At 42.1% G+C, this 120567-nt stretch overlaps 1 protein-coding gene across 9 annotated transcripts; it reads left to right on the top strand.

The window, feature by feature from the left end:
- The first annotated feature begins 41649 nt into the window (after positions 1-41649).
- CSNK1G3 (casein kinase 1 gamma 3) lies at positions 41650-95077 on the top strand. 9 transcript variants are annotated; one of them, XM_083404166.1, is made up of 16 exons: positions 44344-44963; positions 45968-46070; positions 52545-52617; positions 55676-56107; positions 61732-61772; positions 63386-63455; positions 68784-68932; positions 70548-70782; positions 72755-72840; positions 72934-73018; positions 73861-74009; positions 75259-75354; positions 77418-77513; positions 84269-84375; positions 85359-85382; positions 92786-95077. In XM_083404166.1, the coding sequence occupies exons 4-16, from the start codon at positions 55930-55932 to the stop codon at positions 92838-92840; spliced, it is 1371 nt and encodes a 456-aa protein (XP_083260292.1). In that variant the 5' UTR covers positions 44344-44963; positions 45968-46070; positions 52545-52617; positions 55676-55929; the 3' UTR covers positions 92841-95077. The 9 variants fall into 9 exon arrangements, with proteins under 9 accessions (XP_083260294.1, XP_083260291.1, XP_083260297.1 ...); XM_083404165.1 differs by lacking the exon at positions 45968-46070 and having other exon boundaries at positions 41660-44963; XM_083404172.1 differs by lacking the exon at positions 77418-77513.
- Positions 95078-120567: the final 25490 nt, after the last annotated feature.

Below are 120567 nucleotides of genomic sequence, written 5' to 3'. Positions count from 1 at the left end.
CTTTCAAGACCGGTGTTATGTGGTCTCGGCAGCCGTCACCAGTCTACCTGCCGCATTCTGGATTAGTTGCCATTTCCGGGTCGCCTTCAAAGGTAGCCCCACGTAGAACGCATTGCAGTAGTCCAAGCGGGAAATAACTAGAGCATGCACCACTCTGGTGAGACAGTCCGTTGGCAGGTAGGATCTCAGCCTGCATACCAGGTGGAGCTGGTAGACAGCTGCCCTGGATACAGAACTGACCTGCCCCTCCATGGACAGCTGTGAGTCCAAAATGACTCCCAGGCTGCGCACCTGGTCCTTCAGGGGCACAGTTACCCCATTCAGGACCAGGGAGTCCTCCACACCCACCCACCCCCTGTCCCCCAAGAACAGTACTTCTGTCTTGTCAGGATTCAACCTCAATCCATTAGCCACCATCCATCGTCCAACCGCTTTCAGGCACGACCTTCACTGGTTCTCTTTGTTTCCCCCACTCATTTGGGTTGCCATCACTTTTCATACGTTTGTGATGGCACAGAAATATCACGTTGGCATGCATGGTCGTTCCCCTCCCCCATGTTCTCTTAACAATCCTGTGAGGTAGATTAGACTGAGAGTTGCTGATGGCCTCAAGGTGACCCACTGAGCTTCATAGCCAAGTGGTGGTTTGAACTCTGGCTTCTCATGTCTCAGTCCAGCATTTTAACCACTGTACTCTTCTTGTTCACGTTGTTCCTAGTTTTCATTTCCTCTTCTGCTGACTTGTTTCAATGCTGCAAGAGGAACGGTATGTTTAATTTGCAGTCCATTAAACAACACCCACCCCAGACCCTACCTTTCCCATGCAATTTAAGTCCACAGTTCTGGAGTCATCTACCTGTGAAGAGCTGCTTTTGTTTCTGAGGGGAAGCAGGATTCATCCATACCTATATTTCCTGCATTTTTGTCCATTCATCATCCACAAATATCCGCAGTGCACACTTAAGTGATATTGGGACAATTGCCCACTGGTTTCAGATAATGAATATTTTAAATATATAAATAATAGATAATAATGCTAGTGGTATTTAGCCAAGAATTTCCACATGCTGCTGTTTCATTGCTCATGACGAGACATCCTGATTTTACAGGGAGACAGAAACATCAGATTTTATTTGAATGTTTTTGTGTTAGGGTCTGATAGTTGCTGCTGACAGAGTGTAAAGGAGCCCCTGTTAATTCACAGCAGACAATTTGCTTTCATTTCCACAATTAATTATGCCATGCTCTCCCTGCCCCACCCCCCTCGTAAACATTGTTATATGAGAAGCAATTGTACTGTCTCTTCCAGGCGTGTTTCTAATTGTAGCCCTATATAAACAGTATTGGGACGCGGGTGGCGCTGTGGGTTAAACCACAGAACCTAGGACTTGCTGATCAGAAGGTCGGCAGTTTGAATCCCAGCGACAGGATGAGCTCCCGTTGTTTGGTCCCTGCTCCTGCCAACCTAGCAGTTCAAAATCACATCAAAGTGCAAGTAGATAAATAGGTATCACTCCGGCGGGAAGGTAAATGGCGTTTCTGTACGCTGCTCTCATTCGCCAGAAGCGGCTTAGTCATGCTGGCCACATGACCCGGTAGCTGTACGCCGGCTCCCTCAGCCAATAAAGCGAGATGAGCGCCGCAACCCCAGAGTTGGTCACGACTGCACCTAATGGTCAGGGGTCCCTTTACCTTTACCTTATAAACAGCATTAATAGTGGGATCATTTGTGACCACCACTGGCGGAGGAACGGCGGGCCGGAGGGAGCGCACTGCCCCCGCCACCATCGGGGAGGGGGGTACCATCATGGCCGCCGCCCCCAGACATGCGCCACTCACCTCCCCACCTCGCCGGGTGGTGCGCCCCCAGGACGCATGCCACGCCCCCGGGATGCATACCAGCCACGCCCCCGTCTGCTCTCCGCCCCCGGTGCCAGAGCATGCAGCTTCACCACTGGTGACCACCCCAATATCGGTATAAGGACATGAATGCATAATAAAAAGCCTGTTGGGAAAGGCCCTAGGAGGTCTCCCATGAAGAAAAGATCTGAATATTTTTGGCCAAATTAAAAATCATCTTCAGGTTAGGGACATGAATGCATAATAAAAAGCCTGTTGGGAAAGGCCCTAGGGGTTCTTCCATGAAGAAAAGATCTGAATATTTTTGGCCAAATTAAAAATCATCTTCAGGTTAGGGATGTACACTGACCATCATTACATGAGGGCAGGTTACTTTGAAAGCCAGAAATCCAAACATGTCCTGGCCTTCCTCAGATTCCCATATACCACAGTCTCTATAGCTTAAACAGTGGGTCCTATCCTCCAAATTCAGCAGCCTCAGTTCAAAGCCATTTCTGATATTAAATCCTGAGATCTAAGATGTCACTCCAGTTCCTACTACAGAGGTACTTCGGTTCCTGAACGGCTTAGTTGACAAACAAATCAGCTCCCGGACACCACAATCCCAGAAGCAAGTCGGCATTGTTTCTGAGGTCAATCAGCCAATCAGAAGCCACACCTTGGTTTTCAAACATTTTGGAAGTCCAATGGACTTCCAGAACAGACTGAGTTTAAGAACCAAGGTACCACTGTACTTCTTTTAATTTACTGGTCATTTTTGAGGTATCACTCTATAACGGCTGAAGCCCATTCTGGTGCCAGATCCCTGTGAAGTTGTTTTAACATTTCTCCCCCATTAACTCTACAGTTCTTTTTGCAGGAGGAGCTTAGGGAGCTTGCAGACCCTCCAGGTGATCCTATTTTCTAGGAACAGTCCCAGATTCACAGTAGCCGTCCCACTTTCTGACCTGATGCCCGAATGTCCTGCTTTTCCTTAAGACATCCGTATTTCATTGGAGAAATGTTGAAGGGTATGTACTTGAGTCAGTGGCGTAGCGTGGGTTGTCAGCACCCGGGGCAAGGCAAGTAATTTGCGCCCCCTAACCCGGGGCAAGGCAAGTAATTTGCGCCCCCCCCCCGCTGCACTGTCCCTCCCCCAGATAGTCCCTCGCTCTCTCTCCGCACCGCACCGCATGCCTGGCACCCTCCCCTCCACAGTGGGCTGCGACCCGGCGGCTCGGGTTGGATTCGCACAGCCAGCACTGCAGTGAGAGAGAGTGAGTGAGCCAGGTAGGGGCAGAGAACTGCGAGTGCGAGCGCGCCCCCCCCCCCAGGTGTTGCGCCCGGTGCGGCCGCCCCCCCCCCTGCACCCCCCACGCTACACCACTGACTTGAGTGTCATATGGGTATCTATTTTTCCCATCCAGCCCATCAGGGTTTACAGAAGCTCCTGACTTTAGATGCCACTCATGCAGCTCAGAAACCCGTGCTACATACTTTAGTTGGGATTATATTTCTAAACACCTCCCCCCCCCCCCAAGTACATGATGTGGATCCAGCTGGTTTTCATGTGAGGAGTAGAAGAGCTCTCAGATTAAGTGACCATCACTGTCTGATGGTGTCTCTTCTTTGGTAAAGAATTACAAACAAACTCCAGCACACATTTCCCTAAGGATAGCAAAGGTTGGTATTTTTTGTACGAACAATGAATCAATTCCAATCCAATTTCACTTGTCTCTCTCCTTTTCCTCCAAAGCCCCATCATGTCTGCAACACCACATTAAAATCTTTCTACTTAATTGACTTAATTCTTTTTTTAGTGCATGCTCTGTACAAATTAATAACACTATGTTACCCATTTAGCAGTGGAATTAGAATCACAGCAGTTTCTTTGTGCATCTATCATGGAAAAATCAAATTTGTCAGTAGCATCTAATATCACTCATCCACTGCCCTAAGCTTCATTTCCCTTCAACTCACCACATAATCCTAAAAGGGAGGGCTTTTTAAATTTTCATATATACAAATTATCAGTTGCATTATAAAGAACATATTCAATAGGAGATGCTAAATGAAATATTTACAATCTGTCCTTTACCTCGAACACATCATGTATTCCTTTGCGGAATTAATTATCCCCTAAATATGCAAACTACAACTGACATGTTATTAAAGACTTTAATTCACTGGGTGGTTGCTGTTTTTCCATGGTGAAGTTCCTGCATTAATTAGGATTCTTTTTCTTTCTTTCTTTTTTGCCTATTTTCCACGATTTCTTTTTCTTTTTTTGCAGAAATCTTCCATGTGCTTATAATTCAGTTCTTGTGTGAAAAGATTCCATCACTCAGCTTTGTTTGTCCATCTTCCAAGGCAATAATGCCCACTCACATTATAAAGAGCTCATAACTCACTTACTCTCAGCAGCCAGAAGCAGCATGGCCAGATACTGGAGAGACCTGTCAGGAGTAAGCATAGACTAATGGTATCAAATACAGTGGTACCTCGGGTTACAGACGCTTCAGGTTACAGACTCTGCTAACCCAGAAATAGTACCTCGGGTTAAGAACTTTACCTCAGGATGAGAACAGAAATCGCGCGGCAGCGGCACGGCGGCAGCGGGAGGCCCCATTAACTAAAGTGGTACCTCATGTTAAGAACAGTTTCAGGTTAAGAACAGACCTCCAGAACGAATTAGGTTCTTAACCCAAGGTACCACTGTATTAGAAGTCACCCCAGAACTGGCCCTACTAAACATCTTCCAAGATAATAATGCCCACCCACATCGCAAAGAGCTCATAACCCACCTACTCTCAAATAGTATGGGAAACAGCCTTATTAGAAAAGCTAACCAACAAACTGAAACTGAAATGGGGACAAATAGAAGAAGATGCCTTCACCCCGGTATGGCTCCCCTTTATCACATACACAGCCTAACTAGACAAGAAGAAGAACCCGCCAACAGCATTCAAATCAATCTGGCTAACCTGATCCAAACACCCCCCCCCCCCACTCACACACAAAACCAAATTTCACTATAGCCAATCAAAGACAATCAACCCCACCCTAGGCCACCCCCAACCTCTCTCACCACCAAAGAAATACAACAAGTGAATAGTACAGAGAACCCACACAAGTGATGTTGACACAAAACCCCACACATACACTAAGTAGAATAGAAGCATTGCCACCCAATCCCACCCCACTCATCATTCCCCACTCCACCTCTTTCCCCCTTTTCTTCCTAATGTACCACTAATGTCTCACAACAAATGAAACTCATCTGTAGAAAACACAACTTGAAAAAAAGACATTGCACATACTTTTGTAAAGTAAGAAATCCTTAATAAAAAATATATTTAAATGTTTATTATTAAAAAAACAACCACCGCCTTGTTTCTCCAATGGCCCCATGGGCAACAGAGTCATTCCGCTGGGGTCTAATATCAGCATCCTCTCCTCTCTCCCACCTCAGAGTCAAGTATGCCAACCTGCTTCCAGGTGTGCTGGAATACCTGACCCATCCCGTGCCAAGATTGTCTGAGAAGTGGGGTAGGAGTCTTTTTGGAATAAAGTTATAAACTCAGACAGAAAAGCAGCTGGTACTTGGCAGGGGCCCCCTAACCAGCTTAGCCCTCTGAGGCCTGGGGCAAGTGTACCCAGCTGCCTCCCCACCTGTGCATGGACCTGCCCAACGCCATCTTGCCAGCATGGTGTAGTGGTTAAGAGCGGTGGCCTCGTAATCTGGTGAACCGGTTTCGTGTCGCTGCTCCTCCACATGCAGCTGCTGGGTGACCTTGGGCTAGTCACACTTTTCTGAAGTCTCTCAGCCCCACTCACCTCACAGAGTGTTTGTTGTGGGGGAGGAAGGGAAAGGAGAATGTTAGCCGCTTTAAGACTCCTTCGGGTAGTGATAAAGCGGGATATCAAATCCAAACTCTTCTTCTTCTTGCAAGTTATCTTGAATTGCTCTTTTCCATACTATCCAAGACATCCCATAACTTCCAACATTTCTCCGATGAAAATAGGGATGTCCTATTCAATAATAATACCCTGCCCATCTAACTGGGTTGCCCCAGCCACTCTGGGTGGCTTCCAACATATATAAAAACAAAATAAAACATTAAACATTTTAAAAAACCTTCCCTTTACAGCGCTGCCTTCAGATGTCTTCTAAAGGTTGTCTAGTTACTTATCTCCTTGGGCTCGGGGGTCGCATAACTCCATCCCCTCCAACATTTTTCTAATGAAAATAGGGATGTGCTAAGGAAAAATGAATGGGATGTGGGTGGCACTGTGGGTTAAGCCACAGAGCCTAGGGCTTGCCGATCAGAAGGTTGGCGGTTTGAATCCCTGTGACGGGATGAACGCCCATTGCTCGGTCCCCGATCCCGCCAACATAGCAGTTCAAAAGCATGAAGTGCAAGTAGATAAATAGGTACCACTCCGGTGGGAAGGCAAACGGAGTTTCCATGCGCTGCTTTGGTTCGCCAGAAGCGGCTTAGTCATGCTAGCCACATGACCTGGAAGCTGTACGCGGGCTCCCTCAGCCAATAAAGCGAGATGAGCGCTGCAACCCCAGAATGGTCCACGACTGGACCTAATGGTCAGGGGTCCCTTTACCTTAACCTAAGGAAAAATGGGACATTCTGGGTTCAAATCAAAAACTGGGACTGTCAATCCAGGACTGTCCTTTGAAAATAGGGACACTTGGAGGTTCTGACATCCAGATTTGTTTGAGGATGGATGAGAAAAAGTTGTGACCTTTGTAAGGCTAAAGATAATATATACAATGGTACCTCTGGTTACATACTTAATTCATTCCGGAGGTCCGTTCTTAACCTGAAACTGTTCTTACCCTTAAGCACCACTTTAGCTAATGGGGCCTCCTGCTGCCGTCGCACCACCGGAGCACGATTTCTGTTCTCATCCTGAAGCAAAGTTCTTAACCCGAGGTAATATTTCTGGGTTAGCGGAGTCTGTAACCTGAAGCGTATGTAACCTGAAGCGTATGTAACCTGAGGTACCATTGTATTAGCTATTAAATGGAACAGTGCAGCATAAAATCATGAAGGGTTCTGAGGCTCCTGAATTATATTGTGGCATGAACATTTTTTGGGATAAAGCCCACTTTGCCAAATGCACGAGGCCATTTGCTGCATGTTTTTGAGCATTTCACTTTGCCGGGTGTTATGTACTGAGTTGAACAGGATCCAAACTGCAGCAGTCTGATTGGTCCTAGAACAATAGGATCCAAATTGCAGCAGTCTGATTGGTCCTAGAACAATAGGATTCAGAATGCAGCAGTCTGATTGGTCCTAGAACAATGCAGCAGTATGATTGGTTGGCAGGAACCACCCAATCATGCTCCAGATATAAGTGAATCCACAACCTGATTGGCTTACAGTAGAATTCCAGAATTAGCCAATCATGTGCAGCCCATTGTGTAAATAATGTATATAAAGCAGATACTTTGAGGGGACTTTCATTCATTCCTCCTCACCACTATGAGCTGAATAAAGAGCATGAAATCACTTTGTGACTCTGAGTATATTTCACCGAGAAATACCAGGCAGAACGTGGCTCTCTGGCTTCCTTCCTATAAGACAACTACCATTGCACTGGAACAGCCCCTTGGTCTGCTGTGCTAGGCGCATTTCTATCACCATGTTCCTGATAAAATAATTACTGTTTCACTAGTGCATATGTGTTCCGTACCGCAACCTTGATCTTTCCCCCAGCTGATCTTATAATAATTACCATCTAAGAAAATCGCCTTTGTGAGACATTTGTGTACAGAATGTCAAAGGACTGCATTTCAGCACTTTAGCTAATGACATTATGTTCCCATTTAGGATGTGATCCAATCCTTGCAGAAGTCAATAACTTGCTAAAGCAGCGTTCCTTGGTCTTTATGAAATCCATTTCTCTCTTTCTCACATTCACTCTCACACCTGTAAACTTATTAAATCTTCCATACACTCCCAGTGTAGAAACCTAATCAGTCCCCCGTGCAACTCAATTCTCGATTCTCAGCTGGAAAATTTGTCCCTTTTAAATGAAATATTACATTTCACTGGGGAGGGGTGGATGTAAATCAGGGACTGGGTATTAACCCAGGACAACCAGTCATGGGTATATAACAGAATATGATGTGGTTTGCTAGTGGTAATTGCAAGTTCGGAAAGGCAAAGTAAAGAGTGGAAATATAGATTGTTATACCTTTAAAATATGCATTTCTAAGTTCCTTCCAAAGTTCCTCTATTCTCCTAGCATAGAAAAAGACTGCACATTTGGATTATTTACAAACTCTTCAAAGGTCAGGTTCATGTGCTTTTCCATACATCAGTCAAAAAACATAGGCAGTAAAACTTGGCTTAGTTACAGTGGTGAAAGTTCCTAAATTATTGGTACAGGAACTCAAGAGTGGCTTGTAAGAGCCATTCAGTCTCAGAGCCTGCATGTTGAGCTTCTCGGGCAGACTGGGGTACAACAATAGGCTTGATTACCTTCCTGTCAAGGTCAGGGGGAGTGGCCTAGCTAAGCCTGGCAGGACAGCTTATTCTATGGCATTAACCCCTTCATGCATTAATTAGATTGAAGCATGTTGGCTATAGGAGGCTGGTAATCCCACCGTGTTCCTATGTAAACCAGACAGAGCATGGTGCAGTCCAACCCTGCGCTACACCTTCAAGATGGTTAAGGGCAGGTGACTGCTCCTACCAGCTCCTGGTATGCTTTGGCATGCACAAAGCCTTATCTCAGTGCTGGCTGCAATGAAACAGGTCATTTCCAGAGGCTGGCATGCCCAGTGGAAGCTGCTCTGTTAGAGTGAACAGGGCACTGCCCCACCAACCTCAGCCTGCCTTTGCCTGTTTGCCTTCTTACTTAACAATCAGAGCAGGAAATGGTGCTGCCTGTCAGCTTCCTCCTCCTTAGTCTCAATGTTGCCCTTCTAGGCCTCAGCAGGGAATAAGATGGAAACAAAAGTAGAGTTAGTTGGCGCCATCTACTGTTTGGCTCCCTGCCTTCTGCCCCATCAGTAGTACAGTGGTACCTCAGGTTACATACGCTTCAGGTTACAGACTCCGCTAACCCAGAAATAGTACCTCGGGTTAAGAACTTTGCTTCAGGATGAGAACAGAAATCATGCTCCGGTGGAGCGGCAGCAGCAGGAGGCCCTATTAGCTAAAGTGGTGCTTCAGGTTAAGAACAGTTTCAGGTTAAGAACAGACCTCTGGAACGAATTAAGTACTTAACCCAAGGTACCACTGTAATGAGTGCCAGCTGCCATTGGGAATGCCCAACCTGTGGCCTTCCAGATGTTGTCTCTCATTAGCCCTAGCCAGCATGGCAAGTGCTCAGAGATGATGAGATTGATAGCCCAACAATACCTTGAGGGTCACAGGTTCCCCATCCCTGCTGTGGATAAACCAATTCTACCAAAAAAGAAGAAGAAAAGTGGAAGGGTGAGAAGAACAGGTTCTTGTGCAGTATAATATTTTTTTTGACTGCTACATTCAAGGAAAGGAACAAAGTAATTAACATTTAGACTGGGAGGGTGTGGGCGGCTCATAAATTTACACTCAGCCCATAACCCTATTGATTTTGAAACTGACAAAGTGCATTTGAGTTCATGATAAATAGTTGAGCAGTATGAGATCTTAATAAACTTGATTAGAAAAGTCTTCAGAATGATCAGAGTTTCTTTAGGAGTTACAGCGTTTAGAAAGCCTTTCACGGCTGGTTACATAAAATTGTAGAAAATTATAGAATAAAGTACAGCAGCTAAACACGCAAGATAATATCAATCAATCTCCTTTACTGGCATAGAAAAAGTGCATCATATACATGGATCAGAACACAACACAGCTAACGAAACAAAGTAGGAGATACTTTAGGGTAAAACTGTCCAGACATCGGGAGGTACAAAAATGGCTCTTAGGACCTATGGTGATGTAATTTCATAGTGTCACTCAAAAATCTTGCCACATTCTACACATCATCATTCCTACAATTATTCAACAGATGAGACACCCTGGAAGAGTCAGTGTGATAAATCACCTTTCAATATGGGGGCCAGATACTTATCATATATTTTTGCATAAAATGGGCAATAAAATAAAACGTGTGTGATGGATTCTACCTGTTTGGACCACAAGGGCAGTATAGGATTTTTGAGAATCGACCTTGCAAAACAGCAGACAGGTAGACATTAAATCTTGCGCAGAAAAGAGATGGGGATCATGAAACTGGTGTAAATATGGAGTGTCCTGGCCAAACGAGGGTGGAATTCCCAAATTCCCAATGGGGAACGGCTGCGCTATTGGCTGCGCTGCTAAGGGTTTGGAATTCAGTCTCTAGGATTCTGGATTGTCTGAATGATTCCAATTGTGGGAGCATAAGCAGAGGCTCTAAAGGGACATGGGTGGCGGTGGCGGTTAAACCACAGAGCCTAGGACTTGCCGATCAGAAGGTCGGCGGTTCGAATCCCAGCAACAGGGTGAGCTCCCGTTGCTCGGTCCCTGCTCCTGCCAACCTAGGGGTTCGAAAGCATGTCAAAGTGCAAGTAAATAAATAGGTACCGCTCCGGTGGGAAGCTAAATGGCATTTCAGTACACTGCTCTGGTTCGCCAGAAGCGGCTTAGTCATGCTGGCCACATGACCCGGAAGCTGTACGCTGGCTCCCTCGGCCAATAAAGCGAGATGAGCGCCACAACCCCAGAGTCATCCGCGACTGGACCTAATGGTCAGGGGTCCCTTTACCTTTACGCAGTGGCTCTAGTGACAGGCCACAGATTCTGATTTTGCTCTCAATGCATGCTGGCCATTTGAAGTAGTGGGATTCTGCCAGCATGTGGAAAGTTAAGGAGGACGGATCAGACATGAAATGTAGGCAGATTTTGCACAGAGATTTGGATTGGCTGTGTTCCAGCAGTTCGTTAACTGCACCAACCCATAAGGGAATGCCATACAGGAGTTTTCTGGCTACTTTGGCATTAGTGCGGCTGGGACAAACTGATTCCCGCTGTTAAAAAAGAAACAGCAGATAGCCAGAGGCAAGATAATATGAACAAACGCATTCGGATTGCACTTGGTGTATTAGGGTAACACTTTGGGGGCTGCAATGCTTTTTGCACTTCTGTATCGAGGTCCATTTAGACCACATAGTGGCTGCATAAATACTGACCTAGATCCTAACCATTCAAAGCAGGAACTAGGAACAGGGCCGTAGCTAGGGGGTGGTGAGCTGGGCCCCCGCCAGGGACACAGCTGATTGGGGGCGCCAAATCGGCTAAAAAATATGTCCAAAATATTGATTATTGCCTTATAAGAAATAGTTTTAAATAGAGGGTGAGTTGAATGGGGGGAGGGTTGGAGGAGAGGTGGAAAGAAGAGCTAAGCTGTCCGTGGCTTGTTGTTGTTTAGTCGTGTCCAACTCTTCGTGACCCCATGGACCAGAGCACGCCAGGCACTCCTGTCTTCCACTGCCTCCCACAGTTTGGTCAGACTCATGTTTGTAGCTTCGAAAATACTGTCCAACCATCTCATCCTCTGTCATCCCCTTCTCCTTGTGCCCTCCATCTTTCCCAACATCAGGGTCTTTTCCAGGGAGTCTTCTCTTCTCATGAGGTGGCCAAAGTATTGGAGCCTCAGCTTCACGATCTGTCCTTCCAGTGAGCACTCAGGGCTGATTTCCTTAAGAATGGAGAGGTTTGATCTTCTTGCAGTCCATGGGACTCTCAAGAGTCTCCTCCAGCACCATAATTCAAAAGCATCGATTCTTCGGCGATCAGACTTCTTTATGGTCCTGCTCTCACTTCCCTACATCACTACTGGGAAACTACATAATCTGGACGGTTCTGCCAGGGGCGCAAGATCACCTTGCTACAGCTCTGACTTGGAACCAGTGGTGCCTCCCAATGGAATAAGGGGCTGTGGCATTTATAAAAATAGGATCTCCCCTTTCCCTGCAGCCCCCTGCTCCACTTCTCATGTGGCTCTGGAGGCTCCCTCCCCCCCAAATCCTCCAGAACAGACTTTTGGGGTGCTGCAAAAGACTTTTGAAAAGGAAAGGGGAAATTGGTGAAAGCACCAGCCCTGGAAGGAATCAAAATTTTAATTCCTGAAATTGCAGGTGAGCCTTGTTTATGAATCCTACCTGTATTTTTGAGTGGCAAATGACCTTGTAGAAATCACCTGTCACATGCAGTTGAATTGCAAAGGAAAAATTGTGGTGACTCGACGCTGATTTCATTGTACCTATGTATGCCAAACACATTTGACATGGATATTAGATTTGCAGGGAATAGAGCACTCTTAGCTCCACTGCTGTCAACCCTTATTTATAATAACTAGTCTGTTAGCTGTAGGAATAAAAGCTGGATGCTGGCTCTTCAGAGCTCATTATTCAGTGGGCTAGACAGCTTTCACTTACGGTAACTGGACACAATCTGACTGCTAACTACCATTGTCCTACACGCACAGGCAATTATAATAGCGAATGTTGCCTTTTAAGAGATATTAAACTGTTATTATCATGTATATGCTTCAAGTACATTACCTGCTCCAGAGCTTAGGTTATTATGTGTGAATTACAAATAACATCCACATCCAGGAGGGAAAAAAATTAAAAAGTTGCCATAGGATGGAATGATTTGTCTTCTTTTATCCTCCAAGAATTTTGTCTCTCTCTGCCTTCTGCTCTCTCACCATTAATTCCCAGAAGATCCATTTTGAACTAGATAGATAGAATCAATTGTCATGACTTTGCAGAACCAGCCCTGGGAATATGATTCAAGGGCAGTGTAAAAATACTTACAATAAATAAATAAAAACCCAGTAGAAATGCTTTGCTTTGTTTATTGTACTTGGTTAAATTTATATTTTGTGACTTGTACCCAGTTCAGACCCTCCAAATGTCCCTATTTTCCAGGAACAGTCCTGGATTTACAGAAGCCGTCCTGATTTCTGATTTGATCCTGGAATGTCCCACTTTTCCTTAGAACATCCCTGTTTTCATCAGAGAAATGTTGGAGGGTATGGAGTTATCCGACCCCCAAGCCTGTCTGAAGGCAGCCCTGTATAAAGAAGTTTTTTAAATGTTTCATCTTTTATTCTGTTTTTATATATGTTGGAAGCCACACAGAGTGGCTGGGGCAACCCAGTCAGATGGGTGGGGTATAAAGAATAAAATTATTTATCATCATCATCACCATCATCATCAAATAAATGTTGGAGGGTATGCCAGTTAACTTTGGTTAGTTGTGTAAGTGAGTCATATTAATATGGCAATAACACAAAAACATACTAAGCTGCTTTGTGCTAAGTCAGACCATTGGTTCATTTAGCTCAGCATTGTCACTCTGCCCATCTGTCACACCAGTCCTCATTTGGTTTGTAAGGCTATTTTGGCCTACCGATGCCCACCAGCCCCGATGCCATGACATATACCATGCCAGAGGTGATTGGCAGTGCCTGCAAAGCACTGTGCACAAAGTTCCATGAGACCCAACAATCAGCTTGCAAACTTGGCCCGCAGCAGGTGGGGAGATATCAGTTTGGCCTGTCAGCTGGATCCAGTTGCCCACCTGTCATGAATGAGCCAGCTCCCAGTGATGGTTTGCAACCAGCTCCCAGCGAAGGGTTGCAACCAGCTGAAGAAAGCAGCCAGGAACAGAGAGGGTTAACTGCCAAGCAGGATGGGCATCAGCTAGTGCCAACTCCCCCGATCCTTGGAATGCCATTTGAGAAGGGAATGGCTGAGAGCGGGCTGGAACCCAGCCTGTGTTCTCAAGATGTGCAAACTGGTGCGAACAGAGAAGGAAGCAGTTTGTCAGAATGGGGAGAGATTGGAGCCAATCCCTCTTAAGAGTAGGCTAAGGGGAGGGTTGTAAGACTGGAAACAAAACAAGAGGCGTAAGTTCTCTATCTTCTCCAGAACACGGAAGAGGTCTTCAGAAGGGTCATCTTGGTTGTGTTAGAGCCGTCCAGAGTTATCTGTTTGTTTTGACAATAAAGCATCCTTTTTAATTAACTACACTCACTGTGTTATCAAGCCACGAACTGGACCCCTGACACCACCCTTGCTTTATGCTAACCGACTGCAGCCCACCAGGGTTTCAGACAGGATCTCTCCCAGACATACCTGGAGATACTGGGAACTGAACCTGGGACAAGAGGATACTGTACGATTGAGGTACAGTCCTTCTCTTAAATTGGAGGCATCCAAAGTAGGACTTTTGTATGACAACATTGTTAGCCAACAGAACGATGTGAAAAGGCGCATGAAGAATCAGACTTGAAAACATATTACATTCACAGAGCTACAGTTCTTCCCTGGGAATTTGGGGGATTGTACCCCTGTGATGGGAACAGGTGTTTCCTAACAACTCATTGGACCCTTAACTACAGTTCCCAGGAATCTTTGGGGGTCTTCTGGGAGTCATGGCAGTTAAAGCGGTCTAAGAGTGTTTTATATGTATGGTACACGTGGAGCCTGAGATTGAACTGCCAATCTGGTTGGCTTTTGTACACGGAATAGCAAGGGATGCTATTTCGCCTTTTGCCTCAGGCAACAAAATATCATGAGCCAGACCTGGCTTCACCCTTTGTGCTGCTGAAATTCTGCCCCCCCCCCCCCAGGGCCAAACGTATATTCACTTGGCGACTGGAATTGCTGTGGCAAGGGGCGTTTCCTTCCGTCAGCACCATCTGATACCATCCATGATGCGAGGATGACATTATTTTGTATGACTGCACAGAAAAGCTTGACTAGTGCTTTTTCTTTCACCCAACCAAGCACAGCACTTGAGAAGTCCTGCCATTGAATTCTGCAAAAATAAGCTGTGATGCTCTTTGTTGTTGCCTTATCTCTCCTGAACATTTATATTTCTATAGCTCCTAGCTATATTGTGCCAAGTCTCTCTCCCTCTCTTACTTACGCACACACACACAGAGCAAGCATTTGCTAGCTCAAAAGCAAACACAGTAATAGCAGGTGACTGACACAAGCACATTGGAATTGACAGGTTACGTGTAATAGGTATCATTTTAATTACTATTTATCGATGCAGAATCTTCACTATATGTAGCAAGTTGCAGACTGAAGGTGTATATAGGTGAGTCAATCATATTTCTTAAAGTTGCGACAGTCCCCACCATGTCTCAATCCTCCTAATACATTGGAAGCCACAGGAATCTTGCAGGAGGTGGGAGGCACACAACTTTTGTAACAGTATTTTGCAAACAGAAAGTGAACAAGGTTTGAAATTCTCTGCCTGAAAAAGGTGAACGGTCGTATTTGGAAGCATGCAGAGAAAATAATAGGAAACTTCGGGAATGGCTGGGATGGTTCTTAAAACAGGCAAAACCTGAGCTCAACCCAAGGGGATTGTTTCGTCTAACACATTTGTCTTCATCACTTGTGACTCACACCTGGGTCATGCCCAGTATAAGCTGAGTCACACCATAATCACCCTCCACTGCTTCCTTTTTAAGGTTTGGTAGGAGGAGAAATAAAATGACATGGTGAAAGAAGGGAGAAAAGGTGAAGGAGGGACATATATAGGCTGGATCCAGACACATCAAAAAAAGTGTTTCAGGAAAACACATTGTAAACTTCATAAAAGTCAGGACTCACCGTGTTATAATGCTTATAAAGCGCTTTTTCTTTACTAACATAGCTGAGTCCATAGTTAAATGAAGAATGCACCCTATATTACAGTTTGGGTTTAAAAATGGGTCTTTTATTTGAAATAGTTGAAGGTCTGGTCTAACAGCCAAGAAGCTGCCTGACTGAGGTAGAGTGAGAGAGGATTAAAAATAAGAGAAGTGTTTTAATCACCTTCTGTTGCAAGGGACAACAAGTGAATGTGGTTTTATCGTGGTATATAGCATGGTAAGGCTGGGCTGGATGAATCCCAAGCCGGGATTGCCAGAAGAAATATCAACAACCTCAGATATGCAGATGACACAACCTTGATGGCAGAAAGTGAGGAGGAATTAAAGAACCTTTTAATGAGGGTGAAAGAGGAGAGCGCAAAATATGGTCTGAAGCTCAACATCAAAAAAACGAAGATCATGCCCACTGGGCCCATCACCTCCTGGCAAATAGAAGGGGAAGAAATGGAGGCAGTGAGAGATTTTACTTTCTTGGGCTCCATGATCACTGCAGATGGTGACAGCAGTCACGAAATTAAAAGACGCCTGCTCCTTGTCAGAAAGGCGATGGCAAACCTAGACAGCATCTTAAAAAGCAGAGACATCACCTTGCCAACAAAGGTCCGTATAGTTAAAGCCATGGTTTTCCCAGTAGTGATGTATGGAAGTGAGAGCTGGACCATAAAGAAGGCTGATCGCCAAAGAATTGATGCTTTTGAATTATGGGGCTGGAGGAGACTCTGGAGAGTCCCATGGACTGCAAGAAGATCAGACCTCTCCATTCTTAAGGAAATCAGCCCTGAGTGCTCACTGGAAGGACAGATCGTGAAGCTGAGGCTCCAATACTTTGGCCACCTCATGAGAAGAGAAGATTCCCTGGAAAAGACCCTGATGTTGGGAAAGATGGAGGGAACAAGGAGAAGGGGACGACAGAGGATGAGATGGTTGGACAGTGTTCTCGAAGCTACAAACATGAGTCTGACCATACTGTGGGAGGCAGTGGAAGACAGGAGTGCCTGGCGTGCTCTGGTCCATGGGGTCACGAAGAGTCGGACACGACTAAACGACTAAACAACAACATAGCATGGTAAAGATATGGTAGCTTGTGTATAACATTAGATAAAATCTGGTCTAATTAAAACTATACAAAGGAGTCACCTCTGATCCGAGGAAGGCAGATCCACATAATACATTTAAAGCGCATCCAACAAGCATTTAAAATGCATGACTTTCCCCCAAAGCATCCTGCGAACTGTAGTTTGTTACGGGTTCTGGGAATTGCAGCTCTGTGAATGGGAAACTACAATGTCCAGAATTCTTTGGAGGAAGTCATGTGATTTAAATGTAGGATAAATGCAAAGATTGCTTTTATACATATACTGCAAGTTGCTGTTACCATATCAGGAAGACATCCCGAAAGCAAATTAAGCACCCCCAGAACCCCTCAGGGAAAGCCCAGTTGCTCATTGGAAGAAAGAAGACCTTCTTCAGTTCCTGCTGAGAATAAACCTGGCTTTTTGCTCACTTGCCAAGTATTCCCAGGAAGGGCACCCTGTCAATGAGCTGGAAATGGATTGCTCTGACTTTCCCATTTCGCAGACCTGATGTTGTCTTTTCCTGGATCTTTGCCCAGCAATGTTCTCTCTCAAAAGCTTTTCAGTTGTATCTGAATGTGATATCCGACAACAGATGACAATCCTTGACAGGAATTACAGGAAGAATTTGCTTGGGAAATCTCATCTGTTAAATTCCTTCTACAATTAGTTCTGCCGCTGCGTATTAGTATTCCATCATGTAGTTTTCAAGGATGGTCCTTCGTGAAACTAAGAGTACAAAGATAAGGTTTTCCTGTTTTTATCTGGGTTTGAACAATGTGAATCCTGTTGGAAGCTCAAGTAGCTATATCCTGTTTCTGAACTATCATTTTTCTATGTGCATGCTGTCTGGTGGTAATTTAACGGGTTGCATAAATATGAATAAGGCAACAAATTAGCTTAACAAACTAAAGCACAAGATTCTAGATCCCTTATACAAATGCCCCATTTTTTGACATTTTGACTACTTGGGAAAAGGGCAAACATCACCTAGTAGAGCAGATTCTCCAACTTAAGCCACAGCTCCAGTCAGCTTACCAGGTGTGACCATTCCATACCCTGCATCATTTCTCCAATGAAAATAAAAAGGTAAAGGTAAAGGGACCCCTGACCATTAGGTCCAGTCGTGACTGACTCTGGGGTCGCGGCGCTCATCTCGCTTTATTGGCCGAGGGAGCCGGTGTACAGCTTCTGGGTCATGTGGCCAGCATGACTAAGCCGCTTCTGGCGAACCAGAGCAGTGCATGGAAACACTGTTTACTTTCCCGCTGGAGCGGTACCTATTTATCTACTTGCACTTTGACGTGCTTTCGAACTGCTAGGTTGGCAGGAGCAGGGGAGCTCACCCCGTCGTGGGGATTCGAACCGCCGACTTTCTGATCGGCAAGTCCTAGGCTCTGTGGTTTAACCCACAGCGCCACCCGTGTCCCTTTAGGGATGTCCTAAATAATAATAATAATAATAATAATAATAATAATAATAATAATTTCATTATTTATAGCCCACCCATTTGGCCGGCTTGCCCCAGCCACTCTGGGCGGATTCCAACATATATAAAAACACAATAAAACATTAAACATTTTTTTTAAAACTTCCCTATATGGGGCTGTCTTCAGATGTCTTCTAAGGGTTATATAGAGGGTTGTATAGTTACTTTGCTTCTTGGCTCGGACGTCACATAACCCCATACCACCCAACATTTCTCCCATGAAAATAGAGACATCCTAAGGAAAAGTGGGACATTCCAAGATTGAATTAGAAACCAGGATGGCTTCTGTAAATCCGGGACTGCCCCCGGAAAATAGGGACCTTGGAAGCGTCGACCATTCCACAGGGCCAAATCTGTCCCTGCCCTCCTCGTCCCCCTTTCACACAGAGACATACTTATCTCTCTTGCAGGTCATTTTTATCCAATTCCAAACAGCAGGAACAGAGTAAGTCTATTTGGGATTAGGCATGATGGGGTGGGGTGGGGGCAAAGACGTAAAACTCCCTCTCTGTGTGTGTCTGTTTTTAACAAAAAACAGCTACACAAGGACAAATTTTGCCTCTTTATACATCAGCGCATGATGTCAAAGTTGAGAATTGCAGTTTTATTAATGCAAAGTTAGATATGTTTCTTTGTGGATGTTTTCTGCCCATGGATCATTCTGATGAAAATGTGGACTAAAGATACTGCAATCAAGCAGTATTAAATTCTCGGCTACTAATTTCTCATTGTATAAGGGCTAATTGTGTAAGTGTCTTAATAACTGCATTAATCCCAATACTGCATTACTAAATAGAGTCTTCATTGAAAAGGAAGCATTATTTTGGTAAATTCTTCATTGCCACTATTTCATTCTTCCTGTTAATACCAAATGCAATGGGAAAATCATATTCTTTCCCCTGTCAGCTTTCATTTCCAGAAATGCAAGTCAATTGCATATCTGTTCTGGGTATCGTTCAGTCATCATTGCCTTTCCTCTTTAGGAAGCATGTGTTTCTCATTGTTGCTATTCTTATCCTCACCCTTGTAAAACATTTATAGAGCCTTGTAAATCTGCATTGTGCTTTATGGAAGATAGATAAGGCATCTTCCATGCTCCAGGTTTTGCCTTGTAAACTGAGAGGGGAACCTTTGCATAATGTGTCCCACGCCTACTGGGTAGTCTTACAATAGCCTCATGCAACAAAAGCAGGGTTTTACCTGATGAAATGCATAGCAGGGTTCACAATAGTGACCATCTAATTGCCCGTTGATGCCACATAGATAATGTTCCTCTCCATATGGCTTTTGTATTTCAGGAAGGGATTTCAGAGGACTTCTCTGAACATCAAGTACCTATTGCACTACTGCTATGAAATGCAAAAAGAAATTAAAATGGGAATCTTATTTATTTTATTTTATTTATTTTATTTTATTACAAGTAATTATTACTTGTCCAAATGAATGTTTTAAACTACAACCACCACAATTCCATGCTGGCTGGGACTGGTGGGAGTTGTAGCCCCAAACATAGCTCAGTTGGTAGAGCATAAGACTCTTAATCTGCTGGTTATGGGTTCAAATCCTACATTGGGCAAAATATTCCTGCATTGCACGGGGTTGGACTAGATGATCCTTGTGGTCACTCCCAGACTCTACAATTCTATGAAATGTAAGTCAAATACATCTCGAGGTCACCAAGATGGGCAAGACTACTGTATAGCGTATTCTGATTTCATTTCAGAGCGTATAAATCTTAGTCAGGGCTTCCCACTAAACCTCATAATGTCTGTGGTTTTTAAGCACTAGGACCGATGCAGCCATGCTCAATATCTGCACCGTCATAGTCTTAGCCTAACTCTCCTTCATATATTTTTAAAGATATACACATGACTGGGAGTGGCCGCTGAGACCATATAACACTGGTCCTGAAAGACCTACATTGGCTCCCAGTACATTTCTGAGCACAATTCAAAGGGTTGGTGCTGACCTTTAAAGCCCTAAACGGCCTCGGTCCAATGTACCTGAAGGAGCATCTCTACCCCCATCGTTCAGCCTGAACCCTGAGGTCCAGCACCGAGGGCCTTCTGGTGGTTCCTTCGCTGTGAGAAGTGAGTTTACAGGGAACCAGGCAGAGGGCCTTCTTGGTAGTGGTGCCCATCCTGTGGAACGCCCTCTCATCAGATGTCAAGGAAATAAACAACTGGCTTTTAGAAGATATCTGAAGGCAGCCCTGTTTAGGGAAGGGTTTACTGTTTGATGTTTTATCATGCTTTTAATATTCTGTTGGGAGCTGCCCAACAGTGGCTGGGGAAACCCAGCCAGATGGTGGGGTATAAATAATGAGTTGTTGTTGTTGTTGTTCTTGTTGTTGTTGTTTTGGCTAACACCATGGCTGGCCTGCTGATGAAGTAGACTGACCTCAGGCAGCAGAAGCCCACAGGACAGTGCCCCCATGGGTGCCTCACCTGCCCCGTCGCTGTCAGGGTTGTGTGGCGCGACTTCCAGCAAGATCTCATAGAGCTCATACGAGATTTCATAGAACTCTCGTGAGTGAGGCTTTGGAGGGGGGCAGAGGTGAGCAGGCATGCAAGATCCATTGTAGGCGGAAAATAAGAAGACTATGAGAACAAGGCTTAAAAGAAAACTAAGCATTGTTAAATGATAATAGCAATAGCAATAATAATAGCAATAATAGTAGTGGTAGTAATAATAATAATAATAATAATAATAATAATAATAATAATAATAATAATTTTATCCTGCCCATCTGGCTGGGTTGCCCTAGCCACTCTGGGCGACTTCCAACACATATAAGAACCTAATTAAACATCAAACATTAAAAACGTCCTGATACAGGGCTGCCTTCAGGTGTCTTCTAAAAGTTGTATAGTTATTTATTTCCTTGACATCTGATGAGAGGGCGTTCCACAGGCAGGTGTGACTACCCGAGAAGGCCCTCTGCCTGGTTCCCTGTCTATAATTATTTAAGTTATCTTATATTCATTATCCTCTATAAGGTTGCTGTCGTGCATGCGGTAAAAGTCACTGATGCTATGAGAAAAACTTGAAGCCTGACATTTCATCAAAACAAAGAATGTCGGGATTGAGCGTCGTAAAATGTTACACGTAGTTGCAAACGGGACATTTTCTCCATAGGGGGTCTTCTTAAGCATTAGCAGTACTGAAAATGGCAGATGCAAAGTCACACAAGGATGCAAACATTTCATTTCTAGGAAGGAAATGCACTAGCAAGAGCTTTGAAGATGGCCTGTCTCATAGTGATTTATGCAGCATATGGCCTCCCGTGGTAATGTGAGCATTGGACTCATTCTTTTCAAAAACAAAGTAGACCCTTCAAAACTGTGCAGTGTTATCTGGCAAAACACAGCAGCGACATATGGAAAAACAGAAATTATATAGGTGGACAGATGGGCAATTTGCACTCACTGCCTTGGTTTGATTGTAGAAGAGTAAAGACCATCCACTTTCAGTGAAATATCATTGGAGTGGGGTAGAATGAAATAAGAGCTGTTTCTTGCATACCAACTAGAGCAACATTAATTGAGCAAGTTCAATGAGCCCTACTCCCAGGTAAGGGGCCTAAGATGTAAAAAGGATAGGATTTTATTTTCTAAAGACACCTGCATTTTCAATACTAACTGCTTAGTCTGATCAGTCCTGCATAACTGCTGGATATGACATGAGTTTCAGGTAGATAAATCAAATGTTTTGATGGCAAGAACGGCAGACATCCATCAGCAGACGTGCTTCAAAGATCTGCTTTACAGCGGAGTGCAAAGTATATGCAAGATCAGCAACAATGCTCAGTTGTTTTGTTGTGGAATTACTGTGTAGCAAACAAAGAGGTGGATATTTAAAACCAAAATATAAAGTTTGGAGGGGGGGAACTCATGCCTGTTCAATCAAGTTGACTGAGCACAGCAAGATCCACGTGCATTGCCAATATATGTGTCCATAAATTCATTGCAGATTCAAGGTAAGATATAACCACGGTTGAATATACCCACTGCCACCTGCATTATAGTAATGTGAGAAGTGAAGTTATAGTCACTGCAAGAAGCGAAGTTACAGGAAACCTTCTCGGTAGTGGCGCCCACCCTGTGGAACGCCCTCCCACCATATGTCAAAGAAATAAACAACTATCTGACTTTTAGAAGACATCTGAAGGCAGCCCTGGTTAGGGAAGTGTTTAATGTTTGATCTTTTACTGTGTTTTTAATATCCTATTGGAAGCCACCCAGAGTGGCTGGGGAAACGCAGCCAGATGGGCAGGGTATAATTTATTTATTTATTTATTTATTTATTTGTTGTTGTTGTTGTTGTTATTGTTGTGATCCATGCATCTCACTTCCAAGCGATTGGAAGTTATAGGTGTGCAGCATTCAGTTTCCGTTGCATGTTTCTGCTATAGTTGGTTTATTTACAGAGAGATACAGGCCCAACAAAAGAGGAAAGCCCCCATCACTAACACTCAGGGCTTATTCACACTTCCTTTTGTACCACTGCTTTCCCCCAGAGAAAACTGCTCTTTAGCGCTCAGTCGGAGCAAACAGCAATTTGGGTTTCCTCCGGATTGACATTTGCACTAATTTAGCACTAAAGAGCAGGTTTTCCAGGGGAAAGTCATGGGGCAAAGGTAAAACTGCTTGGACCTGTGCCTAGAAAGCACAGGATCAGGCCCATGATTTTTAGGAACGGTGCAAGCGCAAGTCTGGACTGAACTGAGCCCTCAAAACTGACAATACTCCCACATTAGGTTTCTAGTGGGGCACCAGTAGCATAGGATTCTTCCACAGAATCACTTCAGTTTTCTGTGTCTGCCTTCTCAGTCTGACTCAGTTTGAATCCAAGGGTGCTTCCAGACTGTGGCTATATTGGGATGGATTCAGTCACATATGGGCAAATTCAGATTGCACAGGAAAGCTGATTTGGTGCTCTTGCATGGTGATGAACCTGCTCCATGATGTACTTTTTGCAGGAAGGATAGTTACTAGTTAAAAGCACTGGAAAGTGTGGGAGAAAAGTCGCTTGCTGCAATGCCATATAATTGGGGCGCCAACTCTAGTGAGCAGAGGTGTCATCAGTCTTCTCAATACTCCTTAGCTCAGCCTTCTGAATATTGAGGGGGAGGAGGAGGCTGAAATGCTGAGAGAGGTCAGACCGGCCTGTGCACCATTTTCTAACACTGCACGTTATGTACTGAAGTTCTCACCCTGAGCCAGCAGGGGGATACTGTAGATAGTTTTCACTCAGGTCCACATATACAAAAAAGGGATTGAAAGTTATGCTCAGTGATTGGATAGTTACAGAAAGTTGTTACAGTTGCGTTGTAGTGGAGCTCTATATAAGCAGGCTGGCTGAACCCTTCAGTTCAGTTCTGTTCTGGCCTGTGAATAAACGAGCTGTTTGAAGAATCGCTGTGTCATCTGATATGTTCACCCACAACTTAACAGCACAAGACAGTGAAGCCTTCTGCTAGGCCTCACACCAGGCCTCATCAGGCCCAGCAGTGTCTCGTGACACTGTGGGGACCGCCACGGCCTAGCAGAAGGCTGCATTGGCCTGCATGGCATTTCCTGACATGGGACAGGCTGGTGCAACCTTCTGCTGGGCCGCGCTGGCCCGGCTTGCATGGTGTTGGAAGATGTGTGTGGCATCACATGTCACATGCGTGATGTCACACGTGTGCTGCCCCGCTCCCTGACTGTGGGGGCATCCCAGTGCCTGTGCCATATAACCTTTCCACAAACAATTCAGAAGGAATGCTCAGCAGATAGCTGACACTGTCTAACCTCCCTGCAAACGTTGTGGAAACAAATCGGGATGAACGCTCAAGATCACTTGAAAGCAACCTGTTGGCTGAGCCTACTGCCTCCTCACGGTTAGGAAGATGACAGAAGTGTGAGTCACTCCCCACACCTCCGCTGCTCTTGCCCATTTACAAAGATAGCAGCTGAGCAGATGACCATCGGCTAGCACAGACATACCCATCTTACCCAAACCACTTCCCATTACGCTTACTAATCCTGGATCTTTTACAATCAGAGTCACTGGGTTTGAAGAGATTCTGTGAGGAACCATTCCCAAACTATAAAAGTAGTGATCCCATCAGCGACATATGAGTTGGCTGGATGCCTCTTTTGATTCATCCAAGAGCATCATTATGAGTAACTATGTGGCTGCAACTGCAGCTTAGATGACGTTTGCATCTTCAGTTTCTCCTTCAAGAAGGTACAGGATCTTAAAGTGATGAAATAAGAAAGCTGGTTCTTTACTGGTCTTATTTCAGTGCTCATAGGCAGCATTTGGGGGGGGGGGTACCTAGGCATGCACATTTTTTTTTACCGTGGATGCTGAATGTAGGTGGGTTCCCATGAGACAAGACACAGCAAAAACCTTTATTGAACAGCTTATATACATTTCTGAAGGCCTGGGCCACTCCCACTCCCAATGTGATTGGCTGTCTAAATTTCCAAGCTGCGAATCATAAGTCAGAGGTATTGGCTGCCAATGGCAGAGGCCCAAATCCTGAAATCTTCTGTGATTGGATATCATGTATTGAATCAGAACACACAGGCTCAGAATCTTTAGTCCAGACTCAAGCTCAGGCAAACACAGACCACTGAATACATAACAGATGCCCAGTTGGGCGACCAACACGTTGCATGCTGCGCTGGGGCACCCAGTTGGGCCATTCTGCCAAGTCGGAGGCACTTCATCAGGCCCTCCCGCTGTTGCAACAACGTGTAATGTTACATGCATGCATGACGTCACACACATGCGCCCATAGCTGTCAATTTACAGATTTGAAAATAAGGGACCAGCAGCCTTGAAAATAAGGGATCAGCAGCCAAAATAAGGAATTTCCTTTTCCCCCACTGTGTGCCTCCGCTCCAGACAGACCTTTTCCCCTGCAAGGGTGAGTGGGTCGTCAATGATGTATCCATCCGATTCCAAGCACAGGTATGTTCAACTTCTGAGCCCCTCCGAGCCAAAGGCAGAAAGCCCAGCCAGCAGCCAAACGAAGCCTCAAGTGGTCGTTCCCACAGCGCAGCAACCCGGCAAAGGGGATGCAGCAAGGAAAACCACCGTCACCTCTCCGCTGGGAAGCGCTGAGCAAAGGCGAGTCCTCAGGCAAGGCAGCCGATTTGATCAGAACAAGGCATGCAAGCTCCATCCCCCAGTCGTTCTTAGACTCCTTATTGGGTGAGCAACGCAGCCAAGCAACACAGTTGGAGCCTCCCTCCTCCCTGGCTGGCAGAGAGGGAGAGGAGCTGCTTCCTTTGAAACCCAGGAAATGTATGGGATATCATCAATCCGGGACAGCAGCGGGACACGGTGCTGGGATAAGGGAGTTTCCCGCCAAATAAGGGACGGTTGACAGCTATGCATGCGCTGGGCACCCACAATGTTGGGTGGAACCTAGCATGCCTGTCAGTGGTTCACATCTGTCAACTAAGCATCAGGTTCTTTTTAGCTGCAGCTGTAGCCAGCTGAATTGGAAAGCTTAGAAGACGCATCACTACCATGTTAGCCAGTTTGCAATAAAACAAATAAAAGGCCCCACAATGTTAGGTTTTACTTAGCTATAAGGCATGTTTTAATGTGCTCATTCTTTATCTGCAGAGTAAACCTAAGGAGGAATTTCCCTGCGATGGCTGTGTGCAACACTTCTTGCTTCTCCCGCCCCCAGTCTGGACATCTCCTTGGACACCTAATTTACAACATGTGCACCAACATCTGTTTTCAGTCATTTTAGTTTGACTTTGTAGTAGCTTTCCCAACCGACATTCTGTTGAGTGGGAAATGATAGAGCACAGAACCACAGAGACACGGAACCTGCCCCTCTTTGGTGGACCCCTGGGAATTATTCTTTTAAGGTCTAGGCTGCAACTTTCTGCTTTTCTTCTTGCCTGGCCCTGAGAAAGCTACAACAGGAAGAGCTTCTCTTTACATCTTCTTTGGCAAGTAGAGACAGAGAACACACCACAGATTCAGGTGTCTTCTTTGTGGCTTCAGTAATAAAATATGAAAGGAATACCAATTTTATTAAAGCAAGTCTCTCTCTCTCTCTCTGTATTTGTGTGTGTACTTTTTGATCTATCTATCATCTATCATCTATCTATCTATCTATCTATCTATCAATCATCTATCTATCTATCATCTATCTATCTATCTATCTATCTATCTATCTATCTATCATCTATCTATCTATCTATCTATCTATCCATCTATCATCTATCTATCTATCTATCTATCTATCTATCATCTATCTATCTCTATCATCTATCTATCTCTCATCCTCTATCATCTATCTATCTATCTATCTATCTATCTATCTATCTATCTATCATCTATCATCATCTATCTATCTATCATCTATCATCTATCATCATCTATCTATCTATCTATCATCTATCTATCTATCTATCTATCTATCTATCTATCTATCTATCTATATCTATCTATCATCATCATCTATCATCTATCTATCTATCTATCTATCTATCTATCTATCTATCATCTATCTATCATCTATCTATCTATCTATCTATCTATCTATCTATCTATCTATCTATCATCTATTGTACCTTCCTAGAGGGGTTATGTCAGTTGGCTGTTAAGCACCTGTCCAGTGCCATTTCTGATAAACTCTTGGTGGTTGTTTTTTTTTTAGAAGTATGATGAATTTGTATTGAACTACATTTGATTTCATTGTTTTTGATTTATGTATATGCTATTGTGTGTTTTTGAAGATGATTGCACTGATGGAAATGCTGTTTGCTAATATTTAATGCCTTGCTGTTATTGTGAGCTGCTTTAAACTCTGCACTGTTGGAACAAAGATATTGTTCGTTTGTGTAAATTCATCACTTTGAATATACCGTACGTTTGCAACACAATACCAGAGCAGATGTTAAGGCACACATCACCAAGAAATAATTAAATGGGGCCTTAAGCAGCAGAACAAAGGGAAGTGACAGCTGTCTGCATAGGCCTCCTAGGATTAATATGACTATTGTGATCTAGGTCAGACTCTGGTTCCATAGAGGTAGCTTTGAGATGTGTAGCTATATCAGTGACTGTGAGTCTGTTTTCTCCTTCAGTGACACAAAGCTAATCAGAAGTTTGAAATGCATGCCCATTTTGTTTGAGACATCAACATGAAACAAGACTGTGTAATAGGATTCCTCCTCAATTAGATTTGATATGACGTAAAGAGGCGCCTTCTGCTCTTGGCTGTTTTTCTAGCCATCTCACTGCTGATGCTTAATGCCCATATTGTTATTACTATTATTATTATTATTATTATAGCAAAGGCTGACCCATTAAGAACAATTCCAAAATTCACAATACCTTTATGATGCCAACTGAAATTTCACAACACATAAACCTATTAACTGTACTATGAGTTTCTGGATACCATATAGTGGGAAAAGACAAAGAGATTTCACATAATAGCCACAGGGATTTGTGGTCTAAGCATTGGGCTAACAGCAGCAGAGCAACACATCAAGTCACCAACCATCCCTCCCATTTTCAAGTTCTCCTACTCTGCTCTGAATAGCAGGACTATTGATCCATGCTACTTAGCACAGAGGAGAGAAATCCAGAAGGAGAAAAAATAGAGGAAAATACCAGCATTTAATGGCACAGACTGCAAACAAGAGTTCCACGTAAGCAATGGTAGTAGTGCATACACATGACTGGGGCTTTTCTACAGGAGAAAACCCTGCAGCAAGAATGAACATATATAAACCTTGACTGACTGTCAACCACATAACCATGAAACCTGCAGCGATCGCTTGAACGTGTTTGTTGGTTCCCACCACAGGCAAAGCAAGTAAGCTGTTACTGATGACTAGGAGCCATGGTTGGAAACAGTAGGCACAGGCAAGAATAAAGATAATGAGATTGATTACACCTTATCCTTTGGAGCAGGAGAAGAAGATGGGGCCAAACACTAGATTTCCAGCACAGGAAACCTCAACCCTTGGCTCTGGGAGTTGTAGACCTTGTGTACATCCAGTGGCATAGCGTGGGTTGTCAGCACCCGGGGCAAGGCAAGTAATTTGCCCCCCCCCCGCTGCACTGTCCCTCCCCCAGATAGTCCCTCGCTCTCTCTCCGCACCGCACCGCACGCCTGGCACCCTCCCCTCCACAGTGGGCGGCGACCCGGCGGCTCGGATCGGATTCGCACAGCCAGCACTGCAGTGAGAGAGAGTGAGTGAGCCAGGTAGGGGCACAGAGCTGCGAGTGCGAGCGCCCCCCCCAGATGTTGCGCCCGGTGCGGCCGGCCCCCCTGCACCCCCCGCGCTACGCCACTGTGTACATCGTATATGCCCGCAGTTCCCGAGTTGAGCAATGCAAAGCAATTGAGAAACTACTCAGTCCTAAAAGAAATGTCAGTGAAAACAGCGGAACATTTCTGAAGATAAAACTATGGTGTGTAAGGAATTTCTCCCTGCAAAGGAAGACCACCATTTAGAGATCACAACTGAACAGGGAGGTGCTCAGTGTTGACAGAGTAACTAAACTGCAGGTAGGGAGCCAAATCACGTGCATTTTCTTTTTCTTTTTTTTTGAAATTAAAATAACGTCCAAACACTTGATAAAGCAAAAAGCCTTTACTTGCAGAACTAACAAAGTGGTACCTCAGGTTAAGTACTTAATTCGTTCCGGAGGTCCGTTCTTAACCTGAAACTGTTCTTAACCTGAAGCACCACTTTAGCTAATGGGGCCTCCTCCTGCTGCCGCGCTGCCGGAGCACGATTTCTGTTCTTATCCTGAAGCAAAGTTCTTAACCTGAAGCACTATTTCTGGGTTAGCGGAGTCTGTAACCTGAAACATATGTAACCTGAAGCGTATGTAACCCGAGGTACCACTGTATTTACATTCACATGCTTATCCAAGCATGGCCTTCGTTTTTTCTAGTTGAAGATTACAGCTTCTTCCTTTAACATTCAAATGAACAGCCTCTTTCTCTCTTTCTAGTACTTGCACTCAGCCTTCTGTATGTGACCCACCTAGGCCATGCGGTTCCTTCTGAGAGGTTTCCACTTCCTCCTTTCAGTAGACTTCTCCTTACTGCTTCTTTGGGAGAACATCAACTTCCGTCCTTCTTTCTGTCACATACATTCACAAAGATACAGTAGCTCTCCTCTCCTCTATTGCGCTTAAGGGAGAGCCAGTGTGGTGTAGTGGTTAAGAGCTGTAGACCTGTAATCTGGTGAACCGGGTTCGCGTCTCCGCTCCTCCACATGCAGCTGCTGGGTGACCTTGGGCCAGTCACACTTCTCTGAAGTCTCTCAGCCCCACTCACCTCACAGAGTGTTTGTTGTGGGGGAGGAAGGGAAAGGAGAATGTTAGCCGCTTTGAGACTCCTTTGGGGGATAAAGCGGGATATCAAATCCAAAGCCAAACCCTTCTCTTCTTCAGTGTTCATGGAGATGCAGCTAGTACAGGCAGGTCACTCACACACAAAACAAAATGAAGAATGAAATAGGATACCTCCCATGTGACCAAAGTTACACGAGAGTTACTGGGAAACATTCCAGAATTAAACACATGGTAATGCATTTAAGCCGGAGCTTTCCAAACTGTGTGTCGCGACACGTTCATGTGTCGCGACATGTTCGTGTGTCGGCTACAGTGTGTAGGTGTGTCGCACGAACGCTCCCCACACTCCTCCTAGGACTGGAAAGGGTTTAGTCTAACCTCCGATTTGCTAGTAAAATGGAATTAATGTGACGTGAAAATGATGCATGTCCAAAATGGGTCACCAACATGAAAAATTTGGAAAGCTCCGATTCAAGCACCCTCAATTTCAGCCAGGTGGTTCATTGCTGGGAGCATATCCAGACTTGTTCTGGATTGTAGGCAAGTGCAACAATTGTGGGGGTCTTCCTAAAAAAATAGCTCAACAGCTTTTGGGGTTTTCCTGGTATTTACTTTTTGAAATAACTGACTGAGGTCCAGCGCAGAGGGCCTTCTGGTGGTTCCCTCAATGCGAGAAGTAAGGTTACAGAGAACCAGGCAGAGGGCCTTCTCAGTAGTGGTGCCCGCCCTGTGGAATGCCCTCACACCAGATGTCAAGGAAATAAACAACTACAGTGGTACCTCAGGTTACATACACTTCAGGTTACTGACTCCACTAACCCAGAAATAGTGCTTCAGGTTAAGAACTTTGCTTCAGGATGAGAACAGAAATCGTGCTCTGGTGGTGCGGCAGCAGGAGGCCTCATTAGCTAAAGTGGTGCTTCAGGTTAAGAACAGTTTCAGGTTAAGAACGGACCTCCGGAACGAATTACCGGTAAGTACTTAACCCAAGGTACCACTGTATCTGACTTTTAGAAGACCTTTGAAGGCAGCCCTGCTTAGGGAAGTTTTTAATTTTCAATGTTTTATTGTGTTTTTAATATCCTGTTGGAAGCCGCCCAGAGTGGCTGGGGAGGCCCGGCCAGATTGGTGGGGTATAAGTATTATTATTATTATTATTATTATTATTATTATTATTATTATTATTGATGGCACACAGGGCATGGCTTCTTCATATGATGTCAAGGTATTTCGGGGTGGGTATTCCATTAGGTGTGATGGACCTACTTTATACAGAGGTAAGTACTAACAGTCTTAACTGCTTTCAGAGACTTATCAGCAACTAGTCAAGATGAGATAAAATTGACATAATATTCTATCCATACGTAATGTCAGCAGAAGGCAGGCTGCAGGATTCTGCCTTCAGAGGGAGCCCCACACAGACTGCATTGCAGTATAAGGTTGGCAATGACTCCTGGTGTGTTTACTAATTTGGGGTGTGTAGCCTGATATATGAGGGACGCGGGTGGCGCTGTGGGTAAAAGCCTCAGCGCCTAGGGCTTGCCGATCGAAAGGTCGGTGGTTCGAATCCCCGCGGCGGGGTGCGCTCCCGTTGTTTGGTCCCAGCGCCTGCCAACCTAGCAGTTCGAAAGCACTCCCGGGTGCAAGTAGATAAATAGGGACCGCTTACTAGCGGGAAGGTAAACGGCGTTTCCGTGTGCGGCTCTGACTCGCCAGAGCAGCGATGTCACGCTGGCCACGTGACCCGGAAGTGTCTCCGGACAGCGCTGGCCCCCGGCCTCTTGAGTGAGATGGGCGCACAACCCTAGAGTCTGTCAAGACTGGCCCGTACGGGCAGGGGTACCTTTACCTTTTACTAGCCTGATATATACCGTATATATATTTTTAAAGCAAAATAACCTATAAACTAAGTCAGTCTATTTGTAGCCCTATGTGAAAACAGTATGGATTTAAAATTTAAATCACGAAACATCTAAAAATGGAACATTTTTACACACTCAAAATGAAGAGTATCTGTTACTCCACTGGATGAATAAATAAGACTGGAAAGACTATTGCTGTATCACATGTAAACGAGACCAATCTGATTAGGCTCCCTGGGGTAACACTCCAGTGACTACCAGATAGCTATAATAAATCTTACCAAATTACATTTCTTACCAAAAGGGGAGGTCTTTTTGTCTGTGTGGAAATTCTGGAACATGGACACAGATGAAAATAGGATTTATACCCCAAATCTTTCAGGCAGCAATACATATTGGATCAGACTCACAATGAGGAATGCAGTAGAAATCATCAAACAGGAGTCCTCTAACAGTCTTGTCAACACTGCTCACATTACAAATGAAGAACAATTTGAGCAGCTTGATGCGCACAGGAATATAGAGGGATTATTGTACAACCTTGAAAAACTATGGATGTACACCGCATGGATCTACACAGAGCCCTCACTGATGGCAACCTCATCGATAGTGCAGATCTTTGTGTTGAGCTCAGCCCCCTCCGAGACATTCTACCTTCTGGAAATGGCTCGCCACAAAATGCGCTGCGTGCATTCGCAAAATGACTGACGTCTTCCCAAATCCCTGGATAGCACCATGCCTTCTCCCGACGCTTCCAGTTTACAGTTGCCAGTGTAGCTTCTCATAACAGGATCATGTCAAAACGCACTTGCAATCTAGCGTGACGGATGAGAGGCTCCCATCACTTGCTATCCTATCCATCGAGAACAATTCTGCTCAAAAACCTTGATCTCTCAGCCACCGTGCTGCAGTTTGCACAAGACAAAAAGCCACATTCTGAGCAGTGGCAGGGCATTGAACAGGGCTGCGTCTTCAAGGGCATGTATGTGGCCCCCTAAACCAGCCTTTCACAACCTGATGTCCTACAGGTATATTGGACTACAACCTCACCAGCCCCAAGGTGGCTGGAAGTGATGGGTGTTATAGTTCAAAACACCTGGGGAAAGCAGCTCTGATCACTGGCTTTTTAAGTAAGGTAAAGGTAAAGGGACCCCTGACCATTAGGTCCAGTCGTGACCGACTCTGGAGTTGCAGCGCTCTCCTCGCTTTATTGGCTGAGGGAGCCGGCGTTCAGCTTCCAGGTCATGTGGCCAGCATGACAAAGCCGCTTCTGGCAAACCACAGCAGCACACGGAAACGCCGTTTACCTTCCCGCCGGAGCGGTACCTATTTATCTACTTGCACTTTGAACTGCTAGGTTGGCAGGAGCAGGGACCGAGCAATGGGAGCTCACCCCGTCGCAGGGATTCGAACCACCGACCACCTGATCAGCAAGTCCTAGGCTATGTGGTTTAACCCACAGCGGCACCCGCATCCCTTGGCTTTTTAAGTAGACATCGACTATTTTGGTGATTTTTCTTCTTCAAAAAAATGTTTTTTAGCTAAGGCCTTTGTTTATGTTTCTTCCAGGGGTGCCAAATATGGGGGCAGAAGGGGCTCCAGCCCCCTCAATATTTCTGGGCAATATTTCTGGGCAAGGGGGGCAAGCCCTCCCCAATATTGAGGGGGTCACAATCCCCCACCGCCCCCAGGCCAACGCTGGCCCATTGGGTGGGGGGCAAGAGGTGGGCAGTTTTCGCCCTCCACGGCCCCTGTTGCCGCCGGGCCAGCGCTGGCCCACCGGGTGAAGACGGGACGAATCCTGTGACACTGAGCCCCCTCAATGTGGGGGGCAAGTCAGCGCCCCTGGTTTATTCTGTTGCTTTTACTGTTACTTTCTGCAGTTTGATAGTGTTTTAAAATTGAAAGCTACCTTGAATTAGGGATGCGGGTGGTGCTGTGGGTTAAACCACAGAGCCTAGGACTTGCCGATTAAAAGGTCGGCAGTTCAAATCCCCGCGACGGGGTGAGCTCCCGTTGCTCGGTCCCTGCTTCTGCCAACCTAGCAGTTCGAAAGCACGTCAAAGTGCAAGTAGATAAATAGGTACCGCTCCAGCGGGAAGGTAAACGGCGTTTCCGTGTGCTGCTCTGGTTCGCCAGATGCGGCTTAGTCATGCTGGCCACATGACCTGGAAGCTGTACGCCGGTTCCCTCGGCCAATAAAGCGAAATGAGCGCCGCAACCCCAGAGTTGGCCACGACTGGGCCTAATGGTCAGGGGTCCCTTTACCTTTTTACTTTCAATTAGGTCTTTCCTCAAAGAACTGGATACATTAGCAAAATCCGAATTGATTTTTCTTCATCAGAGACAACTATCATGCACATTCTCCCAGCATCTTGTTTAAAACCCTATTTATCTGTTTAATCTACAAGAATTTATTCCACCCCTCCCCCTTCAGATAAATGATTCACAATAAATGTCCTTGGCTGTGCTATAGTGCTTATAATCCCCACAGTCAGTATTACATTAAAATGTCTTGTTCTTCCTTGTAGAGAATGAAGATGCATATGAACCTAATTTCTGTGACAATAAATGATGCTGCACTTCACAAATCACTAGTTTTCCATGACCAATTTAGATCACAGAAGCCAGGGTGATCAAAAGGCACGTTGCTGTTCGAGGTATATATGAAGTAAAGCGATCTCTCATTATTTGTGCTCTGTTTTATAATCGGAGCAGAGTTGGTTATTGTGTTTTCTTGAATAGGATCCAGGATGAGGCATTGGCAGCTATCCAGTGCACAATTAAGCATGCTTAAGTCCCACGGAAAGAAAAGGGGCACAATGGGAGTTAAGCATGCTTAACTGTGCACTGGATTGCAGCCATTTCCCATTCATCCTAGGACAAAGTAGGCTCTGGCGTTCCTGAGCATGTAAAGTGATTAGTGGTACCAGCGTGGCAATGTTGTCTTTAAAAAGTAAATTATGGTCATGCACCTGTCAGAAAGAGTTCCCTTAACTAGAACAGTTTTTAATAGTTAGATGTAAAGGCAGAAGGAATACGCAATTGGATTGCTATATTTCGACAACTATCCCCTGGTAAGAGGACGTCAACCATTCTTCCATCACTCACTCCAGAAGACAGCAGCTCGCAAGGTTGTATTTTAATATTTTGTTGGAAGCCGCCCAGAGTGGCTGGGGGAACTCAGCCAGATGGGTGGGGTATAAATAAGATATTTAATAATAATAATAATAATAATAATAATAATAATCATCTCTCCAAGTTGAATCAGTGGGTACTGTCTCAACATCCCTCCTCAGGCCCAATCCTGGCAACTGAGGCATCTAATCAGAGGCCGATTCCTCCCCCTCCCCAACGGTAATTCCTTAAGGATTCAGTTTTAATTTTCTTCTCTTCTGATTCCTTTTTGGGGTTTTCCTGGTAAGTGGGAAGGGGGGTTGTCATCTCAAGCCCTCCAGTTGCTTGTACCATGGAGGAGCAATGATAGTAGTCATAAGGGGTTAAGGCTCTCATCTCCATAAAGCCAATGGGATCCCAAGACATTGAGTTTGGGGGGCAGAGACAGGTTTGCTTAAACCAGAAAGGCTGCTTATAAGTGCCTCCCACCTGACTGTAATAGCTATAGATTCCTCCTCCAGACTTCATTTGACTCCCCTATCCTATTCTTGGAGTGGCAACTTTGGCTGTGTACACATTACCATTTACTCCAGCTTTGCTGCGCTCCCATCACTGGTATGTCAAGCCAAGTACACATGGCATCAGCCACAATCCATATGTATCCTATAGTTTCTTGAGAAACACCCTTGTTTGATGCATTTCCCCTCAAACCAGCTTCTATCCAATATGAAAACTTAGGTTGCGGTTCAGCTGTGGGGTCTACATTCAGACGTGTTGTGTATGCGCAGATGACAACACTGTTGGATAGGAGTTTGCGAGCACGGGGAAACAAATAAGGCAATGTGCCTTGAGTGAAGATATCCCTGTCCCCTTCCTTTTCTGTACAGCAATCTAAAAATGCAACTTGAAAGGCAATGGGGGAAATGGCCTTGCTGTGTTTTGAGTCAGTAATGTGCACAAGGATATGGCTATTTAATAATAATAATAATAATAATAATAATAATAATAATAATAATAATAATTTTTATTTATATCCCGCCCTCCCCAGCCGAAGCCGGGCTCAAGGCGGCTAACGACACTAAAATAGTGCAACATTATAAAAACATTATAAAAATTAATTAAAATCAAAATTGATGGCAACCATAAACTAAAGTTTTGTAAAGATTGCCAAAGGAGGGAGTCAGGCTGCACCCTGACCAAAGGCCTGGTGGAACAGCTCTATTTAGGCTTACTGGTTCAGAGAACCAGTACGTGGTTTCTGCCACAAACCTGTCAGTGCCACTGCTTTGCTGATTATCTGTCCCCTTTCGCCATGCATCTATGCCATCCCTTCCAGACTTCCCCTCTCCTGTCTCCCCAAGACACTTAAAATTGCCCAAGGTTTCCTATAGGCCACATTGCCCTCTTTTCAACCAGTTGTTGTTTTGGTCTTCTCCTGTTGTAGCTGGATGGGACAGGTTGACGTATGTGGGTGGTTCTCAGTCCTAATCTTTTAATTCTTATCTTTTTTTAAAAAAATATCATTTCTATCAAAGGATTACTGGAAATAATAGCAGGGCTTTACCTCAGTGCCGCTTGATATCTGCACGTTAAGCTCCATGTTTTGGAAAAAGGTGACCTGCTATATTCAAAAGGCTTTGGTTGTACAGTTAAAGTAGAGTGCACACCCTGGCACTCTTGTAGAAAACATCCAGTTCCCCCCAAATAAAAAAGAGAAATCAGAATTTTTGCGATAAGGGAAGTGTTAAACCACAGAGCCTAGGACTTGCCGATCAGAAGGTTGGCGGTTTGAATGCCCGCGACGGGGTGAGCTCCCGTTGTTCGGTCCCAGCTCCTGCCAACCTAGCAGTTCGAAAGCACATCAAAGTGCAAGTAGATAAATAGGTACCGCTCCAGCGGGAAGGTAAACGGCGTTTCTGTGTGTTGTTCTGGTTCGCCAGAAGCGGCTTAGTCATGCTGGCCACATGACCCGGAAGCTGTACGCCGGATCCCTCGGCCAATAAAGCGAGATGAGCGCCACAACCCCAGATTCGGTCACGACTGGACCTAATGGTCAGGGGTCCCTTAACCTTTACTTTAAGTGACCAGAAAATGGACCAGAAGGTGTGGCTTAACATTTTCTTGATGCAATGTCACATATCCTCTGCACAAACAAATCTGAACAAATGTGCAGGTGATAATCATATAGCTTTTGTGCAAAGGAATCAGGATGAATGCTCAATAAACAGACCTGGCCTGGAAGCGACCTTCATTTCCACAGAATTCACCCACTTACTGCTGATTTTTTCTCAAGAGCTTTTGCTGAAATCAACCAGAATGTAGGGAAGACCTGAAAAGCATATCCAGAGGTACCAAACTGGTGCCTTAAAAATATATATAGGCATGATTAATTAAGTAGTTTTGGGTTCCATTGATTCCAGTGAAATAGACGTAAGGATGTCTTGAACTCTTCCACTGAAATCAATACAACTGAAAAATGCCCAATTTTGGCTGTATACATTTGGGCTGCCAAACCAAGACCAGAGACCCACAGAAGTAATATGAGCATAAGAGGCAGAAAGTTACCGTCTTCCATATTTATTTATTTTTAAAAAGGAGAGTTGATTAACATTTACCCAGTTGTATTTGCTATTCCAGCCTGGGTACTTCCGTGTTTCTGAATTTATTTCAAAAGCAGTCACACACATCCGACAATGAGGCACTCCACTGAAAAGTACACTGATTTAATCAGCACGTACAGCTCTTTCAATTGCAGCATATTATCTCCTGCCTCCGCAACAGGGTAAGCTTCTGTTGTACATGGGACGTGGGTGGCACTGTGGTCTAAACCACTGAGCCTAGGGCTTGCCGATCGGAAGGTTGGTGGTTCGAATCCCCATGACAGGGTGAGCTCCCATTGATCGGTCCCAGCTCCTGCCAACCTAGCAGTTCGAAAGCATGTCAGTGCAAGTAGATAAATAGGTATCGCTCCGGTGGGAAGGTAAAGGGCGCTTCCGTGCGCTGCTCTGGTTTTGCCAGAAGCGGCTTAGTCATGCTGGCCACATGACCTGGAAAAACTGTCTGCGGACAAACGCCGGCTCGCTCAGCCAGTAAAGCGAGATGAGCGCCGCAACCCCAGAGTCGTTCGTGACTGGACTTAACTGTCAGGACTCCTTTACCTTTTTTCTCCTGCCTAGAGTTTTGAACTTTCTGATTACAGTGGTACCTCGGGTTACATACGCTTCAAGTTACATACACTTCAGTTTACACACTCCACTAACCCAGAAATAGTGCTTCAGGTTAAGAACTTTGCTTCAGGATAAGAACAGAAATTGGGCTCTGGCGGTGCGGCAGCAGCAGGAGGCCCCATTAGCTAAAGTGGTGCTTCAGGTTAAGAACAGTTTCAGGTTACGAACAGACCTCCGGAACAAATTAAGTACTTAACCTGAGGTACCACTGTAGTTTCATGTATTTGTTGCTGCTCCTGCCTATTATGCACTTTTGAGCTTTATGTATCAAGGTTTCACATTACTTGCGCTACCCTGATATTGGCCACAATCCAAGAAAAAGATACGCATGAGCAGTAGAAAGCCATTTCTACAGCTGGCGGCTGCTTTGAAGCTTGCATTGCAGCTGCTTGTACCCCAGAAGAAAAGCAAGCTACACTTCAGAATAAAAAGTGATTTCTCTCTGAAGCTGTACAATTGAATGCAGTGGATGCTTCTGAGTAACTTCATGGCAAGTTCAAAGTATTACCTCAATTATTTTATTGTTATGAGTTGGCGGTGGGGAGTAGGCTGTATGCTGAGACCCTTCTAATGCCTGGGCCCCCTTCTAATTATCAGAATAGCCAGGTTAGCCTCCTGGGGAAGTGATTGCCTAGGTGATGGGCCACTGAGGGGAACAAAGGAAGGAGATCTGTGTGAGGGCGGCAAATGGATCAACTCATGGATCATTAGAAGGACAAAGCCAGAGTTAAGAACAGATATTTGAGAGTGGTGTGAGCTAGAAGAAAAGCAGCAAGCTGGGGAGAGTGAGAGACAGAGTGATGGTTGGGTTCTGTTTGAATCCAAGGCTGCAGGAATGGGGGAAACAAGGCCTTCTTGGGATGTTAATGCTGTGAACGCCTCCATCTTAGGCTCAGGATGTGTGTGTATTGTTATTTTTCAAGAAAAAGAGTGTCTGGAACCCCACTTTAGTACTCTAATTATAGGCTGTACCACCGCTCCAAAGCTAGCAAGATAAGTGTTGCTTAACAATAAACCATGTTTATCTGCTCCCTGTCTACTTTCTGCCTCTCTTGGGAGAATTTCAAATACCCAAAGATTGGACACCTGTCTCCATGAAGGAAGGTCTTCTTCCATTTGGAGACTGCGCAAATGATCCCTGTCACGGGCATAGCCAAGGGGGGGGGGGCGCAGATGCTTAGCCCCCCCCCCCAGATCAAGTAAAACAATAAAAATACTTAACTGACCAATCACATCGGTTCTGCCCCTCACTACCGAAAGTCCTGTCCCCCCTAACAATGTCCTGCCGTCCCCATGAAAACCCTGGCTATGTTCATGCGCCCTGTCAGCTAATTAGATGTCCCCACCTTCAGGATGCAGGTGACGCTGTGGGTTAAAGCACAGAGCCTAGGACTTGCTGATCAGAAGGTCGGCGGTTCGAATCCCTGTGACGGGGTGTGATAAAGAGGTACAGCTCCAGCGGAAAGGTAAATGGCGTTTCCGTGCACTGCTCTGGTTCAGCAGAAGCGGCTAAGTCATGCTGGCCACATGACCCGGAAGCTGTACGCCGGCTCCCTCGGCCAATAAAGCAAGACGAGTGCTGCAACCCCAGAGTCGGTCACGACTGGACCTAATGGTCAGGGGTCCCTTTACCTTTACCCTTTACCTGCAGGAGGATGGGTCAGTAGTGATTCTGGCGGCCCCTTCTTCTTCTGGCAGTTCTATCACCACCAGAATGGATTTTGGGCAGAGGAATAGGGGGGGGAAAGCATTGGTTGAAAACCACCTCTTCCTCCTAATGGAGCATCTAGCTAGTAGAGTTCTATTAAACGCAGCTCTGGATCCAACCCAAGAGCATTAAAAAAGTTTGGGAGCTGTCTCTTGCCAAGCATTTAATAACAACAACAAAAACAGGGTTGTTAGAAGCCAAACTAAACACAATCATATATCAGCTATGCAAATAGAAGTGATATTAATGTGAGACCTCCAGCTATCAATGCTTACTTATGGAGATGCTATGTCATGGATAGTTGAGGCCTTGGCAATGTATTCAATGATTTAGTTATTTGACAATTTCCTTGCTCCTTTATTTTTTTTATGTGACCAATATAGGCATGTAAAGTTGTGTTGAAATTAATTGATGTTGCCTTACTATAACATTAATGAAACACTCTTTTTTAAAAACCAAACAAACTTTTTTTTAACATGCACTAATATCGATCCTATCCCTTGAGTCCTCTGGTGTCAATGAAGTGTTAAACTGCACATCACTCGCTTTGTGCACATATGGTTGTTAGGGAATTTATTTTATTTTCCAATAAACAGATCTGCAGATTAATTTGTGCATGTCCTGGAGGCGGAGAAAAAAGGTTCCGTCGAGCATGCTCACTTCAATAGGTAAGAGCAGTTTCCATGGAGACAGGGTTAGAGGTGAAGATATTAATGATAAATAAGGGGGAGATGGACACAGAAGATCCGGGTTTTAAAAATAGCCCGTATACAAACCACTTGGTTCTGGGCAGTGTGAGGACAAGCTACGATTGAAAATCTGGGTTTTCTAAGCGAGTATGGATGAGTTCTTGGTTTTGGTGATCTGTTGCAATAAAGGATATCATGTTCATAATCCACATGCTTTAGATTAAATGCAATATTTCTTTATATAAAGCTATACAAAATTTTAAAAGGGAATCCCCCAGCAAGAATGGGGCAGAATTTTTAAAACAACTGATGATACTTATAAGGGTATGTGAAGTTTTCAGGAATGGCAGAGTGAGGTGGGAATTGACAACAGAGATATCAAAACACCCTGCAAGAAATCATGGAGACAAGTTAGAAATTGCTGCAAAACAAAGAAGTTGTTTTGAAGGAACCAATATTTGGACATTTTTGTTTATGAACAAAAGACTGGCTTCCATTTACTGTATATCAATTTTTTTAAAACACCAAACTAGTTCACTAATAAGGTGGAAGTGATTGAAATGACTGCCAAAAACACAAATGTGATTGAAGGAACTAACAGAAGCATGATAAACTGGAAAGAGATGGAGTGAAAATGCCCTCATTGGAAAAACTAATGGAAGGTGGCTGCAGACTGCTGGGCAGTACAGTGGTACCTCAGGTTAAGTACTTAATTTGTTCCAGAGGTCCGTTCTTAACCTGAAACTGTTCTTAACCTGAAGCACCACTTTAGCTAATAGGGCCTCCTGCTGCTGCCACCCTGCCGGAGCACAATTTCTGTTCTCATCCTGAAGCAAAGTTCTTAACCCGAGGTAATATTTCTGGGTTAGCGGAGTCTGTAACCTGAAGCGTCTGTAACCCGAGGTACCACTGTATGGATTTATGGAGGGGAAAGTGTGAGACAGTCCTTTAAAAGGATGCTGTATGCACATGGCTTCCCTCGTAGAATCCCAGGAACTCCTAATTTCTCTCTAACAGATTAACAAGCACTATTAACAAACTACAGTTCCCTCGATTCTTTGGAGGAAGCCATGCACTTTAAACATGTGTTAAGTGTGCTTTAAATGTATGGTGTGTAATTGACCATAGGTGCCAGACTATGGAGTGGAGAAAGAGTAAGTGGAAAGGTGCAATTTAGACAGATTTGTGCTATGCATAAATAACTCAAACTACGGAGCACCATCAGAAAAAAGGGCATTTGAGAGAATGGTTTAAAAAGAAAAACCTCCACAGTTAACATTGTAATAGTTTGTGCTCAGCAGTCTTTAGTAAAAATTTAAAGGGTGGTCCTGAAAGAACTTTTGAGTTGAGCACTCCTGAATTATATCCTTCTGATACTGACTTTTTCTTCTCTTGATACACTGCAAGGCCAAAATGCGATGAGTAAGCAGAAACAGGCAGGAGGAAAACTGCCTGCTGAATATTGACTGTTATGAAGACAAATAGTTGAACGCCCTGAAATATATGTGGAGCTTGTGATAAATGTAATTTGCACGTTATATTCATATCTAGACCGTATTCAACCAGTCTGCAAGGAAATAATTAATTTAAGAAAACCCCCAGATGGAGTATTAAAGAGATTTCTACTAAAATTATTTTCTAGACAAAAAGAGCTTAATTTATTTTGCAGTTGGTATGTAGGCAATGCTGCCAAAACATCATAAAACAACCAGCAAAATTGCTGTATAAATATGGAAATTTCTATTATTTTTATTCTCGTTATTTTACTGTTGGGTATTTAGCAGTATTTTACACGCTTTGGGGAACAGAAAAGCAGCCTATTTGTTTTTCAAAATCAATAAACAAAATGTCCTTGCTGTGAAACCAAAGAACTGAATGGTTTGTAGCCTTGCATTAAAAAGAAGAAGATGCATTTTGGGTCCTAAAGGATGTTCTTTAGGGTAATACTTGTAAACTGAACAGGCTGAAAACAACCAATAAAAACTTCTCAGATAAAATATTATGCTAGTTTGTACAGAAACCTTTATCCAATAGTACTAGAAGATCACCTGTCTTCTAGGTGCTAATAGTTAAGTGTAACATGGTATATATGCTTCCAGCAGCAAAAAAAGACCTAACACCACCGTCAGTCACCATGCTCAATTATTACTGGTGTCCACTGCCATTCGCAACAGAGCTTCCATAGCATTAGATGGTTTATTTACACATAAATATTACCCGAGCCAATATACCGTATTTTCCGGCGTATAAGACGACCCCACAACTCTTCCAGTTAAAATATAGTGTGGGATATACTCGCCGTGTAAGACTACCCCTCTTCCAACGCACACCAAATAAAAATTTAAAAAACCAGTCTCCAGTCCGGTTCGGAAATCCGCTCCACTTCCCAGTGGCTGGGGGCTTCTGGGGCCAATTTTTAAACGGATTTCTGCTTCATCTAGAGAGCTTGGTGTCCTCTGATTTAATTTGCTGTCGTTTTATCCTTTGGTGGGGAGTTGCTGCAGGAGCTGCTGCTGTAGCCGGCATATAAGCCAACCCCCAACTTTTGAGAAGATTTTCTTGGGATAAAAAGTAGTCTTATACGCCAGAAAATACAGTAACCCTACAGGGTCTTATTTCTCCTATAACCGCAGCCTTGGAGTCAAACAGAAATCAGTCATTGCTCTGCTTCTCTTCCTTCCCAGCCTGCAGCTTTTGCATCCAGGGTCACACCCTAAAATTCTGGCTTTATCTGTTGAGGGAAGGGGTCCCTACTCATCTGCCATCTTGCAAAAGCCCTTGATCCTTGGTTCTCTTAATGGCCCATCACCCAGGATGCTAACCTGGCTTGAGCTTTTAACACTTGCTGGATCCAGAAGTTAGAAGTCTGGCACCCAACTTAACACCTCTATTACAAATGGTTACAGAACAGGAAGCAGAGTAGGAGCAGAGAATTATCCCAACAGAAGGGTGTAGAAAGTGGAGTCCCTAAAGGACTGGTACTGGGACCTGTGGCTTTTGACTTGTTTATAAATCACCTAGAATTAGGGGTGAGCAGTAGGGTGCCTGAATTGTTCAGGATGGTTAAATAAAGGGATTGTCAGGCACTCCAAAAAGAGATCTTTAAACTGGGTGAATGAGCAGTAAAAGGCAAATGCAATTCAATGGAAGCAAGTGTAAAGTGGTGTACACTGGGGCAAAAAAATCCTAATTTCACATGTATGCTAATGTGGTCTCAACTGATGGTGACTGTTTAGGAATGAAACACCAAATATCATAACCACACTTGGAATACTGTTCTCAGTTCTGTTAATCTCAAAAAAGGATTTTGTTGTTGTTTAGTTGTTTAGTGGTGTCCGTCTCTTTGTGACCCCATGGACCAGAGCACGCCAGGCACTCCTGTCTTCCACTACCTCCCGCAATTTGGTCAGACTCATGTTGGTAGCTTCGAGAACACTGTCCAACCATCTCGTCCTCTGTCGTCCCCTTCTCCTTGTGCCCTCCATCTTTCCCAACATCAGGGTCTTTTCCAGGGAGTCTTCTCTTCTCATGAGATGGCCAAAGTATTGGAGCCTCAGCTTCAGGATCTGTCCTTCCAGTGAGCACTCAGGGCTGATTTCCTTCAGAATGGATAGGTTTGATCTTCTTGCAGTCCATGGGACTCTCCACAGTCTCCTCCAGCACCATAATTCAAAAGCATCAATTCTTCGGCGATCACAGTATAGTAGATCTGGAAAAGGTTCAGAAAAGGGCCCCCTAAATGATCGAGGGATTGGAGCAACTCCCCAGTGAGGAAAGCTTAAAAAATTTGGAGCTTTTTAGGTAACGACGAACATGATAAAGAGTTGATAGAGAACTTCCCTCCCTCTCTTCAGAACTTCAGTGAGTCTACTCTTGAGTAGGAACTGGCTGACCACCAACCATAGGAAGGCTGGTTACTTGGGACATTTCCAATCAAGCAGCGCAAACGGAGCCAGAGGCTTCTGCACTGCCGGGTAAAAGTCAGCGCAGCCTCTGCACGCCTCCCACGGAACCCACACTTTCCCACCGCTTCCCTCGTAACGTAGCACCTGGCCTAAGTCCTCCTTGCGCGCTTGCTGATTGGCCGCGACGCCCATCCTTCAAGGCCAGGAGAGAGAGGCGGCTCCCGGAGAAGAGACTCCACACAACCAGCTCGTGTGCCCTTTCCCTGCCCCCGCCGCGGATTCTCTCACGGCCCTGCCCGCCCAGAAGCCCCTCCCCCTTTTGCGTCACTCACCTCCCCCGCCCTCGGGCACCGCCCACTTTGCCTACGAATTCGAGGTTGGCAGGGGAGGGGAGGTTTTTTTTTTAGGGGGAGGGGTGGGGGTTGAAGAGAGAACAACAAAAAAAGCCCTCCTCATGGCCGGCTGGCTCGTGGGCGCGACTCCGCCCACTTCGGCGTAGCCCCGCCCCTCCTAGGCCGCCGGCCGGCGCAGCTAACTGCGGCCGTTGCCTGCGAGGCGGGGCGACGGGAGCGAGGCGGGAGGCCGCCTCCGCTTGCCGCCGCCGCCGCCACAGGGGAGACTTCCGCCGCTGGTCCCTCACCTCCGGGCAGTCTTTCGCTCTCTCTCTCTCCCATCTTTCCCTCAGGAGAGGCGACGGCTCCGTGGCGCCTGTTGTCGACCCCGCGAAAGCGCCGTCCGCCCTCTTTTATTTCCCTGCGCCGGCCAGGAGCCGCGGAGACTCCTCCCCTTCCCTCTTTTCTCTCTCTCTGCCTTTCTCGCCTCCCTTCGCCCGCTCGCCGCCTCAGCAGCAGCGCCAGCAGTAGCGCCACCTTCCTTCCTCCTCCTCCTTCTCTTCCCTCCCGGTTCCTGCTGCCCCCGCGAGGCACCTGCGCCCCTCCCCCTCCTCCTCAGCCGCCGCCACAGCGAGAGAGAAGGACAAGGCCGGAGTCGGCCGCGACCTCTCCCCGCGCGCGAGACCTCCCTCCCTCAAGGTACGGCTGCCTCACGAGAGCCAGGCGCGCGCGGGTGTGTGTGTGTGATGGGGCCGGGTTGGCGGCGCGGGGTTCCTGTCGAGGTTTGGGGGGGGGGGTGTTCCTCCTTGAACGGTACACAATGGGAGGTGGAGAAGGTGGTGGTAGAAATATGGCCGTGGTGGGATTGGGGCCCTGCCTCGCCTGTGGATTGCGAGGCATGTTGCTTTTGTGAGGAGAAGGGTGGAGTGTTGTGTGTGGTTTTTTTATTGGGGGGAGGGGGAAACGAAGGGGGAATCTCGTACCTTGCGGGTGGCTGGGACTCCCGGAGCCTGTTTTGTGTTTCCACAAGGGAGGTTCGCTCCGAAACCCGCGTCCCAACTGGAGCTCATAAGGGTGGGGACAACGAGCGCTATCTATATACGTGGGTTTCATCGCCGTGAGTCAGTCTGTTGTTGTGCTGTGTATGGGAGTGTGGTGTGATTTCCACCCCCCCCCATCAGTGTGCGTATTTTGTGTGTGTGTGTGTGCATGTGGGGGTGGAATTGTGTGTATGTGCATAATACATGAGGGCAGCAGTGGTACGTACACACACACAGGCACACAGGCTGGCGCATCTGCCCATCGCCTTGCGGAGGAGTGTTAATGGGGGTGGGAGGCAGGGGCGACGAGGGCGAAGGCTAGCGGGGTTGCCTGCTCCTCCAACCAGAAAGCAGAAGGGAATTAGCAACCTAATCTCTTCCCTAGGAGGGACCAGCCCTTAACAGACGGGATTTATTACCATGATGCCGCATGTGTGCGGTTTGTGTTGCTGTGTGGTGGTGGTTGTTGCCTTTCCTTTCCCCACCTCCCCAGTATACAAAGGTAGGATGGTCCATTTGGATGGCTGAGCCTTGTACTTGAATCCAATGCCCATTTCCTGTAAGGCCCATATTTACTCTTTCTCGACTGCTGGGCATTTTCCGTAGCTGCAAATAATTGATTGCAGCCTTGTAAACAATACTTAAGAGGTCTCTTTTCTGTAGGCCTGCTCCTATGCCTCTGCTTCGAAGATTGGTTAATTAAGCTACTGTGCTGGCTACTGGATAGTCAGTAAGAGCGAATGGCAAACACTATAGGGTACTTAAGGTGAATATTTTATTTCTCCCTCAAAAGTTTATACACTTTAAATGCAGCATGCGTTCAGCTGAAGGCCTGTCCTATTAAAAATTTCTACCTGTAATTTTTGCATGTCATATAGCTCATTGCATAAAAACTTCTTTTGTGTGAAATGTCAAGCTGGCGTAAAGACTACTTCTTTGTCTTTTGAAAAAGCTTCAGTCCTCAGTAATTTACTTTCTATGTGTGGGATCTCAAGAAATACCAGAAAAATAAGAAATCAAAATAATACTTTCTTATCAAACAATTATACAGATCAATATCAATAATGGATTTTCCTTTTGCTTAGTGCTAGGGCCTCTTTGTACATATTTTTTTGCTCATACAAGTTATGGAGCTGCCTTGCATATTTTCTGAAACTGATGCTTTAAAAAATTGAGGGTATTCCGGTGAAAATGTAGCATGAAGCAATCTTGAAAAGTAATGGTTCAGTCAACTTCTACAGAACAGATACTACCACTATAGTCTTGGAATAATGAAACTTTGGCCTGTGGTTCTCACATAAAACTAAACTATAGTTTATTGAACCATGGTTTATTAAACTATAGTGTGGCATTATGTGTTAATCCTGCCCAACAGCTTAATTAACCACAGTCAGAATCTATGGTTGGCTTGTGAACTTTGGTTTGATTTAACTATGGCTGGGTGTTACATCCGAACCCATCACTCTCCTCTAACTTTGGCTTGTTTCATCACCTCACCTCAAACTACAAAGGCATGAAGCAAGAGCAACTGGAAAACAATCTGAACTTTGTAGAAACTAGACAGTTGGACAGTACAGTCTTGGTGAAGCTTTTCCCAGAATTATATTTCCATACAAGAAGAGGCTTGACCATGCAACAGTGACATAAGAAACTAGTAGTATTTTAAGAAAACAACTTCTAGGGACTACCTGATCTCAGATGAATCCACCCATGGGAAAGATTCATCCTGGTTGCTAGGGGAAAAGGAAGGGTAAACTATGGTGATTCTGAGGACTAGGAAATAAGACAGAAGCCTCTAAAGTGCACCCAATGGGAAGTGAAAACAGCATCTCTTTAGGACCCCCCATCAGCAATTCTTGTTGCCTTGGAGTCAAATAACTTGCTTATCATCACAACTTTGACTTCTCATTGGCTAAAAACAGTGTCGGGCAGGCTCATCTCACAGTAATTGCTTAGAAGAATACTTGCTGCATAACTTAATTTTTCTACAAAAGGATTCAAGCAAAACTTTGCTGTTGCCTATCATTCAGTGTGTGTAAGTGAAATGTCATAGTCAGGTTTTTTTGTCCAGCTCTCATCAGTAGTGATTATTTATCTCTTTGTCTCACCCACCCCAAGTTATGATTTAGTTATAGAATTCTGTGCACGACATTAACCTTGCAGTAAGTACAATTGAACCCATTAGGACTTCTCAGTAGACATGCATAAGATTGTTAGCTTATTAACATTTCCAGAAACTACCTCTGCATACTGCTGACTTTTGGTAGGCATGCTAATCTTATTTGTATGGAGAAGTGAGTGAGAGCTTCAGATCTACAGAGATCTCATTCGACACATGCAGACATATACATCATAAAAACTCACTTGAACCATTGTATTGTATGCTATTGTAAATATGGACTCTGTAGAGTGCCAGAAATGCTAAAGTGTCAATGCATATTATTAAATACTTTATATTTTCTCTGCATGCATTTATATCGACATATTGCTATAATGATAGTTCTGAATCACAATTTTGTATAAGAGTTAACTTGTGATTTACTTTAGAAAAGCTTTTCTGTTACTATTCTAAATAATGTTTTAATATTTGCCCATTGTTTGATCGCTGCATAGGCAGACCAATGGTGGACAGAATGCTGGGATTAAATGTGGCAAATTAACTGAAATCACTTGACAACTTTGAGCCTAAACCAAATCAGAACGCTGTTGTAAGGCAGAATTGCCACTGCGCTCCTTATGTAAAAGGACAATATTTACATTCCATAAATGTACGGAATACACCACATACACCATGATACAGTTGAAAAAGTAGGCTACTTACCAGTACAAAGGCATGCCTGGCCTAATGGAATGTTCAGTGATTGATAAGTGTTTCACCCAGAAGAGTGTGTCACACTGGCTTGCTTAAAGTGGCATGACGCTAGGTGATGGCAGAAGGCCCATGTCTTCCAAATATATGATCTGTTCCCTAACTACATTTAAAGTATGTGTAATGGAATGTAATGCAGTGTTAGGGCATGTGTGCTGCTGAACCATTCTGTCACATACAACTCTTGCCTCTATAGCTTGCAACATACCACTCTCAGGTTTAGAGTTTTCCTTCCCAGTGGAACTCCAGTGCTGGATAAATTCAAGGGGAAAGGTTCTGAAATAGGGAAAGTGTGTGTGTGTTTCCGTACCTATGTCTGTAGGTGGTGTTAGACTGTTGTTGTTTAGTCGTTCAGTCGTGTCCGACTCTTCGTGACCCCATGGACCAGAGCACGCCAGGCACTCCTGTCTTCCACTGCCACCCGCAGTTTGGTCAGATTCATGTTTGTAGCTTCGAGAACACTGTCTAACCATCTCGTCCTCTGTCGTCCCCTTCTCCTTGTGCCCTCCATCTTTCCCAACATCAGGGTCTTTTCCAGTGAGTCTTCTCATGAGGTGGCCAAAGTATTGGAGCCTCAGCTTTATGATCTGTCCTTCCAGTGAGCACTCCGGGCTGATTTCCTTAAGAATGGATGCATTTGATCTTCTTGCAGTCCATGGGACTCTCAAGAGTTTCCTCCAGCACCATAGTTCAAAAGCGTCAATTCTTCGGCGATCAGCCTTCTTGATGGTCCAGCTCTCACTTCCATACATCACTACTGGGAAAACCATAGCTTTTACTATACGGACCTTTGTTGGCAAGGTGATGTCTCTGCTTTTTAAAATGCTGTCTAGGTTTGTCATTGCTTTCCTCCCAAGAAGCAGGCGTCTCTTAATTTCGTGGCTGCTGTCACCATCTGCAGTGATCATTGAACCCAAGAAAGTAAAATCTCTCACTGCCTCCATTTCCTCCCCTTCTATTTGCCAGGAGGTGATGGGACCAGTGGCCATGATCTTCGTTTTTTTGATGTTGAGCTTCAGACCATATTTTGCGCTCTCCTCTTTCACCCTCAATAAAAGGTTTTTTAATTCCTCCTCACTTTCTGTCATCAAGGTTGTGTCATCTGCATATCTGAGGTTGTTGATATTTCTTCCAGCAATCTTAATTCCAGCTAGGGATTCATCCAGCCCAGCCTTTCGCATGATGAATTCTGCATATAAGACTAGTGTTAGATTAGTGGTTCCCAAACTTTTTCCCCATGGGCCATTTGAAACTTGCTGAGGGTCTTGGTGGACCACTTAATGATTTTTGCCTGTTGTAGCAATTGCAATGTACTGTGCTAGATGCTGTATGATTTCTGATTTTATTTTTATTGCTTTTATTAGTTATATATTGTACAGATAACCCACAACTTATATGCATTTAACTTGTGCAATTTCAACTTTACATGGTTGAAGACCAGCTGGTTGAAATCACACAAATTAAATGCATGGAAGGTGGGGTGCTTAAAATGCTCTTTTTGTGCAGGGTTTTCCTGGAGTGGAAAGATCTTTTAAGGTCTCATACTTGCTTGCTTGGCTCTGAGAGGCTTCTGTGAGACCCTGTGAGATCTTGCAGAGCTTGGTGAGCAAGGCAGAGAGCTTAAAAGTGCTCTGTGATGCTTGGGGTGGGGGGTAAGACCTGCTAGGTGTGCTGGCTGTGGAAGATGCTTGTGTGGGAGCAGTTCCAAGGAGTTTTTTTGACTATATGCAATTTCGAACCTAATGTCTGTGAAAGTTGTGAGTTACCTGTATTGTATTTCATAGAATCAAAATTGTAATATAATAAAAAACAATATAAGCAATTAAAGTACATTTAAAATCAATGTGAGTACAGTGGTACCTTGGTTTACGAACGTAATCCATTCCAGACGTCCGTTCTTAAACTGAGCCGCGCTTTCCCTAATGAGGTCTCCCGCCGCCGCTGCCCTTCCACCGTTCGGATTCCATTCTTCGAACAAGGTAAAGTTCTCAAACAGGGACACTATATCCGGTTTTGTGGAGTTTGTAAACCGAATCTTTCTTAAACTGGACTGTTCTTAAACCGAGGTACCACTGTATTGAATGTACTGTATGTACTAGTCTTCAAACACAAATCTACAGGCACACCACAGACCACTTGAATGAAGCTTAATAGTTCTGAATCACCATTTTCTGTGAACCTGGATAGCAGTCATGACTAGAAGTGGTTGATAGGATTATCCCTCATGAATTCTATGACTACCTTTTACAGCAATTTACTAATGGCTAACACCATGTACTGTGGCAGTGAATTGCATAAATTATGCACTGTGTGACGATATACTTCATTTTGTCTGTTCACATTCTCTGTTTAGTCAGTTTCATTGTATGGCCTCTAGTATTATGAGGGAGAAACATCCTTTTTATCCACTTTCTCCATACATGATTTTATGAATTTCTCTCATAACCATCCCATTTTCATTTTTCCCATGTAGCCTTATAGGGCTGTTGATTCAGCCCTCAGATACTTTTGGTTGGCTTTTTCTATACTTTTTCTACTTCTACAATATCTTTTCTGAGACGTTGAGACCCAAACTGTACATTATGTTCCAAGGACTGCATGGCCACACTATAACTTTGTATAAAGGGTTTTTGTTACTAGCAGTTTTGTTTTTAATCGCTTCCTAATAGCTTACATAGAGTTTGCATTTTTCACAGTTGCCGCACACACACACACACACACACACACACACACAAACAGAGGCAACATTTTCATTGAGCTCTCTATCATAACCCAAAGAGCTCTTCTATGATAAATCACTGCAAATTCAGACCCTGTATGTGAAGTTAGGATCTCTGCCATCTGTATCACTTTACTCTTTCTTTGAACTGTATTTAACTTGTTTTGGTTCTATTCATTTCATAAAGTTCAGAGAGATCCTTTCTGAGCTCTTCTTAGTTAGCCAGATTTGTGGGTGACACTACATTATTTGGAGAAACAAAAGCTAAATCACTACTCATTTGTATCTCCAGTTTGTTTAGGAACATATTTAAAAGCACTATTCCTAATACAGGTCATTGAGTCACTCCACTAATTGCAGCCTTTCACTGTGAATACTGTACATTTATTACTACTCTTTGGTTTCTGTTCTTCAGCCAATTCCTAGTCCATACTGGTGAATTTAGTCAGGAGCCATTGGTGAGAAACCTGGTCAGAAGCTTTCTAAAATGCAATGTATACTGGATCATACTTATCAACAAGCTTTTTGACGCTCTCCAAAGAACCATAACATATTCGAGAGACAGTACTTAGTAGAAACCATGGTGATTGTATTTCAACAGGACTTGTTCGTTTATATGCTTGATCATTTTAAATGTTTTCCATCAGTTTATCTGAAACTGGTGTTAATCTGACTAGCCTGTAATTTCCTGGCTCTCTCTTTAAATATTATAGTTGTATTGATGCGGGTGGCGCTGTGGGTAAAACCTTAGCACCTAGGACTTGCCGATCGCATGGTCGGCGGTTCGAGTCCCCGCGGCGGGGTGCGCTCCCGTCGTTCGGTCCCAGCGCCTGCCAACCTAGCAGTTCAAAAGCACCCCCGGGTGCAAGTAGATAAATAGGGACCGCTTACCAGCGGGAAGGTAAACAGCGTTCCGTGTGCTGTGCTGGCTCGCCAGATGCAGCTTGTCACGCTGGCCACGTGACCCGGAAGTGTCTGCGGACAGCGCTGGCTCCCGGCCTATAGAGTGAGATGAGCGCACAACCCTAGAGTCTGGCAAGACTGGTCCGTACGGGCAGGGGTACCTTTACCTTTTTATTGAATGGAAGCCGATTTTTAGTGACAGTGGGTGGAATTCACTCGTGCCCTTCACTTTGCAGAAGAGCTTTTGATTCATTGGAGACCTCTGGTAACAGGGTGGGGGTGAGTCAATATTTGTCAATTACTTCTTCCTCCTAGAGTCCCCTCCATCCACTTGGGGCACCCTTCCATAACAATGAAGAATATGTTGCAGAAGGTTACATGAGAAAGTGGGAATTGGCAAAATTTGCCTCCCCTTTTCCATTAGTAGGGGCCTCTGATAGTTCCAAGAGCCTTCTACTCATAGAAGGGCACAGGTGAAAATACGCATTTCCAAATGCAAGTAGGCAAGTGGCTAAATGTACTATGTATTTGTTCATAATACTCAATTTTTGTGGAGACATTGGCAAATAGAAGCAAGTCAAGGTATATAGGGAGTCCAAAGTATGACTGTTTAATAATCCATACTTCCTGTGGAAAATATATTTATTGACAGTGTGTTTTTCAGTATCTGGCCACATGGATTTGAGTAGTCACAGCATCAAAATTGCTTTGGATTGATTGCTTATGTTAAATTCATTCTTTTTTTCCAGAATTCATCTATGAATAAAACAATGTGTGAATTGTGATGGGGGGAAATGTATCAATATTGGAACATTATATTGGGTAAGTGTGACTTGTAAATTCTGTCTCTTCATAAGGAATTATGGTCAGGTGTAAAAATTAGTGATTGCTTTAGATCACATGTGCGCAGGCCTTAAGTGTGATCCACTGTGGGTGACTAAGCTGCCCCCCAAACTGAATTTTAAGGGGGAGCGTGCCAAAGAGAAGACACTTGGGAATTTCACTTGTCTTCCTCCCCATCGCAATCTAGCTCCAGATACACCCACTGGCATGATGCCTCCAGCTGCCTTTAGGAGCAAAAAAGTTTACCTCCCTTTTTATAGATCTGTTATTATTTTCTTTGTATATTTTTACTTTCCTCTTTTTAAATTTCTTTTCAAATCTCATTACATTTCTCCACCACATTTCCCCTTTTTCTTGTTAAATTTGGAAGATCTGAATCATGTCTAGCCCATCCTTTCTCAACCTTGTTGTTGGACTACAGCTTCCATCATCCCTCACAACTGTTCCTGCAAGGGTGATCGGAGCTGTAGTCCAACATTATTTGGGGATCCAAGGTTGAGAAAGTCTGGTCTAGGGTCTGGAGAATATGTATTAGGAGTTTAGGGGAGGGGAATTAAAATGAGCAGCCAACAGATGGGCTGCTTTCATTGTAAAAATTGTATACAGAGAAACAGCTAAGCAAAGTGAATTGTTTGGAAAGGAGAGACACGTTATTGTGTAATAGTTTCAGTATGATAGTAAGAAAAACCACTAGCTTTTGGATCTATGTAATTTGATGTTGGTTCTCATAACTTTCAGGAAGTGGTGTGCTGGAAAGGTAGAACTTGAACAAGCAATGCTTTGAAATGATGAAAAGTTCAGAGACAAATTTACTATGGAAAAAGCTGCATGATACTATAGTAATACTAGGAGAAATCCTAGGTGCCTTTTAAAAAAATCTGGTGTTGCCTAGAAATTTGAAATCTAGTTCCAACTCTAAACTGTTCTTTTTTACTTATATTGGCAATGAAATTAAAGTAATGATAAGCATCTGAAAATAGCATCAGAGCATCATAGTACTTCTATGGTGGTGGTGTTTTTCTTCCTCTTTTTCATATTTATTCTTTTTAAACAAGTGTTGATGTCAGTTGTTGATGAGAAATAGGTTATTTAACATTTAAAACTTCGAAACTCATTTCCTTTCTTTTGGAATTATTGGTCTCTGCTCGTTACATTTTGATGACTCATTACTTCACATATCAGAATTCACTTTCCTTTCATCAAATGCCTGCTGCTTAGTTATTCAGCTTGTGGGTTTCATTCCAGTGGGATATGGCACTTTATAAACAGCACACTTTCCAGTGACAACAGGATAGAATTAGGGCTGTGAAAAAAAATGTAAGTTGTGCTCTACGTTGTTAGGCATTAAGGATTTATCCAGCTTGCTGTCGAGATACTTCTCTAAATTCACCTCCCTTTCTCCAGAGGGATTTGGGACACTGAGTTTGGCCTGGAGATTGATTTAAAGAGGTGACAAAGAGTATTGTTCATGGGCTGGAGGTTCCTCATTCCCATTCTGGAGGACTCATCTAGAAGATAGATGTTCTGTAATTAGTATTTTGTTTTGTCTTGATTTAAATTGTTGTTGGCACCTGCCTGTCTTGACAGTGGAGTGCGCCCAGTGGGTGAGGGAGTCAAATCATTGTGTTAGCAGCATCAAAGTGACCTTGCCAGAGCTCAAACCTGGGGAGTGTGTATGGAGGTCCTGGGCTGCCCGGCAGCCTTGCTGATGTGGTCCAAAGCAGAGCAATACGTTTGGCACCAGCTTGGTTGCAGAAGTTGCTGGAAGGAGGACTATAAAGCATTCTGGATTTGTGTAGGTTCTATCTTGCAAGGCAGCAGAGGTTTAGGATCAGTTTTCCTTCTCCTAGATGGGCTCCCTTCCCAGGTTGAGGAGCCCCATCTTCCCCTCACTTCCCTCTGTGCAGAAACTGCCTTCTTGACTGTTGGACCCACTATTGGTCTCATCCTCTCGGCGTTTCTTTGCATGTAGGGGAGTTAGTGTTTTAAAGTTAGTGTTTTAAATATTCAATTTTTTGGCAGTTTTTGACCCAAAAAGTCACTTGATCCAAGTGTGTTTTTGTTTGTACTAATTTTCTTTCACACTTGGTACTGCAGAATTTATGTATGTCCAACAGATTTTGTAATGTGAACATAAAGAATCCTTCTAAAATTATATTTTACATCATCCCAGACACCTTTTACGAAAGGGGAAAAAAATAGTCCACAATAGAAAGCTTTGCACGAAGTGGGATAGAGGAGGGCATTGAAATATTACAGTGGTACCTCTGGTTGCGGATGGGACCCGTTTCGGAGTTCCAGTCTGATCCTGAGGTTTCTGCAACTGGAGGGACCACTTCTGCGCATGTGCGTGGGGCAGTAGAGCACTTCTCCACATGTGTGCATGGTGAAACCCGGAAAAAAATACTTCCGAGTTTGCTGCGTTCGCAACCTGAAGGATACACAACTGAAGGTGTGTGTATCCAGAGGTACCACTGTACTTTGTTGCATACTATTGATGCTGTTATTTAAAGCCTATTCTTGCTAGTTCTTGAAAATGTATTATTTGCAACTTAAAGTGAAATGATAGTTCACCTGTAGGCATTTTTATATAATGGCTCCATCAGTCTGATGGCTCAATCATTAAACAATTTTAGCAGATTTTTGCAACTTAGTCTTGGGGAGCTTTAGCTCCTCTTGGGATGTGCTATGGTGTGTGGTATGTCTACTTATTTAATGTGTTATTTTGATGTGCACTAAAGTTGGAGCTCAGCACATTTCTAGAGATCAGTTTGAATTTCGTGACTTGTGTGTTTTAGACTTTACAAAGATTTATTAATTGGTTGTTCGCACCCGTATATTTTTGTTTGTAGATACTGTGTTGTAACATGTAGGTGATACATTTAACAACATGTACACAACTCTGATATTTTGTGAGTTTATTGTTGAACCAATAAACAGTAAACTTCTAATCATATGCTGTATGTAATTTATACATTTACCTGTATACCTTTGTCCTTACATGCTTGATTAATAAACGTTGTTGTTGTTCTTACAGAAGCACTTTAAAAACCAGTAAATGGTGCTGATAGAAGATCTACTGAGATTATATTTTCCTGTAACAACTACGAAGGAAAAATACTTTGCGAATGGGATGAATACACAAGCAGTGACTGCCAGCAGCAGCTTGCTGACTCACAGTAACTAGCTGGAGCACTTAACTAGTGATGTGTCCATTTCTACTTTACCCCATTTGAGCTTGCCTGTCTTGAAAGGGGAAAGAAGTTCAAAGTGGAGTACCGTAAACTTGATATGGATAGCAAAAAGAAAGACAAGGACAAACTGGATGATAGAATGGCAAGGCCTAGTGGACGATCAAGTCACAATCCACGAGGCAGCAGCTCTTCAAACTCTGGAGTGTTAATGGTTGGACCTAACTTTAGAGTTGGAAAAAAAATTGGATGTGGCAATTTTGGAGAGCTACGATTAGGTAAGATTCTGCTCATTTAAATGTAGATGCACATGCCTTTGAAACATTCAAGTCTGTATTGTATGTTAACTTTGTTTCATTTCAAGATAATGAGGTCTGTTCATTTAGACTATAATACAAAATTATGACAGCTGGTAGTTACTATAGATACGTCAGCATAGTGTAAAGGCAGTACATTTCTGATACCTTGGGAATGTAATTTTTGGACCCTTGAATGAATCCATGCCATATGCTGTGTTAGGAATATTCATTTGAGTACATAGATTGCAGGTTGGCTCTTTGGGTACAATAGATTATCGAATATTGAACTTTGGATCATTGGATCTTCCGTCCTCGTTGGTCTTGATTTGTGTTGAATTCCAGGAGTGGAAGTCGCATTCTATCTTTTTTTACATGTTGGCCCTTATTTTCGTTGCTATGCATTTTATTTAAAGAATGGGTAGGTTTGGACTTAACAGTATTGGATTAATACACCATTCATTCATTCATTATTATTTTAAATAATAAGTTTTTTAAGCCTTGAGTGAGCATTGACGCAGTATGCTTCCCACTGCTTTCCTGGCCTGATCCTAGTATTTCTATTACGGTTTCTTTAAATCACTTTCCCCATTATGTTTGAAAAGGGGAACTGTAGCTCTGAGGTTTCCAATCTGTGGGCTGCGGACCCCTAGTGGGCCATGGAATTAATCACAAGTGCTCTGCAAAAGCCTGTGAAGACTGGGCATAAACTGAGCATCAGGCTCTCATCCAAAAATGGGGAGGAGAGAGAGGGTGGCTGTACTGGCACCTGCCTTCTGCTGCAGCCATGGCAACTTTTAACACGTAGAGTCCTGGATCCCTTGCAGTGGTGGCTCTGTAGGGCTGGGTAAGGGACTGGGCATTATTCACACCTCTCTATTTATTTATTTACTCACTCCTTCCTTCTCTCCTCCCTTCTCATTCTGTCTCTCCTATTTCTTCCCTCCCATTGTCTTTCTACCGCTCCTTGCCACCATTGCAGCCACCGTGTCCCCCTCCCGTCAGCATTCTTCATTAAACAGACTGCCCCTGGAGCCTTCCCAGCAGGCCCCTCTGGAGTGTGAGAGTGCATAGCACAAAAGCATCATAGGTGGTTCATGGACACCTATGTGAACCTTACTTTCAAGAATCTTGCCCGAGTGTGCTGGCTTACCACACATTGGAACCACTTTTGTCTTTAAGACCAGTGACAAGATGGTCTTGAACTTGCTTGCCCTGGCCCAACTTTTGGAACTCAGCACTGGAAAGTCTCCCTGCAGGTGCCACCATGTGCTAGCCTCCATCTTCCACTGGTGAAAATTCCTCCCATTTTGCAGGTGATTTTGAGACACTCTCCCCTCCACGATTCAGGTAGGGTTGTGTCTCAGAATCTCCTGCTGAAGAGGGTATTTTAACCATTTTAGCAATGCCTGCTGAAAGAAGGAAAGAAACTCCTTTTAATAGTTCCCTGCACATGACATCACTGCCCCCCCCCCGGCAGTGGTGCAACCTGTGTCCTTTTGGGAGGCCCTGTGCCCAAGCTCTTTGGGGCAGTCCACCATGTGGGCCTTTGTGCCTGCCAGGCTGACATCACACCCCTACACGTAGTGCATATGGCAGTGTTCTCCCACTTCCTGCTTTACCCTGTTGCTACGGAGAGGTACGGTTCAGTGTCCATGATGTGGCACTCTCCAAGATGGTGGACCTGTGGGGCAAGGCCAGAACAATTAGCATACAGGTCCTCGTACTTATAAGGTTGGGACCTAGATTACTTTCCTTTGGGACTCCCTTCAATTCTAGGAAAGTGACGTTATTACAGTTCCCTGTTTCTCACATAATGGAGAAACTGTTTTAAAGAAATTGCAGAAGCAGCACAGGAGAAGAAGGGGCATGTAATCCAGTGCCCTTAATTAACTTGTGGTTTATTATGTCAGTATTGTTATGTCTGGACTAGTCAAATAACATGGTGCTAAATATATGTTAATTGCTATATTTCTAAGTTACTAGCTCAAAATTTTAGAAGCAGAATAATCATCACATTGTATGTGCTTATGTTTATAATAAAAGCTCGAACAACCAATCAACAAATACAGTCTATGCAAGGAAAAAAAGACCAACAAGTATTGTGTACTGATGTCATTTATATAAGCTGTGATCAGTTATCAAACTGGAGGTATGAGGAGAGAATACTGAACATATTTGTACCCTTCTGTTTCTTCTTAATAACTTTGTGAAAGAAGTGATGCTGAAACAGTCACAGGCCAAAGGCCACTGTGTGGCTTCCATGCCTCAGTATGGATTTTAAATTTAGGTACATCAGTGTTGAGTGTATATACTTCACTATTGCCCTGAAACATTTTATTGAAACAAATTTCATTTTAACTTCAGACTAGCAGGCTTATCCCTCTTATATTTTTTTTTAGATGGCTGCCAAATTTGTTTCACATACATCTTTAAATTTATCTATGTCTTACGATTGGAAAAATGAGTACTTTCTATAAAGTGGTCTTCTGTAATGAAATGAATAAGAGCAAGGCATACTATCTAAGCACATGTGCCAGTGCCATCTGCATTGCAATAGTGCCTAAAAGAACATCTATCTCAGAAGCTGTCCTCATCATACTCCCAAACTGATTCTCATTTCACCAAATATAAAATGCAGGCTTCCCAACAAGTCCACAAATTACTAGCATGCTACTTATAAAAGGGGCTGACATCAGAGGGTCACACTTTATGTAATAGGCCAGTACAATACAAATAAAACTACAGGTTTATTTTTCATGTAGAGAACAGTGGGGTTCCCTCCTCCACATCCAGCACAGTAGTGCATCCCACGGGATGAGACGAATAGCACATCCCTCGGTTTCTGTACTGAATTTGGAGAAGGGTACTTTTTATATTCCATGTCACATTCAAACACATGCAGGGGGCTACTAGTGAATGGGATAGAGCGTTCCATCTTTCTGTCTGGAAGCCCCTTTGAACTCTACACTGGATGTAGAGGCTAGCATTGAAACAGAGGTCTAGCATTGAAACAGAAGAGGCTGCTGGAGGGAGGAAAGGGCAGAGAGCTTCATCTCTCCTCCTTTAGACCACAACTCATTCATTCACTTGCATGTTGCCTATGATATGTTTTGTTTTAGTAAATATTTTTCTTCCTCATGTAAGACAGCACAAACCTATGCATATTACTGAGAAGCAAATTCCACTGTGTTCAGTGGAACTTTCTTCCTAGTAAATGTGTTTAGATTTAGAAACTAAAAGCTTTAGTATTTTTTTTCTTCAGAGTATGATTAATGATAAAGCTAATGAAAGGGCTCTGCTCCAACTCCTTAAGGAGCTCCAGCTCCACATTTCTCATAACCTTTGAGGCTGTGATTGAGCAGCTGCTCATGAAGCCAGGAAACAGCTGGCTCACCTATGCTACTTTCTACCATTTCTTAAAGAAGCCATGAGCCAATAAAATATTCTTTTCTGGTTCACAAAATTTCTCCCACTTTAACTGAAAAATGCTTTGTTGACACACCAGTTAGCAAAAAAGAAAAACAGATTCATGACATCACATCAATAACATATGGATGTCCCAATCATATTAGTAGTCAGGGTTACATGATTTCTCCTACAGCCGTGCCAGTAGCCCTCAAGGATGAAAGACTCTTCATGGTGGATATAACTATGAGCAAAATATTCACCTGTTACTGACACAAGAATAAGTCCAAGCAGTAGAGAGCCATGCTTACTTTTTGGCAGCTACTATGGTGCAACAAAATTGTATTACCTGAACCCAATATGACTAACATCTGAGATTATGGTTTATGGGGCAGGTGTCTGGGAGGAAAAATGAGTAACTCTTTTTTGATGATGTCAGCATTCATCTAGCCTCTTGCTTCATGCTAAAAGCTTCCTAGTGATTCTAACTAACTGTTATTTATAGATAAAATAGCAAAGTGTTGTTGTTAGTGAAAGGCTTGATTATTATTTTTGTTGTTCTTGTCGTGCCTTTCTATAAACCTCAAATAGCTTTACGTTTTGGCTATATGCTGAAACATCAATTAATGGAACATATAGTTAATAAACTAAATTTTGGAAGGGATGAACTTCAGTAGTTCTGTCTAACATTAAAATATATGCTGAACTGGTCACTTATTTTAAAATAATTGCCCATCAAAGTTAAGTGCTCCTGTGGATATGTCAATAAGTAGTGTCCCTTGGATTTTTGTTTTTGTATTCATAGATTTCACAGTGGGGAGAGACTTGTGATTGTAAAGTTGTGGAGTCTACTCTGTGTAACTGGACTAATGTTTCCTGTTTGAGTTGTTTTGTTGTTGTCCTTACACTGTACTGAAACAATACAAATTATTGGGATAAAAAAGTGCTCCTCATTGACTTAGAAATATCCCCATTTGTTTCAGTTCTAGAAATATAAAAGTAAATCCAGCGAAATTACTATTTATGATCATTGACAGTCTTGTCCTTTCAAGTTAAGCTACTCATGGAACAGTTAAGTGGCATAAACATTATTGGGAAAAGCAGGCAAAGTCTGTCTTTCTGTTGGAATTTGTAACTTTATGTTAATAAGTAAAGTGCAATGTTCTGATATTTTTACTTTACATTAGTCAGTGGAAAAAAGTAACCCCTCCTCTGTTGTTTAGGTAGAACTCTGCAATCCTTTAACTACCTTTTGTGATATCTCTACATAATTTTAATTAAAGGGCAGTTAACTTCTTATTAGGGAAAATTGTGTTGATATGAGTTGTAATTAAACACTTTAATCAAGGCTCTACAGTTTAAGAGGGTTATAAGGTCATTAACTTGTTTAGGTTTGCTTATTGTTCGTACTGGAATAATTTTCAGAAATTGTTTATGGTTGACTAAACAATTAATAAACATTGCATGCTCAGAATAATCAGTTAAGCTTCTTTAAACTGTATTGTATTTCATTGGTTGCATAGTTCATCATTGTGTGTTAATAAAATGCAGATACGATTATACAGTTACTATGCCTTGGATCCTAAATTGCCCCTTCATTTATGTAAGGCGGGGGGAGGGCAACTTGAACAGATTCCTGTGCAGCCCCGTAAACCATTCCCAATTCTCATCCAATTTCCAAAATAGATTTTATAGCAGCACTGGTGTCTGCAAGTGGGGAGTGAAAGATCCCCCCTTCAGTGATCTTAGTTTCATTCACTGAATGAAAGCTAGAGTCCAAGCCTGTGTTTAGGTAAGCATTGTGATTTTCTGTGTGGTGTGATTTTCTGTGTGTGTAATTGTTAGTTCCCATCTGTACAAACTAAAAGAGGCTATACTTCTTAAAGTAACAATTTTCAATGCTGAAAGATAAACAAATAGCTCAAGGAACAAGTGTGTGTCTGAAGCTATCAGCTGCTGCACATTAGTTTTCTTTAACTAGCTTTATTGTATTTAATACCCAGTGCAGATTGATAGTATACTAATAAAATGTTGATTTTTCATGGTCAATAAGAGTTTGACAGACTTTACATATTGAAGTAAATCGGCAAGTTTCATCAACTTTTTATTTCAATGTAGACGTTTTGTCATCTATATATATATATATATACATATTACAGAGGTATGAAATCTGACATTCTTGTTTCTTATCTTTCAAGGAAAAAATTTGTATACAAATGAATATGTGGCAATTAAGCTGGTAAGTTGACACTCATTAATAATTACAAGCTCTTAGATTTTCATAAACTAAATAATGCTTGCTTTCAACAAGTTGTATCCAAAATGAAAGAGTTACGGGCCTTATTCAGAGATCACACAGTTGCCAGCTACTTCCACTTTTCCATGATACAGCAAGTCATTTATTATTCAGTATACCAATGGTTAAAATACGTTTCATCAAAGCTTTTTGCTAATATGTATAGTTTAATATTTTCAAGCTGCTTGTTACTACTCAAATGACTGGCTCAGTACTGGCTTAGCACTCCCAACGGGCCCAGCATTTTTCCAAGCAATTTTTGGCAACATGGAACACCAGGACATGCTCATTCCATCTGCCACAGCCCTACAGAAAATGGCAATTAATTTAACGTCCTGGTGATAAATACTAAAAAAAGAAACTTCTTGCTATTACAAAGCTCAGACCTAAACAGATTATCTGGGTAGTTTCTCTCAGTGCTTTGAAAAACATGTGCAACCTTTTAAAATGTGTAATGTTTTACAGTATTATGTTTTTAGATACGCTAGAAGCCACCCACAGTGGCTGGGGCAACCCAGTCAGATGGGCAGGGTATAAATAAATTAATAATAATTGACAATATGGCCTATGCTTCTGCTGACCCTTTCTAGTCAATCTTGTCATTGGGTCAAGAGTGCCAGCATTTCACTGAAGATCTGTGTTCTGCCCCTTGTAGTATTGTTCCATATTTTCTAAGCTTTTTGGTTGCCTATGATTTGCTCCTGTTAAATACTTTATTTAGTGTTACTGATCTTTATATTTCAGCAGTGTTACTCTACTTGGCATTGTATCTAATGCCTTGAGTTTTGGACGTGCATGTATTTCTGCACCCCCCCACCCCGCCATTGTTAATAACCAAAGGGAAAGCACAGACGCTTTGATTTGTCCCAATCGCCCTTGGCATTAGCTGTGTGATAAAATCTGGGGAGTTTGGCTGTGAAAGGAAATCATCTCTGTGTCTCCCTCTTCCTCCACCCTTTTACTGAAGTGGTGTCTGGTGAAAAGGCGGACTAGAAGAGATTCAGAAAAGGGGAGGGGAGTGGTCCTCCCTGTTTCAGAGGATCAAGGAAGAGAAAATAAATACTGTCTACATTGACCTAACGTGAGGTTTTTATGTTAGGGGGCACTCAAAACAGTCGCTTGCCTTGGAAGAGGGATCACTTGGGGAAGTTACTATTGCAGTAGTCACATGTTTGTACCCATATGCTTTTCCTGGCTGCTAGTGGCCTGTGTTCCTTTGAAACTGAGATTTCTACTCCTGTAATTGCTAAATTAACAGCACCTCCAGACATTGCATATATTTTAATTCTGCCTTTGGCATCCAGTGTTTCTTCCTAATCCCAAAGAAATATTTTTGAAATGACAGTTCTATATGCAGTATGGAGTACAAATTAAATGAGGTGTAAATATTGTATTATCAGCATTGCACTGTGATAAACGGGTTTAAGAAAGTAAATATTGTCAAAGTCTCTTTTGGTTGAAAGAAAATTGGAAAGATATTTCTTCAGATAGCAGTCGCATTAACATTGTTGCGCTGAGAACTTGACTTTTAAAATCTAAAATCTTGGTCTCTTCAGGAGCCAATGAAGTCAAGAGCACCACAGCTGCACTTGGAATACAGATTCTACAAGCAGTTAGGATCTGGTGGTAAGTATAATTTAGCAAGTTGTAGCATAATGTGAAGTACTACAATAATGAGGTTATAGATTGGTTAATAAAAGTCCCACAGTTTGATATGTAAATATTTGTGCATTTTATCACACACAAGTATATTTAATGTAATTGGTTTATATTAGTAGTCACAGGTACTTGCTACACAGTTCATTGAAGCTACATCTAGAATTAGCCCGATGACAATTTTCTGTTGAAATCGCTCAGATTTCTTTTACTCTGGCCAGCGTTCAGCATATGTTTGCCCTGTGGAAATACATTTTTCAGAGGAAAAACATCTGCCAGTGAAAGTTAGGTACCTCGATCCTTGTAAGGCTAGTTTGGAGAAAGTGTTGCTGAGATTTAATTCCATATTACAATATAGTATATAACATTCAGTTTGACTTTACGTGAGTAGTATAAAATGTAGCTCAGAGACCAAAGTGAAATACTTTGGTGAGGCAGCTGTGTTCAGAAAATATGCTTCTCCTGTTCTCCATGACCAGAACTGGGTGCAGACCTTACTGGCTGTCTTCCATGTGTGTATTTTATGCCTATCATTATGGAAATCGGTCATAGGACAAGGTGCTACACAGTAGCTTATAATAAATTTAGACAGTACTCCTCTTTGGATAACTTCTACCCTGCGTATCATAAGAAAATGCACCTTCCCCATAGGAATGGCAGGAACCAAGAAGCCAGAAATGCAGGGAATAGAAAGTGTTTGCCTCATACATTTGTCGAGTCTGAAGTTCTTAAAAATCCACCTGGAATCCACTGAAATAAAGATGTCAAAACTAGTGTTCTGGGAGCAGTAGGAATTGGTTGTTCACTCATTTCTATTTAGTTATGCCTCACCAAATCTCTTGCCACTTCTTTCAGTACTGTTTAGTCTTCATTGTCCTTAATTATAGCAGTAACCCCTGAGGTAGTAGGTTTGAATAGATTGAAATTATATTGCAAATCCAATACGCTGCTATGATTTATGTAAGAAATAGTATGCCAAAGAGCATTCTTACAGGTTTTGCATCAATTCCATGTTCTGCTTGCTGATGTTGCATGTTCTCCAAAACCCAAGATGACCAACATATATCACAGCGTGTTTGAAAATAAAGTTTCTAGTTTTTCTTTGTTGCCCAAATTGCAGTAGATGAATGCCTGGCTTGCAAATCATATTAAATTGGAGTTAAAATAAAATGTGGTTTAACAAGAGCAAGCAGAATGCTGGTATACAATCCTGAAATTGCAGGCACTTCTCTCTCCACTCCTGCTGTGCTGGATAAGAAACAAAGTCATAGCCTGACTTGTTGTTTTGGCAGAACCTGGTTTCATGGTTTATTCACTTGCTCTTTACTCATGGTTTGTTTGCTGCTTTCCTTGCCAGTGTGGCAGCAGCAGGAACTGGGGAAAACCAAAATGCCTGTGATCTAGCAGCATGCATCAGCATACTCCTTGTTCACATAAAACCACATTTCATTTTAACTCATTTAATGAGATATAAGAGCCAGACTAATGCAAGTTAGGTTGCTAATATTTTTCATCTAGAACAAGAGCTTAGCGTACATACATGACAAAACCATTTATGATTATATCTTCTATACTGCTGTTACAAAAGAAGATGTCTATTATAACTGGTTGCATTCATGTCAGATTTCTAGTTGACATTGTTAGGAGAATTGTTGGCCGCCTAAATTTTTTTTTAAGAATCATTTTTATTAACCGACCAATCACATCAAATCAAACCAAATTACATAAATTCCAAATTACATAGCCAAATTTTAAATTTTTGTTGGGGGTACCCATATTTCAAGTTCCGAAGGGGATCCAATCAACTTCTTGCTTCTTACTGATGTTTTAATGTCCACAAATCTAACCTTATGATCCAGTCCTTTCTTATTGTTTTTCCACATCTCTTGTTGTTATTTTCATATATTTTTCCTTTCTCTTTGTGACCTCTGATAGTCTCCGCAAGCTGGTTAGAACAGTTTGTAATCCTGCGTGGATATTTTTTTTTTTATCCAGTAGCCATATCCAGACGTTTTCCATATAACATCACTTCCATACATCAAAACAGTCTTAGCATCATTAATCTTCACCAATCTGCCTCCTTTCTCAAAACCTCTGAGGAGATTCACTAGGAATGCAGTCTGAAAACAAGTCTGTTCTTCCTCCCGGCTATAAATCCTTTGGCAAGATGGCGACTCCGAAAGTCTGAAATTCTGAAATTCTTTAATTTGCGGCCATTGGCCCATATCGAAAACAATACATCAAAATTTATCCATAAACAATACAATTTAAACAGTTTCAAGTTAAAACACCCATATAAAACCAATTTTACTTCAGTTAAGTAAACATTGTACACAATAAGCTCCCTCTATGTAAACCGCAATTCACATCCATCAGATTTTGGGGGTATGCGTCTTAGTTCTGGCACTTATTGATGGTTCTTAAGTTTAGCTAACTGTCAGAGTCATACAGTGATCCATTTCTCCTCTTTTGAAATAAAACATTAATCAGGTATCTAGCGACAGCAAGGGATCTACTTGTATCTTCGTCGTTTAATAAGTATATTATTTGGGCGACTCCGAATTAATTGCTGCACCATTCCCAAAAGCTCTTATTGCTTCTCGATCTCCATAAAGCATACTTTTGGTTAAAGTTTATCTCCACACAGACCTTAATCATCCTGCTTGGGTCAGTTCAACCGACGATTCTAATGAGGAGGGGTTCTTGTAAATCACATAGAAGGAAAGTAAAAAAGCCCCCCCCCCTTCAGTCCCATTGTCAACATACCCAGCCTTTGGTGTATCTTCATCGTAAAATATTCCTGTTTCTCCAACCCATCGTCTTCTTTCGCAGAGGTCACTTAATCTAGCAGTCTTCACTCCCCTTCTTCACTTGAAATATGTGCAATTGCTTCTTTTGTAATTAATTATTCCAAATTGCTGCAACTAGTGTGCAATCAGAGACAGCGTCCAGGAGAGCCGAGGTCCACACGGGGGCATTCTGCCTAGGGCCCTCACCCCCTTCTTTCGAATTAGGGGGTGATTTATGGGCACAGCACGCAAGGGCAGTGTTCCCCATTTCCTTGGGGCAACAAGGGAGGCTGCCTACTCCCATAACAGCCTCTTAATTACCCCGTGTGGGTCGGAGAGATGGTATTGTCGGCCATTTTCCAATGCGCCCCCTAGTGGCCCCCCGTTGGCCGCCTAAATTTGAACCACAGTAGTGAAGCATCAGAGGGCATTGTTGTTTGTTGTATTTTCTACTATATTTTGATGATGTTTAGTTCATAGTTCTGTGAACAAGAAACTAGATGTTAACTTTGACAACAAAACAGCTTAATATGATAAAGTACTTTGTATATATTATTCAGTAGAAATGTTTTGCTTGTTCGTCATTAGCAGCATCCTATTATCTGTATGTATCATGTAGATAGATTTCAGACACTTTCCTAAACTACTTGGAGTTCCTGAGGGGGTCTGTTCTACAAGTCTAGCTCCCATACCATAATTAGGTTTCAAAATAAACCCAGCTATTGGTTTCAATAAGAAGTTCTTTTCAGCCTAAAACCTGCTGGTGGGGGTGGGACAAAGAGTGGGTGTTGTGGGCTTGAAGTTCCCCAACTTTGTTGTGTTGGGATGAAAGGAGCATAGTGATACTGGTGCATGATGGGTAAGCTACCTTTGAGGATCCCCCCCAAAGCATCAAAAATATCCAATGTAGGGCATGTTTGTATATGTTCTGTACCTAGCTGGGTAAAGGTTGAATGGGAGAAAAGCAGGCAACCTCTGGTATCTCTGCACAAGCTGTTTCCATTGCTGAGCTTCGATATTTTCTTTCAACACTGACAGAGGGATCAGAGAGAAAGGAAGGGGAGGGGTAGCTGAAAATAGAGGCCACAAATAAAGTATACCACTCCCACTGATTCCAACCCCCCCCCCCCGCCCAAGGCACTGCCTACTTTTGATTATGGCACTTGATTGTTTTCCATGGGCCACAGGCTCTTCACAGAAAACATGTTCTCTGAAACATGCTTTGAATAAAATACACCACAAATCATTTGTAGCTTTTTCTTTGGCCAAGGAAAACTGGTACACTAGGTTAAGGAGCATTAGGAAGCACTATAACTTTATATATCTGCTGTTGGAAAATACAGTTTATTTGGGGTCTTACAGCATTTTTTTTATATAAACACAGGCATACAGCTTTGAGTCCAGATTTTGAACCACTATTGATAGTAATAACAGATAGATGATGATGATGATGATGATGATGATGATGATAGTAAGAGATGCACAGGCATATCTTGTTGATGTACCCCTGAGAATGAACAATAGAGTAATCTGCCTATATCCACATGGTGATAGCCAACTTAGATTCATTTATTTCAATGGGTCTGCTCTGAGCATTATCTAAAGCTGTAATTGCAACACCATTTACTTCCACACAAGTGCCATTGAATTCAGTTGAACTTATTTCTGAGTAGACACGGTTAGCTGCATAACAGTGCAGGCCTATCGCCCATACACCATTGCATGCTCTTCTAGATAATGTTTCATAAAATTGCCACTGGGATTGTTTTCAGAGCCGCTGGCTCAAACCAGATAAATGTTTTAGGTCTGAACTACACATGTTCTGAAAGAGCAATGTATTATTAGATTCAGGTTAGCTTGATTGATCTCATGCACTGTGAAGTGCTTATTCTTGAGCTCCATAGATACAGTTTGTGGGATTTAGAAATCCGCAGAACCTTGGTTCTGTTGTAGCAAACAGAAGATGATGGACAATATTCAGTATAGACATGGGCAAAATGCTAGAAATTCTAGCACCTTCTGGTAAAAATACTAAAATTCATTGGTTGTAACTTTATATTTTATCTTGATGGCAGTGGTGCATAATAACCGTTAAGTAGACAATGTGCTAGACTTAGCAAGATACCATAAGAATGGGCTTCATAAAGTTCATTGTGTACCTTGTGTGTGGATGTTTATCTTGTAATTAAGTTATTGTGCACAATTACTGGCAACCTGTCATAGCAAATAATTAAATACCAACATTTAAGTCTGCACATTCCTAGGATTACAAAACCTAGTATTTCAGTATAATATTTCAGGTACAGCCCAAACTACAATGAAAAGGGAGAACTTAAGAATTATTTAGTGAATCAAATATTTCCTGAAACAAGAAACTTAATAGTGATAAGTAGCTTAAAGTCTGTGGAAATCTTTGTGTAAGATAGTCTTAATTATTCTCCAGTTGAAATGTGAGATGGTTCTTAGAACAAAAGTGTGTTGAAATGACTGTTTCATTTCATTTTCCCAGATGGAATACCTCAGGTTTACTATTTTGGCCCTTGTGGCAAGTATAATGCTATGGTGCTGGAACTACTGGGACCTAGTTTGGAAGATTTATTTGACTTGTGCGATAGGACTTTTTCTCTAAAAACTGTTCTTATGATAGCCATACAGTTGGTGAGTATACTTCTATTTTCTTTTTTAAATAATGGTCCATTCAGTATTAGCTGGATATTCTTTGAGCAAATGCAGAAAGAATGTGTCACCTGGTTGCTTAAAACTTTTTAGGGTTGTTTTCCACTGTATTTCTCTGTGAACGGTACTGTTAGATGTCATGAAGACAAAGGGTTGGCTATGGAGGTCCTATGAGCAGAGTTCTAGTCATTGAAAGGAGGGCAGATGATTCACACAGATTCCACTAAAAACCTGCTTCAAAGTGTTGGAAGAACCTCTGAAATATTGTGGAAGATAGCTGGAGGGGGGAGGGGGAATCAGCAAATATTGCCTCCCATCCCCCTTTTACTAGAGACAACCTCTGCTTTTCACCTCCCTTTTATTTGTAGAGGGGCTTCTCTGGATCCAAGCCACATCTTTATACTTAACATTAATAAACAAACCATTACCTTTAGACCTAGCATGAAATATAATTGAGGATGCTGTATGCTCACTGATGAAAAACATTTGAATGTAGAAAATCTGAACTTTGTGAATTATTTTGCTCTGTCTCTGTTATTCATGGAAAGGACCAAATAGCAATGCAACCGCTGCCCCCCCCCCCCCCGTTGCAAACTATTCTTCCACAGGAGTCCTCCTTGGATCTTATCCTTTCTGGGTTTCTGAGATTTCACTTGGGACTGTCTTCATATTTCAGGCTCATTTTAATTGTTGTACTACCTAGAAACTGATTTTCAGCATGCTACGTTGAGTACCAGTTTCTGCATTATGTAATTCAGGTGCAGATTTTCATAATATTTTGAGGTCTGTTCATTCAGCACCCATTTAATTTACAAGGCAGTGCTGGGGTTCTATTAAGCAGGTTTGAATTCTTATCACAAATCCATTTTCTTCACAATAAATTTTGCAGCCTTTTCCTAAAAATCAAGTTTCCTTTTTCTGAGAAGTGTTACACACTGTCATCTTGGCTATTTTTTCCTTAGGTGCATTAAAGTTTAAAAGTGGTTGCCTAATAATCTTAATGGACAGAATGCAAGCACTACTTAGTTTAACAAAGAGTAATTGAAACACACACTGTGACTCAGCACTAAGAAGCAAACGTGTGTACTCCCGAAGAAGTGAACATTGCTGCTTTGCTTCTCAGATGTTTTGCTGCTGTGTTGTAGTTTGGCTTAACGTGTTATCAGAACATTGACTCATGGTTCAGGTCTCCCTAGGCAAACCATCAATCATAGATCATGAGGGAAAGTTTTGTTACAGTTTGTAGCTTGTCTGGAGACAGCCTGGATGTAGATGACGTATTAAACCAAACCATGGCCTAAGTTCAGCATAGAGCAGCAGCAAAATGACTGGGAAGCAGTCCATGTTGGGAGTCCATGTGTTTTGTTGTTCGTGCTAGGCCACTTAGCTGCTCACTAGTCATAAAAGAGTGCCTGCTGTTGCAGCCTCAACCAAAGCTAGACGTTTCAATGAAAGAAGAGCTTCCATTTTTATTTTGACACATGAAGAAACAGGTTCTTTCAAGACAGAAAAGATATAGCAATTTTTTGTTTTTATTTGTTCTGCTATTATAGTTGTGGTAAAAAACAAACAAACTTTCTTTCATTCTGTTTAATAGATTTCTCGAATGGAATATGTTCATTCAAAGAACTTAATATACAGAGATGTAAAACCTGAAAACTTCTTAATAGGACGACCAGGAAACAAAACTCAACAAATTATTCATATTATAGATTTTGGTTTGGCAAAAGAATATATAGATCCAGAGACAAAGAAGCACATACCATACCGAGAACACAAAAGCCTTACAGGAACTGCTAGATACATGAGTATAAATACACATTTAGGAAAAGGTATGTATTTATTTTTAGAACACAAACTTAACCAATTCACTAGAATTCTGACCAGCTCTGTGCATATTAATCACTTTTGCAAACGACTTGTTTTTGTAGCTCAGATAGGCTTTATTTGTTTTATCGAAGGGTACTTGAGTGCATGTTGAGCATAAAAATACTTGCTTTTGTGTTTAAGTAGTGGACACTTGAGTATGAGGAAATGTTACAATGTATGGGGCTTTTCGTTTTAAATAAAATACCATTAAGGTGGACTTAACTGTCCAGGGGTCCTTTACCTTTTTACCTTTACCTATAGAAATGTGTAAAATTGAGTGGAGAAGTAGAGATATTATTTTTCTTTCTTGCATCATATTAGAAACCAGAGTCAGGCAATCAACCTGAATGGTGGAAGATTCAGAAGAGGCAAAAAAAGTAATTCTTCACACAGTGCATATTGTTAAACTATGGAATTCACTGACATAAGACGCAGTGATAGCCACCTATTTGGATGGCTTTTAAAGGGGATTGATGGAGCACATAGATGGGCTATAGATGGCTGCTAGTCCAGTATGTCTCTAAATACTAGTTGCTGGGTTGCATAGTGAGTGCATTGTGCTCGTTTCTTGCTTGTGGGCTCTCCATTGGCTTCTGGTTGGCCACTGTGAGAACAGATATTGTACTACATGGGCATTTGGACCATACCATCTGTACCTTTTCATTTTGAGTTATCTCTTTTTTTCTTTCCTATTCCAACCATGATGGCTGTGATTCATCATACAACTCAATGCTAATAGCAACTGTTTTGTAACTTTGTGTCCAAGATAGCTCACGCTACAAAATTCAAAACAGATACGGTAAATATAACAATAGAAATGAAACAATCAAAATAAACAAACCACTATCAGTGCTACATAAAAAGCAGCAGCAGTAAAGATCCAGTTAAGTAAAAGCCCTGGATAATTAGCGTGTCCAAGAATATAAGCTTGTGTGCCTCATAGAGCTCTGTGGAATGAGTTCCAAAAATGAAGGGCCACCACAGAAAAGTGTCTTATCCCCACTTGTCAATTACCTAAACTGAGGGCAGGGACACCTATAGCAGGACCTTGGAAGATTTCAAGTGAACAAGCAGCCTCTCATATGGTTAAATGTGTACTACTGTTTTAAAGGTTGTGCTCTGGAGGATGTGGCTTGCTTTTTATTCTTTTGTAGAAAGAGAATAAACCTCCTGGATCCAAACAACTCAAAAGTGTTTTAAGAACTGCAGATGGGGCTTTCTCTTTGACTTGATCTGGAATTTGTGTAAGACTGGAACCATGGCAGTTTCGCAAGTGCTTTCAGAAGCCAGTGTATGATGTTCTCTGCTTTTTCAGAAGGGAGAACAGTGTGTTGTGGGCACCTTTCATAATACAGCCATAAAACTGGGGGGAACTTAAAAGCGGTGTTCATAGCTATTATTCTCCTTCCACTCCCTAGTCCTGAAAGGGTGCTGTGAGCAGTTTTGCATGCAGCCTTTGGAAACTCTCCACACTTCCCTAAAAGAAAAAAAGGTGGTGGGTGGAGGGGAAGAGAAGCACATGTTTCTTAAATCAATAGGCAGAGTTCATTTTTTGCATTCAGGAATATGGAGAGCTTTCTAGCTTGGCTTTCTAGAACACAACTCTTGCAGGTTTAAGCCTCCAATATCTTGTTTGTTGCTATAACATGGCAACAACACAGTCCATTTTCAAAGCAGCTCTTTTTTACTTAAATATATAATTTAATTAGAGCAGTAGCAGTTAAATTTAGACTCCATATTTCCACACTTTTAAAGGCTTGATAAGTAAAGAATAATTTGTTTTCTTACCAAGATTTTTTTTTACCTAAAATTATACTTGAGAAAAAGCTGTAGAACATAGCAAATATATTTTTGTAGCTGTGCATCTTGTATCATTCCTTTCTTATGAATAAGTTCAGAACTTGGAGTCTTAACATTTTAACTTTACTTTTCCAGAGCAAAGTAGAAGAGATGATTTGGAAGCTTTAGGTCATATGTTCATGTATTTTTTAAGAGGCAGTCTTCCATGGCAAGGCTTAAAGGTAGTGTGCCAATTATTTGAATTTTGTTTGCTCAAGTATTGTCATAGTTTCATAAAATATTTCTGAAGCAACTCAATATCTTTTCAAATTTAGGCAGATACACTGAAAGAACGGTATCAGAAAATTGGAGACACAAAGCGAGCAACCCCCATAGAAGTACTGTGTGAGAACTTTCCAGGTAATCATTTCTTCTGTAAAAGAACTGTCTGTATAGAGTTGACATCGCCAAATTTAAGTTGCTCACTAAATTAAGTTGCCACACCATGGTCATATTTGTGATGTCAGTCGTGCATATTTTCTCTTGACTCTTACCTTCACCATTTTGGTTTAATTAATGTTTAGCATATTGGTGAGGAAACAGGTTTCATTGTTTCTTGTACTCCCCCACATTTTTCATTTGCCTGCTATGTAAGAGGAACTGTTGTTTCGAATAGATTTTATGAAGCTGACCATGAAATTGGTGGCTGGTAGACATGTAGTGAATTCATGAGGGAGATCTCAGAAATCAACTATGCAGCTGCCAAAAGGGCTTTCATCGCTAAGAGTCCAATATCCCATATTGAGAACGATCTCACAATTGGCAAAATATTTGGCTATGAAACATCTTACAAAACTTGTGGTGTCTCCAAAGCTGATAACCTTAATAAACATCTGATAGGGTATTTTGGGAATGTACCTCCCTGAAAAGTTAATACCAGCCCTTTGAACTGTGCCTGGAAACAGACTGAAAGGTAGTGAAAATGGCAAACCACTGGAACGATATGATTACATATTCCTGTCTTGGTCAACAGTCTTGTTGACTTACTTGGGACAAGCTGAGGTTTCTGGGCCATTTTCAAAGGCAACTCCCACATATAGTGCATTGTGTTTGGTTCAGTCAATTGCCAAAACTTAGTCCCCTTTTGTGCACTAAATTTCAGTTTGTAAAAATACTTTTCTGTATTTGAAAACTAAATTAAGGATTAGAGTAGCAGGTCTCTGTTTTTACTGATATTTAAAATTATTTGTTTATTCATGTAGAGGAAATGGCTACATATCTTCGTTACGTGAGAAGACTAGATTTTTTTGAAAAACCAGACTATGACTACTTAAGAAAGCTCTTTACAGACTTGTTTGATCGGAAGGGCTATATGTTTGATTATGAATATGACTGGATTGGTAAACAGCTGGTAAGTGTACAGTTTTAACAAGTACTCTTCTTATGTCCCTGAAACTCATGACAGAATATCTGCTAGCATATAAGCTACTTTTCTGCAGTATAGCAAATACATAGAAGAGACTCCATTGCATCCTCTATTACCTTAATTTTTTTTCTGAAGCCATAGGCAGATATTTCATAGGACCTTTCTCTCTTTGAAAAGAATACTTGGGTTATATTTGTCTTGCATTTTGAGTGTGTAGAGGACACTATTTACTCTGTAAGCAGAACTTTAGCAGTAGGAACTGCAAAAGCTATATCCTGTTTCACATTCCTTTGTATATACCTACCGCTCTGTTATGTTTGGTTGGTCTAATCAAAGGAGCCTAATGAGGTCTTATTTACAGAAACTAGCTCTGAAATCCATGTTCTTTAAGTTTGACAGTATGATAGCCTATAAAACACATATGTTTAATCATATCAGGGCAACTTGTTTGTTCTCATAAGCCACAGTGTTCACAATATGTTAAATCCACAAAATTCAGATAGGGTTAAATGGCAAGTGTAACTTGCTAGTTGTTAGATGCCTCTTGCTACACTTGCTACATTTTCTGATGTAGGACATTAACTGAAGCAACTATCAAGATAACCTACATTTAGCCTTCCAGTAAAATGCTGTGTTTTACTTCCTGGTAATAAGTTTAAACTGTGTAATGGAAGTGTACTTCTGATGTTTTGAAAACCTGCTCTAGTTGAACTGCCCCCCCCCCAATATCTCCCGCTCCTTGCCATCTTCCATTAATTGCCCTGTGGGAACGCTTCCAGAGAAGAGAAAAAGACATCAGGAGCTTTTTCTGTTCCAGCTGGACTGTCCGTTTCTCCCTACTTCTCAGCTGCCCCATGGGGTAGAACCTTGAGATATGCTGAGGTTGCTTGTTGTGCCCCCCTCTTCTCCAAGTGTGCATTTCTGCTGCTTGTGTAAGTTGGCTTGGAAGGATATGTGTCCTGAAAGGGTAAAAAAGGATACTTTAACCTCACATTAGTCTTGCAGGTGGGTCCACAAAGTAACTAGCCTTCTTACTCACATATATTAATGCCACTAGCTTACAAAACCTCTGTGTGATAGTAATTCTTTCTTACCGAAGGCTTCAAGGCTTGTGACTGACTTAATATCATGAAACTTAAGATGCCCTTTCACTCAGTTTTCCAAAATATATGCTGGTAACTTTGAAACCTACTATGTTATATTGCCAGTATTCAACATAATGTATTGTTTGTAGCCTACGCCAGTGGGTTCAATCCATTCGGATCCTGCAATATCTTCCAACAGAGAAGCACATCCTCACAGAGATAAGATGCAACAGTCGAAAAATCAGGTATGCTGTCGGTCAACGTGTGCCATTTGTACTGTCATAGTTTTGCTTTAGTTCATGCTTCCAGTAAAACAGATCTTGTTTTCTTAGTACAGTATTTATTCATACGAGGCTTTTGATTCTTTAAATAAATATACTCTCCGTATGTAATTCTGTATGCACTGTTCAGTGCTTTATTATGTAGTTAGGTTTATGTGTCAGCATGAGGGAGGGAGAGAAAAAGGAAGTGAGAGAGAGACTTCCTGGATCAGTGGAGGCATATTGAAGAGCTGCTTCAAAGATAGTGCATATCGGATCATTATCCCTCCACACCAGCCTCTTTTTCAGATTGAATTTTCTTACCTGCTTTCACCATGGTTAATCATTACATCAGCGCTGACTTAAACTATTGCTATGGTTAACAAGGCTTCCTATTAAAATAGGATTTGAAGCCAGCATCAAACTCAGTTTTAAAATTTGATTTAGAGGGAACTCTGGTTAGTCCTCTGTGGTTACTGTTATTTACCTGTGTAATGATAACCATGTTTTAAATCCAGGGGCGAGGAGAATTTTGCCTAGAGGGCCTGGAAGGAGGGCACACATTGCCTTTCACCTGTCCCTGATCCATTTTTGTTGTTGAAGGTTGCTTTCTTGCCAGTCTCCAGAATGTAGCTTCTTTTAAGAATGATATGAAGTCTTTAGACACAGCTTGAACTTCAGGTGTGAGCAAAGGTTTTGGAATGTCTAGATTTCCCTGTGCTCTCATTGCTAGCTATCTTTTCTTAGCAAGAGCTCTGTAGAAGTCAAACATACAGATGGGGAATGGTTCTAGCTCAGGAATAATACTTGCTGCTTGTTGGTAAAAATTCTAATTGAGATTGGAGTTGCTGCCGTGACCAAAAGCATCCAAGTGTTGAGGTGTATAGTATAATTTTATAGCTGTTCCTGAAACAATTGGTTCAGTGTTTGCCCATAGTTCACGGAGTTCTCTAGAGTTTGTGGGTGGGATTCAGCTAACAAACCCTGCTGGGGAGGCCCATGCTAGCTAACTCAATGGGGCATCCACCTCCCCCTAAAGAAATCTTGGAACACTGCATGTGGGGAAGAGAGGGCAGATTGTTCCGTCAGGCAATCAGAAGTGTGTGCTCTAGTGGAGCAATCTGCTTAGCCTTACACTGAATTTGTCCCCACATATTTTGTATTTCTTGAAGTGGCTGTCATTTTTATTTGAATTATATTATTATCTTTACAACAAGGGCTGATTAAGAATACATATGCTATCAAATATTAACTGTAGCTCAAAGTTGCCAGTATCTTTTGAACCAAAGCTAGTGGTAGCAGCCTGGCCTGGTTACATCTATTCTATGATTTCCCTCAGCAGGACAGATAGTTTTTTCCCAAGCCTAAGGATAAAAGTAAATTGAGAGTAACTTGTGTCTATAAAATGAGTAAATTTGTGCAGCCTGGCTCGAGACTCAGTGTACTTAATAGACTTGACACACAAGTAAAAATGTGGATCTGTCAAAATAATTTCATTTTATTCTTACATTTTGTATAGAAAAATTAAATGGCACATTAGTGTAAACACCACCGCATTAAGTTTCTCATGTTAACTTCTGCTTTAAACTTTGGATTAAACAGTTTTGGCAGGTTTAAATTTTAGCTTTCAAATATTCAATGTATCTATGACAATCTGTATTGTATTGAGTGTGCATGCTATGGAAGTACTGTAGATCTCTGTTTTTAAGAATGACTCATTCAAGTGAGCTTTTTAGAAAGCACAGTTTATCCTGCCCCAAATGTCCCCAAGTATTCCTATTCTGCATGGGGTTTCATGTTTGAAGTTTTTGTTGAACATTTTCAATTACTTACTTTCTGTATATATTAAAAAAACTTTAAACATGTGTCTTTCTGTATTCAAATACATATGTATGCATAATGCTACATGTGCATAGATGCCCTTGTGTTCCTGTGATTTTTTTATTTTAATGTAGAAAACAGCTGATTAGCCGCATGATGTGTTTAATATGTTCTGGGTTCTTATTCCTCCTCTTCCATGCATGCTTAATGCATTGTATAACTGGCAGTCGACAGACCACAGGGCAGCTTGGGACCCCCATCAGGCCAATCCCCATCACTTGAGAGCTCACCTAGCAGCTGACAGACATGGTGGCTCGGTACAGGTATTTTCTGTTATTTGCATGAATATTTCCACATCTTTATATCCTTGGACACACACGCAATGTGTGTAGTTTTCTGCTGAAAATTCTACTTCATAACCAAGTTTGTAACCACGCTCCTTTTGTGGTAATATCCATACTGAAAAAGATCACACAAAATTTGACTTCGTTTCTACAAATGCTTGTAGAAAAATACTCATCTGGATTTTTTTTTGGGGGGGGGAGTGTTTGGTATAGTTGACTGAGTTGACAGATGGAATGACACTCAGTGGTAGTGATAGAAATAACATTGGGGCCAAATGAATTTGGACTGTAGAATATCTGCAAAATATTGTACTACTGGAATGTACGTAAAGAAGCTTTATGCCACCAAGAATAAGTTTTGGTATAGTAGGCTATTATATATCTAATATGCTTGTGCAGATGTCCTTCCACCCCAAACAGATTATTAGTGCTGTTGGTTCTTTTAGTGGTGATTCTTGTTAAACAGCCAGGAAATGGGATGCCTGGCTGCTGCGTTTTCCATTTCCTCATGTAACTGATATGCTAGTGCCACAAGAGCAAATGAACTCTTAAGTGGTATATGGGTGCTGCAGGAGTGACCTTTGTTAGCTCAGGGTCTGGATGTAAGGTATTTCAGTGCTGAGGTTTGAACACATGCATCTCCTTCACATCTTCCACTTGGAAGGCTTTCACTGAATTGGAGTGCGTGTTCAAAAGTAGCTTGTGATTCTATACTCTTCTTGCTTTTTCTCATTGCAAGTGTATCTATCGCTCCATCATATCAGGGGGATTGAATTCGTATTAGTGGTATTGATGACAACATTGAGCAATCTTCTCACAGTAAATACAGAATGACCCTTTTCAGTGGGCTTCCAATTCCTCATGAAAATTGAGTGGCAGATGGGAAGCTCTCTAAGATTCTGCTCTCCCATCTAAAATAAGGACCTGAGTAGCTCTTGCTTCCTTAATTGCAATCATATTGGTCCACTGGTTAATCTTGCTGTTCCCATAATCCTACCAACACTTGTACTTTGTTTCACTAATGCTTATACAAGGATAATTGAGGGTCTTCCTTTTTATTATTGAATGACGCTGTGATAATTACAAATCACTGATACAGAAAGAAGGTACTTTCCTGACATTTTTTTGTCCAGCCATAGTCACGATTAGCTAAAGCATGCTGTTGTCTCAAGTACTAGACAACAATAGAAGCGAAATGCTTTTCCCATACTGAGCGATTTTAATGGCTGTTGAGACAGAACTGGGATTCAGTAGTTCACAGTGAGCAGGCAGAGACTATTTAAGAAAAGTTATTTGTCATTTAATCATCAAAATCTCCAAGCAGTTTGCATAAAATATAAAATATGCATTAAAATGAATGATAAAAGCAGATGTTAAAAATTAGAGAGCCTGATTTTCCCCCCAGTATAAAATGAGCAGTTTTTAAAATACACATTATAAAACAAAACAACAGATTAAAATATTTGTTACATTTACATGTTTGGTAGACGTAGTTAAACAAAAATGGTTTCCGCAGTTGCTGAAAACATTAAAGTGTGGGTACCCTCCTAATGCCAATGGGCAGGAAGCTCCAAAGTGAATTATTATTTGCAGGTGCAAAATGAACATTATTTGGTGCTTGTAAAAGTGTCAGTTCTGGTCACTGAAATGGTCACCGGTCTGTTAACAGCAGCCATTGTTTCTGTAACCTCCAGACCATGCAAGATAGTTCAACTTGCTGCCCACTAGATGATGCAATGCAGGCTGTGAAATGTGACTTCTTTGCTGTTTGCACTGCCACATGGTATGCATGATTATGGGCGTTTGGTTGGCTTCATGGTGAGACTTGTACCTCTTGTACTCTAGTCATCCAGCTTGCTTCCTATCCCATAGCTCTTCAGAATACCAAGGAGCCACTAGGGCTGCACAACTCCAGAGAAGAAGCTCAGAAGGAATAGTTTCCATCAGTCTCTAAGGATTGCCCATCCAAATGGATCTACTTCCCTTGCCAGGAGGGAATTGCAACTATCAGTCCAATCCAAAATACCTACTATCATACCCAATACTATAATAATAATAATATCCCAAAGCTGGCTTGTTGAGAGGAAAGTTTTTTTTTTAAAAAAAAAAACCCCTGAGTTGAATATCCGTGTAAAGAAAAGGGATGTCTGTTGTAATTTACAAGTGCACTCATGAGTATTTTTCTGATACTGGTAAACTGTCAGGCACTGTTGATCTTCATGAAGGACATTGTAAAACACCAAATGCCACCATTTATTTTTGCTGTTAATTTTGGTGAGAGCATTCTCACTCCTCACAGTAGTACAAATGAATCATTTTGACTTAGCATTTATATAGAGATCTCATTGCTTTTGTTCAGTAGAGTCTGTTAAGTGGTTCTCTGCTATAGTCATAGTGACAAAGGTGGGAACTAAGCTAGTGTTGTAATGGTGATTATAGGGAATGAGATGACTGTCACTGTCGTCTGACACCTCCGTGACCTGCTTTAATGGAAAAGGAACAAATTGCAAGTTGTTAATCTTGAAGTTTCTGCAATATTTTGTGGCAGATCTTCCTATAAATGATTTGGTATATAAATGTGTTATAAGCACTATTCTTCAAGATATTCATTTCATCAGGATTTTGTGTGCTTGTGCAGTGAATTGGTGAGTTTCCCCATACATGCTTGGAGTCTTATATAGCGGTTGTTTATAGAAATTAGTCCAGTCATAGTGCCCTAACTGATATGTGACTACATCAGAATCATTGAAATATGTAGGTGCAATGCAATAAGTCTAGGTTTAAGTTCTTACTGTGTTTTCAGTTCTAGCTGTCATGGACATTTTTTTATGGCAAGCTGGAATATAAATCTAGCAAATAATTAAAAAGATATCCCATTCACTCCTTATTCCATGTTGAATCACGATGGTTTGTATTTTTCGGGGCATCTCAAATTAGGTAGTAAATTACAAAAGGAGATTTCCTTGGATATGACTTATTGACATATTTTAAGTCCTGTTCTGTTGCTGTGAGCTTTGAAGAAGGTTCCTGAATGGCTTAGATGTTTCCAATTCCTGACTACAACTACCAGAAACTGCTACAGGATCCTTCTACAAAGCATACAAAGAATTAAGCCCATAAATTTAACATCTTGTTGGGCTTGCTGCTTATGTTTGCAAAAGCTCACCTTGTGAACTTCTTGGGTGTTCTTGGGTTCCTGGATAATAAATAAATTTACCTTCACACAAACTGAACCATTTTAGGTTTGAGCTTGGAGTATTTATCTTTCGTTATGTAACATCTGAAATGAGTGGTTAGGTTGGGTTTCCAAATAAAATGTTCATAGCCAAAATTGGAGTTTAAGGTTGTGAATAGCTATTATGAATCATAATATGGAAATAAAAATGTGCAACTTGTGGGAGATCTCAAATACAAGTTTTCTGTAAAACTTTTAAGTAAACTAATTCCGTAGTGACACCTGAAACTTTAATCTTGGCTACTTTCCAATAGGGGACACGGGTGGCGCTGTGGGTAAAACCTCAGCGCCTAGGACTTGCTGATTGTATGGTCGGCGGTTCGAATCCCCGCGGCGGGGTGAGCTCCCGTCATTCGGTCCCAGCTCCTGCCCACCTAGCAGTTCGAAAGCACCCTTAAGTGCAAGTAGATAAATAGGTACCGCTTTATAGGTAAACGGCGTTTCCGTGTGCTGCGCTGGTGCATGCTCACCAGAGCAGCTTCGTCACGCTGGCCACGTGACCCAGAAGTGTCTTCGGATAGCGCTGGCCCCCGGCCTCTTAAGCGAGATAGGCGCGCAACCCCAGAGGTGGTCACGACTGGCCCGTACGGGCAGGGGTACCTTTACCTTTACTTTCCAATAGCATGCAACCTATGTGCTTCTGGTTTAACTTCAGCGCAGGAGAGGCTTGTGCCATTTGCAGCTAAAAAATAGCCTATTCCAGCAAATAGAGTATAGCTATGCAGTTCTATCCCACTTGATTTCAGTAACCTTTTTATAGTGCTGTATTTTTGCTTGTTCAACATGCAAACATTTAGGATTCTACATAAGAGGCTGTTAGCAAATCTATTCTTTATAATCTCCTTTGCAGCACAGATGAATCGGGCAGAGAGCATTGTTTACTGGCACAGCAGTATTGTTTGCTACTAGTGCTAAACAAACACAAGAGTTGGCATGAGAGGGTCAGGTCCCAGTACCAGAGCAATGAGATAGGTTGTCTCTTTGAACTATGAATGGGAACCTAGTTCTGCTTTCATGGAAATGTACACTTCTAAACAGAACACATCCCTTCTCCTACGACCTGAGGACCTGCCGTCATCACTAGCAGGTCAGCCTTGTGTGGCAAAATGTTCTTTGTGTTCACTCTTGTAAATGGGTGGACCGTATGTACTGTTGCCTCAAAAATAGTTTTATCGTGTTGGAAGATATTGGCCTACATTATTAACTTCGGCGGTTATAAAGCACCTGAAAGCATCTTAAAATGGAAAGCTTTAGCCTTGACCTTATGCATTCAAAATAGTCCACTGATCTCATTTACCTATCATTTTAGTAAGTACAGAATAGCAAAGCATCTGTTGGTAGTGATTAGGGTTTTTTGAAAGTCTCAAACATGTGGTTATGGTGCTTTGGGAAATCTGTCTTCAGTTTTATTCTGTCTATTTAGCTTCCATTAAAGCGAATGAATGATTCAAGTTGTGGGGAGAAATTTGTTGGTTGTCTAACACTATTTGACTTGTCAATGTGAGACATAAAAAAGAAAATTCTTCTGACTGTCCATTTTTCTCACTTGCTTTGATTTCTGGAAGAAACATACCGTTCATTGTTAGTGTTTCACTAGCTAGCCTCCTACATTCCTGTTTTACAAAAGTTTGCCTTAGTTCCTGAAAATGTCAGCTGAATAGCTCTGATGAATTGTCTCTTTCACAGTTCTTGTGTTGCAGTAACTTGAAACACTTATAAAAGGTCTTTTTAAAAATGGTTCTCTCCCCCCCCCCCCCAGCAAATTATCCAGACATCTTATTTATTGTGAGAGGCAGATTTCACTTGGGGTTTTTTCTAAATATTTTAGACATGCCTATAGGCTTTTCTTTTCTTGTATTTTCTTTCCTTGTGGGACGCGGGTGGCGCTGTGGGTTAAACCACAGAGCCTAGGACTTGCCGATCAGAAGGTCGGCGGTTCGAATCCCCACGTCGGGGTGAGCTCCCATTGCTCGGTCCCTGTTCCTGCCAACCTAGCAGTTCAAAAGCACGTCAAAGTGCAAGGAGATAAATAGGTACCGCTCCGGTGGGAAGGTAAATGGCGTTTCCGTGCACTGCTCTGGTTCGCCAGAAGCAGCTTAGTCATGCTGGCCACGTGACCCAGAAGCTGTACGCCGGCTCCCTCGGCCAATAAAGCGTGATGAGCGCCGCAACCCCAGAGTTGTCCGCGACTGGACCTAATGGTCAGGGGTCCCTTTACCTTTACTATAGACTCCCAGTTGCTGTTACTTTAGGGCTGGTCCACAGACCAATCTTGGACCTGCCATTTCTCTATCCATCAACTAGGTGATGGCTAATGATGAGCTGGGTGGTGAGGTTCAGTCCTGTTGGGTACTGTTTCATGAAGAGCATTCCCTCAACAGAATGTGTTGGTGAAACAGACCCCTGTAGCCAGCAAGACTGAAAACTGGCTGATGCTTTGTGGTTTTTGTAAGGAACAACTCAGGTTTATATCAATTTTATTTCTTGAAATACACCCCCCCCAAAGTTTTTTCCTGATCTTTGGTAGTACCATGAGGCATGTAGCAAGCAAAGCAGATGTTTGGATGTTATGGATGGGATTAACACAACGTTTCCTGCCAGTGGAAGCCCTGTGCAAAAGGACTTCTGCTTTTACAGTGGGGCCCATCGCTGCGCCCTAGAAATTGGTTATGGCGGGGTGGGAGAATGGCACACACAAAGGGAGAGAGGAGATCATTCCATCTGGCATGCGAAATTCTTGCACACACAGGAAGTTGGTATAGTGTGATGTTTAATTCCGCCCTTTGGTAGAAATTTCACCGCTTGTTTATTAGGGTGAAAGTATACTCAGAAGCAGAAAAGGCTTGAAGAGTGTTTGGTATCACATTCATTATGTTTTTGTGGGCATGTACCTTCATTAAAATGGCCCTTCACAAGACATTCATAGGACAAGCCTTCATTCTCCCTTTTGTAGAATTTATTTTATTTATAAAAAATAATTATATACTCTTATATTACAAAAGTATATCAGAGTAGTTTACAACAGTAGAAACAAGAATACATAAAAACACACAAAGTTTAAAACAAGTTAAAAAACAATAAAGTTCAGGAAAAAGACCAGGAAACCATTGCCTGCATAGGCCTGGCAGAATAGAAAAGTTTTCAGCTGGCATTTACAAGTTGCCACAGGAGGCGCCACTGAATGTTGCCAATGCTTGAAGTTAAAGCTATACTTCATAGTAATAGCTGTTGCACTTTACGGCAAATCCTTTATTGCTAAATATAGTAGTTCTTCACTTTTTTCTCCTTTAACTAGTCAATTTTTTTGTAGATGGCTTTTTCTACAAGCAGTTGGAGAAAGTTTAGTAAAACTATGCACGAGGCTTGAATGGAAAAATAGTTATAACCTAGAAGTAACGCATTAATATACTAATTTCAGCTCCTCATGCTATGAAACAAATATTGCACCAAATATGGGCATTTACTAGTGTCTGATTTTTGGAAATACTTGTAATTGCAGGTTGTAAGCTCAACAAATGGAGAGCTCAATACAGATGATCCTACTGCAGGACGTTCAAATGCACCCATCACAGCCCCTACAGAAGTGGAAGTAATGGACGAAACAAAGTACGTATTATCTTATACAAAATAATCGCTATGTTACCATTACATACTGTGGTATATGTGAGTTAGTCTGTCTTTTCAAGTGTAATTTCCACTATTTTCAGTTCATGACTTTAACTAGCAAATCACAAACTGCTTCAATAGTTTTGCATTTAAACTTGTTAAAAATTGAGGTTTTATTATTTCCACAAAACCTCCAAGGCATAGGAGCATTTTAGTTTTTCAGTACCTAGTTCTCAAGATAGGACAGATTGGAGGGAACAAATACTTGACACGGGAGGGATTTCTGTTGCTTAAAATGGGCAGTGTCATAGTACTACCCAGTAGGGGCATTCATGGTGCGCTTTAGATGCAACTTTTCAAATCACAGGGCCCCCAAAGGTACATGTGACCGTGCGTGTTGAGCCGAAGTGCTTTAAATCCAATTGTTGCTTGTATTTGTCACTTTTTAACTTAGAAAGCTCTCAAAACTACTTACCCAAAAGAATGCAAATGAGTGCAGCTATTCTCTAGGGAAGGCTGCAGCTTGAGTCCCTTTTCTAGGGAAGTAAAGCACTATTGCCACTTTTCTAGGGACTCAACAGAGCATATTTCTTCCTTCCTCCACCTGATTAGTACAGTAAATTGGAGGTGGGTGCATCTTTTCATAAACCCATGTAAGTACCCTTTTCTCTTAACTCCAAATAACTCAAGATCTTCATACGCCAGTGATGTGGTAGTGGTAAAAGGAATAGGGCTTTATTGACACCTAAAAGAACCCCTCTGCATGTGAGCATGGGACACTTTTAGGGTATAATTATACCCTCATTGAAAATTTTGCAAAGCAAATTGCATAGCAAAGAAGCAAAGTTTGTGCATTTGTTGTACTGTAAAATATCGTTTTGGTTCTTGATAACTTCGGTGTTATGTGTTATATGCAAAATGCAGCACTTTTACAATGGATGGCATTCTGATTCTCTTTCCCCTTTGTATTTTCTTTGTATTAGCTGCCAGAAAGTGTTGAACATGTGGTGAGTTCTAAAGTGCAGGCAGGCAGAAAAAGGCTCCAGAGCATTTTAAAAACAAAAGAGCTCTCAAGAGCAAAGTACAATTGGAAAACCATTACAAATGAATTCTAATGGCTTTTGCTATTGGTCTTTTTTAACATGAGAAACTTACTACCTTATCGAGGAGCACTTTTGCCTGCTTCTGTTTCTGCTTGTTTTTCAAATCTTGGTGTACTTTTATCTAATACTTCTAAATTTTTGTTTTAATGTCAATGATTATATGCAGTAGTTTACCTATTGGTATGCCATTATAGAGGGCAGACTATTTTTTTTAGGTGCTAACATCATAAACAATTAAAGCACTATTGCCACTAAGTTATAGCAGATATTTATGAAAGTTTAGTCATTGGTAATTATTTGCTAACTGATAGCTCAACCTGTGTACATTTGCATTTCTCAAATTCATACTTTTGCGTGTTCCCTGATTTCATTGCTGAATGCAATCTGTGCACAAAGCTAATTTTTATCATACTGATTTACTAACCCTGTAACTAAATGGCAGATTTTCTAAAGTGGTGGAAGAGCTTGTCAAACTTCTGTTGTTTGGTATTTGTACCAGACAACTGGGAGACATAGGGGCATTTTCTAGAGGCATATTAAGGTTAAAACAACATAATCCAGTGTATTTGTTTAAACATGGGCTATAAAAATATACAAGCGAACATAAATATATTGGTAGAGGTCAACAGCCTAAAATACATTGATGAAAGCTGTGTAAAGCTGCAGAACAAGCATGGTGTCAGGTACACAATAGTCATGGCAAATAAAATAAATCATAAAAGTGAAAACACTGCTTTTTTCATCTCATTCAGAGAACAAAACTCTTTGAGGGATGGACCAATAATATATCCTATCTAGAGCTGGGAATGATAATCAGACTTTGTGCAAAATCTTGTCACAAAAATAGTGTGCCTCTGGCTGCAATTTGAAGTGAAAGTTTTGCGCCTGCCTAGGAAAATTTCCATGCAGTGCAGAACGAGCAGGCAAAGAAGCATTGCTGCACTGACTGAAAAGATCCTGTCACTGATGACATCCTTACATGCATCACATATGGTATCGCAGTCATCTCTTTTCAGTACAAATGAGCTCTCAGCTAGCTTTATCTTTGCACAAACCTGGGATGAATGTGGGAAGTTCCTTCATGCTGGCTCTTGCTCATGTTGATGTCAACAGTAGTGGGAAGTACAAATGACTACAGAACATTTCTTCTTGAACTGTGTAATGTCAAGTCTCTGTGAACTATTGTGTACATGTGGAAATTGTTCATGTGCAGTTCCACAGCTTTTGCGTCACCTTATTTGTTTATTTAATATACTTTTATTCAGCCCTATAGCAAGATTTTAGGGCAGGTTACTAATCAATTAAAGTACAGATGACCTAAGAGCTGTGCAGAACAAATAAAACAAACTTAATGGTAGCTCAATCATAAAAAAATACATTATGTAGTCAGCAGGACTCTTTAAAACAACAAACTAATGCTAGCAAATTTTTTTAATGCCTGTGCAAATAGGGGTTGTAATGCCAGCAGAGTCAGTGGCAGGTATAGTCCTTCCATAACCTTGGATATTGTTTATGATTATGTCCTAGAGTTAGATTGGAAGACATCAATGGAAACCAGCTGGGGGGGGGGGGGAGGAATCAACTTCTCACATTGTTCCAAAAACCTCACCAACACTGAGGAGTTAGGAAAAAACCCTCCCAAACTGCAAAGGGTAGTTCCTTGAGTAACAGGTTACTTACTGCCTAAGTGCAATAGGGAGAAATGCCCACGGGATTGCACCATTAATGTATTAAACAAGTGCTGGTTATAAGAAAGACTATATAAGAATATTTTAGAAGCATTCCGTCTCTAGGCTAAACAAAGAAAACCTTTGCAATGCATATATTGTGTGGCAAAGGGATGCAAAGTCTAGTGGTAAGAATGAAAAGTGTAAAAGTACTAACTGTAAAATAACATAGTTTAGTTGTCAGATTTACACCATTGTTTTGATGCAGAATCAGCGGCAAGCTTCATCTTCATACTTACTTCCTCTTCTTGCTGATTCAAATCATGAGTTAAATTGCCTTGAATTCATTCAGACACCCTGATTCAAAGCCTCACAGCCTAAGCCACCAGTTTTCCTTTCACTAATGAAAGTAGCTCTCTCCTCCCAGGCAATTTCACTGTATCTTATAGAAGCATTGATCCAGTTTAGAGATTAACTGAAGGCTAGAAAGGAACATAGGAGTCAGGCCATTGGTCCATCTAACTCAATATTGTCTACATTGACTGCCAGTGACTCCTCAGAGTTTCAGGCAGGAATCGCTCCCAGTCCTACCTAGTGTTGCAGAGCATTGAACCCAGGATGTTTTGCATGCAAAACAGCTACTCTGAGCTATAGTCCATCATCTTTATTCTCTCTGAGACTGAGCAGTGAGGTGGAGTTCATTTGAGATGCTGGAGAAATGCACATGTTCTGCGTTCCTTCCCCACGTTGTAGCCCTTTTCCTTGAAGTGGTGAATGATATTACAGTACTAGGAAGCATGCCTTCCTGACAGCTACTATCCTTTCCTTCATTTCTCAGTACTGAGAAGAGTGGGGAAGGGGAGGGAGTTGGGTAGGTGGGTTAGCTGCTTTTTCTATTAGGATGCAGATGTTGGCCAATCTTTACATCTATTTGTTAGCTCAATCCGACCTTTTCTTGGCAGTTTGATTGGTAACTGATTTGAGTCACCTGCTCCTGTCTGTCTGTCACCGTACCTTTCCACCACCCATTAGTAATTACATGAGATAAAGTGGGAGGAAACGTGGGAAATAGGAGATTCGTAGGTGTGTGGCTCTGCATGTGAGGAGGAGGAAATGACAAAGGACCAAATGTTGCTCTTTATGCTCTCACTTCATCCTCTCAGGGTCCCCCCCCCCCCCCAGGTAGCCCTTTCTTAAAATTTTGCTTCCTAAATCTGTCTCTCTCTTTGTTTTCTTTCTTGGAATACCTTCTAGTATTCTGTATGCATGTGTGTCCTTCATTTGTTGTAAGTGGACAAATAAGCTTACTAACAACCCACTGTTATCCCTGTTATCATAGTCTCTGTAGTATTTCAATATTCACACTTGGAGTCCTTTGGAAAATATAAGTAATTTTTGATTGGCTTTCTTAGCTCTAAATCAATTTGGCTACCATAGTTTACAATCGGTATCTAAACTTCTGTTCACCTGGAAAGGAAGTCACCTTGAAACACAACATATATTTCAGGTGGAATTCTAAATACTTTGGAGTATTTTGTGAAATTCCCTTGGGGTTTTTTTAAAAAATCAGTTGTAGGCCTGGCAACGGGATTCAGCCTGGTTGGGCATTTCTTGGAGTTCATGTCAGGAGGTTGGTCCCTTGGCAACTACTGACAACAAGCCTGGTAAAAGAGCATCAGTAGCTGCCACCAAGAGTGCATCTGGGGTCTGCTTCCCCCTTCAGCCTCAGCTATGCTGTCTGTTTTTGTTGCTCTCTACAAATATTGCCTTCTTGTTGGGAATTGGCCTGGACCAGGCCTTAGAGGCATAGGAATAGGAGTGGAATGTTTGCTGCCTGCTATTTAATGGTGTGGGAAATATCAAATTGAATATCAGAGACAGAAGGGGCATGTGAAACCAATAAAATGTTGCAGTGTGCAGTGCTCTCATTCATGTTTACTGTCAGCCATGCTCTCTTCCAGAATATTTCATTCTCCCTGCCCCATGTTTTTAGGACCACCTTCTTTACAACAGGCAGTGTGTTCTGCACCCACTGAGCAGGCACAGTCCTCACTGAGCTGTTTTTGTACTCCTGCAAAGTACTTTGAGGCTGTCTCATCTAGATAAGCCTGGCTTGTGGCTTTATTTTGCAGCTCTTTGATGCATATTTGTATCTCCACACCCCCATCATTTGGCTGGAATAATCATGTTTTCCAGGCATATAGAAATTCAGTAGTAGTTGTTTAAAAGGTTAGTATGCTTTCCAAGAAACAGATGAGTTACCCCAGCAGAACTTGATGACTGTAAGCCTAAGAGAGGAGGAAAAGCTCCTGAAAACAATTAGACAACCAAAGCCAAAGTTGATGTAAGCAATGAGAAATTAAAAGCCTATAAAATAGACCTGGAAAATCCTGAAGTGCAGGCACATCTTAAAAATAAATGATGGGAAAGGTCACATATAGAGATGTTAAGGAAAAAGGAGATTTCCTTTCCCATGCCTTGGCTCTCAGCCTGGGCAAGATTTGACACTTTACTTTGTAGGTGGGGAGCAGACAAGTTGTTAAATCAGCTATATTATAGATCCATGACATTGCACAGGGCAGCTTAGTTTTGCATGCATTTGCCTGCAGTGAGAACAAAGGTCCTGAAAATAGTTAACTACTGTTTGCACAAAGCAATTAAGTCCTAAATCATTTTATAGCCTTTAGAACTAGGGCAGTATAAGTTCATGTAGACTATAAATGCTGCCTTCTGTGTTACAGGTCATGAGTATGTATCTACTTTTCTCACAGACTTGGAATTTCTGCCTCAAAGGGGATAGATAGTAGAATGCCTCAGAATAGTAACTGTGTGTTATACATGGGAAAGCGAGGCCCTCTAGTGACCATTTATAGTTAAGAGCATATCATTGGCTGCAACTGTTATTCTACAGTTGTGTGAATATCTTTTTAATGCAAACAAAGCAGTTGCAATGTTTTATGAAATATGTATTTGTCCAAATAAACAGGGTGATGTTGAGGATATTAGGTAACCTAAAAATAATCTAGTGAAATAAAAAAATATGAGGAACAAGGAGGGCACACCAAGTTTGGGAAGGCTGATGTAAACAATTATGTATTAGCACCAATTTCTTCAACTCTTATCGTAATGTGTTTTGATAATTGTTTACATCAGCCTTCCCAAACTTGGTGTGCCCTCCTTGTTCCTCATACTTTTTTATTTCACTAGATTATTTTTAGGTTACCTAATAACAAAGGTGGTCTAGCAAATAAAATAAAATAAAAATGCACACAAGGTCACAAATAAAACATTAGAACAAAACACAAAAAACAGGAATAAAATACACAGTACTAAACCACTTAAAGTAGAGATTAGTCAAATCCACTGAGGTTAAACAATGTTTGAATTTACAATACATAGAATTATGCTTCTCAGAATCACCCAGATTTTATTAAGCCCCTTTGATATGGTTGGGGTTGAGCCTATTTTCAGTTGGCTATAATCAGAAATCGGGCTACTATTAATATATCCAAAGTTAATCATTTTTGGATTTGCATAATATCTTCATTCAAGCAAGCCTTCCAAAATTGACTGTCATTTTAGCATGACAAGACTGAGGCACTGTTAATGGGTGGTTCCCTAGATTGGATGGATGGGATTACACTTCCTCTGAAGGAGCTGGTACACTGTTTGGGAGTACTCCTGGATCGATTGCTGTCGTGTGAAGCTCAAGTGGTCTTGGTGGCGCAGAGTGCCTTCCACCAGCTTTGCCTAGTGCCCCAGCTATGCCCCTATCTGGACACAGGGATAGCTTAACTTCTGTTAACCTCTAGGTTAGATTACCGCAATGTGTTATACATGGAGCTGGCTCTGAAGGCAGTTCAGAAACTTTAATTGGTGCAGAATTCAGCAGCCAAGTTGCTGATCCGACTGCACTATAAATTACTTTCCAGGCCCAATTCAAAGTGCTGGTTTTGACCTAGAAAGCCTTAAACAGCTGAGGAACACAATACCTCTAGGACTGCCTCTCATATGAACCATCCTGGATCCGGCAACCATCTTATAAGGCCCTTCATTGTGTGCCTTCTCTGCAAGAGCTCTGGAGGCCAACAACAGGAGAATGGGCATTTTCTGTGGTGGCTCCTCTTTTAGGGGATACTCTCCTCAGAGATGCTCTCCTGGCAACCTTGTTACATATCTTTAGGCAAAAACATTCCTCTTCCAGGCCTTTGGCTAATTAAACAGTCTATGGCCTTTTAAACTGTGATGGGTGGTGTTTTTCTTAGTTACGATGGTATGTATTTTTTTGTGTTTTTATATTGTAAGCCACCCTGTGATCCTTGAATGCAAATCATGTAATGTATGCAAATCATACATTGTTTTACCCTTTGAACCTTCTTGTTCATCATTGAGTACACTGTCCGGTAGCAGCTTTTCTTGAGTGTGAATTTGCCTCCCACTTTCCTCTGCTGGCCTTACTGGGGTTAGCATGAACCCTGATTAATGGTGGTGCCAAGTTTAAGCGAACAGAGGGAATTCACACTCAGTAAGGGAGAGTGTGATCAGTTGTACGACCTGTGTCTCTTAAGACCGTACTGTGTCTTCAGTGGCCTTTTCTCTAATACTTAGAACTGGGCCTTATGTTCTGTAGCATAGTCCACATACAGGCTGTTGAAAGGGGAAAAGGGGATTTCTGCTTGTCATCCTGGGACTTATTTTGCAGCATACTACAGGGTGCAGTTACAGTTCTATGTTGTTGTTAAAGAATACTGAATGGACATGGGGCAAATTTGCAATGTTTTAGAAGTTAGCAGTGTCAGTTTTACTCAGACATTCAGGATTTTGCTGTAATGTTCATCTTTTGACATTTCACACTTTAATGCCTAAGTCGCTTGGTTGCTTTCACAAAGGCAGGAACACATTCTTGCTCTATTCCTTTGCTAGAGCGGGGACATGGCCTGCTCCATGTCCTGTATAAAGACCTGAGAGCAGTTGGATGGAACGTTATGACACCAGTGAATAAACTGGTCCAAACATCCACCACCTCTCTTTCCTGTTTGGCTACCCATAGTGCTATAGTGTAACTGTCAACATTTATCACTTACTGATGGCATTAACACTGTCAAATGGTAAAAGAGGCTATATAAGTAATTCTTCACTATATAAACAAAACCTTAAAAAGTGAAGCCATTCTCTTGATTCAGACACATGTTGCTTATGTCAAAAGCAAAAGATTCAACGGCATCACATGCTTAAAAAATAACAACAGATAAACCAGCCCCCAAAGCCACACAAAATATGCCCACTGATGACTACAGATTTATGTTCAAACATTGCCATGCCTAGTTCATATACTGTTTGTTAGTAGCTAATGAAACCAACGTACAGGGATCTGTTGTCTTGTGTTGTGCTTATTTCCCCCCCATAGATGTTGATTCCACATAACTATACCACCTTCATTGCACCATCTGCATAGATATCAGATGATGAAATGTTTTAGAAGTCTGCTTTATTACACTTATTTCCCTATAAGTTGATGTGATTTGTCTTTAACCTGCTTTGAACTGGCTTAATTTTCTTAACTGTATTTAGATCAGCATGATATTTATATCAGAGATGCCTTGTTCTGCATGTAAGACCATTTTCATTTCACAATTGCAGGTGCTGCTGTTTTTTCAAGCGAAGGAAAAGGAAAACCATTCAGCGTCACAAATGACTTTGGAAGAAGGCAGACCATGGGGAATTACTTACTTGCTCATCTGCTATATCGTGATTAGTGACCACACGTTTTTCTGGCACCCCTGTTTCAATGAGAAGGTCCTCATATTTGCTTTGATTTGGTGGTTCAACATACTTAGTTTGGATCATCTCTTCTGGAAGCTTTAAATCTGTGTCCACATGAGTATATATTTGACCACTAAGATACTGGACCAATGGGGAAAAAATGCTGCTCTTTCCTCCAGCAAAACTAAACTGTCATAGAAAACATTAGCAGTGATTAGCTGAAGACCAGATATTTCATAAACCTGGCATGTGCTGAGGTTTTTCTGATGCCATACCGAAAGCAGGTGATTTTTCAGAGGACAATGGACATGAAAGCATAACTACCCAAACATTTGAAATACGTCTTGCTTTAAGATTTCTTTTGTCAGTAACACTAGCATTGATTTCCCCCTCCCCCATTGCTTTGAAGGTACTGCATTTGCAAAATTGTTACCATTAAATCCTATCAGAAAACATGGTACAGTCACTGCCCAGTGGTACTGAGACAGAAGCAAGAGAAGGAGTCCTCTGATGCCAAAAGTCTGTGCTGTGGTTTCTAGGGGAGCAGGTGAATCACTGTTGGTAAAATCTGGATTTAAAACTCAGCTTTTGTTGTGCCTCTAATTGAAATGCAGTGTAGTAGAAGTGACAATAGTGCTTGTACAGAAATAATGTTTGTATAATGCAAGTTGTGCTTCCAGTTATGTCCGACACAAAGGCTGAAACTTCAACAGAAAGATGCTTAGGAGTTATGAAAAAACACACTACAAGGAAATAACTGTGAACATGAATCGGGGAATACATTAAAAAAAAATTTAATCAAAAGCTAGTGCTGAATAACAAGTTTCAAGGTGAAGGTCTGGATGTGCCATGTAACAAAATTTAGGTCTGTTTGTAAATTATTTTGCTATTTGATTTAAGAAAAGAAATGGATTGGATGTAATACTGCCTTTAATGAATGCTAGCCCTTAGTTCCTGATCACAGCCGGGGGTTCCTGGAACTTTCTTACGCTTTGGTGAAATATTGCGACACTAAGAAACAGTTAATAGCCTTGGTCAGGTACTTTCCTCATAGCTCCTTGAAGTGCCTGTATTATGAACAAGTGAACTGTTCAGTAGAAAAGGCAGCCCCCCCATTGTTTCATTTAAAGCCATAATGACAGAGGTGTGCTTTTGTCATGTTTAGCTGCCAGCATCATGTGGAGAATGGAGCAAAGGAAGTGAAATGGCTAGACAGATTTGTTGACCAAAACTCAATGGTTTGTTTCCTTTTAAAAAGAGCCTCCTAGAGCTAACTTTTAATAACTTTGTCTATCAGTGCATGCCTTTGGGCATACTTATTTATTTTTAATATCTTGTGGTAACATTCAAAATGTGTATTAAAATCGATAAATGCACACCTTTGGATTCATTATTGCATTTACAGGGATTGTTTTGTAATTTATTTTTTTCCCTTAACAGCCAAAAGTGCAGTGCATTGTCTTGAAATTAGGTGCACATAAGAACACATTGTGCAGATCTGGTCATTGTTTGTCACTGTTGCTGTTAATGACTTTAGTAAATCCTTGGTATACAAGCTTGAACCTGGCCTATTAAAACATAGACTATATTACTTGGTCGAAAGTTTTCACTCTACCTGTTTGTATTATTGATAATGTCTTAAACTCCCAATGAGAGTTTTTAATTCTTATTTGAGCTGAGAAGGTAGCCATCCTAATGTGAACACTTTCTTTGCAGTATTTGACCAAATTTTTCTTCATAATATTTGTAAATACATGCAGTATCCTATCATACACCTGTTCGATTTCATCTTCAAGGGTTTCTTTGGCCTGTACAGTGTTTATATGATCTGAACTCCTTACACATAATCCAATTATGGACTTGAAGATTAAAAAAAATATAAAACCTGTTTGTTTACTGCAAAGACCAGAATCTAGTCATGGCTATTTAGCAATATTTTTAAGTACTCCACTTTAATGCTAAGGAAGACCTTGTCCTCGCAACACACAACTGGTCAGTAGTAAGTTATGCAGTTATGTTCAGGTTAAGCCAACAATGTTTGCATTTATATGCTTTTTCCCTGTCTAAACTAATGAAATCAACATTGCCTGAATGTCTGAATAATAAAACACATCCCTGTTTAAAAATATGTAACAGATGAAGAAGAAAAAAATAAAGGTAGTTTTTTTACTTGTCTCTTCCATCTTTTCCACAGCATTGAAACTGTGAAGATAAGGGACTACAAGGGACAACTGGCCTATATCCACTACCACTAAACATTTTAAATTTAAAGTCTGTACACAACTATGAAAAGAATCAATAGGCATATTTCATGACTCCATTGCAGATACAGGCTTGCAGTGGCATGTACTGCTACTTCAAATACCAAGCTGAAAGTAATTACTGACGGTACTCTAGTTTTTAACAACTTCAGATATGCAGTAATGTATCTAACCTAGGCTTGCAAAATTTATTTCTTACCAAGGTGAAGGTGTGCCATTGTCCATGCATTATGGCCGTTTTCTATCTCTGATTCTGTTTAGCTTAGTGCAGGCTTCTTCAACCTTGGCCCTCCAGATGTTTCGAGACTACAATTCCCATCATCCCTGGCCGCTTGTTCTGCTAGCTAGGGATCATGGGAGTTGTAGGCCAAAAAACATTTGGAGGGCTGAGGCTGAGGAAGCCTGGCTTAGCAGCACATTTGTTTAGACTTGGTCAAACCTGTATTAGTTTGACAAAGTACATAAAACTCATAGCTAATATATGGTAATGTAAAAAATAATTGATAAAGGCAATTTTTTTGTTTAATAGTGATTAATTGATTTAACTGGCAAATAGAAGTGACTGAACTAAGGATAGCTAGTATATATCTGGATGATATCCAACATTAGGCATAGAGTAGACTCACTGAATGGGCCTACTCTGAGTATGCCCAATGTTGGATATCTCCAACTTGCCTGGTTTGCACATAATGCTAAACCATGTTTTATTAAACTATAGCTTAGTATAGTATGAACCCTGCCCATCAGTTCAACTCTGATTTGTTTACAAACCAGTATCTGAAATTTTGGTATGTTGTCTTAGAACATTGTTTTGTTTTGCTGGCTTGACATTACATATCACCATGGTTTATTTGACCCCACCACAGAAGCTCACCAAACTACAAAGGCGTGAGGCAAAAGCAGATGAAAACGAACCACACTTCATAGAAACAAGCCATGGCTTGATTATCTGTAGAGCAACTCACGGTTAACTTGTGATTTGTTAAACATAATCATGGTTTTACATTGCATGTGGCAGTTTTTTTTCTGTTGGATGGGGTGATTCACCTGGTGAAGGGTGGGTAGTAGTAACAACAAATTTTTTTTTAGGGGTCTAAAGGTCTTTCAAGAAAATAGCAGACTAGAATCATGCAGGTCTTCTGTAATTTACAGTGGTACCTCTGGTTGCGAATGGGATCCATTCCGAAGGCCCGTTCGCAACATGAAAAGTGTGCAACCTGAAGTGCTGTATCTGCGCAGGTGTGCAGCGCGATTTGGCGCTTGTGTACATGCACGGAGTGCGATTGGCGAAACCCAGAAGTAACCCTTTCTGGTACTTCCTGGTTGCCGTGGAACGTAACCTGAAAGAACGTAACATGAAGCAAATGTAACATGAGGTATGACTATTCTATATTATAAAATAAGATTACTTTGCCTAATACAAAAATTAAGACTGAATAGGGAAAGCTGTGTTCTCGAGGCTTTAAAAAAAGCATTAAAAAGAACTTAAAATATATACCGTATTTTTTGCTCTATAAGACTCACTTTTTCCCTCCTAAAAAGTAATGGGAAATGCGTGTGCGTCTTATGGAGCGAATGCAGGCTGCTTGGCTATCCCAGAAGCCAGAACAGCAAGAGGGATTGCTGCTTTCACTGCGCAGCGATCCGTCTTGCTGTTCTGGCTTCTGAGATTCAGAATATTTTTTTTCTTGTTTTCCTCCTCCAAAAACTAGGTGCGTCTTGTGGTCTGGTGCGTCTTATAGAGCGAAAAATACAGTACTTTGAAGACACAAGTAGGGCTTGGTTTGTGCCTCTAGGTTAAAACATAACAACAAAATGCATCACTATTGTGCATTGTTTTAATAAGAATTTTAAAAAGAACTCCAGCAAAACTTGAACTGAGTATCAATTAACAATATCATTAAAGACACCCATAAGACTGAAGAATAAGAATAGGTTTAGACTCTAGGGTTGTGCACTCATCTCACTCTAGAGGCCGGGAGCCAGCGCTGTCCGCAAACACTTCCGGGTCACGTGGCCAGCGTGACAAGCTGCATCTGGCGAGCCAGCGCAGCACACGGAACGCCGTTTACCTTCCCGCTGGTAAACGGTCCCTATTTATCTACTTGCACCCGAGGGTGCTTTTGAACTGCTAGGTTGGCAGGCGCTGGGACCGAGCGACGGGAGCACACCCCACCGCGGGGATTCGAACCATCGACCTTTCGAGCGGCAAGTCCTAGGCGCTGAGGCTTTAACCCACAGCGCCACCTGCGTCCCAAGAATAGTTTTACCTGGTGCCAAAATGATAGTGAAGCTTCCCCCCAATGTATCTACATGAGAGTGTAATAAAGACAAGGACATTCTCTCTTGTGGATTGATGGTGGCATTTTGACTTTATAAGGATGCACTCTAGGATAATAAGTTTGCTCTTGGTATACACGATTCAAATCATAATAACAGCCAAAGGAAAAGAGTACAATGGGTTAGTACACAAAGCCCTAGACCTACAATAAGAAGGAAATAAGGGTCAAGATTTATAGGAAAAATAGAGATGCAATTGAGGAATGTAATACATCAAACAGTTAAGAGAACTGGAAAAGGACAGGCTTAAAACTGGTACAAGATAATAGGATATTAATTTTTAAAAGTGCATAATATGTCTTCCCTTTGCCCCTCCCTGGTTTGTTATGACCTGCCTGGTTTGAAGACAGCAGGCCAAGTTGCCATGGCAGCCAATTACTGGCGTTGATGCAGAGAAAATACCCACCAATCTGAAGAAGCACAGACCTGAAAAATAATTTAGTTGATAGGCTTGGCCTTTTTTAAAATGCTCTCAAAACTGGCATACATTCCTGTGCTGGATCCGAAATCCAGTTGTGCCACAGAGCCAACTGTGTTTAATGCTAGCCCTGAGTCACCTGCTGTGGCATGATTCTTCCCTGCAGGAATCTTCCTATATAGAGAGAGACTGATTGTCAACCACATTAAGGTGTCATCCACACTTTTCTAGGCACAGATCTGCACTCCACCCCCCGCTGCATTCCCCAGGAAAAACCAGTCTCTACTGATCTTTAACGGAGCAAACGGCAATTCCCAAGTTTTCCCCCAGAATTGTTTTCTGTGGTTTTTCACAGATATTCACAGGGAAAGAGCCAGGGCAAAAAAAGTTCAAACATGGCCCTGGAAACCTGTGTCTAGAAATGCAGAGCAAAAGTGTTGATGAGCCCTAAGGTGGGATAGCTCAGTCGGTAGAGCATGAGACTCTCAATCTCAAGGGTCGCAGGTTCGAGCCTCACGGGGGGCAAAATATGCCTGCATTTCAAGATCCCTGCATTGCAGGGGTTGGCTCTCCATCTACGTACACTTGGGGTATCTTCCAACTTGTATTCTATGATCCGAAAATAAAAATTAGGGTTCCTCTTTCCTTGTGTTTCCCTTGCTGGTGGCAGATAATAATTTCTACTGTTTCCAAAAGGCTTGTATTGTTTTCTGCGCTGGCGAAATATTGCAAGTTTCCCCCCTGCTTGACATAAAAATAACAATTTTGTCTTCAACACACAGCACGTCGTGAGTATGTGTTGTAGCAAGGGAAGAAGCACTCAGTATTCCACTTTTTGCAGAACTAGCACAAACTGGTGCATAGCCGAGTGTTTTATTTTAAATATATACGCCTGGGAATAGTTAGAGGTACTCCAAATGCTGATAAATTTGCATTTTCTGAAATTTGCTAGTTAATGAAAAATATACAGGCAATACATTGGAAATACTAAACAGGGAAACAGGGAAATGGCAGCAATGAAGAAATTGACAATTTTACATATTTGGAAAATAGAGCTCTGGAAGAAATTAAGAGTGTGCGAGTTTGAACAGGTTTAACCTACTGGAATAATGATTATTAACTATATTGTATATTTCCTTTGCACCTTTTTGGGAGGCAATAAATAGATTTTGTTAGAAATGCATAAATGTTGCCAGTTTGGAATCTAGAGATGGTAAAGAACCAATCCAAAACTCAAGAGGTTTACAAGTAAATAGCAAAATAAATAAATGAATAAATAAATAAATACTTTTGGGCTACTGACCCTGAAGCTGATCATACACTGTGATTGGAATACTTCAAGGCATGAGAGGTAAATAAACAATGGGAAAGAACTACAAGGAACAAATATTTTAATAAAATGGATAATTTTGTGTACTTTCCCTTGTATTTCACTTGCTGGCTCTTGTTCTGAATAATTATCACCCAAACTAGTTTTTTTTTGTAAAATGAATACTGTATTTGAGGGGTTAATAGCAAATTTCAAGCATTTTACATTATGTATATGATGCATCATTGAACATAAATAACTATTAGTTTCTAGCTGTCTAGCTTTTCAGTGTCCTAGGAGAGCTCAGTTGCGGTTGCTTATAAATGCAAAATAAGCATACATATTGAAGCTGTCATCCGAAAAACAATGCAACAATATTGTAGCAGCCTTCATATATTTTGGAAATGTGATAACAAATGGTTAATTTCAATTTCAGTTTGTTATCTGTCCATAGGATTGTATGAACTGGTAGGTAGGTAGGTAGATAATACCAAAAGCAATGGTCTTGACTTTGAATCAATATATAGAATAGTTATGGAAATGAAAGACAGTCAAAGAATTGTTTAAAATTTAACATAACTGCAATAATTATCAAGAGATATGCAACTAACAGGCTCAGGATTAATTAAATACATTTAGCAGCTGAAATACAGCAGAATGCTAGTCTGATGAATTAAGGCAACGATAAAATTGAATTGGAAATTGACCATAGCTTTTTCATCAAAACCTCCAGTTTCCTATTGATCAGTTTCTACGGGAACTTTTGAATATATAGCAGAAATTATGATGATTTTTTTTCCATTTCAGTACCAAGGTTTAGAAAGAGAAACTCTTATTAAGCGGACTAAATACATTTGATGGAACATAGATGCTATTTAAAATTCTTGGCATCATTCCAATGGTCTTTTTATTGTTTGGAACATTCTGAACAATGCTTGGAGTAAGATTACCCCCCATGGATGATGAAATAATCACCAGAACATGCAGATTGCCAAATGAACCAGGTGTGAAAAGACTCAGGAAAACATATTATGTCAGTAATGTATTGAATTTAGATGAGACATTTAGAAAACATGAAGCTTACAGTTCGTTTTACAGGCAGGTGTGTGTGTGTGACCTTCCTGGTTTTGAAATAATAGCTCTCTAGCAGTTGTAATATGCCAAGCCCAATGGTAGCGAAGATGAAACCTTGGCGTGAATAAAATGCACTGTGAAATTGTCAGGTAATATTTCTGAAATACTTTGTGTTAAGCATTAATAAATGTAAGAGCTGACAGTGAAATGAAATTTGTATCATAAAGGTCAGGCCTCGTCTATATAAGGCACTTTAAGGCAAGCTTTTATGTATCGAAGTGATTAGTCCAATTTTGCTGTAATAGATGTAACGCATTACAACTACTAAAGTGTTTCGTATGTAGCTAACAGACAAACTTGTTTCCGTGGGGGCTTAGAATATGATGCGCAAGCTACTCAACCCGAACTCCTTCCAACTTAGCCCTGTATCATTTGACTTCCCATAAGTGCATTTAGTGCTCTCTCAATTAGTTTTTATTATTGACTATATCAAATTTCAGTGGCGTCATTCAAATGTAAAATACCTTACAGACACAATTCCTAGACCTGCCAAGCATATGAATGAATGCTAATGTCATTCTTGCTCCATTGAATCCATCTGAAAATTATATAATTGCAGCCATTAGTATTTTGTTTATAGGGTACACCCCAATCACAATCTGCAAGAAGATTGCTCTCTTATTTTGCCACCCACTCCATTGAATAATTTGCTAATGCCCTGCGTAGGCAGTCCATTGAGAACATGTAGTCTTAGCTCTTGTTCCAAGATCAGGTCACTTACACCTAAAACAGCTGAATGTGCTGTTTCAGCACTGATACATGACTCACAGGCACCTCTGGTGATACAGCTATTGCTGGACTGCTTAATCTCAGACTGTAAATAGGAAATGGTATGTTTAACCAAGGGTACTTAAGGAGCTTCTTGGGACGCGGGTGGCGCTGTGGGTTAAACCACAGAGCCTAGGACTTGCCGATCAGAAGGTCAGCGGTTCGAATCCCCGCGACAGGGTGAGTTCCCGTTGTTCGGTCCCAGCTCCTGCCAACCTAGCAGTTCGAAAGCACGTCAAAGTGTAAGTAAGTAGATAAATAGGTACCGCTCCAGCGGGAAGATAAATGGCGTTTCTGTGCACTACTCTGGTTCACCAGAAGTGGCTTAGTCTTGCTTTAAACAGTTGTTCTTTGAGCTGTAATAGAAAAGGATACTGTAATTACTAAGACACAGCATGGGTTTCTCAAAAACTAGTCATCCCAGACAAATCTATCTCTCTCAGATAGAATACCTCTATAAATAAAATGAAACAGGTCAGAAATGTCAAAAAACCAACAACGCTAAGGCCCTTAGGAAAAGGACATCCAGACCAATTGAGTATTTAAGGACTGCTGGAATGGGAGTTCCATAGCTGGGCAGGGGACACCACCAAGAAGGCACTGCCTTTAGTGCATATGTGTTGTGCACAAGACACATCATATGGGGACTTCCAGTGAGGAAAAATGGTGGATGTCACAGCAGCAAGCAGCTCCTGAAGGCAGCCAGAGCCAACTGCACTACCAGGCTGGCTCCCGGCTGCTGAGGCTGTCGCTGCCACGTTTTGCTGGGAAAGATTTGCAAATCTGGGGACATTCCGGGGACGGAATTTGTCTGGGGACAGATTTGCAAATCCAGGGACTGTCCCCAGGAACCGGGGACATCTGGTAACCCAATCCGAAGCTGATCTTAACATACAGGTGAAGTCACTTCTCTAGAGATAACCTAGTTTAGAGCTCTAAAGTTAGTTGTGGGGAACAATGGTAGCAATGGGTTATTGCCTTCAAGTCCCACCTGTGCCCTTCCTGAAGACATCAGGAACCTTAACCACAATTTTATGCAGCTAAGAACCTGCATGATTCTAGTTTAAATGAAGCAAAGCATTTGGTATTTTAAATTAGTGTGTGAGTAGCAACACATACTGCTGTGTTCCCAGCATGGTTCTGCTGGTCTGCAGAAGGGCACATTTGCAGTTATTGCGAGCACACAATGCTGAACCCTGTCCGTGAAGCCCAGCCCCCTCCCCAAGCATGAGACGAAAGACCAAGGTATGGGTTCAAATTGGCCACAACTTTATTGAACTTCAGATGTAGGAAAACTTGGCATAGACCCTGGCAGGTAACCCTCTCAGTCCAACAGGGTCTGAGGAATCATAGAATCATAGAATCATAGAGTTGGAAGAGACCACAAGGGTCATCGAGTCCAACCCCCTGCCAAGCAGGAAACACCATCAGAGCACTCCTGACATATGGTTGTCAAGCCTCTGCTTAAAGACCTCCAAAGAAGGAGACTCCACCACACTCCTTGGCAGCAAATTCCACTGTCGGACAGCTCTTACTGTCAGGAAGTTCTTCCTAATGTTTAGGTGGAATCTTCTTTCTTGTACTTTGGATCCATTGCTCCGTGTCCGCTTCTCTGGAGCAGCAGAAAACAACCTTTCTCCCTCCTCTATGTGACATCCTTTTATATATTTGAACATGGCTATCATATCACCCCTTAACCTCCTCTTCTCCAGGCTAAACATGCCCAGCTCCCTTAGCCGTTCCTCATAAGGCATCGTTTCCAGGCCTTTGACCATTTTGGTTGCCCTCCTCTGGACACGTTCCAGTTTGTCAGTGTCCTTCTTGAACTGTGGTGCCCAGAACTGGACACAGTACTCCAGGTGAGGTCTGACCAGAGCAGAATACAGTGGCACTATTACTTCCCTTAAGGTGCAGGGAGGAGGTGCAGGGCAATGAGGTACAATGAGAGGAAACGGTAAAGCATGAACTTACACAGTGTGCCCTCCCACTTTACCTTGGCCAAGAGTTTGACCTACATGCCACCGCTCCAGGGCCAGGGACTCCTGCCATCAACCCTTTCACAGGCTCTGCAAATGCCGCCGTGTGGAGGGTGCATGAAATGCTTCTCCCTGGACTTGAAGATGGACTAAAGGATACCTAGCCAGGGCCTAGAAACCGTCACAATGTTGTGACGAAAATGCTACAGGGAAGGCGAAACCTGCCAATGCAGGGAAAATTCCTTTCCGGTTCTGAATACAGCAACCATCTTACGACCATAGCCGCGCCCGCTGACCTGGAAGGCAAAATATTAACCTGTAAGAATTATCAGTTGGGTGGGTGAACCTGGAAAAGGAAGAAACGAAGTGAGGTTTGGCTGAAGGGGTCAGCCTCTTTTCCCTTTGCCATCGGCCCTGCCCCCAGCTGAGGGCAGGATGATGACCATCCTAATGCAGGTGGGTGGCCCCCAGGCAGGTAAGGCCCACTCGGTGTCGCAAACCCTGCCCACCTGTTGAGGAGGGGGTGAGCAGTCATTATCATCAAATAAACAACAAAACAAATACAGTGGTACCTCGGGTTACATACGCTTCAGGTTACATACGCTTCAGGTTACAGACTCCACTAACCCAGAAATAGTACCTCGGGTTAAGAACTTTGCTTCAGGATGAGAACAGAAATCGTGCTCCGGCAGCGCAGCAGCAGCAGGAGGCCCCATTAGCTAAAGTGGTGTTTCAGGTCAAGAACAGTTTCAGGTTAAGAACGGACCTCTGGAACGAATTAAGTCCTTAACCCAAGGTACCACTGTATGGATTTTCTGGGAAATAAGACAACATTTGAGGACACCAGTTATATACACATTGGAGAAAACAGGAACCAGTTAATGGTGGACTGGATTTATTCCACGATAATGCATTCTCCTAAACATGTCTACTCAGGATTAAGCTTACTCCCTGATGAGTGTGTAGGATGACATCCTAACTTGGTTTGTCTTAAACAGACCGCAACTGTTTTAAACAATAAAATAAGCCACCCTTCTTGTCTCTAGCCAGCCACTCTCCATCAATACAATAAAAGCTTCTCAAGTTTCCAGAATTGATAATTGCCCTCTCTTGCCTCCAGTTCCCATCATCCCTGACCACTGTCCATGATGACGGGATGGTGGTTGTCAAGAATCCAACAACATTTTATTCTTTCCATTCAAGTTGGTCAGCACAAGAATTCTGTCACTAAAAAATTGCACCTGCGTTTGTTTTTTCCTTCTCCCACCCTAATCCCCTTCCTTTTATGCCATGTCTGGTTTAACATTGTATGCCTGGCTTAGTATTAGCAATTGTAAGCTGCTGGGGGAGCCTTTTTAAACAGAACAGTGTGGAGGGAGGATGCTTTAAATAAACATTTGGAGGGTCACTGATTTGCCATCCCTGCCTGAACTGGTCCCAGCGAGCAAATGAATTTTGAATTAATGCATTTTACAGCCTTCACAGACAGGTGAAAGGTAAAGATAAAAGACCCCTGGATGGTTAAAAGTCCAGTCAAAAGCGGCTATGGGGTGCGGCGCTCATCTTGCTTCAGGCCGAGGGAGCCAGCCTTTGACCACAGGCATCTTTCCGGGTCATATGGCCAGCAAGACTAAACCACTTCTGGCACAACGGGACACCGTGACGAGTGCCAGAGTGCATGGAAACACTGTTTACCATCCCATCGCAGCGCTACCTATTTATCTACACGCACTGGTATGCTTTTGAACTGCTAGGTTGGCAGGAGCTAGGACAAAGCAACGGGAGCTCACCCCGCCGTGCAAATTCGAACCGCCGACCTTCTGATCAACAAGCCCAAGAGGCTCACTGACAATACCACATGCAAGTCATTTTGGTATCTAGCAGGTTTGCTACAGGATATACAACCCTGATAGGCACAGATGAGCCATTGGTCCGATTCAGCTGGGCTTTTACGCTCTCCTTCCCTCCCATTTTCCTTGCTTGGGAAATTAACTTAGCTTGTCATTGTTAATGCCAGTAGCTTTATTTGTCAGCGGTTCAACTAATAGTTTTGCCACTTGATGGCAGCATTGCCTATCTATTTGAAACCATACAGTCCTTCCCCCCCCCCCTTCTCCTTTTCTCTTCTGCCTGGTTAAACACTCGCCTTGGTTTTTTGTTTTTTTTTAAAAGGAGGGGGAGAGATTGATAGCAATGCAAATGTATTTATAACCACTAGAGATAGTCACCTTCCACCCCAATTAGCCCCTGAATTGATTTAGTGAGGGAAAAACATCTATTACTGAACAGTCCTACAGATTTGTGTGGCATTATTTCAGTTCATGTGTGGGGGGTGGGGAGGCTTGTACAAAGGAGGACCTTACATGTATAGTAGATAAGCTTAATATAATAAGGTGGCAAATAATAAGCCACCACTTTATGCAAGGCTGGAGATTTATGTGCTGCATAAAATGCACCGATTAGACAAAATTGCTTATGAGGAATTTGCAGGAGCTACTAAAATATTTCCATTTCGTATCTAGTGTTTTTGAGAGAGATTTATTCATGAGGAGTTGCTTGGAAGGAAAGCATTGATGTACCAAAAAAAAGGAAAAAAAGTGTTTTTCTGCAAGCTTGGCAGAAATCAATTATGGTTTTGAATGAAGACTGCTTTTTAAACAAGCCCCCCCTTTGCGAGCGCTGAAACATATCTTAGAATATCAGAACGGCAACTTTACTCTTTTTGCAGGAGATGTGTGAGGGAACTCTTAACAATCTTATAAACATGCTGGCGAAAACAGCTACTCGCGGGAGGGTTCAAGCAAGAGGGGAACCTCTTGAGAGATTTGCTTGGTGGGAAGTTAAAGTGTGGTTTATAAGGTACTGACAGTTCAGAACAGGTAGAAATGCTCCTGTCCGCCCCAGTAGAAACAAGCAATACAAATTTTTTAGGGCAGATTCATTTAGCTTTTTATTGCTGGTATAAATGCTGTTTATCTAAGACTGGTCTTCTTTCACTAACATTGGATCAATATAGAGAAAAGCTGTTTTCTAGCTGTAATGTAAATAAGCTGTCTTGCTCAAGATAAGGAGTTCAGCATGAACAAACAAGAATTGCAAACAATTCAGTTCTGCTGTAGCATAAATCCATGAAGTCACATTGCTGTAAAATCCAAATGGCTGATGAGGCTTCAGTCTGTGAAATGTGTGTAACAGAGAAACCTTCCCTCATGTCCTACTTCCCTCATGTTGATCTAAGCGTGCTTCACAAACTGTCCCTGGATGACTTTGATTTTAATAGAATAAGAGATCTATCAACTACCACAAATCAGCAGGTTGAAACAGAGCTGTGCCAATTACTGGATGTTTTAAAATTTAGGCATGGAATGTGGTTCTCGTTCTCATGCCGGTTTCAGTTTTGATGGATTTGGACGGGGAACAGAACTGGACCTTAGCGGACAGGCCCATTCACATGTGTGAAGACATTGTAGTTGGGGAATATATGCTTCATGTCTGGGTCACAAAACGGGGCCACAGACTGGGGGTACACATGTATTGGGCCTCAAGCCTGGGGTCAGACTCTTAAAGTTTATTTTTTAAAAAGCAACTCAATTTGACACGTATAAAGAAAGTTAGAAATCAAAACATAGAGGCAACATTTTATTAGACAGAAACACAGAGACTGCTGTGGTTAAGGATGCTTAATCACTTAGTCACTGTTGCTAAGCAACCAGAGGAAGAAATGGTGACCACACCTGGGACTCAGGAGGGAGGGGCCTCCCAGACCTGCAGGAAAAAAACCAGAAGCTTGTTGTTAAGCAACTTTTCCTACTCTGCAGCCCTTTTCATACCCTGCCTTTGTCTTTAGCCCATTTCCATGCCTTCTACTCCCTCCTTTTTGCAGATCTCTTTGAACCCCAACCCCCCTTTTCCTACCTTTTACTTTTTCAGCTTCTCCCTTTTCACACAAACCGCCCCCATTTTCATACCTCCTCCTCTCTTTACAATAATCACAAGTAGGTTGTCTGCCTACTTCTCAGACATAGAAACAGTCTACTTGCAGCATCTCTGTCTTATGATTCAGTCTCCGCTTACTGCCCTTTATCCAGCCCATTGGGGAGGGATGATAGCTCAGTGGTTGAGCATCTTCTTTGCCCAGGTGAAATACCCGGGATCTCCGGGAAGGGTCTGAATCCTTAGAGAGCTACTGCCAAGACTATACTGAGTTAGATAGACCAATGGTTTGACACAGTATAAAGCAGCTTCTCAGATCCCTATGTTCCTTCAGAAAACGTCCAGAACCTAGCAGAGGATAAGTGAATAAAATGATGCCCCTATTGATGGGCTAAACTACAGGTAATACACAGTTGCATGTATTTTTCAGGCTTTCCTAATCCTCATGACAAGGTGAAAGAGAGATGGGTGGCATTCACATGTTCATGACAGAGCGCTCCAAATCCCAGGATGACTTTACCATGTTGTTGTTTAGTCTTTGTGACCCCATGGACCAGAGCACACCAGGCACTCCTGTCTTCCACGGCCTCCCGCAGCTTGGTCAATCTCATGTTGGTAGCTTCCAGAACACTGTTCAACCATCTTGTCCTCTGTCATCCCCTTCTCCTTGTGCCCTCCATCTTTCCCAACATCAGGGTCTTTTCCAGGTAGTCTTCTCTTCTCATGAGGTGGCCAAAATATTGGAGCCTCAGCTTCACGATCTGTCCTTCCAGTGAGCACTCAGGGCTGATTTCCTTCAGAATGGAGAGGCTTGATCTTCTTGCAGTCCATGGGACTCTCAAGAGTCTCCTCCAGCACCATAATTCAAAAGCATCAATTCTTTGGCGATCAGCCTTCTTTATGGTCCAGCTCTCACTTCCATACATCACTACTGGGAAAACCATAGCTTTAACTATACGGACCTTTGTTGGCAAGCTGATGTCTCTGCTTTACCATAGTGTGGTTTTATATAGCTGTTAAGGAACATGTTGGGGAGGGGCAAGATCAAACCTTGTGGGACCCCCATAGCACAGGGGCCAGAAGATAGAACAATTACAACTCTCTGGAAATGGCCCTGCAGAGAGGAGTGGAAACACAGGAACGCCATGTCTTCAATTCCCAATCCACAGATCCACGCCAGGAGGACACCATGGTTGATGGGATTGAAAGCTGCTGAAACATAAACAGTAGTGATACTATTGACTGTCACAAATGTCTGAGTCTAGTAAGGGCCTCTTGAAGAGAGGCTGTATCACTTTTCCCACAGAGAGGCAGTCCCTAGACCCACCCAGTCAATCTCTATTATAAGCCATGATGGGTAAAGATTGTGAAAGAGCAGTGGCTTGCCCATATCCTCAGGCCACAAAAACTGGAACTGGTCCCATAGAGCTAGACTAGCTGTTGCTGTGGATGCCTCCCCCAGAATTGTATCTCAGAAGCTGTCAGACTTTCAACAACATTGCATATTGTTTGTTGAATGCTTCCAGGCACTAAACATCAATAGATGTCAACTAACAATTTCAGTCAGATATATAACACTATTGCATGCCAATCATCAAATACTCTTGAACGCAAAATCACATTTCACATCAGCTGTCGAATTCCAACTGTTGACTATTAAACATTGAAATCAAATAGAATTGGATGTCAGAAACAGGTATCACATGAATTTCTGGCACGTATTCTAACAGACAATATCTGGAGTGTATTCCGAATCAGAATTTTCAGAGAATCTTCAGGAGAATTTTGGAAGCAAATTCCTTTTAGATCTAGTGCTGGTATTGCTGGCTATGAGGCTAAAAACAGTTGTACTGAAAACACTAAGGCTGTCTGGGAAATGCATGGTGATCATTTGACATCTTCAAAGTTTGGCAAATTTCCCTGTATACCAAGCTCAGTCAGGATCAAGAGAACTTATGTGATGGCTCAACTTGAGCAGCTAGGATGTTATAAGGAGACAGTGACTCTCCAAATTTTGTGTGCCTTCAGGCTGGAGCCAGCATGACCAGCGGTCAGGGATGATAGAGGTTGTAGACTAGCAACATTTGGAGAGTCACATGTTCCCCATCCCTGCTATAGTGGAACAAATTCCACTTTCTTTGAAAGGCACCACAATTGCCACTAACATGTCAATAAAGCCTGGGGTGAGAGTATTTGCTGTTGCTGTTTTATCTATTTATACAAGGTTTCCTCCAAGGAGCTCAGTATGGTACATGGGCATTATCTCAATGTATTCTCAGAAGAGTAACTGTTCAAAAATTAAGGCTGAATTTTGAATCATGCTGGAGGATGCCGTATGGTCTGAATGCGTAGAGTGTTAATGGGAAACGTTCAAAATTATCCGGCAGTTCTTAACTGGAGTAGCTTGCAGTTAGTTCTGTAGTATGAAATGTTATGAACCCAAATGTTTTACCGCAGCACATTGTGCATAAATGTATATAAAATACCCGATTCCAGATGGCAGGGAGCTGTGTCTGATGTTTTAAAATAAACCTTTTATATGAGGTTGTAAATTTGCATTAAATATTGGTAGTTTTCACCCTATTCTCCCACAGGAAATCAATGGTGATAGGAACAAAGGGATGACAGTCCAACAAAGGAACACTAGGATGTTGCCGAATGAATCAGAGGTTGAATGAAGAAAACAGATAAATGCCCTTATCAAAGGACTCAGCTAGATGTGACACACAATTGTGTGTATCTTTCTTGCAACAAGTTTTTTTATATATAAAAAACAACAACCAAAAACAGTCAAGAGAAACTATAGGTTTGAATGGAGTAACAACCAAGAGAAATGGTTGCTTAAATCTTTCTTTTACTAGTTTTTGTCTGCGAAAAATTGCTGTGCCCAGTACACAGCTCTCCTGATAAAACATTGGATACCCATATATTTTCCCCTAAGGGGAAAATGCAACTGGGGAACTGACTTTTAATCTCAGGGTTGTGGGTTCAAGCCCCATGTTGGGTTCAGGCTTACAATTCTATGATTCTGTGTGGGCAAATGCATGGAAAAGTTTGTGCAGCCCCTTCTCCCACCATTCCTCCACTCAAAAATGCAGCCTTCCTATGCTGCCACAATAATAATAATAATAATAATAATAATATTTATTATTTATACCCCGCCCATCTGGCTGAGTTTCCCCAGCCACTCTGGGCGGCTCCCAATCAAGTGTTAAAAACAGTACAGAGTTACATATTAAAAACTTCCCTGATGTCTTCTGAATGTCAGGTAGTTGTTTATCTCTTTGACATCTGGTGGGAGGGCATTCCACAGGGCGGGCGCCACTACCGAGAAGGCCCTCTGTCTGGTTCCCTGTAGCCTCACTTCTCGCAATGAGGGAACCGCCAGAAGGCCCTCGGAGCTGGATCTCAGTGTCCGGGCTGGACGATGGGGGTGGAGACGCTCCTTCAGGTATACAGGACCAAGGCTGTTTAGGGCTTTAAAGGTCAGCACCAACACTTTGAATTGTGCTCGGAAACCTACTCACATAGGAAAACACTCACATAATTGTGTGCCATATCATGTCTAGCTTTGACATGTGAATATCGCTTTTAACACATTTGGGTTGCGGTACTCCAAGAACTTCACTCTTCTAGACTCCTCCTTTGGAATAAAAACCTATGCATCAGAGAGTGAAAGCCCTGATCTCACAAGGTTCCAATTTCTAGATAAGACAGTGCACATCTGTGTTGGGTTTCAACCATGCTTAACTAACAAGCGTCTTCAGAAAGCATGCTCTATGCTATCACAGAGAAGTGAGTCTGCATTGCTGGCCGTGCCCCCCCCCCCCCATAGCTTGTGTGGTTTCCCCAATGCCCACATATTAGGCACAAAACCTATGCATCAGGTAGATGCATAGGTTTGTGACCAAACTAAAACCAAAGCAACAAGTTGTTTTTTGCACTGTGACAAGAGACTGTTTGCAAGAGTTCCAGTGTCCATCCAAAGGATGAAGGTGGGTCTTGGGGAAAATCTCGCTGACCTCTTGATAGTGCCACGGGACTCGCTGTCAAATCAACTCTTAATACCATCCAAATATCTAGAAGGAAAGTTACTTTGGCAGCAGTGGTTTTGAAATGGTGTCAAGAATCATGATATTCCACAGAATGATACTTTGAAGGAAAACTGCATGATGCTCCTTCTACTTATGGTAGATTGCAAACAGTTTTATTCAACATGTAAATGCACTCATTGGAAAAAAGTTACAGGTCAGTACTCATATCAGCAGAAACAATGAGAAACAGGGCCCCTCTTGGTCCCTAACTTGTCAAAATATTGGAAAGGAGGAAATAGAAGAGTTTAATAGAAGAGTTTTTGATTCTAAGAATGAAGAAGCACTTCAGAATATTTTCATTATATATGGAAGGTGGAGATTCACAGCTAAAGGTCAGGTATAATATTCTGCGTAACAAATAGTATCTCACTGCCTTGTGCATAAGAGATCAGAGTCCAAGATGTAGCTATGAAGGATCTAGTAGTGTGAAACCCAGCTACGAATGTTGTGGTCATATACATGAATCTGGTCACAAGGATCAGTTACATCCTTTCAGCTGTTAGTATTGAGTGGTTTCACTTCAAAGTATTGGCAATTCTGATTGCCATATCCAATCAAAGTCTGGGAAGATCAATTCCAGCAAATTTTGAATGATCTCTATTCATTTGTTTTGGATTCTTCAGTAACATTGAACCCCAACGCTCCTGGTTAGCTCCCTATTGCAAGCAATGAGATTGAAATATTGTGTACCAATTAAAATCAGACAAAGCATTTAGACTATATGAGATTCCTTCAGAATTGTTGGCTTTTTTCTTTGATTTGGCTCAAAGATTTTATTGTGGTTTGGCTCAAAGCTTTTATTTTTTCAGTTTATAAGAAAGGCTCTAAAGATGACCCAAATAACTACCAACCAATAAGTCTGCTATCCATAACTGGGAAGATTTGTGCCAGTTTTTTTATGTCTTAAATTGAAAGCTTGGATTAAGCTTCCTCAGGAATAAGCAAATAGCATTTAAGTCTGGCTGTTGTAGACCACTCTCTAATACTGGCCCATCTAGCAGATAAATATTCCAAACCAAAAAGAAGTAAGCTCGTGTTTACAGCTTTTATTGACCTAAAATCTGGTTTTGATTCTATATTTTGCATTCATCTGGAATAGATTGGTGCATTACTGCCGTAATGAACGGCTATTGTATTTGATGCATGCACTTTCTCAAAATACATTTGCTCAGGCGTACTGGAGTATTTTACCCCATTTCTATCCAATTTGTACCTGGCAGATCACACCTTATTCTGTGGAATGGTATCTTCCCATCCTCCTAAGATTTGTTCCACAAAGATATTGAGCCTTCTATATGCAGATGATGCAGTTCTTTTTTTGCAGACAAGGTTGGGCCTTAAAAAGTTACTGGCTGGGTTTACTGATTCTTGTTAGAAAATAAAATAAAAATCTTAATAATCAATGGTTCAACATCTGAAGTCATTGCATTCTGATACTCTTAGGTCTGAACAAGTTGACTCAAATAAAATTTGGGCAAATGGATTTGTGTGTTTTTCAGCTGGAGAGCCCTGGGAGAACTGGCAAGGACCAAAAGTGGGGCAGAAAGTGAGTATAATAGTTCATTTGGAGCACCTATTTGATTTCAAAATTTCTCAAGAAAGAGTTTGGTCCTATTTTCTTAGATTTAGATCTAGATGCATTGTTGGTGCTGCTCTTAATTTGTTTGGCTTCTCTGAGCTGCCTGGCTTGGATATAATCCATTTGTTGCTTTGTTGCTGCCTTCCTCTTGCTCTGAATTCCTTTGTATTACAGGTGACAATGGACTCTTAGAAGTCTGCCTGGATAAAAATATCGCTGCAAAAAGTTATGTCAGTTGGGCTTTTGCCTTGCTGTTGTCTACAAACAGTGAGCAAGCCAAACATATTGTCAAATACTAATGGTTATCATCCTACAAGAGCTGTATGGCATAATTCAGGTTCCCTCTTAGTCACTGAGTCTGCCAGGTTCTAGTTCTAAGAGTGGGATGTCTCATCTGAAATGACTTAACTGTTCCAAAATACAGGGAAGTCTTTTCCCTGACAAACTTTCCCCTTTTAGAGGGCATATGTAACATGGAGCATATCAAGTTCCAGTAAATATCAGACATCAGAGTCAGCATCAAATGTTCTTTTTAAATGCAATTTAAATCAGAAAGAAACTCTGATATACCCCATTACACTGTCCTTTCCAGGATGATATTCACGGTTTGTTGACCATTTCATTGGAGGGATCTAATTTTTTTTAAAAAAATAATAAGCAAGTCTAAATGTTGCAATTTCACTTAGACAATCTTCCATTGTTTTCTGATTTCCCCCCCTCTTTTTAACAGTCCCAAGTATTTTTTTACCCTGTAACTTTTTTATTTGTCGTCATTGGACCATAAATAAATTATATCCATATTCTTACTTATCATTTATAAGTGGTGCATTTTAAATAATCTATTCTGCTCGAAATCATCAGTTTATTCAGTTCTTTGTTCCGTTCCGCTCAGTTAGTGCATGTGGGTCAACAAATACATTCTATGGGAAACGGAAGAACATTTGCTATTGTGTCTCAAAGTTAAGAGGTCTTTGATCTGTTCGCTGGTCATGGAAATGATGTCATACTGCCAGATGCAAGATACCCTGAACACGAAAAAATTGTACACTATCTGCACAGGAAAACTTGAAAGAATATCAGTCATGCCTGATACAAGATTTCTGATTTGCAATATTGTAATTGCTTGAGAAAAACCACACCACTGACCTATTATGGTCTAGACCAAAACCACAAAAAGGGAAGCTTGCAATAGGCTCCATAAAGAAGTATTCTCTCATTTCTCTGGTTAACAGGAATGCCTGGCATTTAGTAAAAAATGTGTTTGCCATCACCTGGCTGACTAGAAGACCAATCTATGACATAGCATATTGAAGACATTACTCTGTGGCTACAAGCATATGAGCTGTCAAGATGTTATTGTTACATTGCACAGACTCATGGACGTACAAGAAGCATAAGGACATACACAAAAGAACTAGATAACATTGTAATTCCAAGTGAACCATTTCTCATATAATAGGATGGTTTGATATTTAGACTGGAAAATTAAACTACGTTTGCTCCTAATGACAATTCAGCAGTTACGACTGCCGGTCGGGTGACACCATGATCGCCTTGGATAATTATCCTTGCTCCGTTTGCTTTATTTACCAATATTTACTAATATGCAGATATGATATAGGCATTGTTAGTTTCCAGACTGCTCTCATCCAAAGCAAACCTAACTCTGTAGCATTGCCTCTGAGCATCTCATTGCCTGGGAAAGCAGATAGCGCATGGCAGTACTGTTTGCCGAGGTTTACCGGCATGAATTGCAGTAAATTGCAGTGCCCCTGATCTAGGGGTACACACCCTGGGTTCAGTCTGAAACCTGCACAGAACCTAGAGGAGCCTAATACAGTCACCTGCTAATTCCTCCCACATCACATTTTAAGACTGTGACTTTGTGGAGACTCAACGGGTGCAACGTCAGTCAGTTTTTATCCTCCCACCTGCTTTGTTTAACCTCTGATGAAGAATTCTGGAGAACTCAGATGTTTCTGGGTGTTTTTTTGGTTAGGGTTAATCAGTGCTTTCTTTCTAAAAAAAATGTTTTGGGGTTTTCTTCATTTTCACTGAAGAAAATCACTGTTTTATAGCTCAAATCGGGAAAAATAAATACAGTAAATGGGCAAAAGGCCGCCATCAGGGGTAGCAACAGAAATGATGATTTGCCGTGCTAGAGAAGAAACTAATTTTTATTTTATTTTTAGTTTCTTCTCCCTTTAGAGTCCCAAAATGTTTAGGGAGTATGCGTACCCCTGTGTCCCCCCAGAAAAAAAGCACTGGGCCTAATAAAAATACTGCCTTGATGTGGGTTTTTATTTTTTTCCTGATGACAAACATAGATTGTTAGGCCTTTGGGTGTTCTTTTACAGTAAAAAAATTATTTAGCTGTGAAGAGTCGGACATGACTAAACAACAACAACAAAAGCATTGCTGCTGATTTTGTAGATTCTTGCCAATTAACAAGTGCCAGTGTGTTAGAGGGCCAGTTATAATGGAATCCAGACTGTTCCCCTGCGATTACTACTGTGAACCATATTGGATGGTGTGGTGGACTTGGATGAAGAGAGTTGGGGTTAAATACCAGTTCACATGGGTGACCTTAGACTACTCACTTTCTCTATCCTAGCCTCTCTTTTACAGTTATTATGGGGCTAAAATGTGACAACCCGATATGTACCAACCCAACTTCTTTGAGCAGGGAGCGGGTGGTGCTGTGGTCTGAACCACTTGGGCTTGCTGATCGGAAGGTTGGCAGTTCAAATCCTCACAATGAGGTGAGCTCCCGTTGCTCTGTCCCAGCTTCTGCCAACCTAGCAGTTCAAAAGCACACCAGTGAAAGTAGATAAATAGGTATCGCTGTGGCGGGAAGGTAAACAGTGTTTCTGTGTGCTCTGGCTTCCGTGATGGTGTCCCATTGCACCAGTAGCGGTTTAGTCATGATGGCCACACGACCCGGAAAACTGTCTGTGGACAAACGCCGGCTCTCTCAGCCTGAAGCGAGATGAGCGCCGCAACCCCATAGGCACCTTTGACTGGACTTAACCATCCAGGGGTCCTTTTCTTATACCTTTCTTACCTTAGAGCAGAATATAAATGTTTGTATTTTTATCACATTTTTTTCCACTTCAGCCTTTCACTGAGATGTATGTGTGTGTTAATGGATTCTAGCTCTGAATTTTTATCTGCATGAGTAATAGCCGCCGTAACCTCAAGTGTTTCAAATGCTGGTAAACAGCAGAGTGAAAATGATGCCTATTGTTTGCATGAAGCTATGGCTCAAAACTTCAGGAGCAGGGAATCCTGACCACCTCTCCTTCTTGAGTGCGATCCCTGGTTCTCTTGCAGAATATCAACAGTCTTGTAATCAGACAGGCAAGATGTTGTGGATTTTCTTTTTGTTTTTAAGAGCTCTTAGGGTCTTGCATTAAGCTTCGCCTCAACTTGTCCATCAGGTTGCCAGCTCCTCAAAGACTGACAGCCCTTCCCCTCCACACACAGTTAGTCACAAAGCACCTCACAAATCTTAATGTACCACTCAAGTGTTCTCTTTCAAGAATGGAAGTATAATCATTTTACAAATGGCGAAGCCAAGATATAGAGATTAAGGGACTGGCTTGCCCAGAATTAGAAGAAATGATCTGAACCAGTTGGTGTCTTGCTTTCTTAGAGGCTGACAAGTCATTTCCAGACAATTTTATTTTTACAACTCTCTTTGCCACAGCTGTAAAAATAAATTCCTCCCTTTTACATTTTATGTTTGATTCCCCCTCCTCCCCCCTTAATGCTTATCCTTTCGTAATTCCAGTTGATTTTATATATTGTTTATGAATCTTCCTTAGCCAAGTTACAGTTCCATTCTGATTCTTCCTCTCATGTTTTCTACCGTTTCCTCCTCTAATTTGGCAGAGGTATAATTAGGTATGCATTAATCTTTTGTTTTCAAGCAGCTCATTTGATTGGTGCTTGTGAAGAATTTGTTTCCATGGTAACAAAGCCTCGTAGAAAGAAGACGAGTAAGTGTGTGATTTAGGCTGTTGTTGCTGAGCTTAAAATGTGCTTAAAGTTTGGACAATTTGGAACGGAAAGATTTTGGAGGGCTGAATAAAACATTGTGCAAATTCTTCTGCTTGAATGCTAACACTTTCTCAACCTTCCATTAAAAAAACCCCCCAAAAAACAACTGAAGCAAAATAAGAGTGTTTGACATTGTGGTATTTAGTTACACAGTTTAGAAGCATGCGATACTCATATTAATCAATCCTAATATTGCATGTATGTATACTATTCTCTCATCCCACTTTTTAAATAAACATTTTCATAATGCTAATTCGAAGATCACAAGTTCTGAGGGAGCAATGTTCGTAACACTTCCACACGTGATGAATAGGTTCTCATAAGTTTCAAGAGAGAGGATGTGAACAGCTGCTGGGCGAAACAGGAGGACCCCCCTCACACCTTTCTCTCAGTTGGGTCTTCATTTACAAATGAGGGACAGTGCCAATCAATCCTGTGCAGTCAGTCCTACACAGGATATGTAGCATGTGGTTAAGGAATTGATTCTAGACAGTGTTTATGTGTTTCACAGATAGCATACCCACCGAATGTCCTGTTTCTCCAGGGATAGTTACAAAAGCCATCTTGGCTTCTGATTTGATCCTGGAATGTCCCTATTGCCCTCGCCACTGCTGACCTAAGGCAGGAGGATGAGCCAGCGCTGGTCCTGAGCAGCAGAGGTGAGGGGCCATCCTGTTGCTTCTCCATGGCTGCTGCTACCGGCCTCCTCCCCTGAGCAGCTTTGTAGTGGCTGTCAGAGAACAGGTGAGGAGGAGCAGGGGCCCAGCCTCAAGCGATGCGCCAACTCTGAGGGGCATGCAGAGGACAGGGTCATCCTGGGAGGGAAAATAGGGGGAGTGAGAGAAGTCTCTCTTTTTTAAATGCTTTGTATATCTGCGCCTAATCTTGCCCCTTCCTGAAGAGCTGTTTGAAGAATCGCTGTGTCGTCTGATATGATCACCCACAACTTAACACTAAGCACCTTTTCCCCTCTGCAGAGGTAGGAGACCTATAAGGATGTCCATGCTCAGATGAATCCAATTGGTTCCAAGGTGGCCCAGTGGGGAGGGGTTCCCGCTGATGACTGGCACTCCTGTCAAAGCCGTGGCCAACTTCTGGAACTTCCAATTGGCTCAGGCTGTTGACACAATCACCCCTGAGCCCAGTTCCCAGGATAAACAGCTCTTGTTTATTCACAGGCCAGAACAGAACTGAACTGAAGGGTTCAGCCAGCCTGCTTATATAGAGCTCCAGTACAACGCAACAGTAGCAACTTTCTGTAACTATCCAATAACTGAACGTCACTTTCAATCCCTTATTTGCATATGTGGACCTGAGTGAAAACTACCTACAGTATCGCCCTGCTGGCTCAGGGTGAGAACTTCAGTACATAACACTTAGGGCCTAAATCTTAGCAGGAAATGATAAAGAATTGATGTCAATAACCCCTACTTTCAGATCACCCTCTTCTTGTCCAGCCAAGAAACCAAGTCTAGAATGCTACCTGCCACATGCGTTGGGCTGATGACATGTTGGGATAGTCACATGGTCATCATGGTAGCCATGAAGTCTTGATTATATGTGTGGAGAGGCTTGAGCAGTTCACTTAACAATGAGAGGCTCACGGTGATCATTTTGGAGAAATACGGCTCAGTATAGCAGAATGCCAAAGTCAATGTAGCCAGAGAATATTTGACTGTTTCTGAGTGCCAGCATTTTTCTGAGATCATGCAGTCTAGACCACATCTGAAAAAAGCTACAATCTGGACCACAAAGCAAAATATTAACTCTAAGCTTGGTCTGGATCGACACCATGTCATGCTGGCTCTTGTTCTGTTTTGAAATGCTTATAGTTTGTAAAATTCTTGCAGGGATTCTTTGCTAAACACTAATCTGATGGGGTTGGATAAGATATTTGGATAGCATTCAAAATTTACTTCTACTGTGTTTTGCTTGGAAGAGAGATGTGAAGCCCCCTGATGTGAAAGTGCGGTGTTCACGGTCCCCCTCCCCATTGTTTTTACAAATACTGTTTTATTGGCTGGACATTAGTAAAATTGCAATCGTGAATTAAAAAATGAGAGCTGTACCATCAGAGTTGCCAGAGATTCCAATGTCTGTGCAGTGCAGCCTATTTCAGTGTGAGGTAGGGGAAGGGAACAGGCAAGGACTATGCAACATCTCAACCAACAGCCAAATTTCCTTGGCTGTTGCCTTATTTTGAGGACTCATCCACACTTCCATTTGGCTCACTGGTTTCCCATGGGATTGCTGTTTGTTCCAATTTATCACTGAAGAGTGGGTTTCTGGGGAAAAGTGGAAGGGCAAATTTAAAACTGCTTATACTTGTACCTAGAAAGTGTGGAGCTGTGCTTTCTAGGCATGGGACAGGCCAACTGTGGACAAGCCAGAGTCAAACCTTCTAGTTCAGGGACAACCAATGTGGTGCCCTCCACATATTGTGGACCACAGCTCATACTTGGCCATTAGGCATGCTGGCTGGGGCTGATGGGAACTGGAGCCTCCAACATCTGGAGACCATTGTGTTGACCACCCCTGACTACATACTCTATATACTAGCTAGATGGATCATTGCAAATTTCCTACACCATTTGGCAGAGGGACTCCAAGGTTTCAGATATAACTTTTTTTTTAGCCCTCCCTGGAGTCATGCCAGAGATTGATCCCCCTCTCTCCTAGCTCCCAGAACCAGAAGAGGCATGAAAGGGGTGGAGCAGCGACAGGCTGCACACAGACGCAGTCTCCAATTGCTTGGGAAAAGCCCTGGATAGGAGGAGACCTAGGTGGCTGTGGGGAGGAGAAGACCTTTGGTTTCATGGAGTAAGACCTACAGGGAATGAGCTGCTGTGCTCATTAGGCCTGGCACTCACAATCTGTGAAGATTGTGCTTTTGCTAATACAGTGGTACCTCGGGTTAAGAACTTAATTCGTTCTGGAGGTCCGTTCTTAACCTGAAACTGTTCTTAACCTGAGTTACCACTTTAGCTAATGGGGCCTCCCGCTGCTGCCGCGCCGCTGCCACACAATTTCTGTTCTCATCCTGAAGCAAAGTTCTAAACCTGAGGTACTATTTCTGGGTTAGCGGAGTCTCTAACCTGAAGTGTCTGTAACCTGAAGCGTCTGTAACTCGAGGAATGACTGTAAAGAGTTAATACCAACTTTGAACTGTGTGATTTACAGACTGGCTCACTCTGTGACAAATGGCAGGTTTCCCCATATATTTAAACTAGAGTTGGAGCCTCACCAATGGCAGGACGGATCTCTTTTGCTTCTGAGGTGGGCCAGTCCAGCAAATAGCACTTTCCTCTCCTAGATTAAGGTGCACAGTAGCGAAGGTTGGCCAAGTTATTTTGACACCTGAAGCAGGAAAATCTCACCAGCATCTCTCTGATAGAAAATCAAACGCAAACCATAATAAATAAAGAAATGACAATGTTCAACTGCTTGAGGTGGGTACCCCTGCCTAGCTGCAGAAGTATGGTGTTAGCCAACTCTTCTCCAAAAACACATTATGTTACTACTCCTTTACAAGTGCAGCTGAGGCTAAAAACATGAGGAGAACGGGACAAGTTTAAAGCCTTGCAGGGAAAGGAAATCCCTTGAATATTTTACAGTCAGGTCACACAACAGAACAGTTGGTGGAGGTTAACTTTGACATGCTGTAATACAAAGTGAAATGCCATTAATGTTTAATAGGTTTATTTTTCTATTTGAGCCAGTAAATCTCAGCTATGTTCATTTTAGCTCAGCTGAAACCTTTTAGAACCAAGATGCAATTATTCTTC

The sequence above is a fragment of the Podarcis tiliguerta genome (assembly GCF_965153285.1).
Source record: "Podarcis tiliguerta genome assembly, chromosome: 11".
NCBI classification, from domain to species: domain Eukaryota; kingdom Metazoa; phylum Chordata; class Lepidosauria; order Squamata; family Lacertidae; genus Podarcis; species Podarcis tiliguerta.
Note: the sequence above shows the minus strand (reverse complement) of the source record. Positions and strands in the feature narration are given on the sequence as shown.

What these genes read in the sequence shown, in the direction of transcription:
- CSNK1G3 (XM_083404165.1), top strand. Translation starts at nt 55,930, where the DNA reads ATGGATAGCAAAAAGAAAGACAAGGACAAACTGGATGATAGAATGGCA. An exon ending in AATATGTGGCAATTAAGCTG is followed by an intron (nt 61,773 to 63,385) that starts GTAAGTTGACAC and finishes TGGTCTCTTCAG; the next exon opens with GAGCCAATGAAGTCAAGAGC. An exon ending in ACTGTGTGAGAACTTTCCAG is followed by an intron (nt 73,019 to 73,860) that starts GTAATCATTTCT and finishes TTATTCATGTAG; the next exon opens with AGGAAATGGCTACATATCTT.